Source organism: Biomphalaria glabrata, chromosome 18, assembly GCF_947242115.1.
Source record: "Biomphalaria glabrata chromosome 18, xgBioGlab47.1, whole genome shotgun sequence".
Classification (NCBI taxonomy): Eukaryota; Metazoa; Mollusca; class Gastropoda; family Planorbidae; genus Biomphalaria; species Biomphalaria glabrata.
Window position 1 is genome coordinate 476206 of NC_074728.1, and position 121837 is coordinate 598042.

Sequence of the window (121837 nt, forward strand, 5' to 3'; positions counted from 1 at the left end):
AAACAGTGTTTCTTGTTTTAAACACCAAAGAGTTGTTTTTTTTAATATTTGGCATGTTCAATAGAAGTGGAAGAAAGAGAGAAATAAAAATATTGTGGGGTAATAGGTTGAACAAATTTGCTTCTTTAATTCTTAGTTATTTTTTTGTTGCCAGTTTCAACGTGACGCTAAATGCTGAAACAATGAACAATGCATACATATAGCATATGTGAAGCACTAGGGTCCACATTTTTATAAGAGAAATTAGTGAATTATATAAACACAATGAGAGACTGTAACAAGCAGGGCAATAACCAGTAACCCCAGAAACAGTCTTTATATATGCAATATATATATGCATCATTCAGTTTCGAAGTGAGACTGCAATCTGTGTTTTCAGTTAACCAGGAGATTATTGCAAGCTTCATTCAAAGACCAATGTCTGAGTACCACTCATGGAATCAAATTTTTAGACAGTCTTACTTACATGAGGTTAAGTGAAGAAACATGAAGTTAATCTTAAAAAGAAATTTAAAACAAAAATCTAACATAAAATGGAAAAAAATCTTACAGTCTGTACTTTGTCTTGTGTTAAACGAACAGCCAAAAGAAGCAAGCAAAAGCTTCATCAGCTTGACACCACATCAGGTCCACATCTTTTAGTGCTGATCGCTTGATGTACATGACTCTATCAGACCTCTATTAGAAGACTTACTGGTTTCCAACTCACGGGGACACAGCAGAATTACATCTCTATTCTTGAAAAAAAAAAAGATATATAAGGTTAAGCATTCTGATAGCTGAATTAAACATTTTTAAGTTTCTTGGGTTAAATTTTTTCTTTACAACTAATCAAGTTTTCAGTCCAATTTCTTTTGAAATATAGACAAATGGTCAACATCTTAACAAACTATATTTATTACAACTGTTTCTTATTGCTTTAAACTCAGATCTCAAAAGTGAAGTTTAGGAGATAGGTACTTGCAATCTATGAGAGATGATATAAAGCTCTTCTGTTTATGTGGTAATGGTTAACAAGGGTGTCATGTGGCCAGCAAAATGACCAACTTATTTCAGGTACCCATTAGAATTAGGTGGATACCCCCTTTTGCCAGCACTGCTGAGGAAATGTATGTATTCCTATTCATTTTTTATTGATAAATTCTTAAAGTACAATGAGTAAAGAAGTGAATACACTTAAAATAAAACCAAAACATTCCACTTTAATTTTTGGCCTAAAGTGACACTTTTTGTCACCAGTACTGGAGAAACACTCATATTATATATATAAATATATATATAACATATAGTTCGTCCATCGTGGTTCAATGATGACCACTTTGTCATCCAGGGGGCTGAGGGCTTTGCACTGGGGTTTTATGCCTCCTCATGTGGCTGGTGAGACCTATGTGAGCCCGGAATATTCGGACGCACACTGGGCAGGTTATTCCAGCTGGAGCTAGTGTCGTTTGCCTTGCTTTTCTTTTCTGGCGTTTTTCTTCTGCCAGCGTTGTTCTTTTTTTCTCAGCCACCTGTGCGCCAGTTTTCACAGTGCGACGCCATGATGCTCTGTCATGTGCCTCTGTCTCCCAGGTGCCTGGGTCTATGCTGAACGCCTTCAGAGAAGCTTTGAGGGTGTCCCTGAAGCGCTTTCTTTGACCACATTGCAAGCGCTTTCCTTCGCTTAGTTGGCCATTCAAGAGTCATTTAGGGATGCAGTGGTCTTCCATTCTGTAGATGTGACCTGCCCATCGCAGCTGGGACTGCATCAGGATTGTGTGGATGCTTTGCAGACACACTCTTAGAAGAACTTCTGTATCTGGTATTTTGTCTTGCAATTTGACATTTAGTATTTTTCTGACATGTCATGTGGAAGTGGTTCAGTTTCTTTGCATGTTTACTGTACACTGTCCATGTTTCTGAGGCATAGAGCAATGTAGGGAGGATGACAGCTCTATAGACCCCTAGCTTTGTGTTTGTGGTGAAGCCACGTCTGTTCCAGACAGTTTTAGACAGTCTGCCATAGGATGCACTGGCCTTGGCGATACGCAGATCGATTTCACTATCGATTTTTCCATTCCTGGAGAGTGTGCTGCCAAGATATGTGAATTTGTCCACTGCGTTTATATCCTGTCCATTTATAGTGATGCTTGGATCCAAGTAGGCTTTCCCAGGAGCAGGTAGATATAAGACTTCAGTCTTGTTCGTATTGATGGTAAGGCTGAAGTCTGAGCATGCTCTTGAGAAGTCACTGACGATGCTCTGCAGATCGTTTTCAGAGCAGGCATTTAGGGCACAGTCGTCAGCAAATAGCAAGTCTCTGATTACTGCTGCATTTGTTTTTGATTTTGCTTTAAGCCGCCTCGGGTTGAATAGGCCACCATCAAATCTGTATGATATATTTATCCCGTTGTTTTCTCTATTTGTGAATGGATCTGTCAGCATAGCGGAGAACATGATACTGAACAAAATAGGTGATAGGACACAGCCTTGTTTTACCCCGTTTGATACTTCGAAGGGCTTATATATATATATATGTTCCATCAAAAGACAAGATAATTACTTTGCAATTCTAATGTCAATCTAGTCATGCAAGTCAATCAGTGAATTACTCTGCTAAGTCATTGGTTTCCCTGGCTGATTCAGGCAACCCATATGAGGTAGGCATTAGAGTTTAGTGGACTCTAAGGCATCCTTGATTCCAGAAGTTCAAAACACAGTCTTCCCCTGTATTTGAACTCAAGATCCCTCAGTTTGGAAGCCAAGCATTTTACGACTCAGCACCCATGCTCCCAGGTATGTTTGTAACTAAGTTTTATTACATGGTTCCCTGGTCATAAGTTATGCACTCTGGGATCCCCACCACCCTAGAGGAGGTTTGGATTACTACATAAACTTCATTTTTCAAGGAACATAAAAAAAAACTTTAAAAGAAACACTTTTTTTGATAACTAAAATCAAAATTTTCAACTAATTAATTAATTTATTGCTTTTATATAGTGCAACTTTCATGCATATAGCATGCTCAGAGCGCTTTGGCTCAATCTCATTTGTGGACCAGTAGGGGGTAGTTATCTGGGAGAAGGTTTTCCGTGCTGCCAATCTCAAGCGTACTTAGCCTCTAGATCCCACATCTAAAGGCAAAGATTAGTTTTAAATACTGATGAAAATAAATATTTATAATGTCAAATGGCCAAGTCAAATACATGCCCATGTGTACCTTTCTAGATTATTTGTGTATAGTTAAAGAACAAGGTATAACTAAGAGACGTTACAAAATATTATTAACTTAGCTTCATAATGAAATATGTATATGATTGATTAATAAGATTATGAAATACATTAAGATTATTTATTTGATAATGCCCAACTATATAACATTACATTGAGACATGGTGGCTGAGTGGCTTCCGAACCAGGGGAAGTTCTGGGTTCAAATCCTGGTGAAGACTGGGATTTTTATTTTGGGATCATATGGCACTTATGATTCCATCCAGTTCTAATGGGTACCTGACATTAGTTGTGGAAAAGTAAAATCGGTAGGTCATTATGCTGGCCACATATCACCCTCATTAACTATGGGCTACAGAAACAGATGACATTTACATGATCTTCCCAATAGATCACAAGGTCTGAAAGGGGAACTATAAAATAACATAGCAAAATTATGAAATAACTGTAAAAATACTTAGCTAGATTATGAACTAATCCTAAAAATACTTAGACTAGATTATGAGACTTGAGTATGATTACCTGGCTAGGTATAAAAACAAATGCCAGGGAAATGGTTAGAATCATTAAGAGTCAGCCCAGCCAAATGTCAGAGGAAACATCTCCATAGCCAACAGTGGAGAACGTGACAACAGCAAAATTGAAAGACTCAAAAATGTTGAAGTTTGAGCTGCTGCTTCCTCTCTGAATGTGTTGAATAGTGCAGATACTTGAAGGAAGGAAATCAAAAAGAAAACTTAAGTTAACTCATGTATATTTATGTTTATTACTGACAAAAAAATAAGGCAAGCTATTAACTCAAGAAACTGGGTCAGAGAATACATGGTCACTTAATTATAACTAATTATTTATTCAATTTAACTCACACTCTGTCAAAAACTAACTCTACAGCACAATTTCTAGATTCTGATAAAAAAAAATTTAGGCTATATTACATTTTACACAGCACTATATCTAGTCTAGGCTACATAGCACATAGACACACACAGATTTATTTATTATTGTTCTTTGGAATATACATATTATAATTAATAATTAATAGCTTTTATATAGCGCTACTTTCATGCTTATAGCATGCAGACCAACAATTGGCAAAGAACCAGCATACAGACCAACAATTGACAAAGAACCAGCATACAGACCAACAATTGGCAAAGAACCAGCATACAGACCAACAATTGGCAAAGAAAGCTTACATGAATAGTCCAACAATAATGGCATAAGATTAGTGAATTTTGCATCAGGAAAAGGAATGTCTATCTGCAACACTAAATTTTAACATGAGAGTATTCACAAGGTAACCTGGATCTCACTCTATTTAACACCCAGAATCAAATAGATCATATACTCATAGATAAGAGACATGGATCGGATATACTAGATCAGAGGTGTGCAAATTACGGCCCACAGGCCACATGAGGCCCACCTAACTGTTTTACGCGACCCGCGCATACCTACAGAAATTAGGTGAGCTCATAGATTATACATATAAAGAATGCAAATATTATATATAAAAAATAACTAATTTTAAATATCTATATATATAAATTATTGAAATTTCTGATTCTTATCAGTTATGATGAAGAGGTGAAAGAAATAGTCTCTACACATCATTCTAAAAAGCCTAAACTAAACGTAGCATAAATTCTTATTTGCAATATTTTAAAGATCCAGTTAAAGATTCAAACTCAGAGAAGTACTTGAAGATTTGGAAATAAAACATTCCAATGTTCGGTACCACAGTAGTGTCCGCTGGCTTAGCATGGACAAGATATTGAGAAGAATATAGGATTTCAAGGAAGAAATTGTTATGTTCCTTGAAGGACATTGACTATTACTTGCTATACTAATATTTCTAATGAAGAGTGGAAGACTCAAACTTTTTTTTCTTCGAAGGTAATGCACATGAAATGTATGTGAATGCTAAATCTTTTCAAACAAAACTTTCCCATTTTTCCAGGCAAGCAAGTGAAAACAGATTTTGAAATTTTCCTTTGCTGAAAGGTAAAACTATTTCTAGTAAAATGGTTGAATTATTTAAATTCTTTGATTGTGGAATGGGCTGAATACTTTGAGGGGACAATGAAGTATATGAACTGTCACATTGGAGGACCAGATCCCTTAGAGAACCAACACTCATTGAAACATCAGAAATAATTAGGACCACGAAGAATCACAAAGCACAAGGAGAGGACCAAATTACAGCAGAACTAATTAAATATGGAGGAAAAGACTTAGATTCCCAAATACACAGACTAATATCAAGAATTTGGGAAGAAGAAGTAATACCAACAGAATGGGAAACAGCTCTTATAATCCCAATACACAAAAAAGGATCCAAGCTAAAGTGCTGCAATTAAAGAGGAATCTCTCTACTAAATGTGACTTATAAGATCCTGTCTAGGCTTATAACTAAGAGGCTTGGAAAATACTCAGAAGAAATCTTAGGTGACTACTAATCTGATTTCAAATCAGATAGATCCACAAATGATCACATCTTCACACTAAGATTTATACTAGAAAAATGCCTTGAATACAGCATACCTATCCACCAACTCTATTTAGATTATAAAATGGCCTATGACAGTATCAAATGGAAATATCTATGTGACACTCTACTAAATTTTTGAATACCTAACAAACTGACAAGACTTATACATATGACTTTAAATAACTCAAAAAGTAAAGTCATGATAGAAGGAGAACACTCACTGGAATTTAAAATTAAAAGAGGATTAAGACAAGGTGACTCACTTACTTGCATGCTTTTCAATTTGACACTGGAGAGTTATAAGAAATAAACACATAAACACGAGGGGAAATATTACTAACTTTTTAAATACTTCAGGAGAGAAAATATGGTTCCACAACCAACAGGGACGATATACAGCTAACCTCTACAATACCTTGCTTATGCTGATGAATTGCCTTATTGGGTAAAGAAACCTCTGACATTGCTAGTTTTTTCACACAACTAGAAGCATCTCGACCAGCAGGACTTGAGGTCAATGACAGTAAACCCAAGTACATCGCAATGACAAGAGACAATCAAAAAGATAGGACCATATATTAAAATCATAAATCACAAATTTGAAAATGTCAAAGCATTCAAATATCTAGGAAGTACAATTGATTTAAATAATGACCTACTAAACAGAAATAAAGTAAAGAAAAGCAGGAGGCAACAGAGCATTTTATAGCACCCATCATTTACTTAAGAACAAAACAATATGAAAAAACAAGAAAATAATATACAAAACCATAAGACCAGCTGCAGTGTATGCAAGTGAGACCTGAATGCTGACAAAGACAACCGAAAATATACTAAATACTTGGGAACGTAAAATTCTTAGGAAAATCTATGGTGCTATACAAGATGAAACAGGGTGGAGGACACGTACTAACCATGAGATATATCAATTGTATGAAGACCCACAGATAGTGACGGAGATAAAAGGCTAAGGAGAGATCTGAATGGAGGGATGTGTTGAAGCCAGCTAAAGCCCCCCATGGGCTGTAGTGCCATTGGGATGGATGGATGGAAAGTGTTTCCTGCAAAATGACTGAAAAATAATGACAATATTAAAACAAAAAAAATATTTGCTCTATTCATATTTTACGATGTCTTAAGTATTTCTTTCAAAATAACTATTTTGTATTAAATAGGTTAAATAAGATCTAGATGTAGTGATAAATCTCATCATCTTGACATCATATGTGATAAATATACATGACTTGATCATCATATACATAAATCATACAGGAATGGACTGGATTTCTATATGCACTAAGATTCTACATCATGCAACAATACAGGATTACAGGCAGCACTTTGGCTTTCTTACTGTCACTAATACCGTAGTCTTACTGTAATACTTGATCTAGATTCAGATCTAGACTCTAGTAGACTGTCCCTTACTTTACACATAGTCATAGTCACCATATAGATCTAGATATCATAGTTTGGTCAGACGTGAAGACCTCCTGCAGGAGGACAAGGGATGGGAGCGGGCATGGTTTGAGCCCATGACCATCAATAAATTCAAATGACAGTCCAGTGCGCAAACCGCACGACCAGGCAGCCATCCACAAATACTAGATCTAGAGAAATAAATATATATATAGAGAGAGAGATAGATCTAGAAACTAGAATCTATATACTAATAATGTAATATAGATCTAATATAATTATATACGTAGTTGATTTAATAAAGACATTACATGAATTCGGACACTAGCTGTTTTTGTTGTCATTAAATCTTTATTTTGATATTTAATATGAAACTAGCATGTCCATTTCCAATGATTCTTACCCAATTTCCTTCCATTTAGCTGTCTTTTTATGTAAGAAAAAAGAATTTCAAATGTCTACATGGTATCAGGTTTTTGTTTTTTCCTATGTTACCCGGATGACTTTACCTCTTCCTAGGGTTAAGACTATATTTTTTGGTTGGCTAAGTCTATGCTAATGAGCCCGGCAATACTTATTCTGTTTTTGGAGCTGTTTTATTTGATTCATAAGCCAAGTTGTTTTATTTTATACAACAAAAATAATAGGGTGTTTGAATTAAATTACAATTTTCTTACCCAAATTTATTTCAGACAGCCAGTTTTGGACATCAATGTTAATGATCTTATATTATATTTGTTTGTTTTTTGTTTTTTTTATAGAGAATAAATGGGCAAATGTTTGTAGTGAGCTTGGTACATTGAATGTAGTTAAATGCCTAGATCTAGACCTACTAGATAGATTTATAGAGAGAGAATATAGAGGATTCAGCTATTTAGGCAAGAATGGCTATCCTAACCTGTACTATACTACAAAAGATCATCTGTATTAGAAATGTTTTAAATTAATAAACAAAATACAAAAATTTAGTTAATATTAATGCCTAAATATAGAGACTGTCTGAAATAAATTATATGGTCTCCGGAATAAAACAATGTGAGTCAAATTTGTCTGCATTAAATGAAAACACATATGGCCTCTTTGCCCTTAAATATAATAACAAATATAGGTTAGGGGTACAAATATAAGTAGTCATCCTTATTCTCCTTAAACTTAAACTAAAGAAGATTTTGATACTTATTTCTTTTCTAAGTCAAACCATTGTCAAATAATGCGCTGTCAAAGTCAAACTTTGAAATTTTGGCCTATGGGTGTCCGTCCGAATAGCATAAACTACTCTAGATCTAGATTATAATAGATCTATTATAATTTATTATTATATAAAATATATTACTATAGATCTAGAAAATCACAATAGTCATTATTATCATAATCATTATACTATGACTATCTCACACTATCTGTCTATACTATTATCTGAGTATAGTCACTATAGACTAGTTACTAGACTATACTTAATTATAATACTAAAATAGTATGACTATCTCACACTATCTGAGTATCTGTCTATACTATTTGTCTGACAATACCGTCACTATAGTCACTATAGACTAGTCACTAGACTATACTTAATTAAAATACTACTATTTTATACTATATTTTTTTCATACTAAATAAAATTATAATATAGTTAATGGACCTCATTCACCAATCGTAAACAAACAACATTTAACCACGTGATTATCTATATCTTCTATACAAAGTACATGGCATCCATAGTGGCTGTCACCTGATACATATTTTTTATTGTTTTATCAATATTATGCCATGGCTAAATGTGTTTATTTACGATTGGTGAATGAGGTCCATTAATATTATTTATACTATATTTTTATATTATATAATTATAATAATATAAGTATAGTACTTATACTACTTATAGAGTTTATACTTTATTAAATTATTATAGTATTAAATTATAGTTACACTACTAACTAGTTTTATAGATCTAGACAATATAGTCATCTAGTCAGTAGATCTATGTTATACACATTATAAATAGTATTATACTGTCACTAGTCTGAGTCTGACTCTGACTAGAGTACTAGAGTCTAAGAGTTATAGAGTATATTACTATATAATAAATAAATTATAGACTATATAGATAGAGATAGACTAGATAAAGATTCAAGATCTAGACTATACTAGATCTAGAGACGAGAAATCTAGACAAACTAGAATCTAGATCTAGATAGTAGAGACAGTAGAGTCTAGAATTAGATCTAGAAAAAAATCTAGAACTAGAGTTAACTAGACTAATCTAGAGTTTCTAGTAGCAATTTGGGTAGCAATTTGTATAAATTTGTTGAATTTGTCTCATTAACATTTGACAAATTTGAGACCAATTTTTTTTTAGTAGTGAAAATGAATAAAAAAATTGATGCTAGATGAGTAGATCCAGTATTGAATATATGTTAGAATAGATCTAGTGAAACGGGAGATTGGAAGGCAACTAGATCTAGATCTAATCTAAATTAATCTAAATTATATGACGTGATTCTGCAAAAATCTTGCTTGGTACTGACAGCAAAGTGATGCCTCGCCATTTCTCACACTGTGATAGATCTCCATTCTTTGGTATTTTTATTAGCAAGCCCTTTTTCCACTCACCCGGAGGTGTTTCTGAATAAAGGGAGCATGTGATGAACACCTAAGGGAAGAACAGGCCGGATTCAGAAAAAGGACATCTTGTGCTGACCAAATAGCTACACTCAGGATAATTATAGAACAATGTGTCGAATGCAATCTCCTCTCTATGCAACTTTTGTCGACTTTGAAAAAGCTTTTGATAGTGTCGACAGAGAATCTATCTGGACTGTAATGAGACATTATGGGATCCCCAATAAAATAATAAACATAATCAAGAACCTTTATGGTGGTTTCACCTGCCAAGTAACCCACTGTGGCAAGCTGTCAGAGGAATTCCCAGTTACAACAGGAGTCAAACAGGGATGTCTTCTTTCACCACTCCTGTTCCTTCTAGTACTGGATTGGGTCACAAAAGAAGCCTACTCTAACACAGGGAAAGGAATCCAATGGACTCTCACACAAAAGCTGGAAGATCTGGAATTCGCTGATGACATAGCCCTATTATCACACAGACTACAGGATATGCAAGAAAAGGTCACAGCTTTAAGCGAAGTAGGAAAAAGAGTAGGCCTCAAAATAAACCACCAAAAAACTAAAGTACTTAAAGTAAACAATAAACAAAGTGGAGACATAGTATTGGATTCTCAGACAATAGACCAAGTAGAAAATTTTATATACCTTGGGAGTGTAGTCAGTATATCAGGTGGAACAGATGAAGACATTAAACGCCGTATAAATCTAGCACGTCAGACATTTACACAGCTAAAACCAACCTGGAAATCTCCTTACATCTCAAACAAGACTAAACTAAGAATCTTTAACTCTAATGTCAAGGCTGTCCTACTGTATGGTTCTGAAACATGGAGAACAACTGAAGCCACAACAACAAAAAAAAGACCTTCATCAACAGATGCCTGAGAAATATCTTAAAAACACACTGGTATGACAAAGTAGAAAACACCAAACTGTGGGAGATGAGTGGACAGAAAAACATAGAAGTGCAAATCTTAGAGAGGAAGTGGAGATGGATTGGTCACACCCTTAGAAAAGATACCAGCAACAGAGCTAGGCGGGCCTTAGAATGGAACCCCCAGGGAACAAGACGCAGAGGAAGACCAAAAAGAACATGGCGACGCAGTGTACTTGAAGAAGCAGAGAAGACCAGGAAGAGCTGGGACACCATCAAAAAGCTAGCAAGAGACCGTGGAGAGTGGCGTGTTTTTGTCGAGGCCCTATGTTCCATGAGGAACTCAAAGGAGTGATGATGATGATGATATGACGTGATATTTTAATGTTTTTGAGCTCTGCAGGCCTATTTATGACTTTAAACATGATGAATGAATCGGTGAATGATCATCATAGTCATAATAGATCTAGTTACAGTATGTGAGTATTTACTGAAATAGTCACTAGACTCTACTAGTCTCTAGACACTAGTAGTCTACTACTCTACTAGAATTACTTACCCCAATCATTATTTATATCCATATTCTACAGCTGAAACATTAATATTCCCATTAGAATCGTATTCTATTAAAGCCTACACATAAGCCTAAATATGTTTCATTTTGAAGGCTAGCAAAAAAAAAAGTAATTTTCAAAAAATCCATTCCAACATGCTGCAGAGATGTAGATATCGCTATCACTATCACTCTTCTAGGTCAGAGTTAGTAAAGGTATAGTTATTTAAAAACTAGCAGTGCGTGCGTAAACGAAACAACCCAAAATCGGCGACTCTAATCGGCGGTCACGCTCTAGTTTTCTACCTACAGTGAAGTCCAGAAGGGCGTCGGCGCCGTAGGCGCCATTATCCCAATTGGTGGTTAGAAAGGCTTTTATCTAACAACCAGGCCTGGACGTGGGGCTCTTCACCCCTGTCCTGTCTGAGGCAGGGGAGTAGCTAGGAATTTTTCATCGATTGGGGGCCCGGAGGGCTTGGCCTCTTTGGGGGCCCCTGCAGTTGCTTAATATTAAACTTTCAATGTAAAAAACACTCATTTGGGCGCCCCCCTCAAGTGTGGACCCGGGGGGATTTTGAAATGCTCCCCCCCCTCCTACCCCCACTTTAGCTACGCCACTGGTCTGAGGGCTCCCAACGGTAGACGGCCATATCGATTGACTGGGCCAGACCGGACCGTGACGTGTACACAGCGCACCGTCCCCGTTCCTGGGCCCCACTCGCTACAAGTGGCCGAGAACAGTGCTAGCTTAGGGGAGCTTGTCTCATATTCCTATACCGTAACCGCCACTGTTCCGTGCAAGGACCGCCACTCCAGCTAACGGGACACTGATGACGGCCCCCTTGTGGAACGGCGTGACGGACTTTTTGGACTGGGTTCCGGGCGTTTTTTTTCATCCCAACCCCGAGTGAGAGAAAAAAAAACAAAAGCTCACCCAGGGAAGCCCGGCCGGGCCTGGTTCGCTACACGTACTTAGACTATCTAGTTTCCATCACTAGACGTTTTCACCGGCTAGTTGACTACCAGTAGCGGCGTATCCCGGCCACTCTAGTTGTCAAATGGTTAAATATTGACTCTATAGCTTGCCATGTTTGTGTTTCAGACGTCAATAAGATAAACTTCTTGCAGAAGTAATCTTTTTTGTTATTCATATTTATAATTTTAAGTTCTCACTTTCTGGTCTTCGCTTTAAATGCTCTAAATTTTAAATTATCTTGAATTATGTAATTTGAGATCGATCTAAATAAGAAGGAATATTAATAAAACAAATATTGATCAATAGTTTAGGCCATAGTTTAGACATAGTTTGAACGTAGAATTTGTGTACGCTATTAACTTACCCACATTTTAACATGTTCAGATGATTCGTTTAAAAAGGATTTTTCATTGAAAAAGTCATTGTGATAGATAAATAGATAAACTTAGATACAGGAATTTAAGTTTGTAATGAACATATTGGTTTTCAGAATACGCACATAGATTACTTTGAGTGATCTTGCCCTCGTCAGCAATGCAAATTACCTGGAACAAAAAGGTCTTTCAGAAGTACTGGATACACTATCTGGACAAGAATAGGAACATAAAAAAGGCAAAATATGAAAATACTTTTAAAAAGCTTTTCTAGGGTATGGGGAAGAACTCCACATTCGCAACTATAAATTTCAATATTGTAAAAGGAAAGTTTCCCTTTCAGACCTTGCGATCTATGGGGCAGATGATGTTAAGGTCATCTGTTTCTATGGCCAACTTTTAACGAGCAGGGTGTCATGTGGCCAGCACAACGACCAACCGCCTTTACTTTCCCAAATTAAGTCAGGTCACCATTAGATTTGGGAGGACCGAAATTCAAAATCCCAGTCTTCACAAAGCCGAGCGCTTAACCAATATGCCACCGCGCCCCCCTCCCCAGTACAAATTTGTTATTGATTCATGTATTTTCTTCGCCAAGGAATAATTGTGCAAAAGTTTCACTCAACTTGATCCAAGAATGAGAATGGGTGAAATGACGTGTTCAAACTTTTTACAGACAAGATTTGGTATACGCTTTGTAAAAAACAGGTCTATTGTGTAAGTGATGTGGTTTTTTTTTTAAAGTTTCGGACACTTCTTTTGAAATGAAGATCATTCATTCCAGGCCAAACCTCATGCGTGACGTCGGGGGGATGACGTCATTGACGACGAGCATTGAAGTGCGTATCACTCGAACAGGCGGCCACCAGGGGTGTAGCTAGGAATTACATCGTTGGGGGGCCCAGGGCTTGACTTCTTTTGAGGCCTCTGTATTTTGCGTAATGTTAATTTTATGTAAAAAAACACACTAATTTGGGTGCTTTCTCAAGTGGGGGGCCCGTGGGGATTTTCAAATACTCCCCCTCCTCCCCCCCCCCACACATTTTTTTTTACAAAGCTTATATCAACTCTGTCTGTTTGGTCAAAAAGTTTTGTAGTTTTTTTTTTCAAAAAGTATTTTTTTATGTTTTCTTGTTCATATATTAATTTTTAAGAGATGGGAATTTCAAGTCACTGTCCACTGAAAGAAAACCTAGATCAAAGTCAGCGCTATTGTGTCTCTAGTGCAGTGTTTCCCAAACACTTCGCACGTTCTGAGTATTTAGCGAAACTTTTCGCTTATTTGTTTTTCACTTGGTGGCCTTAATATGGATTGTGTATGTGTGTGTTTATATTGTTACGATCTTCTCTATCAGGCCTTCTGCAAACACTGCCAACAACACAACACATCTAAAACAACTTGATTACAAGAGCTTCAATAAACAAAGTGGCGGTTTAATGACAAATTACATCAACAACAGCCAATAAACACAATTGGCTACACTAACTGAAATGCTTTTCTTCACAACAGAACTGCCTAACTAATCCCTACAAGTCTCTCTAGCTCGTACAGCTACATCTTCGAGGACTCTCAAGGTACTGCACAGTTTTTCTCTTGCTGTCCTGGACTCAACTGTCCTTTCTTTACACTAGTTTAATAACACACTCTTACATAACACGCACAACAATAGGAGGTTTCTTACCAAGGGGAATAACTCTACACACAAACACATACACATCAACACAATGTCAACATCTCTAATTTTTTCTTTCTCTCTTTGTGTTTCTCTTCCTCTCTCTCTCTCGTCGTTTGGTATGCTTTGATTCTAGTATCCTCCCTTTGTTTCTACGAAACTGTATTTAAAAAAAAATTGAAGATAGCATTAGGGGCACGAATATTTGTACAATGGGCTGAAGGTGACTAAAGATTCTCTCTTTCTCTCTTTAGGCACTGGAAAACATTGAAAAAAAAAACATAACAAAAACATAAAAATAACATTTAAAAAAAAAAAAAAAAAAAAAATGTTACAAAGACATTTAAAAAAAAACAACTAAAAAACAAAAAAAAAAAAAAAAAAAAAACGGACAGAAGCGAGGCTCACTACCCGATGTTCGCCTATCCGCTTCCACTAACATTTCTACCGAGGCGCCACCTTAAGGCCAGGGGGATCTGGAATTAACTCGGTGTCATTGAACCAGCTGTCTCTGCACCATTTGTCGTGGCGCCTTTATTGACCTCAACCTATCCCTTGGTTTGTTAGCCCGTTGGGGCACCACTCACGATCGCTCAACCGTCTTCCTCCATCCCTGTCTATCCTTTCAAAGACAAGCCCCTCCCATTCTTTTATCTTTGTTTTCTAATCGCTTTCTCTGTCTGCCTCTTCTTTTTCCTGGTATTGTTCTCTGAATGAAGGACTTTGCAAGTACTGAGGACATAATGGTATTGCCATAATATACTTTTTTTTTACAGTGGTCAGCAGGCCTTCATTAACCTATTATAATGTCGAATTACTTTCCTACGCTCTTGCGCACGCTCCATTGGCTTCCCGTGAAAGCGAGAATCGATTACAAGGTCGCCACACTTTGTCATCAGTGTATATATAACAATGAGATGCCCTTGTACCTTAGCGAACTGATTACTCCATATGTCCCCCAGAGAGCCTTGCGCTCAATGGACTCAACGCTTTTAGTAGTGCCACGTTTCTCCCTCAAAAGCTACGGTCTGCGTGCTTTTTCAGTTCACGGCCTACATTTTGTTTGTTAACAGCGCTTTATAAATAAAATTATTATTATTATTTCCGACCCAGTGCAGTCTTGCCAATGTTGACACTATTTTGACGAGAAACTCGTGCGCTAATGGACACACGCGATGGCTGTGTTGAAGCACGGAGATACTTTTGGGCTGTATGACACGTTGCGGGTTTGACTGCAGACACTTGGTACTAGATTGACTAGATTGATATGACGTAATTATCTTCCTTTTTTGAAGTAACGTTTGTAATATGTAAGATAATTTTTATCGACCCAATCAAATGAAAATTGTGTCTAGAACTGACCACCTCAAGTAACTACTGTAACCATAATAATATAGATGCAAATACGAATAAGATTCACACACGGAACACATACATACTTACAACCAGCGCTCTATAAGTTAGACTTCTATGTACTTCTCGATTACGACAGATGACCTTTCGTGTCCCTTTTTTTTTTTTTTTTTTACATTTTTATCATCACTGACATAGACTTTGCAGTGGAATAACACAATGGTAATAACCTTATATAGAACACTAAGGCTTTTTACATACGAATGACAAAACAGTTCATAACGATACAGTACACACACACACACACGCTGACCTATTGTATGACTGTGCAGCTGGATGAGTCAACCTTGCCTGGTATTGGTAATGTAGCATTAATTTTTATTTTGGTCGCATGGACATATGGTCATTTTATTAGGATCAAGCTTCACTCCCCCCCTATATTATTTTCGAGCTCTGCCAAGCGCATTAAATTAGATCCATTGATTTCTATTTCCAATAAACTTTTAGGCTAAAATGTCTGTAAAAGCTAAGAAACTTTTAAAAGGTAGATTTAATTGAAAAAATTATTTTGGGTAAGGATGATATTGGTAACAGGATTTTCTATTGGCACCGATAAAGGCAAACAACTGAAGACAAGACCTCACTGAATGTAGCAGGCCTATATATAGCTGGATAGTCCATAAATTAATGAAATTAAATTAACCATTTAAAAAATGTTCCACTTAATAAACAAACATGCTCAAGCCAACATATGTGAAACACAAACATACATATGCAATAAATAATATATCACATTTATTATTGTGCATAGTGTGAGCTATGAAACTACGGATGGCTGCCTGGTCGTGGGATATTGTCTAGTGATATGTGTCTCGAAAATCCTGGGTTCAAACCTTTCCTGGCATCCGTGGGAGTTTTGTTAATCCTCAATATAAAAATTAGGAAAGGTAAGATTTTTAACTGGAACCATGATAGCCTACACTTTCTTTTATGCAAAGACCGGAGGCCAAGCCGGGACACTCCATATTTCTATTATATTTATAGTATACCAGCCTTTAAATACAATAAGTTATGTAGTCATGAATGCATCAATTCAAGTCTCTCTACAGTATCCTGTTCACCAAGGCTAACAAGCCCCATCTCCCTGAAGCTTACTAGTTTGTGCAGTCTATAATAATATTATCAAAGAGTCGACTTCTGTGTCATCTCCTTCAAGTTGAATATAAATAGATATAAATATTTATTTATTATACTTTGAATGACCAGAGTACAATAAATATTTATACTTTAAATGACCAGTACTCATTGCTCTATACATTTAGTATCACACCCATAATCAGTTGATTTCTACAGTTGGGGGCATGGTATTATACCCCACTAAGAACCAAACCAACTTCCACCGGACTCAAATATATGAGCCACACATGAATTAGACTGGTTGTCAAAGGCTATTTGAGATATATGCCACTAGGAAGCAGATATAGGTAGTGGATTGGTTATATCCATTACCACTTCCAACAATTACAACTTTGCGGACCTTGAGAATAATTTATTGCTTAACTATGCAATGTGATTCTGACTGAATGAGAGTGGATTTGAATGCCTGGATCATATAATTTCAACTGTATAGAAACATAGTCTCATTATTTTCTTTCATGTGTCAAGAGAAGCTCAATGTATAAAAATTGTATTTTATTATGACTAAATAGAAATTTTTATAAAGAATTTTTTACTTCATTTTTATAGTGGTAAAAAATATAATTATCTTCAAGTAGTTAAAGACTTTATTTTAGTGATATGAACACAACATGTTCTAGTCATCAGAGAAGAAAGTTGCTCACTAACATATATAACATTGTGTGAGCCTACAAACAAACAAACAGGAGAACAAACACAAAGTAATAACTAGAGAACCATTTGTAATGGACATTGTTTTTATTGTTAAATGCTTTACAACTTATCTGTAAGCAAAATTAATCAGAAATTTGACATAAGAGTGCTGCACCTTTGGCTATCCAGTAATCTTGTGTGTTGCTTGAAGGAAGGTGGACAGTTACAACAAAGTTAGTAGAATGTCCTGCCAAAGAAACAAACAAGGAAAGCAAAGTCAAAACAGTGGAGTTCAAATATTTATAGATCAAACTATACACCTAGGGTGCAGCAGCTAAAAAAACCCTTTTATTTTTTAATTTTCTCTAAAAATGTGAATATAATAGACCAGGGCAGAGGCTCCTAACATCATTGCATAAAGAATATTACTGCCTGTTATTATAAAACTACATCTATAGGGTTATTAAATCAAAGCCTGAAGCTATGGTCTTGGTTAGGAGATCTTGTCATCCACAAAGAAGCCCCTCACCTGGCAGCTGCTAGTTCCAAAGGAATGACACAAAAAAAAAAGGATATATAATATTATAACGACTCTATCCAGGATTTCTGCCAACACAACATAACCAACTTAAAGAACTTCACAACTCAGGCTCCAAATAATGTAAAAACTTTAATGTCTAATAAATACACAGCCAATACTGAATACTGAACAATAACTGTACTGCAGTCTAAGCCTCTATACATCTGTACCAAACTCTACAGGCCTTTCCACCTCCTCCTGGATTGAACTGTTTCCTATTGCCTTCACAATGAATACTGAATACTGAACAATAACTGTACTGCAGTCTAAGCCTCTATACATCTGTACCAAACTCTACAGGCCTTTCCACCTCCTCCTGGATTTAACTGTTTCCTATTGCCTTCACAATGAATACTGAATACTGAACAATAACTGTACTGCAGTCTAAGCCTCTATACATCTGTACCAAACTCTACAGGCCTTTCCACCTCCTCCTGGATTGAACTGTTTCCTATTGCCTTCACAATGAATACTGAATACTGAACAATAACTGTACTGCAGTCTAAGCCTCTATACATCTGTACCAAACTCTACAGGCCTTTCCACCTCCTCCTGGATTGAACTGTTTCCTATTGCCTTCACAATGAATCGTGACACCCTCACTCATGAATCCTCTAGACTGACACCTTTGTTCTTAATATAGGCTTCTCAAAGACCTTCTAGAAAGTGATGGATGATCATAAGACTATCATCATGAATCCTCTAGACTGACACCTTTGTTCTTAATATAGGCTTCTCAAAGACCTTCTAGAAAGTGATTGATGATCATAAGACTATCATCATGAATTGCATATGTAGTATTCAGAATACAGATCATTCTTGAAGTGTCATCCCTCATCACAGTAGACCACTCACCGAGTTCTGGCCTGTGCTATCAGTGTCAGCTGATTGCACACACAATTACCCCTACATGAATCAATAATAACAATATTCTAAAACACAAAAACACCCCTAGATGTCAGCCAATCTGTTTTGTATGCTGCAATCTTACACAAATAAAACACTTTTTAAATCTACTTAATATTAAAAACCAATCTATTGAATGGTCAAAGGTAATCTTAGAAATGTCAATGTGAAACATTTCGTCATTAACCCTAATAAATTATTGTCTATTTTAGCCTTCTATTATAATATATAAATATAACTTTATGCTTATTATTTAAAATCAGAAAAAAAAAGTGTAAAATAAAATTAATTATGATGAAATAAGAACATAAAAAATTAGACATTAAATGCAAGCAATTAAAAAATAAATGCTCAAAGCAGGCACTGAAGCCTGATCATAATATTAAATTCAGTAATTTCTACTACTAAATGGTTGATTTTTTTTTTAAGTTTCTTATTTTTAGCATTTTGTTAACATCATTTCTCAAAATAGTACATCTCTTGTTTCAGTCAACATATAGGAAAGAATAGGAAACATGTCTAGCTACATAAAGTACAGTTGGTCCAATCCATACTACATCAAAGAAAGCTTCTAATCAAACTTAAACTTAAACAAACAAAGAAACCAGATAAGCCTACTATACCAGTATTGAAATACATAATCTGATTGGACAACCTGAAGTCATTTTCTGGGCAAACATGTCATTGGCCATTTTATAGAAGTAATGGCATATTGCTATTAGAAATACGCTCAGCTCATAATCATAACATAGGAGGCACGGTGGATGACTGGGGTCCAGGGTTCGAAACCTGGTGAAGACAGATTTTAATTTTTTGGGATCTTCTGGTGCCTCAGAGTCCACCCAGCTCTAATGGGTACCTGACATTAGTTGGGAAAAAGTAAAGGCAGTTGGTTGTTGTGCTGGCCACATGACACCCATAGGCCACAGAAACAGATGACCTTTACATTATCTGCCCTATAGACCACAAGGTCTGAAAGATGAACTTTACCTTACTTTATAATCATAACATATACACTTTTTCAGTTCCCTTGAATGTATCCCAAGCAGTGGCATCAAATAGATCTATACCTAACTATTGTCAGGCAATCACAAAAACTATTGTGCTGAGCTGAGATCTGGACATATATTAAAACTAGCTGTAAAGAAAATGGACAGCTTCAGGAAACCAATCATGTTAAACCAATGGATGTACTAAAGCTAAAAAAAACAACAGAAAGCAAACAGGAACTTATCAAAAACCTCAAATACAATCTTTACACTGGAAAACCACTAGAAAGATCACATGCACTCTATATACTGTGACTAGCACAGCCAAAATGCAAACACCATTATTGATTTGATGATACCAATGAATAAATCTGAGAGTTCCTGAAACACAAACAACACGCTAGAAGCCTTATAGTAATACTATGACATCTTATATCTCTCTGATGCAGGTCTCTATTCAACACACAGAGACTGAAGACTAAAATATTTCTGCATTAGAGATTTGCTATGGACTGATGCTTGCACCCTGAATGCCTCAAATGAAGCAGATCTTATCCCTGTACACATTTTGGCTTCACAAACACAGTAGGCATGGAACCAGAAATACTATGACCATAAACTGCCTGATGTCAGGTCATTGATTGATAGGTTGAGTAGTATGCACTTTGGATTGTCATCAACCTAGTCCTGAGTTCAAAGCCTGCCAGCTGGCTGTCATGAAGGAGGAATGAGCTAAGAGGTAATAATCTCCATTTCTAAAGGAACATCCAAAATGTATAAAACAAAGAGTCAGCATGCAATAATTTGTCCAGTTGGGGAGCACTGTAACAATATATGCTAATATAGATGATTAAACAAACTTTTTGTTACACATGCTAGTGCAGCATTTGGTAGACTTCAAGAACAAGGAGGGCCAAGGCTAGGACTCAGCATCAACAAAGCTGAAAGTCCACAGTTCTTCCCTAACTTTTATAAGCCATGGTCTCTGTAGTCTTGACACATTCAATAGCTGAACTCTTTTTTGATCTGTGCCTCCTAAGAAAAATTTCACATGTAATAGTAAGATCCTTTACATCTCAAATCAACAGTGTCCATACTTTAAAAAAAAAATGTCCAAACTCTGCTGGGCTGGGTATGTAGTAGGCATGACTTTAGTCCATTTCCTAAATGAATTTTTGAATGAATAGCTGTGCAAATGAGGATGTTCTCAACACAGAAATGATTGAGAAATTCAGGAATCCTCTTCTTATTCACAGAAAGACTAATTGTACTAGCTACAGAAACTATTGAACACAAAAATCTATCTTGATATTTAACCAATCTTGTTATGAACAAAAAAATAAGTATATTGTTATGACATGATTAGGATTTAGTTATTTGTTTCGGGAATAAGGGGAAAGTTTTACTTAGTGACAAGTGACGTGACAGATCTTTAAAAAACAAGAACGCTCCAAGTGACGCTAAAAAGAAGACGCTTCGTGTAGAGCAGTAACATAGATATACGGATTTACGGACAGAGCTGACATCGGACAATTCCCTTCTTGATTATTAAATATATTTGTAGAACAACATCAGCGTCGACTACATATTTTGATTGTTTCGGCCTTTCGCCGGTGTTACGGAAGTAGTTTGAGTTCAGTGTTACTTCCAGGCAGACGTAGATCTACACTAGTTATATTTCAAAGAATCAACACCGTGCGGAAGCCTTAACAATATCTATATACAGAGTAAATCAGTGAGAGATATACAAAGAAGAAACAAGTGAGAGCTAGATCTGAAAAAAAACAAGTTAGGTCTTGGAGAAAATAAACCTGTGAGAGCTGTAGCAAGACTTAACCAGACATGCCCCCTGAAAGCTATGGTAGGAGTTAACAAAAGATAGAAAGTGTTTTGTGAGAACATTGATCCCAGCTGTAAAGAAATTTGTTAACTTGTTACCTGTAGTGGAAAGTGTGCCAGCTCTTGCAGCTGTTTTGTAGAGTGGCGCTGGATAGAGAGATAAATCTGGTTCATAGTCTAGGCGAGGATCCATGTGCATTACAGGCAAACTGGATATCATTTAGAAACAAAGAATTAAATGACTCAATTTGTATAGAAATAATGAAAGCAGTAATTTCTTTTTTTCTGATTTGTTTCCCTCAATATGACTATCAAAACAGAAAGTTGTTTCTTTTTTTTTATATTATGGTCAATTGATGGAGGTCATAAATAGTCCTACATGTTTCAAACTGCATAGTTCTTTTTACACTTTTATAAGGTTAGCTTGATACCAGTGTCTTATGAAGAAAAGCACAGATCTGAGCAACATTTTTTAGAACTATTCTACTTGGGTCTGTGTCGCTGGTTCAGATTTTCATCTTTCAGGGAATGCATTTCTAAATTACATTGTACTATGTAGTTGAGTTAATTTTTTTTTTCTTCAGGCTGAATTTTTTGTAGTGTGTATAAGAGTCATGTTCACATAAATTGTGATGAGACTAGAACACTCTTGGTTTCATTTCTGTAATCACTTTCTCTAAGTCTAACAATATTTATTTGCATTATTTTGGATCTTCCATTTTGTCAGTCATTTTTTTTATAGTTGAAACATGTTTTCAAACTTGCTTTTTGAACTTCAACGAGCACTGAGAGATGACTTCACTTCAGTCAGTAGAAGACAGACAAATTCTATTCAGTCAGTAGAAGACAGATGGCTTCTATTCAGTCAGTAGAAGACAGATGACTTCTAATCAGTCAGTAGAAGACAGATGACTTCTATTCAGTCAGTAGAAGTTAGATGGCTTCTATTCAGTTGGTAGAAGTTAGATGGCTTCTATTCAGTCAATAGAAATAAGATGACTTCTTTTCAGTCAGTAGAAGTTAGATGGCTTCTATTCAGTCAGTAGAAGTTAGATGGCTTCTATTCAGTCAATAGAAGTAAGTTGACTTCTATTCAGTCAGTAGAAGACAGATGGCTTCTATTCAGTCAGTAGCAGTTAGATGGCTTGTAATCAGTCAGTAGAAGACAGATGACTTCTATTCAGTCAGTAGAAGACTTATGACTTCTATTCAGTCAGTAGAAGACAGATGGCTTCTATTCAGTCAGTAGAAGACAGATGGCTTCTATTCAGTCAGTAAAAGTTAGATGGCTTCTATTCAGTCAATAGAAATAAGATGACTTCTTTTCAGTCAGTAGAAAACAGATGACTTCTATTCAGTCAATAGAAGACAGATGACTTCTATTCAATTAGTAAAAGTTAGATGGCTTCTATTCAGTCAATAGAAATAAGATGACTTCTTTTCAGTCAGTAGAAAACAGATGACTTCTATTCAGTCAATAGAAGACAGATGACTTCTATTCAGTCAGTAGAAGTTAGATACCTTCTATTCAGTCAGTAGAAGTAAGATGACTTCTATTCAGTTAATAGAAGACAGATGGCTTCTATTCAGTGAGTAGAAGTTAGATGGCTTCTATTCAGTCAGTAGAAGTAAGATGACTTCAGTCAGTAGAAAACAGATGACTTCTATTCAGTCAGTAAAAGACAGATGGCTTTTATTCAGTCAGTAGAAGTTAGATGGCTTCTATTCAGTCAGTAGAAGTAAGTTGACTTCTATTCAGTCAGTAGAAGACAGATGGCTTCTATTCAGTCAGTAGAAGTTAGATGGCTTGTATTCAGTCAGTAGAAGACAGATGGCTTCTATTCAGTCAGTAGAAGACAGATGACTTCTATTCAGTCAGTAGAAGACTTATGACTTCTATTCAGTCAGTAGAAGACAGATGGCTTCTATTCAGTCAGTAGAAGACAGATGGCTTCTATTCAGTCAGTAGAAGACAGATGGCTTCTATTCAGTCAGTAAAAGTTAGATGGCTTCTATTCAGTCAATAGAAATAAGATGACTTCTTTTCAGTCAGTAGAAAACAGATGACTTCTATTCAGTCAATAGAAGACAGATGACTTCTATTCAGTCAGTAGAAGTTAGATACCTTCTATTCAGTCAGTAGAAGTAAGATGACTTCTATTCAGTTAATAGAAGACAGATGGCTTCTATTCAGTGAGTAGAAGTTAGATGGCTTCTATTCAGTCAGTAGAAGTTAGATGGCTTGTATTCAGTCAGTAGAAGACAGATGGCTTCTATTCAGTCAGTAGAAGTTAGATGGCTTCTATTCAGTCAGTAGAAGTAAGTTGACTTCTATTCAGTCAGTAGAAGACAGATGGCTTCTATTCAGTCAGTAGAAGTTAGATGGCTTGTGAAGACAGATGGCTTCTATTCAGTCAGTAGAAGACAGATGACTTCTATTCAGTCAGTAGAAGACTTATGACTTCTATTCAGTCAGTAGAAGACAGATGGCTTCTATTCAGTCAGTAGAAGTTAGATGGCTTCTATTCAGTCAATAGAAATAAGATGACTTCTTTTCAGTCAGTAGAAAACAGATGACTTCTATTCAGTCAATAGAAGACAGATGACTTCTATTCAGTCAGTAGAAGTTAGATGGCTTCTATTCAGTCAGTAGAAGTAAGTTGACTTCTATTCAGTCAGTAGAAGACAGATGGCTTCTATTCAGTCAGTAGAAGTTAGATGGCTTGTATTCAGTCAGTAGAAGACAGATGGCTTCTATTCAGTCAGTAGAAGACAGATGACTTCTATTCAGTCAGTAGAAGACTTATGACTTCTATTCAGTCAGTAGAAGACAGATGGCTTCTATTCAGTCAGTAGAAGACAGATGGCTTCTATTCAGACAGTAGAAGACAGATGGCTTCTATTCAGTCAGTAAAAGTTAGATGGCTTCTATTCAGTCAATAGAAATAAGATGACTTCTTTTCAGTCAGTAGAAAACAGATGACTTCTATTCAGTCAATAGAAGACAGATGACTTCTATTCAGTCAGTAGAAGTTAGATACCTTCTATTCAGTCAGTAGAAGTAAGATGACTTCTATTCAGTTAATAGAAGACAGATGGCTTCTATTCAGTGAGTAGAAGTTAGATGGCTTCTATTCAGTCAGTAGAAGTAAGATGACTTCAGTCAGTAGAAAACAGATGACTTCTATTCAGTCAGTAGAAGACAGATGGCTTCTATTCAGTCAGTAGAAGTTAGATGGCTTCTATTCAGTCAGTAGAAGTAAGTTGACTTCTATTCAGTCAGTAGAAGACAGATGGCTTCTATTCAGTCAGTAGAAGTTAGATGGCTTGTATTCAGTCAGTAGAAGACAGATGGCTTCTATTCAGTCAGTAGAAGACAGATGACTTCTATTCAGTCAGTAGAAGACTTATGACTTCTATTCAGTCAGTAGAAGACAGATGGCTTCTATTCAGTCAGTAGAAGACAGATGGCTTCTATTCAGACAGTAGAAAGAGTTACAGTTAAATATTGAATACAATGAAAAAGTAGATATTAATTAAAATACATTTTGTTTGTTATATCCATTACAAGACACACACTGCAATACATGTCAAGTGTGTAAGTGTGTGGCTTTACAGGCTATTAGTTTGCCCCATGTTGTACTATCTAAGAGTATTTAAGTATTGGTTCATTTAGCTAGATGATATGTAGCTGAATGAAAGTTGTATACAATATTAATAAGATCGTGTTGCAAACATTAATGCCAATGTGGCCTTTTTTTATGAGCTCTTACTTTGCCTGCATCTGGCCTTTCAATTGGTCACCAACAGTCATGTGATCCCAGTCCCAGGCAAAACCATCCATATAGAGTCCATGTACAAGCACTCCATCATCAGGAACATCCAACTGAAAATAGATAGGATTGAAATATAAGTTTACTAGATATGCTGTTTTTTTTTTAAAATTAAACATGTTTGGGAAACATTTAAGTAAAGTAAAAATTTCCCCCTTTCCGACCATGTTTTCTACACTGGCAGACGATGTTAAGGTCATCTGTTTCTAAGCCAACAGTTAACGAGCAGGGTGTTATGTGGCCAGCACAACAACCAACGGCCTTTACTTTCCCCAGAGTTGGGTGTACCCAGGGGCGCCCTAAAAATCCTGAAATTCAAGATCCCAGCCTTCACTGACATTCGAACTCTGGCCCTCAGGTTCGGATGCCAAGCCCTTAACCATTTGACCACCACACCCCCTGGGAAGCATTTAGGTTCCTCATTATGTTATGATAAAATTAAAATCTGACAGAGGACGAGGAGGAGAAAACCACAAAAGTTTAATTAAATTTCTCTAATTTTTTTTTAAATTCCTATATTTCCATATCAAGTCTGATCATTTGTTAGTGTTTTTAATTTTGAAGTTCTATATTTTGATTTCGTAAACTGATTTAACCATTGTTTTAAAAATAAATATTGATTTATTAGAGAAATAATTTGATTTTAACTAAGAGTTTACATTTTGATCCATAGGTATTGTTTCGCCCTTTTTAACTGCACGCAGCTGCTCCATAACTAGTGCTTCTTCTCTAGAATATGGCAGGAGAATGAACTTGAATGAGAGATGATCAATAGGCTGGTTGTACTTTCTAGCAAAATTTTGAAGAGTTCCAGTCAAGAAACCTGTAAATAAATAGAAGATATAGTCTTCAATAAGTTTTGATTTTTTTTTTTTACTGTTTAAAAAAAAAATGCTTGCCAACTAAGTACAAGTGGAATCTTTTACACATTTTTTCTTCCACTTCCCATTCTTAAACCAAATTGAAAATGAGCACAATTATTGATTGTTGATGACAACACATGAATCAATCACAAAATTAAGCAAATAGTTAAAATGTTTGTTTTACATGTTTCGGATGTTCCTTCAGAGTTGAAGATAGTTTACTTCCTAGTATAAACCTCCCACAGGACGACGGGGGATGGGAGCGGGCAGGATTTGAACCCTCGACCATCGATAAATCCGAACGACAGTCCAGCGCGCAAACCGCACGACCAGGCAGTTAATTACCAGACAGCAGGCTTATTGTGAACAAGACAGCAGTAGGTCTGTTACAAAGGCAGAAGGATACATAATTTGAGATCTAAAGGAAATCTACAGAGGACAGACGTAGACTACTGAAAGAGAACCTAAACGGATCACAGCAATGTCTACAACAATTATGTCTGCATTGGGTGTGGCAAAATATGTAGGTCACAGCTAGGACAGCCTAGCCGAGTGAAATGCTGCACTCCCCCTTGAGACTCAAATACAAGCCTTCTCATTATTAGTCCTAAATGTACTAAGCTAAGTGAGATAAGCCTTGTGTAGAGAATAAGGTGACACATTTTTTTTAAGACTGTAAAACCTTCTATTTTTTATCAGTACTTGAACAGCTCAGTGACTAGTACATTAGCCTTCCATCCTAGATACTTGAGACCTCCATTTCAAATACAGAATCAAGCAACTTTCTTACTTTTAAAAAAAAAAATGGTTTTGAAAGGGCAGCACCAAAACTTTCTCCCAGATTCAACCCCTTACCCAACAGAAACTTATTGGACCATAGTGCACTGAGCAAGCTATTAGCATTAAAGTGGCAATAAACAAAAACAACTAATAAAAGTATTTCCAATTGCACAAGTTTATTATTATTAGTCTAGCTCTGTTAAAAATTAATTAGATTATTGATTCAAAATAAGTAATGCTATTAGTTTTTAAAAGTACTTTTTTATATTTCACTTGTTCCTGACATGGTTTTGACACTTTAGCTTTAACAGCAATCACCTGCAGTTGCCTTAAATCAAGGTGATCATAAATGGAAAGATCAAAACTCATAGGGCAATTAAGTCATACCCAATCATGTTACGTTACAGCTTAAGAAACATAATACTCCGAAAAAACAGGTAGCACAGTAATTTATTTTCAAACACATTTTCATGAAGTTTATAGGACACATAAAACTTTGTGAAAAGATATTGTAAGTATCTGACATTTAGATCTACAACTTCCCAACAAAATTACAAACCTTGTGGAAAGAAGAAGCCAGACAACCAAAAAGACTTAGGAGGTCCATTATTGATCCAATTGTCAATAAAACAACACCTCATTATCAGGTCTTTAACCCAAGATGCTAAAGACTTTAACGAAGGATAAGCGTTTCTGGCCCATAATTCTGGGACCTGAAAATGTGTATCAAAATGTGTATCAAATATACTAAAGTGCTTCTAAACATATCGTTAAAACTATTTGATTATTACTGTTACATAAAACACATTAGTGATTTGAAAAACTCTGGATAAGTTTAAACCATTAGTAAGCACAGTTGATTTAAGATATTCCATAATTTATTTTCATTAAAGTTCTAATAATTTATTTTCATTAAAGTTCTATTTTTCTATTTTTGTTATAATATGTGAGATGTGTGGCTGAGTAACAAGAATTCTGTGGCAACCCATTGAGAGGAGGGTAGGGGCTGAGTTTTATTCCAAACTTGACCAGACTTGTGTTTGCTGAGTGCCTGAAGGCAACCCATTGTCTCCCCCTGATCCACAAAAGGAATTGGACTATAATTCAAGAAGCTTGCTATAAAGCAAGAAACTTGTGCTTTACAAACAGAAAGAAATAACCCTATGTCGCTACCTGGTTTTGGCTGTAGGCGTAGCGGCGTGGGTGTGTCCGTGTGTTGTAGGTACCTCTTCTGGTACGGCTATAATACTCCTCTTAACGATGTACTTTATTAGGCGCACTAGATTTGCAAGTGCGCAACATTACTAGTATACTAAAGTCTCCAACGACAACATTTAGAATTACTGATGAACACACTGGTAGCAGACGTAAAGTTTATTATATATAAGATAAATTACAGAAAATACTGGCGACTTCAGCCGTCACAAAATATACACCAATAAATACTGGCTGTTCATGCCATGTGGAATAGGTAATCACATCAATTAAATGTTCAAAATATAAGTCCCAAGAAAACTCTCAAGTTAACATTAAATCATATTCATTAAGGTACATATTACAGACAGAGAAAATCGTACATCCACTCTCTGCTGGAGTTCTTCACTAACTAACTTTGACCCTTATTTTAGAGTCCTTTAACTTATTCACATAACCTCGTGCTTGCCCGCACGGAATGTTACAATAGGTGACTGAGTGTCACTTCATGTCACAGAGGTTCTAAAACTGGACTGTGACATACGCCCCACACTCCAAAAAGATTTTTGACCAAAAATCTTTGACAAATATATTTTACATTAATATCACTGTACAAATATATATGAGCTTAGTCCATTATTCTATCAAGTGCTGTAAGTTCACTTCAATTGCTCATATCATCTTATATAATCTTAGTAATTATGTATAACATCATATAAATTACTGAGTCCAAAATGTATAATCATTTATATACTTAATTCACTGAGAGCAAAATCACTGAAATGTCACACTAATTGTAATGAAAAGTACCTCCATCAAGTGTTTACAAGCTTTATGCATACATTTGTACTGAAAGAAAAAAAAAAAAATTTGTACAAACAATCACATGCTAATCAATATAAAAAAGGAAAAATATATACAAGTTATTCCACATCCAATGTTTTACTATAATTGTAGATGCACAACATTATCAATGTGTATCATTTGACACACTGAGTAAATTTACTCAAAATGATTACAGAAAAAAATTTCATATTTATTTACAACTGTGATGTGCTGTGTCAAAATATTATTCTAAGTTTTGCCATCATCAAGAAAAATGAAAAAAAATTTTCAGATACATGTCAATCCAGTTCAAGGTTGACCTTGCATAAGACCACTATAAATAGTCTGAGTGTAGTATTGAAGTACAATAGTAAACAAATTTCCATGTTTATAAACATTCATTGTAGTATTCAGGTGTGTAAAAAATTTTAGACAATATTTACATCTGTGAGTTGTTATGAAAAAAAAAAAATTCAGTTCAACAGTTCAAGTAGTTCACTGTTGTTTACATCTCATTGTTTACATTGCTGTGCACAATCAGTAATGAAATACAATATATACACACAAAATAAACACATCTGGCGTTTGTCATATTACAAGTTGACAATAAAATACAATGAGCAAATAGATGATCTGTTATTGATCATAAGCATAAATGTCATCATGACCCAAAAGAAAAGTGTAACAATAAAGTGTCATGACTTATTTGAAAAATGTGTAGAATGTTAATTTAGCTTAGTTGACTGCTACTACTTGTTTCTAAGTGCTTTGTACTGGTTATTTATTCTATCAGAATGTCCTGGCTGATGTGTTTAATGTCATTATTTTCACTTGCTTCATTTTCATGTATTATGTATCTGGATAAAAAGTCAGCTATTACATTTTCATGTCCTGGAATGCTTTCTAAATCAAATTTGTAATCTGAGAGAATGAGTGTCCATCTGTTTATCCTGTCATTTTTTAGATCTTTTCTTTTTAGTGCCAGTAATGGTTTATGATCACACTTGATGCTAAAAAATTTACCTAACAAGTAATTCTTGAGTTTTACAACTGACCATACAATGGCTAATAATTCTTTCTCAATCACTGAGTATTTTCTTTCTGTTTCAGACAGTGTTCTACTGATGTGTACTATTGGCTTAAAAAATGACTCCCTTTGCTGTAGTAAGCTTGCCCCAATACCAGTGTTGGAGGCATCAGTGTATAGTGATAGTGTTGATGTTGGGTCAATGCTGGCTAATTCTAGTTTCTCATTAAATTTATCTTTTAAGTTGCTTAATGCTAGTCTACTTTTTTCATCCATACAAATTGTGTTTCCATGCTTCTTTTTAGTAAATTCAACAAGGGGTTCAATTATCTGTGCATAATTTGGAATAAACTTTCTATAGAAGTTGCAAAGTCCTAATAATGATCTCATGTCTTTCTTAGTCCTAGGTTCTTTTATGTTTTTAATCTTTGTTAGGTTTGTTTCAGTGGGTGTAATTTTGTCATTGGTAATGCAATATCCTAAGAATTGGATTTCAGGCTTGGCTAGGTTTAATTTCTTGGGGGCTAGTGTCATGTTGTGTGTTCTTAGTCTTGAGAATATTTGCTCTAGTACATGAATGTGTTCCTGTTGTGAGTTGGTGAAAACACAAATGTCATCTACATAAGACAATACATTATTTATGCCTTCTAATAGTTTTGACATGCATTTCTGAAATGTGGCTGTACTATTTATTAAGCCGAATGGCATGACATTCCAGACATAGATACCTTCTAGGCCTGGCATAGTGCATTTGAATGCTGTATATTCCTTAGAGTCAGGGTCCATTTTAATCTGCCAGAAGCCTCTGTTTAAGTCCATTGTTGTGAATAGGGATGATTTGCTTAAAGTTGTGATTATGCTGTCAGTGTCTGGTAGGGGTTCTGGGTCTATGACTGTGCATTTATTTATTTCTCTAAAGTCACAGCAGATTCTTACTCCACTGTCTTTCTTTTTTACAATGACCATGGGTGATGCATATTTACATGTTTCAGATCTCTCTATCTTCCCATCTTTGATTAAGTTGGTCATTTCTATTCTAACTAAGTCCTCATATGCTTTGGGGATATTATAGGCTTTTGTCTTAGTTGGTAGTGCTTTGTTGAGTTTTATTGTGTGTTCTATCAGATTGGTACATCCTAGCTTTTGTGTAATAACATCACTATATTTAACTGTCAAATTCTGTAACATATCATTTTCAATGTTTGGATTACTGTTGTGTGTGGTGTTTATGGTGTTTACTATATGTTCTTGTATATTGTGTTTGGTTTCTACATCAGGTTCAATTATATCTGTGTCAGTTATTTGTCTCTTATCCAATTTTACAAGTTTGTCAATATTGAGTTTGCATTCTCTACCATCTTTATCAATGATGTACACTTTGTTATTAATTCTCTCTATAACTTTAAATGGTCCCTCATTCTTATCTTTACAGTGTTTGTTTTCTATCTTAACAAAAACTTGGTCACCTACATTTAGTGTTCTTAGTTTTCTATTTCTGTTTTTTATTTTCCTATGCCTTTCTAGATTTTTGTCCATGTTTATCTCTCTGCTAGTTTTATTCCTTGTCTAAGCTGTTGTTTGGTCTGAATTATCCAAGGATGGTACTGTTCTATGTTTTCTAAGTCTAACATGTTGTCAGCCCATAACTCTAACGGTCCTTTAGGTTTTCTGTTAAATACAAGCTCATAGGGGCTGAATTTGGTGGTTTCATGGATGCTAGTGTTGTAGGCAAATATAGCATAACTAAGAGTCTGGTCCCAGGTGCTCATTGAGTCTCTTTCTAGCTTATATATCATCTGTTTTACAGTTTTGTTCCATTTTTCTATGACTCCATTTCCCTGTGGTGAGTAGATAGTGCTATGGACTAGGCGGATGTTAGTCATTTCTGCAAATGCTTGGTTAAGGTGGGACTTAAAGTTTGATGCATTGTCTGACAGTAACTTATTGGGGAATCCAAATTTTAGAAAAAGTGTTTTTAAGCAATTACATATGTCAATAGCCTTTATATCTTTTAGAGGAAATGCCTCTGCCCATCTAGTGGACATGTCAATGATACCCAAAATATATTTATTCCCTTTACTGCTGGTAGTTATGGGTCCCATTATGTCCATGGCAATTTTGTCCCAAAAGTAGTGAGATTTATCTGATTTTTCTAATGGGGCTCTAGTCACTGTTTTTTGTTTGGCACATTCTGTGCAACTGTTTACATAGTTCTTAATGTCCTTTCCCATCTTTGGCCAGAAGAATTTGTTGGCTATCTTAGCATATACTTTCTTTTTTCCTAAGTGTCCTGCTGTGGGGTCATCATGTGCCATATTTAATATTTTAGCTCTTAAAGTTTTAGGGATCAGGATTTGAAGTCTAGTACAGTTTTCTTTCCTGTTATATCTAATGGCTAAGTTGTTAATTTCTATATGGTGGTTATTTAAATTTATCTTGTTATAATCTTTGCTTAAGAGGTCTTGTATTGTGGTGTCATTTTTCTGCATAGCTATTAGTTCCTCCCTAGTTATGCCTATTTCATTGAGTAATACAGTGGGGCATTCTATTTCTGGTGTTATTTTTTTATGTGATCTGGTTTGAGCTAATAGTGCCTCATGTTTAAATAGGGAATATTTTTGTCTATCTTCCGCCCATTGCATAACTTCTTCTAGTGTTGGATCTTTTACACCATCTACATTGCCTATTATTAGATCTTGTGCTGGGGTGTCCATGACTATGGCTTCTAGTTCTCCTGTAATCCAGGGTGATTCTATTAGGACTTTAGCGGTCTTGCAAATATCGAATTTGTGTATGTTTGCATAGGTCACTTTTACTGTATCTTCTAGATACTGTCCTGGTTCAACTAAAGAGGCTTTAACTATGATTGCCGTGGCTCCACTGTCACGAATTGATCCTACTTCTTTAGAATTAACATAGGATGGAAAGACTTTTATTTTGGACTTATTTGATTGCATGTAGGCTACATTTTCCTCTCTATGGGTGTTGGTGTTATTGCCACTGTTGTTTCTATTGTTTCCTCTATTGTAGTTGTTTGGGTGGTTGTTTGTGTGGTAGTTATATTGGTCCCTTCTAGATTGCCTGTTGTTTCTATTATAGTTATTGTGTTGGTAACTGTTTGCAAAATTTCTTCTTTCATTGGGACTTGCACTCTGGTGTAGTCTATATGGTCTATTATTGTAGTTATTGTTGTGCTTGTAGCTGTTTGGGTTGTAAAAATTAGTGTAGCTTCTGTATCTGTAATTGTTATTGTAGTTTATAGGAGCTTTGCATTGGTTTTTCACGTGGCCTTTTCTCCCACAATTGAAACAAGTCTTGGTGTTGGACCATTTGAATTTGTCGTTGTTGTTGTTGAATGTTGTTGCTGTGGCTACAAGTTGGTGTAGGTCTCTTTTGTCAATCGTGTGTCCAGGGTGACTGTCTTTAAATAAATTTAGGTTTGTTATCAGTTCAGTCTCTGTCTTGATCTTTTTTTCTTTAAGGAAAGTAAATACTAAGTCTGTCACGTTGTTGAGGACATTGTCAATGAGTAGCATGTCTAGGATTTGTGTCGGGTCTTTGATGTCACATTTTGCTAGCTCTAACCATTTTATCATATTAGTCCTCATGTCGAATATTATTCTGTTGAAGTCCCCATCTTTTTTCAATTTAGTGTCCCTGAATAGCTTACGATAGAAATCTGAGTTTTTTCCAAAGTGTTCTAGTAATCTAGTCTTTACTGCTGCATAGTCTTTCTTTTGGTCTATTGTTAGAGTGGAAATGATGTTGAGGGGTTCTCCCGACAAATTTGCTAGTAGGTGTTTGGCCATGTCCTCATTGTTAAGACTATAGGTTGAGGCTATATGCTCAAATTGGACTAAATAGTTTTCAAGTGTTTCATCTTTTGAATTATATTTATGGAATTTAGAGATGAATGGCTTTGTTGTAGACTGTTGGGTATTAATGTTGGGATTTGTTTTGGCAGCTTCTAGTTCTAGTTCTTTTTGTCTAGTTTCTAGTTCTTTTAATGTTTTCTGATGAGCTCTTTCAGCAGCTCTTTCTTCCCTATCTTTTTCCTCCCTTTCTTTCTTTTCTATTCTATCTTTTTCTTTTTCAGCCCTATCTCTTTCTTCCCTTTCTTTCTTTTCAGCCTTTTCTAATTCTTTTTTGATAAATTCCTTTTTCTCATCCCCTTCTAGTTCCATGATTTTCACTAACTCTAATATTTTGTCATAGGACGACATGTTTAATGCTTTGTGTAGTTAGTTAAGTGAGAAAGGAATGTACTGTATTATACCTATTAATACAGTGTGTGTCAATTATTTTACATATGTGTATTTCACAATAATAAAAAAAATTTCAATGGTTACAATGTAATGAAAGAATGTAGTGATAATTGTGAAACAAATGTATAGATCTAGATCAAAATTTACTCAGTTACTCAATTATAAACTATTCAAATTCAATAGTCATAAATATCAATATATGTTATACATGTGTGCTGTTGTGCCAGAGTAAAATAGTAAAAAATGTAAATTAGTAAGAGAAAGAAAAATATATGTACAGTATAAGTAAAAAGGACAAACACAGAAACAATATAGAGAACAACACAGTCTGCTTTTAAAGAAATTAATAAAAAGTAGAAATGTGACAGGAGAAATACAGATATATGGATGCAGGACTTTTAAATAAACAACAATATAGATACAGATTAAATACACTGACAGAAATACAAACAAGACTCAACAGCTAAATAAATAATTTCCCACTATATTCTATGACCTCCGTACCAACAAGGAGAGCCTCAAACGCATTGGGCCTTATAGAGGTTAAAGAACAAATAGGATAGACCCTAATAGATCCTATTGTTATGATAGTTCATAAAATAGTCCCTCTCCAGCCACCCTTAAAAAAACACTTAGAAAAATGAAATCAAAATATGGCTCCAAAAATGCCAAGAGTTATCAATTACTAACTCTACTAACAATCAAGTTTAATTACTGCTATATTTTGCTATATCAAAGCAAAATCCATGTACTTTATAATCATATGCATGTATTTAATTTGTTAATAGTGACTTACAGACCCTTTTCTTGTTGACTAGTGTAGTTTAATCCTCTTCTCTCTTGTAGCTTGTCAAATGCGAATACAGTTTGGGTGGTTCGCTAATAATCCATGTATAAGTAATCCAATTTAAGAATAATAATCCATGTATACTATAAGTAATCCAATTTAAGAATACACGTTACTATGAGCATTAAAGTGGTAGTAGAAAAATAATCCAGTTCAATGCCATAAGATGGCTCAAATGCTCAAATTTACAATCAATACCAGATCTGTCAAGTAATCCAAAATAATAATCCACAATGATTAGGAAGATAACAAGTAGGTACGACCATATCAAGGTGCGAGTGTGCCAATGATGAATAGTGGCGAGCACTAGTGATGAAGCGGTGTATCTGTCATTAGTGTCATCAAGCGATGTCTTGACTGGTATGGCTCTTTCTTTCAGACGACATCTGTAGCTGTAGATAGGAATCGAGTCGACTTCTGTTTTCGGTTTCACACCGGACAGGTGTCAGAGGTAGATCTAGGAACAGGGTTGGCGTTGAATGGATCTCAGGATGCAGGTGTTACTTGAATGGATCTTGTGGGCAGGCTGGATTTCGTACTTGTTTAGTTAGCCGCCATCTTGAGAAAAAAAGTACCGGTCTAACGTGTAGTCTTGCGCTGTTTACTATAGAGGCGATTGAGATCCTTTTAAGACTCCTTTACTGGTCACCAAAGGCCAAATGTCACCTATGTTGTAGGTCCATACTGGCCACCAAATGTCGCTACCTGGTTTTGGCTGTAGGCGTAGCGGCGTGGGTGTGTCCGTGTGTTGTAGGTACCTCTTCTGGTACGGCTATAATACTCCTCTTAACGATGTACTTTATTAGGCGCACTAGATTTGCAAGTGCGCAACATTACTAGTATACTAAAGTCTCCAACGACAACATTTAGAATTACTGATGAACACACTGGTAGCAGACGTAAAGTTTATTATATATAAGATAAATTACAGAAAATACTGGCGACTTCAGCCGTCACAAAATATACACCAATAAATACTGGCTGTTCATGCCATGTGGAATAGGTAATCACATCAATTAAATGTTCAAAATATAAGTCCCAAGAAAACTCTCAAGTTAACATTAAATCATATTCATTAAGGTACATATTACAGACAGAGAAAATCGTACATCCACTCTCTGCTGGAGTTCTTCACTAACTAACTTTGACCCTTATTTTAGAGTCCTTTAACTTATTCACATAACCTCGTGCTTGCCCGCACGGAATGTTACAATAGGTGACTGAGTGTCACTTCATGTCACAGAGGTTCTAAAACTGGACTGTGACACCCTAACCAAATTAAAAATCTATTGAAATTGAGTAAGTCATATAATTTACACAACAATGATTTTGTTAGAAAAAACATAATGAATGGAAAGTTGATCCATACATGTGTCAGGTTGTATTTTAAAGCCTTGCCTTATCTGTCCTGGCCCCCTGACACAGTTAATCAATTATGTCAAACAAGAAACACCACTACAACAATTCATATATTGACTTGATGAATGTTTAATCTTATGATATATTGAATGAAGAGTGAGGGCTAGAAACTCAAAATACCTAAATAAATGAAAAGCTACCAGTGTCTTGGAATTCCCATATTGACATAATAAATCAAACAAAAGAATATAGTTTATCATAAATATTTGCAAATCAGACAGTAATATCACAACAAAATTCTATTTCACCTTAAACCACAATGCAAAATTGCATCTTAATTTGGGGGATCCTTCAACATGTGATAGATAAAGAATCTAAAAGATGTCATATAGAGCTATGAGGCATATCACAAATGGATACTTACATTAAACTAAATTAGCAACTTAGGATATCACTAAACATTTAGAGGAATTCCAAGACAAAACACTAGAAAACAAAGTAGTAGTAATACCTAAAACACTAAATTATAGCTTGCAAGTACAATAACATTACCTAATATAATAAATACTCAGAGACACAAGGCTAAAGACACATTTCTTATTCCATATGCTAGAACAAATTAATATAAATAATCTTTCTTTCCAAGAACAATTTGAGAATGAAAAGGAAGGAAGGAAAAGAAAAACAATGAGTTAAAAGAATTTTAAGCTCTGTTTCACATGAGGTATTTGAAGCTGCAAATACCTCGGAGCTATTGTCTCAGATGAGGGAACAAAACCCAAACTATTGGCCCGAATAGCACAGCCCACAGCAGCCCTTTCAAAACTTAAAATAATATGGAAAGATCAGGGCTTAGCCCTCGGCACCAAAATCAGACTGATGCTCTCTCTGGTCATGGCCACATTTTTATATGCTTGCGAGTCGTGGACGTTGAATGCAGAGCTTGAGAGGAGGATCCTAGCAATGGAATTGAGATGCTACAGAAGGATCCTAGGCATCACATTCAAAGACCGCATCACAAACCAAGAAATCAGAGACAGGGTTACTGTAGCGATTGGAGCCCATGACGACCTGCTAACTATTGTAAAAAGACGAAAGCTTAAAATTTGGCCACATTACAAGATCTACGGGGCTCACAAAGACCTTCCTTCAGGGAACAGTGCCAGGGAAAAGAAGAAGAGGCAGACAGAAAAAGCGATAGGAGGACAACATTAAAGAATGGACGGGCCTGCCATTGAGAGAGGTTCTAAACAAGGCAAAAAAAAGGGAGGAATGGAGAAAGACGGTCGACAAATCTTGCCTGGTGCCCCAACGGTCCAACAGACTAAGGGATAGGTAAAGGTAAAAGGTAAAGGTTTCACATGAGCCAGGATGAATTCAGGTTGGAATTATTATCTTCTTTTTGAACTAAATTTGTATAAGAGAAGCTGACTTTAAGTTGAAGCTTCCAATGAAATGTGTGAAGTTTTTCGGGAAAAATAAGACTAAAATTTAACAGATAGATCTACGTTCATTCTAAATGTAAACAATATATTACTTACATGGTTATTTAAAAAAGCATTGTATACATTCTCCAATTCCTCACTCATCACTACGAAACCTTTGATGGCTTTTTTTCAGTTGTTCTAATGATGTCTAAAGGAGTAAAAATAAATTTAAAAAAACTTAACCAAATTATCTCTTAAAATGAAGCTCTGACTTACTATCATTTCACCATTATCACGAGAATTCCAAGTTATTGCTGGGTATTTTCTATTCTGGTATCCATTGAATAACAGTTTTTTTGCTGTTGTTGTTGAGCTTTGTAAGTGCTGTTCTGACGTTTTTAATACAAGAGGAATCAGAGTTTTGCAAGCTTTGGAGGGTTGTTTTCGCATCAGTTAGAAAGACAATCTGACTGTGTGGGGAACTTGGATAATTTGCTAGCATGGCAGCAGCTAGTGCTAGTGCTTCCCTTTCTGCTCTGTGACTGTCAGAGAGCTCTCCAGTTGCAATGGATTTTTCTAGTTTTCCTCCATCTGGTCATTCCATGAGTATTCCAGCTCCTCCATTTGCGGTGGCTTTATGGTGAGCCGTCCGTGTAAACTCTGATCCACTGATTGCTAGGATAATTGGTTTGTAGAAAACAGTTCACTATTTCCTGTTGGTCTGTAGTCAGATTTTCTTTTTATGTTTTCAATATGGTCCCTTATAGTAGGAAGAGGGCTTTCGTCCCAGGGTGGAGATTCATTATAGTGTATCAAGGATTCCAGAGTAATTTTTTCAAGTTGTTGAATGCATTGAAATCCTAGAAAATTGAAAGGCGCTACCAACTTGCTTTTACAAGAAATGGCCAGTTAAGAATTTTTTATTTCACTACATGAGATATTGAGGGCGCGGTGGCTGAGTGGTTAAGTGCTTGGCTTTGTGATTTTTAGGATGCCCCTGAGTCCACAAAATTCTAATTTTAATTTAATTCAAATTGTAATTCTAATCCAAATTCTGACTTTAGTTGGGGAAAGAAAAGGCGGTAGGTCATTGTGCTGGCCACATGATACCCTGCTTGTTAACCTTGGCCAGCAAAATAGATGACCTTGACATCATATGCCATAAATATTGCAAAGTTGAAAGGGGAACTTATTCTGTGTCAATATCATATCATAAGCAATCTTCATGTAATTCGCCTCGTGAACTATTCGTTAAATAAATCTAGACTTCAGATTTCGTTTACATTAAACCTTTTATAATATCAGTAAGGTCTTTGTATACAATAATATAAAACATACTCATTAATTATTCTATATTTAAATCTTATTAACATGTACCTTGATTATTATAAGCAGTTTATTGAATCTTTCAGTTTCTTGCATCAACACTATGGTTAAAGAGTTTATGCGACCTTTGGCGTCAGGCTAGTGAATAAAGAAACAATATTATGCAATCAATTTGTCAATTACTACTAAGCGTTTCTAATATTATTGAAAAAACAACAACATGGTTTTTGATATTTTTAAAAATATTGTATGCACTATTATGTTGTTTTTCTTTAAATAAGAAGCTTTTAATAATGTAGTAGTTTTCACATTCAGCCAGATGTAAGACTGACTTATAACAATTTTGTTTCACTCAAATGTCATAAGATGTAAATAATAAAACAATGACTTAAAATTTTTCAATGTTTAATACAGTCATATCCTAAGAGCTAAATTGTATACAGTTAAGTCATTTGGCTTTTACATGGCTGTATCATTAGAGTCATAGTATTTATGTTTTTTAAAGCAGTTAAAATAACTGAAAACAAGCTGGGAAATCAACTGGTATATCATAATCTTATTGTTAATCTATATACTTTGTTTGTGTATTTAAAGTCATGGATATTTTTTTTCCTGCTTTTTCAAGAACACTATTTTTGTAAACTATCACAAAGCTTATAGATATATATTAAAAAATTAATCTTGCTTAATACAAAATAATGGCCATGCTACAGGTTTCTTTTTTTTTTACAGGTTTTTCTACGATTTGCTTAACAGAGCTATGATTCTACTGGTTAGCTTGTCTATTAAAACTTGTACATTTTAACAATTGTCCTTATATATGTTTTACTTATTTCGGATGTTCCTTCAGAGTTGAAGATAATTACTGCCTAGTCCAAACCTCCCGCTGGATGACGGGGGATGGGAGCGGGCAGGGTTTGAACCCAGGACCATCGATAAGTCCGAACGACAGTCCAGCGTGCAAACCGCATGACCAGGCAGCCATATAGGGCAGATAACACATGCAACACATATTTCTACAAATGTAAATAAGGTCTTAGTTTCTTTTTTCTTTTTTTTTTTTGAGTAATGATGCTTCTTTTTTTTTGTCTAGTCATTGTCAATATTCCAGTATACCAGAGACTCATATCCACAAGTTGTACAGAAGTGCTACATCAAAACAATCTCACTCGTACAACAGCAATCTAGAAACTAAGCAAAGTTCAGAACTATGACAATAAATGTTAGACTTGGAACTTATATTAAGAACAAAGAGAGAAATCGATTATGTTAGGTATTATTGCATGCTAAGAGAGCAATCTACTGTTAGGTATTATTGCATGCTAAGAGAGCAATCTACTGTTAGGTATTATTGCATGCTAAGAGAGCAATCTACTGTTAGGTATTATTGCATGCTAAGAGAGCAATCTACTGTTAGGTATTATTGCATGCTAAGAAAGCAATCTACTGTTAGGTATTATTGCATGCTAAGAGAGCAATCTACTGTTAGGTATTATTGCATGCTAAGAGAGCAATCTACTGTTAGGTATTATTGCATGCTAAGAGAGCAATCTACTGTTAGGTATTATTGCATGCTAAGAGAGCAATCTACTGTTAGGTATTATTGCATGCCAAGAGAGCAATCTATTATGTTAGGTATTATTGCATGCTAAGAGAGCAATCTATTATGTTAGGTATTATTGCATGCTAAGAGAGCAATCTACTGTTAGGTATTATTGCATGCTAAGAGAGCAATCTACTGTTAGGTATTATTGCATGCCAAGAGAGCAATCTATTATGTTAGGTATTATTGCATGCTAAGAGAGCAATCTACTGTTAGGTATTATTGCATGCCAAGAGAGCAATCTATTATGTTAGGTATTATTGCATGCTAAGAGAGCAATCTATTATGTTAGGTATTATTGCATGCTAAGAGAGCAATCTACTGTTAGGTATTATTGCATGCCAAGAGAGCAATCTATTATGTTAGGTATTATTGCATGCTAAGAGAGCAATCTATTATGTTAGGTATTATTGCATGCTAAGAGAGCAATCTACTGTTAGGTATTATTGCATGCTAAGAGAGCAATCTACTGTTAGGTATTATTGCATGCTAAGAGAGCAATCTACTGTCAGGTATTATTGCATGCTAAGAGAGCAATCTACTGTCAGGTATTATTGCATGCCAAGAGAGCAATCTATTATGTTAGGTAATGCATGATAAAAACTAAGAACTACTACTATATAAAGCTAGACACTAAAGCATCACAAGAACTCAAAGACTATCATGTAATACTAGGAACTATGGAATGATAGGATCACTAACAATATTAGAAACAGAAAGGCCTACTAAGAATTAAAAGGATGGCCCAATAAATGGGAATATGGAAATCCATTGCTGGTGGCCCATACTTCAATAGGGGTGATGGACTGTAAGTAAAGTAAGTACTAAGAATTAAAAGGATGGCCCAGGATAAAGGAATATGGAAATCCATTGCTGGTGGCCCATACTTCAATAGGGGTGATGGACTAAGTAAAGTACTAAGATTTAAAAACTACCATTTTTACTTGGAACTAATAATATTGGTACGTACTGTAAACATATTGGGATTCGTTCTTTCAATATCCAGTTTGTCAATCAATCGATCCAGGACAGCCTCAGCAAGTTCATAAGTAATATCATCATTAGACATCCCACCATCAGCTGCTACGATTCTCGGTTGAACATCAAGTATTGTAGCTAGATAAAAATTTGTTTTACTCCTTTAGTTCTGCATGAACAAAAATTTTTGTCTTAAATTCCAAACATCTCACCCTTTTTTTGTTGATTTATTTGAATAAGAAGAATCAATTGATTTATTAGTGATGCTAACAAACAGTAGGCTCAAGGTAATAGGTGAACAAAACAGATATATAAAGCAAGAGTTTCGAACTGGTTTGAACGTTCTTCTTGAACATTATCAAATGTGGTTCTCCTGAGATCAACAAAAAGCAAGTTCTAAACGACCCACAATCTGTATCTTTTTAGAGAGAAAAGTGGCAAAGGAGTCTGTCCATAGAGTATAAGACTCACTGATGGCTACAATGTTGTAAGCCATAATAAAGCAGTGTAAAAAAGATTATATGACAATGTATTATATGACAATGAATTATATTCTTAACTAAAGTATTTCACAACAAAACCAGTGTAAGTGTATATAGCAGTCAATTGCGACTGTTTTTGTTTCTATACAAGCATTAGCAAAACAAACACAGACTTACCAAGTAAAGCATTGGTTTCATTCAACTGAAAGGCTATGTTTGCATTCTCATGGAGCCCAAAGATTTCTGGCTCATCTATAAGTGGTAGAGATTCTATGTAAGCCTTGACAGTAGCCAATGTCTTGACAAGAGGTGGATAGTAAATACCTTCAAAAATAGATTAAATTAAAAAAATTACCTTCCATGGCCCATTGTATATAATACAAAACAACATAACTTTTTTTTTCAAAGACATTATTTCTTAAGAGGCTGATGACTTTTGGTAAGCAATTACTTTGCTATTAATTACTAATGAATAATACATTTTAAACAAAAGAACAATTCCCTCTCCCCCATACTTGAAATAAATCAAGGTTACTTAGACTTAGACTTAGGTCCTCCCGAGCCGTTCGGCGCATTGGGCGGCAAGCTGTCTCCATAATGATCTGTCACTGGCAATGTCTGGAGCCTCCTCCCATCTGGTGTCCACTGTTCTGAGGTCCTCCATGAAGGTGTGTCGCCAGGTAATACGAGGACGTCCCTGTTTGCGCTTTCCTCGTTTTGGCTTCCAGGTTATCGCAACTCTTGGTGTGCGTAATTCATTTTGACGTAAAACATGTCCCGCAAACCTCATGCGACGCTCAGTCACAACCTCACTAAGTGTTCGACTCCCAGTTCGGCATAGGATTTCCTTGTTTGAGATCCGGTCTGTGTAACTGACTCCCAAAATCCGTCTCAGCCATCTCTGTTGAGCCACATTTAGTCTTTTCTCAATTTTGACAGATGACTTCCACGTCTCACATGCATATGTAGCAGTTGGAATGACAATTGTGTTGAGAAGGTGTATTTTTGTCTCGAGTCCAATGGCTTGGCTAGTCCAAATAGGCTGCAGCCTTTGGAAAATGCTCCCTGCCTTTCCTATTCGACATGCTACATCATGGTAAGCATCTCCATCATTTGTTATGATGCTGCCAAGGTACGTGAACTTGTCCAGCTCTTCAAGCTTTGACTCGCCAAGTCTGATGGGGACACCCTTTGCCTTATATCCCACTCGCATAATTTTAGTCTTATCCAAGTTTATGCGGAGGCCAATTTTGGGTGCCTCTCTGTCTAGGCTCTCCGTCATTTCTTGAATGCATTTATTTGTAGCCCCGAGTAGTGCAACATCATCAGCAAAGTCCAAGTCCATCAATCGGAGTTGTTCATGCCATGGAATACCAAAGGCAGTCTGGTTCATTGCTCTCCTCATTATGTAGTCGATGGCTAGGAGGAAAAGGAAGGGAGATAAGATGCACCCCTGTCTCACACCTGTCTCGATTGTAAAAAACTCTGTTGTTCCCTCTTCTGTTTTAATGCAGCAACTAGACTGACTGTAAAGGCGTCGTAGGATCTGGACGAATTTTTCTGGGATACCGTATTCTCTAACTATTTTCCATAGTGATTCTCGGTGGACACTATCAAACGCTTTTTTGAAGTCCACAAAACTGATCATTAGCCGTTGTTGGTACTCAAGACTTTGTTCTATGATATTTCGTAAAACGAAAATCTGCTCTGTACATGATCTGCCTCTTCGGAAGCCTGCTTGTTCTTCTCTGAGCCTTTCATCTACAGACTGTTGAAGCCGTCTCAACAAAACAGTGCTGAAAACTTTGCCTGGGACAGAGAGGAGAGTAATGCCCCTCCAGTTGTTGCAATCTGCCAAGTTGCCCTTTTTTGGAAGCTTTACAATCACTCCCTTTTGCCAGTCTTCTGGGACTTTTGAAGTTCGCCAACAGAGATTTAAGAGATCAGTCATTCTGTTAACAATGCACTGTCCCCCATATTTTAGCATTTCTGCTGATATCATGTCTAGTCCTGGTGCTTTGTTATTCTTTAGCACTGCTATGGCCATGGTAACCTCCTCAGCAGTTATTGGGTCTGTCTTGACCTTGAGATCATTGTCTGGAGAGGGGTCCTTGAATATGTAAGTTAGGTCTGGCGACAGTTGGTTAAGGGTCTCTTTAAAGTGCTCTACCCATCTTGCATCCTGTTCTTCTTTGGTTAACAAAGTTTTGCCTTGCTTGTCTTTTATTGGTGCCCCATGTCCACTCTTTGCTCCAGTGAGATCTCGGACAATACGATGGAGGGTTTTTGTGTCATTTCTGCTTGCAGCTGCTTGTGCCTCTTGTCCCTTCTGCTCAATCCAGTCCTGTTTATCTTGCCGACAGCTTCTCTTTACTTTCAGATCTGCTTCCCTATAGGCTTCTTCTGCTAGGCTGCGATCCTGTGTTTCATTTTTCTGATCTCGTCTACGTTTGGCCTCTTTCCTCTCATCTATCAATTTCCATGTTCTGTCTTGTATCCACCGTTCCTTGTATGAGCCTCGCCTCCTTCCGATAACTTCTTCCGCGCACCCAATAGTGGTATCTTTGAAGTTGGCCCACTCTTCTTCAAGGGTCAATATATCTGCAAGAGCCTCAAAGCGGTTCGTTAGTTTCAATTGGAACTGTGCTGCAGTATTGCCGTCTTTAAGCTTCTCTACATTAAATGGGCGGGGTCGTGTGGTTTGTTTTGGTTGGCGCTTCAATCGGAGCTTACATTTGCCACTGACAAGGTAGTGGTCTAAGCCGATATCAGCTACTATTGCTACAGAAACGGCAAACTCGACACATAATGAAAACTATACATGCGGCCAGGGCGGCTAAACCCTGATGACGGTGTTGGATCAAAGCCAACTGGAAGTCCAATACCTGATACATGGCAAGCCTTTCAACGCAAGGAAACCGACTCTTATAGGCACGTGGAATGTAAGAACCCTGAATCAATGCGGTAAACTGGCCCAACTTTTAAGAGAGTTTGACTCTTACCGGCTGGACATCCTTGGGATCTGCGAGATGCGGTGGACATCAAGTGGACAAATAATCAATGATGGCAAGACAATAATATATTCAGGACATGACAAGGAGCACATTGGTGGTGTAGGAATCATCATGTCTAAAATAGCAGCTTCAGCGCTAATTGCTTGGAAGCCGGTCAGTGACCGCATCATTACAGCTCGACTCCAAACAAAGCAAATTAAAGTCACTACCATCCAAGCTTATGCTCCTACAGAGGATGCAGAAGATACCATCAAAGATCATTTCTATAATCAACTACAAACCACTCTTGATGAAACACCTACTCACGACCTAATTCTACTGATGGGAGACTTTAACGCCAAAATCAATCCCAACCGAACTGGCTTTGAATATGTAATGGGACCATATGGCTCTGCAGAAAACATCAGTGATAATGGCGAGCGCTTGATTTCTCTCTGCGCATCCAACAGCCTTTCAATTGGAAACACATATTTTAAGCACAAACAAATACACAAAAAAACATGGCGATCACCAAATGGAGAAACCTTCAACGAGATAGATTACATTTGCATCTCCAAACGATGGAGGTCATCTCTGTTAGACGTGCGGACCCGCAGAGGAGCTGATATCGGCTCAGACCACTACCTTGTCAGTGGCAAATGTAAGCTCCGATTGAAGCGCCAACCAAATCAAGGTTAAGGGCATGTATAAATCTAGTCAGAATATATAAAATTCTAGTTCGGTGATACAGATGCAGACATGGCAATATTAAAAAAAAGGGTAGCCTAGACTAGAATACTGGATCTAGATATTAATACAAGTAATAAAAGTTTCAAAGATGTAAAATGTTCTTGAAAAAGTTTATTGAACTCTTTGATGAAATACATTCAGGAATACTTGCTTATGTATGTGTATTTAATATACAGATTATCTAGACCTCCAGACCAAATTTAATTGTAAGAAATTTATATTTTGAAAAATTATAATGATCAAACCAGAGTTTTCAAGTGCGGCCAATTAGCTAGTTATTCTTTTCTCCAAGTTATACTTAAACTGTTAAATTTCTAAGAAAATTGTTAGAGCAGTTTTCAAGATCTGTATTCATCCAAGTTTTTTTTTTTTTTTTAACCCTTTGCCAGCTGATAAGAGGAATAGTAAAATAAACAATGTATCACGAGCTAAAAAGTTCCTCACCCTGACAGACTAAAACAGTCTTAATCAAATCTACTTTCACTATGTTAAATCTTTGCTCAAGTTGCATAGGATTCTGAAGTCAGATTAGAATGGATTTAATCTAATTTGTTATATCAATTTTGATTAGGCTCATACTTCAATTCTGTAACTGGTTATAATTTATGTATGTTTTTTGTTTGCATATTTTGAAAAGGAATTTTGCTTTGATCACTCCATGCAACTATTTTAAAGTGCATGTTACACCCCTCTCTATGACATGCATCTTAATAGCAATACAAACTTTTTGATCAGTTGTCAACACTTCTAAACCCTGCAGCTTCTCTACAATCAATAGAGATCTAAATAATGTTGATGTGCCATAAGCTATTGACTATACCAGCATTTTAATCTTTTACAAATTATTAGTAGAACATTATAAAAAACTTACTGATGAGAAATCAATTTTGAATATTTGTATTTTACATCAAAATATGTTGATCAGTGTTAAGGACAATGTGTGTATGTGTGTGTGTACTGAATGAAGTAATACTTGTATGAAGACGAAGATGCTACTTTCAAAGGTTAGATTACAGATATGGTGTATAAAAAGAAAAAAAGGAAACAGATCCTCAATTTATTTTAGTCCTAGTTTGAAACCTGCTAATAAACATCAACATCTGCCGCAAATAAATGAATAGGACTTCCTTTAGAATGTACTTTATATTGAACATACAATTACCTGATTCCGAGTATTTATATTTTGGTTTTAAGGTTTCAGGTCTGAAAAAAAACTTTAAAATTGTCCTTAGACATCTTTGATCTTGGGCATCTGTGACTCGACCACCATAGGTAATCTGTGGTAATAAAAGAAGTTTTAAATCATTCAACTAATTGTGTATTATACTGTACAAAAAAATAATCATTCATAAATGTTAACCTAAAATTTGAAAATTAACGAATATAGATTAATGTATGAAGTCTTTTATGGATGTATGTAGTTTGAAAATTGTGGTGGTATTTTATTTTAAAATGTTAAAATGCACAATTGCATTTTAAGAAATGCGATAATAATTCAATGTGAGCCATCTGTGGTCTGATGACAAAATGATACTTTTCTCTCTTGACTCAATTTAGCCCACTTCTGTTACTCCTTTAATCCAGCTTGGTCTCAAAGCCTGATATTGCATGTCTAGCTGCTGAGCAAAATCCATATATAATATATGATATAATGTGCACTGTTTTGTCATTTTCGCTCCACATGAAGTGGGCATACATGTCTGGTCAATTCCAATTACAAAATTATTAATTAAGTTGTCTCAGACTATTACAATAATTTCCTTTAAAATTTTTCTTTTTAATTACACGTTTATAACAAAGTCATGAAAAGTCAAGAGATAAATATTTTTGGCTTAGTGTTTTAGAAAGAAACTAAAATATTTATATCTCATGCGCAAATGACAATACACACAATACTCTACCTCTCCTGTTATATAGATCAGTGTCTCCCAAGGGATGTAACCATCTTTACAAAACATTTCCATGTTGAGCAATGCACACTCTCTATCACTATCACTAAAAGCGTACTAAAATAAAAATAGATACGACTTATTTATAAGAAAAACTGTATACATACATTTTTTTTTCTAAAAAGATAATATTTTGAAATGAATTACTTTAGGAAAGTGAAGAAATGATCATCCAGAGAGGACTAGTGACATTCAGAAACCCTATATAAAGAAAGAGAGAGAGTTGCAGAGTCAAGACAGTCTAGCACAGTGGAGTCCAGTACAAGATCAGAACAGTACAACAGTTATTCAATTAGAAATTTTGTGTTGCCAATAGTACACTATTTGGCATGTAATACATCAGACTCAATAAAGTACACTATTTGGCATGTAATACATCAGACTCAATAAAGTACACTATTTGGCATGTAATACATCAGACTCAATAAAGTACACTATTTGGCATGTAATACATCAGACTCAATAAAGTACACTATTTGGCATGTAATACATCAGACTCAATAAAGTACACTATTTGGCATGTAATACATCAGACTCAATAAAGTACACTATTTGGCATGTAATACATCAGACTCAATAAAGTACACTATTTGGCATGTAATACATCAGACTCAATAAAGTACACTATTTGGCATGTAATACATTAGACTCAATAAAGTACACTATTTGGCATGTAATACATCAGACTTAATAAAGTACACTATTTGGCATGTAATACATCAGACTTAATAAAGTACACTATTTGGCATGTAATACATCAGACTCAATAAAGTACACTATTTGGCATGTAATACATCAGACTCAATAAAGTACACTATTTGGCATGTAATACATCAGACTTAATAAAGTACACTATTTGGCATGTAATACATTAGACTCAATAAAGTATGACCCTATTTAGAATCTGAGTTGCCACATTCTCGCAATTGGTGGTAGCTGTTTTGATTTCAATCAAGAAACAAAGGAGAGAGACACAACAATATCATTATTGTTAACTGTGTTAGGTTCATTATGATTTATTAGTTGTTTAATTAACAGGTCCATATTGCTGCATGTTTTGATGCTGAACATTTTCTTTTTTAAAAAATAAAAGAAATATTTATACTTTATATGTGTGTTTGTTATATTTTTGTGTGTGTTGAGCATTTTTTTTTTTTATATTCATGAGCCACCAATTTTAGAACTTGCATTGGCAGGATGGTCTGTACTGAACAAAAACACATTTTTCTTCCCTAATTGCATTTTCTATTTTAAATTGGACAAATCTAGTCTACCATATATCACAGTAGCTACTCCCATAATACAGCCTCTCATTACTTTCAAACATTGATTATCTCTTTATCTCTTTCTCTTTTTTTTTTTTCTACACAGCACAGGGAATACATTTTTCTAATACATAACTTCCTTTGCCAGTTGATTAATGTCTGCCAGGAATCTTTTATCCAAATAAGATTTAATAACAATATTATATAAGTAATCATCCAGCTTCAATTAATTCTGACTCTATACTGGTATAGTCTTTCACAATTGTTATAAGGAAAGGTCAAAAAATGTATTTTCAAAAGGTTGTTAGACAATTATAAATGTTTAACAAAATGTTGTCCTAGTAACCTAGAGAAAAGATTTATTTTTGAATATCCAGCACTAAATGAAATTTAATAATCTTAACACAGTCAGATGCCCCATGCCTAATTAGCATTAAGTAAGGCCAACTCTCGTCAAATTATTATTTTATATCAGCTTCATGTCATAATTAATTTAATGTGACAAGCCTTAATAAACAAGTTGATTCTTTTGGAATAAAAACAAACATTAAGTTCTTATAATAACAATAGAAACACTGAAAAAACAACAACATAATTCCTAAGCTTTTTCTTTATAGCCTCACTGTTTTTTTTTTCCAGCTATTTTTTAACATAAATAACTTTTGATTTTTTAGAGAACTTCATGACACATGTTGCTGAGATTGCTTTTCTATTCCTTTTCATTGTTCAGATTGTAAGGTTTTCTTTGCTGGAGGTGGTAATGGCAATAAGCACTATACTACTACTGGAATGACATGGGAGCAAATGAAGAAAGCTGCTCAGAACCGAGTTTGGTGGAGAGGTGTGGTTGTGGCCCTATGCTCCCCTGGGAGTGCACAGGATTAAGTCAAATAAGTCGTCAACTACAGCATTCATTTTCGTGACTGAAGGATTATATATATATATATATTACTATGAATAAAGAGAGGACAAAAGCAATTAAGAAAACTACATGACAAATGTAGAGAGTATAGATTCCCTATTCATCATGAACTGCCAGGTTTCTTTTATCCACTTAGTTTGCAATCTTAGGTACCCTACCCTGATTAAGTGTTGCCTGAGAAAGTATTTTGAGCACTGGTGCTAGCTCGTGGCTTAGTTCTTTAAATGAAGCTAATGAGTTTTCTCTGCCTCAAGTCTTCTCTTCTGACCCACACATAAGTTAGCTCTGCAAAGATCTCTATCTGCAGCTGGGCAGATTAGACCAGATCTGACCATATTTGACAACAGAGTCAACAAAAAAAGTTAGCTGTGATATTCATACTCTCCTGCTTTGACTACTGCAATCCTCATGATAGCAGGTAGGTATACAGGACAACACCATCATTCAGCTAGAGCAGGGGTTCTCAACCTGTGGGTCGCGACCCCCTTGGGGGTCGATTGACAATTTGCCAGGGGTCGCCTAAGACCATCGAAAATATAGATTGTTTTTTTTCTATTCTTCTATTGCTGTTAGGGGGGTCCCGTCAGAGTGGGGGATTCTAAAAGGGGTCGCCGACCTTAAAAGGTTGAGAACCGCTGAGCTAGAGCAAATTCAGGACAATGCTGCACAAATGGTCCTATGAAAAACAAGAAGTGATTCTGCTACTGCTCTCTTGTGTACACTCCATTGGCTTCCTAAGAATGCAAGAATCGACTACAAAACTAAGAACGCCCTTTTACTTGAGTGAACTGATCACTCCATATGTCCCTCAGAGAGCCCTGCAGTCCATGGACTCAATGTGACATGTTTCTCACTCAAAAGTTACAGTTTGTGGGCCTTTTCAGTGCTTGTCTAAAGGTTTCGAACTCACTCCCCATTGATCTCAGACAAACAGCTTGCTTCACTACTACATTCCAAGAAGAACATTAAGACCTATCTGTTCAAAACTTTTTTTTAGATTAATGGGTCATTTTAACACTTGAGTTTATGTCTGTTATGTAATAGCTTTAATAATACCTATTAAAAAATAAAAAATTGAATGGGTCCTTACACTAATAGATAATATTCCACTTCTAGTCTTAACATTACTCTTACTGTAATATTATGGTTCTACAATCTAACTGTAATATTCCAGTTCTACAGTCTTAACATGACTCTTACTGTAATATTCCAGCCTAATGGTCCAAATTTTTTCCTCTCAAGAATAACAGCATGAAAAAAACAAATGCCAAAAATGATCTTCCTCCAGTCCATTCCCAGAACTGTTATAAAAAATGTTTAATTTATATAGAAACAATAAGACAAGTTAAGTCAGTCATTATTATTACTAATCTTTAAAATATCTTTTTTTTGTCATTTTTAAATTAAAAAATCAATCAACCTACACTATAATAACAAATATAACAAATATGGAAAATCTCCAGACCTTTGTTAACAGATGCCTACGCCGCATATTAGGAACTAGGTGGCCAGAAAAGATAACTACTATCGATTTGTGGGCGAGAACTAGACAAAAGCCCATAGCCCAAGACATCACAAAAAGAAAATGGAGCTGGATAGGACACCCCATGCGAAAACCAGCTACCAATGTTGCAAGGCAGGCACTGGAACCCACAAGGAAAGAGGAAAGTGGGCAGACCCAAGCAAACCTGGAAGAGGTCAGTCATCAGTGAAGCTGAGGGTACTGGAATGACATGGCAGCAGATGAAGAAAGCTGCTCAGAACCGAGTTCGGTGGAGAGGTGTGGCCCTATGCTCCACGGGAGTGCACAGGATTAAACCAACAATATAATAATCCATACACAATACATAGTGTAAATAACATTATTACTATTAACACAGAGGACTACATTATCATCTCTCAATACTATCATAGTGTTGGAATTTATTGTTAATTATTAAAAATTTTTCTAACAAAAAACAAAAAAGTCTTACGGTGGTCTTCAAAAAATGAAGTTGACATATCTATGAATGCCCTTCTTAGATTGGCTCTAATGCCCTTAGGTGGCTCATTAGTGACTTTGACACTATTCTGAAGAACACTGACAGGGAAATGTTTGGCAGGCATTGAAGACAGATAGAGTCTAAAGTTGCTGTGTAAAAGTGAACTGGTCTCCTGGATATTTTTAATAATGTCTTCCATGGCATTCATCCATGAAGCAGCTAAATGGCAATTCTAAAAAGAATTTTATCAGTTAAATTTAAACTAAATGTTTTGGTTTAAATAACTTTTTAACACAAAAAATGTTAAGTCTTTTAAAAATAATACAATCAAATTTTTAATTAATATATTTATAAATCTGGGAAAAAAAAAATCTATGTTTATTCAAAAATAATAAACATTGATTTCTGTTTAGTCAATGGCTAGGAGAGATTATAATATAACAGTTACCTATATACTTTTTGAAAATGACAATTGGAAAGGTCTAAGAAAAAAAAAATGCTAGCTTCTGTTCCTTACCTGTAAAAAAACCCAGTCACCAAATTTGGTTGCATTCTTGATCATTGTATCTGCCACTGGACCTTGACCTTGGCCAAGTGAAATTGATTTCACACTATAAGTGAATAGTTAAAATAAGGAATCAAACCTACAAATTACTTTCTAAATGTGAATAGGAGTTAATAAAAAAAAACAACCACCATGTAATTAAGCAATAATTAATTATACATAAATAAAATTTAGGAAATGTCATGTCTTTTGTTAACTCTAATAAGAACATAATAATTAAATTTCCCTCAGCCAGCTTGCTCCAAATTAAAAGTTATACAAAGAATTTATTAAATATATAATTATACTGTATAAAGATAAAACACATAAAAAATTTATAGGTTTCAAATAATTAGCACTTCTAGCCTTCTGATGGTATTTTATCGTATCATCAGGGGATAACATACCAAAGAACTTTCAAAATACAATGGCTCAAATATAACTAGGACTATCTGCCAGAAAATATGGGATTAAAAAAAATATTGCCACAAGAATAGATCCAAATTTTTTAAAATTCCAATGCTCAAGAAAGAAAACTTGAGACAATAAAAAAGCCCAAAACTATAGAACGATAAAGTCTAATGGTTAACCAAGCAAAATAATGCTAAAAATAATTTCAACAGACTCAAAAGTTGAGGAGGTCCTTTGCAAAGTTAGCATTCTTGAACATATACTTAACATTAGACTGTTAAACAAAAAAATGCCTTTAACACCAAAATAAATTGTACACGACTTCACAGATTTCAAAAAACTTTTGACTGGTTTTGGCATCATGATATGTGGCAAGTGATGAGGGAGTTCAGCTTGGATAAAAACATTATCAATATTATCAAAGCCCTATTCCAAAAGGCAAATAGCTCAATACTTCTGAACAACCAAGTTTGAGAAAGTTTTAGGACATCCATAGGAGTGTGGTAAGGATGCATTCTCTCTCCAGCTCTTATTAATTAACATATTTCTGAAGCATATTATGATGGAAACTCTAGAAGGATTTACTCCTACTTGACCATATAGGCAGCCTTTGTTCATCTTGGGTTTGAAGACGATATAGACCTCATTGGGGAAATTTCAGACCAGAAACAAGATATTACTTCAAAACTGTATACTAGAGCAGTCTGCATGGAAATCAGTGCTGATAAATTCAAAATACTAGTTTGTGCTGGAGATATAATGAGATGTTGCGGATGTTGGGGTACAGTCGAACGAACTAACATTAGAAGAAGTTGACTCATTTAAATACCTATGGTCAAACATTGGAAGAGATGGACTTCAAATCAATAAGAAATAAAAACCCTTTTAAGCTTGGCATTTGCTGTCATGAGCAATCTAGAGAATCTGGAAAAGTAACAGCTTCCAACAAAATTAAAACTGCATTCTTCCCTAGTGGTCTCTGAACCCCCACATGGTTGTGTAAGTTGGATACTGAACACAGAAAGAAAAAATTCAAATAAATGCTACAGAAAAATGCTGGGTTTTTACTCTTACAAGTCAACACTCTGGATGACAAAAAAAGGAGGAACTTCTCAAGTCTATAATGTGAAAAGACAAAGCTGAGCTGTTTCAGTCATATGGGTAAATTTGAGGAGATTACAGAAACTCTTGGAAAATGAGGAAGCAGGGGGAACACTGTAATAAGAAATTCTCAGTCTAACTAGAGTTAGAGCCTTGACTTTGTGAATGAGATGATGTAGATCTACTTGTATTAAAAGCTAGTGTTGCAAAGAAATCTAGTTCCCTATGTTGTTTCGTTTAAAACTTAATTTTCAAGAAGTAACTAACTGATATGAAAGGGCAGCAGACTGACACCAGACAAAAAAGATGTCACAAAAATGGCAGCAGTTTCTCCATGTAAGCTTTATGTTTCTCTTTTCCATAACAATCATATTTAAATTCCCATAGAATTTAGCTTAAGTTAAAGAAGACATTTATGGTAGAAAACTAATTTAATGAATATATTTATTGAAAAAATGTCTGTGTTTACTTTTCATGAACTCCCATATCTTTAGCAAAACGTAGAAATGATGTCATTGGATCTGATCCTGGAGAAAGAACGAAGACCAGTGGAGTAGTCTTAGACATACTTTGATAGAGTTCTGGCAATGTGACAGGAGGACTTTCAACAAATTGTTTCCCTAAACATTCAGAAACAAACTCTGTCACTGCAAATGTTGTCTAGGATAAAAACAGAATTGACATAATATAAAAGTTAACAATAAATCCAAAAAGGATATAATTAATTTTTATTCACATAAAACCCAAGAAAAATATCTTTGTTGAAAAAAATTTACACACAGTGCTTTATAGTTAGAAGATTATTTTGATCCTAACTGCTACTTTTTTTTATCATTTTCAATGGATCAACAATCTCAATAGCCCCAAGATATCTATTAGCATTGAAGGATAACCCTGGCATCAATTTAGATTAATCTAGATATAGATCTATTCAATTAGTCTTTCTACCTCAACATTAAGTTAATTCATGTTACAGAGAATATCAACTCCTTCTAAACATTTGAACATTGTGAGTGTAAGCATTGTTTTTAATTCATCATATTGTAAAAAGCCAGAATGAGCCTTTAACTCGGAAGAAGTTTGGTTAGCAGGCCATAGATCTAGATTATCCATTTTGATTATATCAGCAAAAAAGGGCAGCAAAGATTACGACTACTAAGAAAACTGTCCTCGTTTAATGTTAGCGAAAAGGCCTTGGCTATGTTTTATCACGCTCACATCTGCAATATTTTAAGTTTCAATATCACTGCCTGGTATGGCAATCTGAGCATTAAAAATAAAAATAAACTTAATAGAATCCTAAATGCTGCTGGCAAAATCATTGGCAAAAAACAAACCCCATTTGGGCAGTTGTTTGAAACAAACATCTATAAAAAAGCTAACAAGATCCTCGAAATAAAGAATCACCCTTTGTGTCAGGATTTTGTGATTTTACCATCACAAAAGAGATACAAGACACCGATAGCAAAGACAAACAGACACAAACACTCTTTTGTTCCCCTGGCAATCAAATCATTAAATAAGAACAATCTGGTATAAACTTTGTCACATGTAAATTATGAGTGCGTCTGGTGTGAATGTACACTTTGGTTTCTTATAGTTATAATGTTTTTTGTTTGGTGTAATGCACAAATTGTAAGACAAATTTCCTTACGGATAATAAAGATTATTATTATTATTATTATTATTATTATTATTTGACTGCCCTTTATCCAGGGATCTAAGATGTGATGTGATTTTACAGAGAACCTGTGCCGCAGAACATAGATCTAATATTTAAACTATGACCATGGTAAGAAAACTTAAGGCTATGGCGCAAGATCCTTTGATCCCCTTTGCCAGTTTCACAGTTAGAATAGTAGGTCTATGTACTGGTTTGTAAGACGTGAGTGTGATGCTCTTTCTTGGGCACACAACAAAACTTTTAATTGAAAACTCACCCTTTCCTCACGGAAAACTTTAACAAACATTAATTTTTGAAAAGCTGTCAGGCGATCATTCCAATTTCCATTAACTCTATCTGGAAGAGGCAGATCACCATCGTTATATTCAGGGGGATCCAAGACAGCGTAGAGAAAGTGCTCCAGAGGAGGATTTGCTCGAACCTAAAGTTTTTGATATAAAAAAAAATCATGCTTTCTCAGTTATAATCTATACAATTTTAAAACGCAAAAACTTTCACAAGCTTCTTGCATTCATAACATTGTAAAACCTAGACCTAGAGGCCCAAGTCAAGCTGAATATAATATACATCCTTGTTAATAAAATGAGCCTTTTTAAAATTCTGTAACAGTTATTGTAAAGAAAAACACTTTTTTTCTCTTGCCTCCTGTTAGGAACATAATAGTACAATAGAGTCGAAATACACTGAATGACTACACAACACACATATCTAATATTTGCTGAACACATTCTTATGGAGAGTTACAAGCACACGTTAACATAACAACGACAACTGATACAGTAAATCATTTTCATAACATTCACCCCATACCCCCTTCGGTTCAAATTGTGCCTAGGATTTACAAGGAAAGAACTAAACTAATCATACACCAAAATAATTGTTATCTTGTTCATTTTCTTTATTTCCAACAGTTATTGTATAAACTTTATGTCCATTGCTTAGATAGATTGATAAATCACTATGTAAAATGGGAATACCCACTAGAAAAAGTGAAATAAAAAACTTTATTTTTGTCACAAGGCACTATTGTTTTGATATTGTCACAAGCACTACAATTTTTGTGTGCAAGATGCCAAGTCACTTAATTGTTCCTAGTTGGAGGCTCAAATTTACACTCTTGAATTTAAAGGTTTATGTCTGCATCTTCTGCCTGTTGTTCCTCATGTCTGTATCTTCAAGGTGTTTTTCTTATGTCTGCATTTTCTGCTAATTGCTTCTTGTCTTAATCTTCATGCTTGTTTCTTTTGTCTGCAAGTTTGCTGGTTGTTTCTTAAGTCTGAATTTTTGTGGGCGTCTCCTAAATCTGCATCTTCTGCTTTTTTTTTTTTTTTATGTTTGCACTTTTGTGGTTGTTTTTTCATCAGGTAACTGGCTTAATCAATAAAATGCATTTCGACCTCATGAATATTATCATCATAAGGTTCAACAAAAGCTGTTGCATTTTTGGTGCAAAGATAGCAACTATCTGCTCTTAATTTATGATCTTCATTTGGTCCATGTGTTCAGCTTTTTAAGATAGCAATAGAGCTTCGTGAGTGAGTTTGTAGTCAGGAAATCCTGATATGAAGCCAAGAACTGACCAACCCAATAAATGTGACTGGACTCGCCATCTGAGTCTAATTCAGTAACACGTGAACTAAAATACAGAGAGCTGTACACAGTATACATTAATGATTTCAACGACAGATTTTTATTATAGATTCATCCAAATGTGTTCAGACTAATGTGAATTCTTCAGGGCCATAAGAAATATAGTGCTTATTTTGATTGTTGATTGCTTTATGTGTATTGGCTCACCAGGCTATATACTATTTCAGAAAATGTGTTTGGCTAGCATTACAGAGTAAACAGAAGGGGTAGCAAGAGACTCTTGGGCACAGGATTAAAACAATGAATCTAGAATGACAAAACTAAATTTAGTCATCCTGTATGGAGGCCCCATCAGTTTCTTTATCAAATGGCAATATACTGCAGACAATTTAAAAATTATAATCACAGAATTAATGGGAAATAAAATAATGTAATAATTAAAAACATTAAAACACATTTTTTTTTTTAAGAGATTGGTAATGAGCCTGGGCTCACGGAACCCATTTGTGCCATGGTTACTATGCCACAAACTGTAAAATATTTTGTAAAATTTAAAACCACAATAAAACAATTTAATATAAGACAAGTGATTAAGGCATATTTCTCATTCCAAATGCTAGGACAAATTCTAAAAAGTGCTATTTATTTCCTACGCCTGAAATGGGTTGCCTAAATCAGCCAGAAAAACAATGCCTTTGCAGAGTTAAGTCTCTCATTATTATGTACAAATAGATTAAAGAGACAGATTTCAAAGAATGAAATGATCTTTTTTGAAGATATGTCCTAATTATTAAGATATGTAGCCTTCAGTTTGATTGAGACTGATTGTTTTAATATTTTTTTATATGGGTAATGCATTTTGTTATCATTATCATTACCTCAGGGCCTTCATCCAGTCTTATCCATACAGGTGATTTATCCAAATCATAATGGATGTAACGGAAGTCTTCAAATGTGTCACTCATCTCGCAGGCCATTTTCCAAACATTTAATGGAAGCCACGTTGTGTTTTCTGGTTTGGGGACATTTTGCTGTAGAAAATGTAATGGCTTTTAATTACAATAAAAGAAAAAAAGTTATTATTTTGATAGAAGTTGTGTGTTCTATAATTGTTTAACCTTCCTCTTTCAATGAGATTCTAAATAATCCATAAATATGTCAAGTTGTCAGTGGTGACAAAGTGTGTTGATTCTCAATGGTTATATAAATTTAAACTCTCAAATCTAATTGATTTGAATAAGCTACAATCTTTAAGATTTATAATCCTCCCTTTGTAACTTCTCTTCTGCATAAAGAGGCTAATCATCGATACACAGCCGAGGTCAAAGAAAATCACTACTCCATACAAGTGTACTATTATTTAAAACTTTTTATTCCTAATGTATATAATAAAATGATAACATATTTATATATCTCTAGGATCTCTAGAAAGTCATTTCATTTCTGTGAAGGCATTTCCTAAAATAAATGAAGTTGAAATAAGAGAAGAAGAGAAATAATAATCAAAATGTCTAGTACCTTCTCTATACCTCCAATAGGTCCACAGAGAAAAAAATTCCACTCCAAGGGAGTTATTTCCCCTTCAGTTTTCATAATCTCTGAGCAAAGCAAAAATGAAAATACAAGCTTGTGTTTTTCAAAGAGACCTCTGAAAGAAAATCAAAGCAACCACTAGAGGAATATCTCATTTCACATGTCACATTAATCTGTAAGTAAGATCAAAGTTAATTTAGTTAATGAATTCTTTAAGATTTACAATATAATTAATAGGTACTTGACATTAGCTAAGAAAAGGCTAGCTTCATAACACCCTTGTTAACCATCAGTAATAGAAACAGATGACCTTTGCATCATCTGCATCTGAAGGATGTGAAAGGGGACCAAGCATACTACAAAATAAAGCATGACCCACAAAACCATATACTAGAGGCACTATGAGATACATTTGATTATTTTATGGCCTCCTTCAGTCATGAAACAACTATTGGTCTCATGTAATTGAGATGAATACATAGGCTATGATTGGAACCATGTCACACATGCAGCAGTACCAGCTGATCTATCCAAATAAAGGTTAATGCCAATAAAGTTAAGGAGTAAATTTTATCGGCATCCCAGACTCTGCCAGGGTGTAGCACTGTAAGCTACCCAAGGGTCACTGGCTCTTGATTTTTCTTCAGGGTTGACTGCTGAAAACTTTCCCCATGTTTGGATCTAGCTGCAATGAGTAGAGATTTGAATTAAGAGTTTTCCTTCTCCTAGGTGGGTAGCCAGCAAGCTAAGGAGCCCCTTCCTGCCTGAAGATTACTTGTGAAAGCACCAGTGCTCTTCTTTACAGAGAACAGTTCAAGCCGGATCCAATATCTGAGTTGGACTCTAGTTGTCGGAGGCTAGTTGAGACGCATGCCTTTGGAAGCATTTTTATAGGCAGTGGAGTGCTTTTTTTGCATTACACCAATTCCAGTAATGTCAATATTACTGAAACCATGAGACACAATGCAGGTAACAATACAAGAATTACCTAGAAACATTCTTGTAAATACATACTGTAGTCTCTTCTAAGCAAATGTCCAGTCTTGTTTGAAGGTCATCGGACTTCTCACTGGTTGAGATTGTATTGTTAAATAGCTGAATAAAATTTTAAAATAATAAAATGGTTAAGATGTTTCTGACTAAATCCTAAGCATTTGAAACATTGGAAAAATAAAGGCTAAAATTCAAATTAAACTCAGACATGATTGCCTAACTTTGGACTGGACCAATTTTCCTTTCAGACAATCAGACGATGGGGGAGGGAGAGTTTTTTTTATTTTATTAGTAATGTGGGTGTAGGGGAGAAAACTACTCTATTCTAGCATCATTTCATTTTTCAAATTTGTTTCAGATTTTCTAAAAAATACACCAAACTAATTTCTACACCATACTCATACAGATGGCTCCTTGGTCCTTTTGACTACTGCCTAATCCTGTTTTCGAACCCTACCAATTTATTACAGAAGCACAGATGACAAAAATGTTGACACCTTGTAATTCATTCTTTTAATCACAAAGAAACAATATGGATTTTACAGAAGAATCCCATCTAGCCTTGTCAAGAACCATAGCTGCAGTGCTAAAATTTGTTGCAGGTTGGCGTCATTATCATCTTATATACCGTCATTGTCATCTAATATACCATCTAGCAAAGCATTCATGGATAATAAAGATTATTATTATAATCGGTTTACAGGGGTAATGTTTAAAGTGGTTCTGCCCATCAGCAACACAATACACAAAGAAGCTAAACATTTCAAAATGAATTTTCTAAATTAGTTAATAATGACACTGTATTTCAAACTTTAACTGTAAATAATGGATATTTTGGATAAGACATATACTGATTGTCAAAGAATATGAGAAAAAAAGACATGTGCTTATACATGAGTAAATTATCTGTTTTTATTGTTATGACTATCTATCTGGCTGCCTGGAAACACTGGACTCAGATTGTCGGGTACTTTATCAACTCTAATAAACTATGTCAAATACTGTACAGTTGGAAGTTTGAAAGACTGCACAAGCACTTCACTGTAGAGAACCTTACAAAAAGGTACTGCTCTACTTAATTGAATCATACTAGACTATCTGTTTTGTCCAGAACTGAACTGAACCTGGACTCTACCAGACTATCTTGACTCTGCCACCTCTTCTCTTTATAAAGGTCCCCTGAAGGCTTACTAGGAAATGACAGAATGTCCCCAGACCTTCTTTAGACAAATCACATGACCACACCACAACCTATTTTCAAGTAGAGTGTTCCTGAAGGGCCGTCCCTCGTCCCTGTTCACTGCTAGCAGTCAGCTGGCTTATGTCACCTGTGTGAGCTTGTCATATGCACATCTAACCTTTACCCACATCAATAAGTTCATTTATAACAATATCCTTTTTAAATACTTGCAAAATGTATATGAAGTAAATATGGGTAAAGTTAAAAAATTTATATTTATACATGGGCCCACTGCAATTTGAAAGAGATCAACTTTGGGTACTAAGATCAATACTTATTGGTTTAAGAATGTAAAGTACACATACTAATGTGATGATTTTATGGCTTATCTATTCCTTTACCTGTTTAAAATACTACTTCCCCCATGTCAGACACCACAAAGTACATAACAGAACCCCTCTCAGCAACACAGCGATATTTCTCCCGGGCTACACTGATCTTTTCTTCTGTTGTCTCGGATTCAGCAAGTCTTTGTTTGATAACTGCTGAGGTGACCTGTCAAGAAACCATTCAATATTTTTCTTTAAGCTGACCAGAATTAAAAACTAGTTAATACATGTCTGCTATACATTTTACATCTGAACTTATTTCAACAAGTGTATCTACACTGTTACTTGATGTTTTACTTTAAATTGGCAACTAAAAACCATTTTTTTCCCAATAGCTGTAAAATTTATTGGTAGACACCCTCATGATATAATTTTCTGGTAATATTGTCAGACCCATTTTAATCTTATTAGAATTTTGTTTAACCTTATGCACATTGTTTTTTCTTGAACCAAGTCTAACAAAACATAATGGTATTTTTTCTATTTGATTTCTAGTCTTCTACATCTTTGTTTTCTAAATCACATTATAATTATATGATCATTATTATATATTAAACTCTGCCTCTGGAATTATAAAAAAAAATATTTTAGTGCTGTGTTACTTCTGCCGAGAGATATAAGGAATGAGAGATCCTCAAGATGTGCTTGGGACATTTGAATGATGCTTTGATGGTTATAAACACCCACATTACCAATGGAAACAAGTGAAACTCACACACGTGAAACTCACATCTGTGAAACTCACACACTTCAAGGCCTATGTGATACTTGCCTTAGAATCATTCAATGTATTGATAAGTTCTTCATTGTCCAATATATTTCCTTCCGATTCAAAAAGTAACTTTAGAATTTTATCTTCAATAGATTTCAGCTGGTTCTTATCAGCATTGATTCTCATGATGAGTTCATTTCTTTGTTCTTCCAAGTCTGGTCTCTCTAAACTGACAACATCACTACAACCAAAAGAAAAAAAAACAAACCTTTTCATGTCTGACCTTTTAAATGTAACTAGTTGAAATTTTTACTGCTCCTAGTTGAAAATTAGTCTATTTAAAAACAGATTGTATTCCAAAAAAAATTATATTTATATTTTCATAATCAAAACAATAAAACAACATTTACATAAATGTAGGTTTTATAGTAGTAATAAAAATTGTAATGTATTTAGTTTAACCAATCTTATTTTTTTTTTTAAATCTTTTTAACAATTCGACTGGTTAATTTAGTTTTGAAAGAATGCTTTGGATGTTAAGCCAGAGCTAAAATAAAATGTATGTAACAAGAAAAAAAAATAGATGCGAAAGACATTTTCAACCTAAGAAGTTGATCTTCAAGGCCTTTCTTGGTGACTGTGAAATTGATAACTGTTACTTTGATGCAGACTTCTGGCAAGTAATGTGGATTAGAAAGTTTAGTGGTCATATAGAAATGAAAGTTTCGATCATAGTCTATATCGCTATCCCCCAAGCGAATCAGCACACGCCCACCCTGAAAAAAGACAATGAAAAAAAAAGATTAAAAAGTAATTTTTATTTAATCAGAATGTTGGCCTAAAACTCTATACATAGGGTATCACTTTGAAAATTTAGTTTCTATCCTTCCAATTCCTTTTAAGCTCATTCATGACAAATTCAATTATAATTTCACTCATGTCGATTTTATTTATAATAATCTCATTCATTACTAGTTGATTCAAATGAACACCATGTAAGGATCTTATATTTTCTTATATTTCCAATTAATCTTTTGTGAGCCTAAACATTCTTCTTCTTCTTCTAGCAAGCTTTATTGCTGCTGAGCTGTGAGCTCTTTTGCAGACTGTGCCAAGGAAAAAAAGTGTTCTGTTTTCAGAGCCTAAACATAAAACTTAGTTCATTCCCTTAGAAAAGGAAAGAAAAATAATCATAAATCAGCCCATAACATAGTTATAATGAGAATGATGTTCGAGAATGTTTAAAATATCATTATCTAGATTTCAATCTACAAAGGAATATGGTAAGCAGACTAGATAGGATAAGATGATCTGTTCTCTGCTATATTATTACAAGTAGACTATGACCAGAAAATAATTTTCTAATTGGAAATACGTTATGACTACAAATACCCTATTTAATTAAAACCAAGAACATTCCAAGACAACCACTAAGGAGACCAGATACAACACTAAGAAATTCATTGAAAGCATTGGCAAATGGGGAGGGGGTGAGAGGCATTCCAAAAAGTCATCCTTAACCTTTTATGTATTATCATTTTAGCCTCTCATTTTTTCATTCACAGTTACCTACAACACTATACTCTTTATTTTTGTACAAAATATATTTTGATAACTTCAGCAACCAAGATTGCTGTTCTAAAAGATTACACCATTTAACACCATTGACTTTCTTTTTTCCTCTCTCAATACATTTGCATCTGAACACTCTGCATTAACACTGTTCTGTGCATCTTTTTGAGAATCCTGGGATTAAAGCAAGCAATAGCTTTACTTCACATATACCTAATTAGGCACCCCCAAAAAACTCAAAATTTTTGGATCTACTCTTATAAAGAAACATGTTAAGTCCTTAGAAATGAAGCATTTTCATAATGTCAAATTTGATAAAAGTGACCTTACTTATAAATAGATAACTGAAAAATCAATAAGGTTACATAAAAGGTTCAATTACCTAAAGGGGTTTAAAGCTTGATATGTTACTTGTAATGTAAAGCACTTTAGTTATAGATGGAGAAATGAATTGAATGTTGCGCTGACCAAACCCTCAAAACATATTGGAGTTTAAGGGTAGATTACATGAAGTTGTAACAAGTCAGGAGACATAACTCCATCATTAAACCTTTTTGCTTTTACAAACACAGCTTTTATACACACAGAGAAAATTTTGGTATACAGTAAAGTGTTTAAATGTTTAGTTGTAATAGAAAAATGTTACCTGTATAAATGTTTGTTTTAACAAGACAGGTTCTAGTGCTGGATCCAAAGCTTCACCAACATCCTCCATCAAAACAGGTAAACCTGCTCTTATGCAAGCTTCCAGTGTTCTCAGAAAGTTGGAATTGGATAATTTAATAATTTTAAGCTTATTTAGAGCCTCTCTATTTCTGATCCATCTGTTGGCCTGAAAGAAGTGTCAACAATAAAACTCAGCTTTAATCAATACAGGTACATACTAGAAACATTATTTGTTTACTTAGAAACTTTACCTGTTCTTGTGGGTCAATCATCAAAGGCCACCTGCGACCTTTAGTTACAAGAACAGGGTTTTCAATTGACACAGCATCTCTTGGCAGACCATCAGCATTCCATTGTCGAATTTCATATATATCTGCCAAGACTGACACAAGCGTCATATTTTCTGTTGCAGGTATTTGAAGCTCAATCAATCGTTTAGTCCAACCTGTAGAAAAGTTTTTGTATCCAAATTATTAAATACATTCAAATGTCTTATAATGAATCTAAGTATTCATGCTAGATACATCAGAGTAGTTCAGTCATGTCAATTGGTCGTTGCGGTAATATTTAGGTTATGTTATGCTACTTTCTTAAAAATGTTCTTTCTTAATATAAATATATATCATTCATATATATATATTAATATAAATATTTCTAAAAGTTTTTAACAAATAATTAAATGTGAGAAATACAAGATACAGTTAAGTTAATGAAAGTAAAGTTCCCTTTTCAGACCTTGTGGTCTATAGGGCAGATTATGTAAAGGTCATCTGATTCTGTGGCCTATGGTTAACGAGGGTGTCATGTAGCCAGCTCAACGACCAACCGCCTTTACTTTTCCCCAACTAATGTCAGGTACCCATTAGAGCTGGGTGGACTCAGAGGCGCCCAAGGATCCTGAAATTAAATATCCCAGTCTTCACTAGGATTCAAACCCCGGACACCGGTTTGGAAGTCAAGCGCTTTACCGCTCAGCCACCGCACCTCCTAAGTTAATAATAATTGATGTAAAATATTTTGTTTCTAACTACTAAATCATATATCTGAGAGTAAAGCATAACTAAATAATGAAAAATCAAGCTAGACCTAATAATATTTTCAAGAGTTATGAGAACAAGAAGTTTGTATAATTTGATGTTTGGCCAGGAAGGTATACAGTCTCAAATGATCAATTCAAAAGCAGAAAGCAGGAGGTTTGGACTAGAAAGTAGATTATCCTTATCTTTGAAGGAACATCCGTAACATGTAAAACATTTTATAAACATTTTTTAGAAACAGCCTTCACCATTTTCAAAACCTAATTCATTTTGTACTATTCATATTTTCTTATTGAGGATGATTAGTTGTCATGTATCAAGATTAATGGGCGATTAGGAAAACTTACAACTGAAATGAATCAAAAGCTGCTACAAAGGTCTAAAAAATGTATTTATGTATCCAACACAAGACTTAAGCTAGTCAAAAAACAATCAGTTAATATGGTATAAGCAGACATTGCATTAATAAAGGTTTCGTTTTTTAAGTTTTGGACATTCATTCAGAAATTAAGATTATCATGTACCAATCTAAACTTCTTGAGAACCAAAGCAGACAGCAGTGGGAAGGGTTCAAACTGATGACAGTTCTAAAGGCATACCGCACGACCAGTTTGCTCTCTTAATGGTACTAGTTTTCAAGGGTGTCTGTATCTAAACATTTTAAAAGTACATTGTTTTTGATGTTTAGACTTACCTTCTACAAGTTTTTGCCTGCAAGTAGAAGTAAAGGCTCCATAGTAAGCTACACAAGCTGCTGCTATAAAAACATCTCCTACTACATTTTTCAACTGTACATCAAAGTTGGCAACACTTTCCTCCCAGCGAACCTATAAGAAACATGATGTAGAAAGGGAATAAATACAATGGCCTCCTTCAGTTGCAAAATAACTATGGAAATGAGAAATGAGATGAATGCCTGGGCATTAGTTATGGTTGGAACAATGTAACCCAAACAGCTATTTTCCAATTTCTCAGCACAGCTGATGAATCCAAAGGAACAGCAAGTGCTGATACAGAATGCGAAATGCGGTGGCGCAGGCTCTGCAAACTGCCTTAAGGTTGTCTGCTCCTTATTTTTCCTCAAGATAGACTCCCAAAGCCTTTCACATATTTGGGTATAGCCGCAAGGCAGCAGAGGTTTGAATTCAGTTTTCCTTCTCCTAGGTGGGTAGTCAACCAAGGCTAATTAGCCCCTCCTGCCTGAAGCTTACTGGTTTAGGCACTGGTTACACATTTTCCCCAGTTAGTGATAACAATTCTCCCATATCTAACATCTAATGGGTAGAGGCTGTTTGTCAGAGGCTATCTGAAAGCCATTGAAAGTATTTTTTAGGTAGTGGAGTGCTTATATCCATTACCACTTTTAACAACCTTGCAGAACAGAGAATAAATATTTCAAGGAGTAGAGAATAAATATTTCAAGGAGTAGAGAATAAATATTTCAAGGAGTAGAGAATAAATATTTCAAGGAGCAGAGAATAAATATTTCAAGCAGCAGAGAATAAATATTTCAAGGAGCAGAGAATAAATATTTCAAGGAGCAGAGAATAAATATTTCAAGGAGCAGAGAATAAATAGTTCAATGATAAAGATGAGAAATAAATGAGTTTTTAGTAATGTCCCATTTCTTATTTCAACATGAAATCATGAGATTGAGATGTTGTTTTGGGATTCAAAGATAGTTGAGCTACTGAAATGTATATTTTTTAAAGTAGAAATATGAAAAAAAATCACACCAAGAAAGTGACAAAATCATTGTAGTCTCTCAATTCTTTCCAAGATTGTGTGTCATGCATGTCTCATCTCCAATATGGAAATATGGTTTTAGTGAATGAATGCACATATTTTCAAATCGTTAATTTATTCCTCAAGGTGATATTTTTGTTTGATCATTTCAATTTATCTTTGATATTATAAAAACTACGCCCAGTAGGCCAAGTCTGACTAAGAATCATATTTTAATGTTATAATAGTTCTCATAGATTTTAAAATAACCTACTTGTTCATCAGCTAAGGCTGTTGTCAGTTTGGAAGAGCGTTTCAATCTGGCGGCAGTCACAGCCATGTTTCTTTCCAAACTTTTTTTTTCAGCCATACTCTTGTCAAAGACAGCCTGAAGATTTTTAATTTGTTTCTCCACTTCAGCCAGTTGGTCTTGTTTAGCTTTGAGGACACTTAAAACCTCATTGAGAACGTCTTGAGCCTCAGCCAGTCTGACAAGGAAGAGATAATACATCTTGTAATAATAATATAACAACTATACATATACTTCTGTAATAAAACTATATATATCCCATGTTCAAAGTGACATCATTATGATTTAGTACAAAGTTTACTAAGTAATGACCACTAAAGTTATATTAAAATAAGTCTAAGAAAACAAATATAATTGAATATTTTTTTACTTATACCTAGAATGATTTAAAAAATAGCAACGCTTTGACTGCTAATTATTTAATGCTTTGACTGCTAATTATTTAATGCTTTGTCAGCTAATTATTTAATCCTTTGACTTCCAATTACTTACGCTTGTTTCTTTGGCTCAACTTGTTTAGCTACAGCAGAGTAAACATCAATTGCTCGAACCCATAGGACTAAAGTTTTACAAGCCTAGACGAAGAATAGATTTATCAAACAACATTCCATCATTACTCAGTGGTCATAAGAATCTTCAAAACATTATAACACAAATATTTTCAGATAAGTAGTTAATGATTTAAGATTTACATTCACTATGAAACTTTTCCATAAACAATGTAATTACAAAATATAATGTCTACTAAATAAAAAAAACAATAATGCATCTATAGACATTTTTTTTTCACACCAAATACAGAAATTGTTTTTCAGCTTAGAAGATTGCTGGTTGGCAAATAAAAAAGAAGAAAAAAAACAAACAAAACAAAACAACATTCAATGAAAAGTGGAGTTGTTTTGACATACTGTGGGCTTAACTTATCAGACAGATCATTTTATTAGTACAACATTTGTGGGTGAATGTTAGACTGTGTTACTCTTCAAGTCTCTGATCCAAATAAAAGAAATGATTTCACATTCACATTTTGTTGTGTTTTTTTTTAACACCAGATCTTCTGTAGAATATTAAACACATGACTAGCCTAGTTGATCTAATTTTAAACATCTATGTTAATCATCCCTCTTTGCTTATGATGCTTTCAATATAGACAGTATCATCTCTTTCTACTAGGTTTTCTCCTTGAAGTTATAGTTGTGCTTCTATGATTTTTTAAATCAGTTTTCTCCACTTCTATAATGATCTTGTTTCATTTGAAATGAGCATGTTGTAGTTTTTGGAGGCAGATATCCTCTTGTGAAATCTAGATCCTCCATTTTTTTTGTCCATTGAATGCATGTGTTGCCAGCTTTTTACTTTTTCATTATTCAGTCTAATCATAATCATCAAACTCCATTAGAGTGAGGGCTTGAGAGGCTCAAATCCTCTCTTGCAAAAGCCCTGGACAGAAACCCTGCTGTCTTGCGTTATGCGTAGTGCATAAATGTCGCCATACAGGTTGAGAATTTTGGGTTTCCCAGACCTGTCGAGACGGAGATCAGCAAATCTGGGGCAGTCAAACAGAATATGAGGCAGGGTTTCCTCTTCTTCCCTGCAGCGGGGGCACAGTGAATCAAAATTTGGCCATAGCCGCGAGAAATATGAGCCAACAGGACAGTGGCCTGTCCTGCACTGTGCTATAATAGCTTGCTCAGGCCTGGACAGCCTCCACCACGGGGAGTGCAGTCAGGGCGCCTCATGTGCTACCAGACTCCACAGGCTTTTTGGGACTCAGTCTAATGAGTTTTTAGAAATAATTTAATGATTCCTCTGACAATAAAATAAGTTACCTTTGAAACTTTGGCTACAACGTCAGGTACAAAACTTGGCATGGATGTATATTTCCTGACTTTAGCCAGCTTGGCAGCTGGGACATTTTCTTTGTCATATTCATAAATTTTTTTTAAGAAGTTTGTGTCTGCCAGCATGGCTTTACAACTCGCCCAGTCTGTCCTGAAAGACATTATTGCATAAGCAATCAACATTTTAGTGCAATGAATTACTGAAGGTCACGGTCATTAGACGTTCACCAAGTATAAAACATTAATGTTTCGTTTGTTTATTCCACTTACTTGTTGCCTAAGAGAATGGCAACAGCTTCTAGAACTGTCTGAACAAGTTCTGGAGGTTTGGTAAATACTCGTATCTCAGCAATGTCATTTTTGTCTAGTGCTAACAAAGCCTGAAAGCACAGAGTCATAACAGATCATAGTCATTCTTATTAATCTTAATCTTATATAATACAGACGTTACTTCAAAAAAGAAGATGATTACGTCCTACGCATCATGCATTTAGTCATGCATATTAACCAATGACTTAAATTCTGCCAAGTCACTGGTTTTCCTGGCTAGCTCAGGCAACCCATTCCATGCTCTAATAGCACTAGGGAAGAAGGAGTGTTTGTACAAATTTGTCCTAGCATATGGGACGAGGAATGTGCCTTTATCTTTGTGTCTTTCAGAGTATTTTATTAAATTTTGTTTTTGTATTTGAAGATTATGGTTCAGTGTTTTATGTATGATTGCTACTTTACTTTTGAGCCTTATTATAAAAACTAAAACAAATAAATTCCACTTATCTTATTCATGGTTAACCAGTAACACAGACTAAAAACGCAAAATACTTAGGTGTTATGATAAATGAAAAACTGCCATGGAATCCCCATATTGATTAAACTAACAAAAAATCAAACAAAGCATTAAGCATAACTAAAATGTTTGTTTAGTCTAAATGTGGCTCAACAGAGATGGCTGAGACGGATTTTGGGAGTCAGTTACACAGACCGGATCTCAAACAAGGAAATCCTTTGCCGAACTGGGAGTCGAACACTTAGTGAGGTTGTGACTGAGCGTCGCATGAGGTTTGCGGGACATGTTCTACGTCAAAATGAATTACGCACACCAAGAGTTGCGATAACATGGAAGCCAAAACGAGGAAAGCGCAAACAGGGACGTCCTCGTATTACCTGGCGACACACCTTCATGGAGGACCTCAGAACAGTGGACACCAGATGGGAAGAGGCTTCAGACATTGCCAGTGACAGATCATTATGGAGACAGCTTGCCGCCCAATGCGCCGAACGGCGCGGGAGGACCTAAGTAAGTAAGTAAGTAAAATGTTTGTTAGGCCAATAATAGAATATGCATCCTCTGTTTGGGACCCCTCAACTCAAGAAAACATTAAGAAACTGGAACAGACACAAAATAGATCAGTGAGATTCATGACAAATGAATGTTCACATTTGACTAGAGTAACACCTTTAGTAAAATCACTAAATTTAGAAAGCCTTCAGGATAGAAGATTCAAAAGTAAGGTAGCAATTATACATAAAACATTGAACCAGAATCTTCAAATACAAAAACTAAATCTAATAAAATACTCAGAAAGACACAAAGATACTGAAATTGACATTCATGACTGTGAAATGCTATTTATTATTGCACCTCATGGCATGAAGTCGTGTATGGCAGCAATATGAGATTGAAGACAAGGAGATTATGGTCATCAGTAAAGAACATTCTTACAAAAATTTTTTTTTATCAAAGTGGGCAACTCTCAAGATACCCAACCTTTTCATGCCATGTGTGCGGCTTGTTTTTCAAAATGAAGATAATCTTCCTAGCAGTCTTTGAGTTAAAAGAAAATGAGATCCTTTTTCAATGACAGAGAAGGAACAACTACCTTGTCATGTAATGACACTTTGTGAAAGACAGAAGATACAAAAGTAAAGTAATAATAATACATATTTCAAGGAAAACCAAGAAAATAATATACAAAACCATAATAAGACCAGCAGCAATGCATGGAAGTGAGACCTGGACACAGACTAAGAAATCTGAACATTTACTTAATACTTGGGAACAAAAATTCTTAGGAAAATCTATGGTGCCATACAGGATGAAACAGGGTGGATGACACGCACTAACCATGAGATATATCAATTGTATGAAGACCCACCAATAGTGACCAAAATAAAAAGAAAAGACTACGTTGGGCAGGTCACCTTGAAAGAATGTCAGATAACAGAGGAGCGAAAATCGTATACAGGCAAAAAACAAAAGGCAGGCGACCCAAAGGCAGACCCCGAATGCGATGGATTGATGATGTGGAAGCAGATTTGCAACAATTTGGGGTTAGAGCGTGGAGACGAAAGGCCCAGGAGAGATCTGAATGGAAGGATGTGTTGAAGTAGGCCAGAGCTGTAGCGCCACTGGGATGGGATGGAATAATAATACATAAAACACTCAACCATAACTTAAAAATACAAAAGCACAACCTAATGAAATACTCCAAAAGACACAAAGATAAAGTAACAAGTAACATTTCTTATTCCATCTGGTAGGACAATTGGTACAAGTGTTTCTTCCCTATTGCTATTGCAGCAAGGAACATGTTGCCTGAATCATCCAGGACAATCAAGACTTAGGTGAGTTTAAGTCTGTTATTAACTTACATGACTAGATTAACAAATGGATATGCTTAATCTATAACTCTCTTCTGTTTAGAAAGAGTGTCTGTAATTTATAAAAATGTTTTACTTTCTCTGCAACTTCCAGCGCAGGTAGCGCCTCGTTCAAGTCTCGCTGAGCATCATCTGCTATAGCATGAGTTTCTTCAGCAGTTGTTTTCGCTTTGGCTTCATCGATAGCCACCTGTTTCTGAACCTGATTGATAAATTGAAAGAAACTGTTATCCATACATATTAAATATTTCATATTGATTAGAGCTCTGAAACAATCCACAGCAGCCATTTCTGAGCCTAATTAGAACATAGTAAAATAGATCAAAAGCAGCCTAGAATCTCATTAGTGCATTGAAATACTGATGGAGGTCTTTTGTTCTTAAATGTTGACTGGTTTCTACATCAAATATTAACTTTAATAATCACTCAACTTATAATTGTTATTATCAGTGAATTTTATTACACTGCAATTGTTCAGGGAACAGTACCAGGAAAAAGAAGAGGCAAAGAAAGTGAATGGAAGACAACATCAAAGAGTGGACAAGCCTATCACTGGAAGAGATTCTACTTAAGGAAAAGAAAAGGAAAATGGTCTACAGATCATGTGTAGTGTCCCAACAGTTGAACAGACAAAGGGTTAGGTGAAGGTGATGTTTTCATGGTCTAGAGGTGCTGACTTTTCAGGTATTTGAAACTAGAACAGTAATTTCAATTAGGGGTGCACCGGATAGTACTTTTTGATATCCGGCCGGAGCCGGATATGACCGGATAGTAAAATTTGATATTCGGCCGGGGCCGGAGCCGGATACCTAAGTGTCTTGTTAATAGCTTGTGTTGCTGAACATTTTACGAAACTGTTAAATAACATGTGACCTATATTGGTTGTTTTTTTTTCCTTTTATATACCGTATTGTTTTAAACTCTGTTACTGATTGATTTATTCAAGCTTAACAGTATTTCTAAAAATCGGTATAGCATGAGTGTGTCTGTGTGTATGTACGATGCCACCAACTGTAAAGGATGTGTGTAGAAAGGTCAATGTAAATAATGTTAGTATATATTTAACTAGTTACTAATGTAAATCTCTCATAAGTAAATTGCAATCTGCCTTGTATAGTGGTCGGATGTATGCGTTCATGAATTTCAGACCAACAACCTGGTCAGATATACCTAATGAGCCTACACATGTAGTCCTAGTGTAGTGTGTATAGTTGTTTGTGTTAACCATCACGCATTGTTTTTTCCTTGAGCATACGCACGCAATAGAGTTGGGTGTCAGTCAAAAAAGATAACACATTTGCATGGTCAGTCAAGCATGTAGATAAATTATACCCGTCCACTAGTTAGAGGTCAAGGTTGTTTTTTTTTTATGCTCCAGCATATTGTTTCTTTGTTTGCTAGATCTAACTGCGGTACTATTATTCAATTTATTTTGTGCGATTTTAAAATTTACTGTAAGGTTTTCCGTTAATTATTAAGCCAAAAGAATTAAACAATGAAATTAGCTTTCTTTCTAAAGGTTTTAATACAAGGCAAAATAAAATACACACACGCAAACATGCACATCTCTGTTTTATTTTATTGTGCAAAGAACGTACGTAAGAAATATTAAATGCAAAGAACGTATGTTAGAAACAGCTTCCTTAATTATTACTTATTAATTATTTTATTCGTGGTTTCAGTAACTGTTACAAAAGGGAACGATAGTAAGCCTATGGATGTCAGGTGTGTAAAAGTCGTCCTAGCCTGATACACAGTGGCTAAGTACGCATCTTAAGTAAAAAAATTGAGTAATAACAGGGAGTTAATTGACTGTCACAAATTATAAAGAATATTGATATCAAATCAAGACACTTAACTGCAGGAGTAATATTCAAGTTAACACGTTAGAAAAATATATATTGACAGTGTAATATCCTTTGTTAGCACGTTGTGTTTTTTTCATTCTGGCTTAAAAAAATGATCAATGTCTATCAATACATTGGGTGTCAAGGACCAAAGAAATAAAGAGTAGGGGGTGTTTAGCTCTCCATTTCAAGATATAGCTCTGGTCGTATCTTCTACAAAATAATTAGTTACTGGCTTACTGGGCTATATAATCTCGCGGTTTGTGTTCTGTGTAGCTAAAGGTCACTCGTTTAGGTGCGTGTGATCTTTAGTCCAGCTTACTAATTGAGATTTATGTTCAAGTAACTCGGCACACTTGAAAAGGTGTGGCCTCTAGCCCAACCACGTGATTAAGATTTTTCTCCAAATAAGCAAACTCTTTGTCCGGATACCCGTGTAGATGTTAGGCTTGAAGTCCAGTCCACTCCCCCACCCCCAATTAAGATTAGCTACTAAGTAAACAAACATAGTTCCCTCGTGTGACCTCTAGAGAGTGCTTACGTCCATCGTATCTTACTTGTGGTCACCTGTCAATCAATGAACTCAATGGGATGGACTAAACAAATAAAAGGGGGAGGGTGTTGTTCATCTGGAAATATACCTGGTTACCTTAGAGGTGTGGCTCTTGTAGTCCAGCCCCACCCTAATAAAGATTAACTACTAAATAAACAAACTCAGTTCCCTCGAAAGGTGTGACCTCTAGAGAGTGTCAATACGCTGACATTAAACTTACGTCCATCGTATTGAACTTGTGGTCACATGCCTATAAAAAAAAACTTAATGTGATGGACTAAACAAATAAAAGGGGTGGGAGTTGTTCATCTCTACCTCTGGAGATATACCAGCACAGCTAGACAGACGTCTGGTCAGCATGACGTAGTCAAGGAATGTAGCATTTTAACATGTTAACTAACCTACTCAAAGGTCAAGACAAATTGAAAAAAGTGTCAGCCATTGCTACTCTGTATGTAAAGCGCATTTATGATGTAAAGTTTCATTTCTATTTATATTAAGTTATTAACACGCCTTGTCTTTATAATAAACGATGTTTGGTGCATTATTCATAATGGCTCTATTTTTAAGCACATTATTTTGTTTGAATATAAACATTAATACATTCTACAACAGACATTAATGGAACGAGGTCCACTTTATGCATATTAAATATGTGTATTTTTTACTATCCGGTTTACTATCCGGTAGTGATATCCGACCGGAGCCGAATAGCACCGGATAGTAAAAAAACGCCGGATATTCGGCAGAAGCCGGAGCCGGAGCGACTATCCGGTGCACCCCTAATTTCAATAGCCCTTAAATTTCAATATAATATACAAAAAAGCAGAGATTTGTTTTCTTCTTATTTCCTACAAATCAAACAATAAATAGTCCCAAACAAAGTCATAGGGCTTCAGACCTCAACTCTAATTTATCTACATAATAGTGTCACCCCTTTTATATCTATTGATTGAATCAGGTACATTTGCATTTTGTTGTGTTAGGTACTATTCAGCCATTGCTTGTCCTTTTTTTTTTAAAATACTAATAGCCAAAACAGCTTTTAGTTCATCAAATCTTAAAATATATCATTAAAAAGTACAATTAGTAAACAATGACCTATGTACAATTTTATTTTCTTAGCCAACACATTTAAAAATACTATATTACTACTAAAAATCAGTAAGTTTAAAGTACAAATTATATTTTGATCCTAGCAATGGAATTGAGATGCTACAGAAGGATCCTAGGCATCACATTCAAAGACCGCATCACAAACCAAGAAATCAGAGACAGGGTTACTGTAGCGATCGGAGCCCATGATGACCTGCTAACTATTGTGAAAAGATGAAAGCTTAAAACCTTTGGCCACATTACAAGATCTAGGGGGCTCACAAAGACCTTCCTTCAGGGAACAGTGCCAGGATAAAGAAGAAGAGGCAGACAGAAAAAGCGATGGGAGGACAACATTAAAGAATGGACGGGCCTGCCATTGAGAGAGGTTCTAAACAAGGCAAAAAAAAGGGAGGAATGGAGAAAGACGGTCAACAAATCTTGCTTGGTGCCCCAATGGTCCAACAGACTAAGGGATAGGTAAAGGTAAAGGTATATTTTGACATGATTGTTTCTTTAAAGTAAACTTTATTAACATTATGACTTCTTTAGTCAAGTTTTGTAATCCTATTTGAAATATAGTGATAATATAAAGTTCATTTCTGTCTCTCTTTGAATATATATACATATATTTGTTTTTTTCTAAAGCTAAATAAGAGTTTGACAGCAATCATCCTATACTTTCTTAATAATTACCAATACTACCATACCCCTGATGATCATTTATTTAATTCCATCATTCAATGAAACTTGAACTCGCACAAAATTACTTGTCCCAACTTCAAAATCTAAATAGTTAAGATAATTGAATGATGAATGGACAAAAATAATGCATTCTGTTATAAATAGAAACGTCCTATTTCCGAATGTCAACTTACAACATTAGCTTTCTCTTGATCTATTTTAGGATGGCTGCCTGGTCGTGTGGTTTGTGCGCTGGACTGTCGTTCGGATTTATCGATGGTCGAGGGTTCAAATCCTGCCCGCTCCCATCCCCCGTCGTCCCAATGAACCAGTCTATGGTGCAACAGTTGACCAAAGATGGAAACATCCGGCATCTTGATCGAAAGGCAGAGCCCACCGGAGACATGCACAATACTATGTGCAGATTATTTCTGGAAAAAATACAGACCGATAAAGTGCAATTAAATTTAAAGGGCAGCTTTACAGAAAATAATATTTTACAAATTTATTATGTCTGGATTAAAATATTACGACAGTACAGAGTCTTAAAGAATTTATTTCTCTGAAAAGTTTTCTTCATAACCATCAAAATAATTTTTTTATCTTATCAGTCTACAGATATTCCTTGTTAATCTAGTTATGCACATTAATTTTAGACTTTAACACCTTTGTAATCTCTGCTTTTGTTTTCTTTTTAAGAATGTCCAAATGAAGATCTAAGGGCTAACAGTGTTGACTCTATCACAACATGATATCTATACTCTAAATTCACTTTAATTGCTCTCAACCAATCTGCAACTAATAGTTCATTCTTGAGTGCCTTCTAATCATCTTGTCTTACTTTTTTTTTTATTTTGTAAAATAATGTTTTACATGTTTCGGATGTTCCTTCAGAGTTGAAGATAGTTTACTTCCTAGTCCAAACCTCCCGCAGGACGACGGGGGATGGGAGCGGGCAGGGTTTGAACCCTCGACCGTCGATAAATCCGAACGACAGTCCAGCGCGCAAACCGCACGACCAGGCAGCCATCCTAACTTTTAACTTTTACTGTGACTGTTCATTCGTCAAATATATATTTACCTATACATGCACAAGTTGTTAACTTGTATCACATACAAAGATTATATTTTCAAACTTGGAAATCCAAAACAGGATTATAATTTGCAATAGCAATCAAGCCCCATGATGACCTTCTGACCACTGTTAAAAAACACAAGTTAAGACTGTACAGTGAGATTCTCAGGGCTCGCAAGAACTTGTCTGCAGGTAACAGTACCAGGGAAATAAAGAAGGTGGTGTAAAAGGAAAGGATTGGGAGGACAACATTAAGGAATGGATGGGGCTGTCTACGGAAGAAACTCTAATCCTGATAGAGAGAAATGGAGAAAAACTGTCAACAGATGTTTATGGTGCCCCAACAGTTCAACAGACTGAATGACAGGGTAAGGTGAAGATGACCATATGTATGTAGTGCTACACACCAGTCAAGTGACAAGCACAATTCTCTGAACATATGATTATGGTGCCCCAACAGTCAGACAGACTGAATGACAGGGTAAGGTGAAGATGACCATATGTATGTAATGCTACACACCAGTCAAGTGACAAGCACAATTCTCTGAACATATGTTTATGGTGCCCCAACAGTCAGACAGACTGAATGACAGGGTAAGGTGAAGATGACCATATGTATGTAATGCTACACACCAGTCAAGTGACAAGCACAATTCTCTGAACATATGTTTATGGTGCCCCAACAGTCAGACAGACTGAATGACAGGGTAAGGTGAAGATGACCATATGTATGTAATGCTACACACCAGTCAAGTGACAAGCACAATTCTCTGAACATGATGACAATGGATTAATGACTTTCTATGAACAGGTGTGAGATATCCTACACCCACACATTAAAATGAACAAGGCAGTTTCCAAGGGTAAAGGATTGAACCTGTTATAGGAGGACATTGAGAAGTCAAATGAACGTGAAAAATGGATAAAAAAAAGTCAAATGACCAGGTACAAGTTCAAAGTTCAAACATACCTGACACACTGATACAGTTAGGTCTAGAGTAATTTATACATGAAACATAGTAAGGTCATAAGTGCCTGATGGTTAAAACAATAATGTCAACTGTACCTGACACACTGGATACAGTTAGGTCTAGAGTCATTTATACATGAAATATAGTAAGGTCAAAAGTGCCTGACGGTTAAAACAATAATGTCAACTGTACCTGACACAATGGATACAATAGTCATAGATAGCATCTCTATTTCCTTCAGGAATTCCTGCCTCTTTAGCACCTGGTCTGCAGCCTATTATCAACCTCTCATACTCGTCAGGTTCAAACAAGTTTGGAACTTCTCCAGAGTTCAGCATGTTGTTAATATCTTCTAGAAATTCTTCTACCACAATCTGTAAGATGACAAAACTCACATATTTTTTTCTGTCTTTATTTTGTAGTATAGCTAGCACATTAAAAAACTATTGAGCAGTGGTGCACATGTATGATTATTGATGTTTATGGTCAATTATATTGAAATTAGTGCAAGGGAAACATTGATGACAAAGCATTTGACCACCATCTTTTGTAAGACAAGTTTTGTGGATGTTATTTTGTTGTGGCCATATTTAGAGGGGATCATTGTGACCTACTTGTAAAGGAATGTTATCTAAACAAATTAAGTGGACACCCATAAAGGCAAGACACAGATAGTCAAAGGTAATTGTACTGAGAAAGGCTTCAAGATTAATGGATTGCTTTGTTTTGGAAAAAATTCCAAGAGGATGGGAGAAGGGTTGCATTGCAAGAAAAAACAATTTCTAAAACTAGTTAAAATGTAGATTCTATTGTTGCTTATTGAAAAAAAAAAAAAGTGCATAAACACTAAATATTTTAATAAGACATAATAATATGGACTAATGAATTAAATAAGTACTATATGCATAGTTCTATACAGGATTTTACAAATCAAGTTTTCATATAGATCTAATGATTTTAAAAATGTTTGTTATCTTTAATGATCTCAGTATAGGCATAAAATGAATATTTGTGTATGCAATATACAATTTTTAGGTTATTTAAATATCAAATATTTATGACTATGAAACTGATCAAATAGACAGTTTACACCAATCTACTTTTATCTACAGTAGATCCAATGGCTTTTTAACCTGTCTTGACTTATCATCAAAATGAAGAAACTGCATATCCTGATCAGGGACTGCTGTTCACTGACAATAAGGTGCACAACTATCATTCGCAAGAAAGATCACAAAAACTAGTAAATGCTCTGGCAGTTGCATGTCAAGGGTTCAGACTTGCAATAAGTCTCACCAAGACTCAAGTCTTGCACAAGAAAAAGCTTCTGCAGCAGTGGCAAGACTCTCTAATTATGTCTGGGAAAATACCAAACTGACCACAGCGACCAAAAAAGCTGCGTAGTGTGAACTCTTCTTAATGGTAGTGAGAGCTGGTCAACAAGCATACATCACGAGAATAGATTAAACAGTTTACCCTTGCACTGCCTGTGACACATAATGTCCTTTTCCTGAAGGGTTTGTGTCTACCATCAGGAAGTTTTGAAATTAGCCAATACACACAATATCTATAATATTATGTCACAGAAAAAGACTAAGTTGGCTTGGACATGTCACTTGCATGCCAAATGGAAGTTTCCTAAGCCCAACCACTATGCCAAGATTATGGAGTCTCACCCAAGGGATGCCCAAGACTAACCAAGCAAGATTTGATGATCACAGGCTTCAATGAAAGTATGTGGGAGAAGAATCACCCAAGATTGGACATACTGGTACAAACATCACCCAAGATTGAACAGCATGAAGGTAGACTGTGCATACTGGTACAAACATCACCCAAGATTGGACAGCATGAAGGTAGAATGTGCACACTGGTACAAACATCACCCAAGATTGGACAGGGTGAAGGTAGACTGTGAATACTGGTACAAACATCACCCAAGTTTGGACAGCATGAAGGTAGACTGTGCATACTGGTACAAACATCACCCAAGATTGGACAGCATGAAGGTAGACTGTGCATACTGGTACAAACATCACCCAAGATTGAACAGCATGAAGATAGACTGTGCATACTGGTACAAACATCACCCAAGATTGAACAGCATGAAGAGACTGTGCATACTGGTACAAACATCACCCAAGATTGAACAGCATGAAGGTAGACTGTGCATACTGGTACAAACATCACCCAAGATTGAACAGCATGAAGGTAGACTGTGCATACTGGTACAAACATCACCCAATATTGAACAGCATGAAGGTAGACTGTGCACACTGGTACAAACATCAGCCAAGATTGAACAGCATGAAGGTAGAATGTGCACACTGGGACAAACATCACCCAAGATTGGACAGGGTGAAGGTAGACTGTGAATACTGGTACAAACATCACCCAAGATTGGACAGGGTGAAGGTAGACTGTGCATACTGGTACAAACATCACCCAAGATTGAACAGCATGAAGATAGACTGTGCATACTGGTACAAACATCACCCAAGATTGAACAGCATGAAGATAGACTGTGCATACTGGTACAAACATCACCCAAGATTGAACAGCATGAAGGTAGACTGTGCATACTGGTACAAACATCACCCAAGATTGAACAGCATGAAGGTAGACTGTGCATACTGGTACAAACATCACCCAAGATTGAACAGCATGAAGATAGACTGTGCATACTGGTACAAACATCACCCAAGATTGAACAGCATGAAGGTAGACTGTGCATACTGGTACAAACATCACCCAAGATTGAACAGCATGAAGGTAGACTGTGCATACTGGTACAAACATCACCCAAGATTGAACAGCATGAAGGTAGACTGTGCATACTGGTACAAACATCACCCAATATTGAACAGCATGAAGGTAGACTGTGCATACTGGTACAAACATCACCCAAGATTGAACAGCATGAAGGTAGACTGTGCATACTGGTACAAACATCACCCAAGATTGAACAGCATGAAGGTAGACTGTGCATACTGGTACAAACATCACCCAAGATTGAACAGCATGAAGGTAGACTGTGCATACTGGTACAAACATCACCCAAGATTGAACAGCATGAAGGTAGACTGTGCATACTGGTACAAACATCACCTAAGATTGGTCAGCATAAAGATAGACTGTGCATACTGGTACAAAACTCATTGAGAACAAAAGGAATGAAGCAGCTAGAGACAAAAAGATGATAAAGAAAGCTGTCCTGTCACATAGCCCTTTAACAGGTGCATTCATATACACTAACTGTGGCAAACATTGACACTTAAGAATTGGCTTGTTTAATAACACCTGATTCTGCCCAGACTCAAGAAGAAACTAAAACCAATGACACATCTAGGCTTATCCATTGTCTTTCAAATAGAAGAAGCCATATAGTATAGTACCAGTATTAGATTTTTCAAATATTAATATGTATCACATTAGTTTGACAAACACACATGATCCCACAGATATTCACATACATACAGTTTGACAAACACACATGATCCCACAGATATTCACATACATACAGTTTGACAAACACACATGATCCCACAGATATTCACATACATACAGTTTGACAAACACACATGATCGCACAGATATTCACATACATACAGTTTGACAAACACACATGATCACACAGATATTCACATACATACAGTTTGACAAACACACATGATCACACAGATATTCACATACATACAGTTTGACAAACACACATGATCCCACAGATATTCACATACATACAGTTTGACAAACACACATGATCCCACAGATATTCACATACATACAGTTTGACAAACACACATGATCCCACAGATATTCACATACATAGTTTGACAAACACACATGATCACACAGATATTCACATACATACAGTTTGACAAACACACATGATCACACAGATATTCACATACATACATATGTATCTCTCTCTCTCTCTCTCTATATATATATATATATATATATATATATATATATATATATATATATATATATATATATATATATATATATATATATATATATATATATATAAACTCTTTTGCCAACCTGTGTATCAGTAAATAAAAAAATTGTGGGTTTATTTTGAATGCCTACTGTATCATACAATTTTTTCAGGTCATCGTGGAATGAAGAATAGCCATAGCCTCGAAAGAGCTCAATCTGGAAGCAGCGATAGTTACACATGTGGGCAGACAATCTGCACACAAAAAAAAAATCACATACTTAGGTGTGTTTTTATCTACTAGTATATATAAATGTTCTTTTAAAACTGTAAAAAAATGATTATTTTAACTCAACAATCTGGTAAAAATATTATAGATATTTATATATTGAACCTTGTTAATGACTGTTTTCCTGTTCCTCCCACTCCAACCAATAAGGCATTGCCTCTTTCTTGTTGAATCATCCTGACTAGTCGAGTAATATGTTCCATTGCATCCATAAAGAACACAAGACGCATTTCTTTAGGTGATGTAAGGTTAAGGTCATCTAGATACTGTCTCAAACAGAAGGAATTTCTACATAAGTAAGTATCAAAAGCTTTGTAGAGTTCTATATAAGATGTATTTTAATTTAGATGATTTAATAAAATATAGAGGTTAGACTATGAAGTGCTTGATGATAACTTTTGAAATGGTTAAAAACATTATACCTATGTAACTATTTGAAGTATAAAACTAAGTTTCCAAATGTCTAGAACTTTATCGTTTTATTTTGATATTTTCATATGAAATTTTCATTACACAATATAAATTTTAGAAATCATTAAATAGCAGTTTGTTACCTCCCCTAAAACATGTTGAAGTTTGTTCATGTCAGATATCTCCTCATAAAATTTCTCTTCTGGTGGGCATCCCATCTTCATGAAATTACCAAACAGTAAAGGATCTTTGATAAATGAATGCGGATCAAAGTTCTGAAAATAATTAAAAGAATTCTTTACTGGCATTGATATTTGATGAGGGTCAGATGTTTGGAATTAATTTTAAAAATTTAAAAAAATTGACATTTGTATTTTAGATAGGATGGCCAAGTGATAAAATGATGGTCTAATAAATAGGGTAGTAAGATCTTGACAATCTCAGTTCAGGTCAGGAGAATGAATGAGATTTAGGCTGGTTTGTAGCTTCATTATTCATGCTTATGGTAGTGCGCTATGGTCCAATCTCTTTTTTTGTGAGAGTATGGGCTATCTGTGAGAAATTTCTGTGCTGCCTTCAGGAACCCAGCAAACACAACTCAGATCTTAGTCGGGTTATGAGCTTGAGCCCCTTTGATGGATAGCACAGCAGTTTAAGCTTTTCCGCCACTCTTCACAGATCCTCTCCCCCCCCCCTCCCCATTTTAAATGAAATATAGATTCCATTGCACTGAGCTAACTAAAAACTATTAAACATGTATGTTATGGAGTGTGTGCCCATGTTTGTATTGACAGAGAACTGTTGCTGCTAAATTCAGATTTCTACAGTTGGTAAAAGAAGCTTAGCAGCTGATGAAAGAAGTAGGAGATGAGAGACAGAATGTGTGTTGATTGTAGGTGTTGAAACATTTTCAGAATTTATTTAGAGTTTTGTATCAAGTAAGCTAAATGCTTACTAGAACTACAACACAATGACAAGCTCATCAACAATGGAATAAATTTCTATACAAACTCAATCTGAATGAATGTTCACATTGTAATATGAATAGGAACAAGACTGTTTGCACTTCTTACACCAATTTAAGAGCATTGACCTAAATGTTCACATTTTAAAGAGTTATTAATAAAGATTATTTTGCCTCTATTGATGCTATTACTTCTATTGAGTATTGTATTCATTTCAGTTCTAATTAACATTACTGATTAGATTGGAAACAATAATTAAATAAATTAAAAATAATGATAACAGTAATTTAAACATAACCTCATTGAATGTTTTGTACACAATTTCTGCCATAAGTTTGTGGAAGAAAAGCTTGTCTTCATTGTTAATCAGTCGATCATGGAACACTCTTTGAGTCTCGTGAATAAATAGACGAACAATTTGAATTTTTTCACGGAAGATTCCTGCATCAGCCTGCAATATACCTACAAAACAATAAAATGTCATTACAAATTTGAAAATTCTAACAGAAAATGAAATTGAGATTCTAGCAATAAAATTACAAGGAAATGGTTTGTTAAAAAAAAAAAAAAAAAAGAGTAAAAGTGAAAGAAGAAATAGAATTTTTGCTATAATTTCATCCTATGAAAATATCAATCTAAAAATACTATTAAAAAAAAAAATTCAGAAAGTCCAAACCATTTTTGTGAGACTTTGTAATCTATTTTTTTTAAATTTGTTTAATTAACCCCCTGCTTTTGTTACTGTAAATTAATGTAGCTCTAATTAAAAAATCTGTGCTTTTATTGTGGAACTATTTAAAGTTGTTTGATATGAAATTGAATTTATCAACTTCTTCATTGAAGAGCTGTTTCTCAATAATGTTAGTTTACTTTTATTTGTAATCAGAACCAGTCTGCATTCTAGGCCTTATGGTCACTCTCGAGCTTTGAGGTGATAATAATTTTCAAACAACAATTCTTTCACTTAGACATTCTAAAGCTTTGTTTTCTTTTCATAGTTTTTGATTCACAGTACTAGTCGAACAATATTTTCAGTGGTATTTTAAAGCTATTTTCATATCATCTTGCAATTAATTATAATTATATCAACAGTAATTATTATAATATGGGATATTGAAAAGGTGCAAATTTCATGAAATTTTGTTGTTTAAATATGCTTAGTAGGAGACAATTTATAAAGTAGAATGCTGACCTTGGACTACTTTAGAAAGGTCTCTCAGATTGAAAACGTAGTGAGATTTGGCGTAGGAAGTAGGTCTGAGCTCATTCTAAAATAGAGTTCAACAGCTGAGTTAACTATTGGTTCAGCTAATGTACGGGCATTGCGAGAGAAGTCTAGTAAAAACCCATTGATGATTGCCTGGAAGTAAAAGTGAAGTCAAACATAATAGGCCCAATAACCTAAACTATGTTTTTATTATTAAGTAAATACTTTGTTCAATGACTGAAAGAGGCCAACAAAGTCTTTATCAAATGTATTTTAATTTACTAGTCAAAAAAGTTATATTTTATCTAATTATCTTTTTTTTTCCACAAATAGTTGAAAAAATTTTATATTTCAATCAATTGTAATTTATTTCAATGTGTGTTACAGGACAGACATTCTATCTGAATTGAAGATTAGAACATCCTAGTCCAGACCTGACAGGAGTGACCAACATGACAACATTCACAAATACTAAATGACCAGGCAGTTTACCCTGACATTTGAGAATGCAGTCAATACAATTTACAATCACTATTTTTTAACTGAAAATATATATTACACTCAATATTAATATTTTAAGTATAAAATATCAATACCATTAAAAATTAAATTATAACATGTTTAAGTGAGGCCCTTGTTAAAATGGTTGCCTGATGATACGGTAGGAGCTCTGGACTATTGTCTGAATGGTTCCTAGTTCAAACACAGTCACCCTCCTCCACCTACCTGAGGGAGGTTTGGGCTACAATGTAATAATCTTTTAATTTTGAAGGAACATCGAAAACACATAAAAAGCAAAAACAAATATTGTACTAACGAAAAGTATCAATAAAAAAACAACTCTGTACTTACAAAAAACATCTGTTTTAGGCTCATTTCAGTTGGGGATGGGATGGTGAACATGGAAAAATGTCGAAATAACCTTGGTGACACAGGATTTCTACCGCCACCAGGAGGCGAACAGGCAGCAGCAAGGGTTACATCCTGTAACAGAAAAAATTGTTTGAGTCAGTGCACAAAGCTGTGTAGCAGCGCATCAGCTTTTTTTCTTTTAAAATGGACTAAAAGAGAATTTGAAAGATTATTTCATGGAATCTTGAACACAGGATTAAATATGTCCACTTTGCTGATTGTCAGTAATGGCTTCTCTGGTTTGAGGATAGATTATTTTGTGAAAGCCTATATATCTCCACACCTGTACCTTCTTGGCAGCACTAAATTCTCGATATAATTCTGATAATATAACTTCTGGTAGCCCAACTTTCACTTCAGAATAGATTCAGAAACAGGACTGTCATTTCCAACCAAATTTCTTAAGTGAAATAAACACTCAAAATATCTTTAAGACTGTTAAATATTAAAAGTGCTACTTGGAACTCTTGTTTTGCTGAGTGAATATTTCTGAATTAAATTGATCATCTGAACTTTTGTGTTGCAAAGCCTATTTATTCTCTTTATTCCATCATTTAATGACATTAACACACACACACACATATATACTTTTTTTGGGGTAAGTTTCTACAAGGCTGGAGGAGTAAAGATGATAAAGACACTTTTTAAGATTTGCAACAGGATCTGGCAGTCAAGAGACTGGCCCAAGCCCTGGTTTCAATCACTCATCATCACCCTGCTAAAAAAAGGCTATTTGCAACTCTGTCAAAACTACCATGCCTCATAAGCCATCCCAGCAAAGTCCTGTTAAAAATTATATTATACCATCTAAAACCAATAGATGACAAAAATTTTAGTAGGACAAGCAAGTTTTAGACAAGGTCACAGCACAACAGAAAAAAAATCCTAAGCTTCAGGATACTCTGTCAAGTCTTAATAGATTTTAAGAAAGCTTTCAACATCAAAGGTTACAAAGGTACTGTAAGCATTAAAGGAAGAAAAATTACTAACTTGTGCTTTGCTGAATACATAGATGGTCTGGCAGGGACTAGCTTACTAGTTGCTCAAAGACAAGACTTCCACAGCATAGGGTATGCTAATCATTGTTGAAAAAACACTAATTATGACTCTAGTAGCCAACAGACATTAGTATTGGAGGCTTAAAGAAAGTTGACAAGTGTCAGTAAATTTAAATACCTAAGAGCTATTGTTTCAGATAAAGAAACCAAAACTGAACTTCTGGCCAGTTCACAGGAGCACTTGGTTAACTCATAGCAATTTAGAAAGACAAAGGTATAGCCCTCCACACTTAAATCAGACTTTGGCCATGGCCACATTCTTATATGCTTGAACTGCAGAACTATAGAGGAGGATCCTGGCCATAGATATATGCTACAGAATGATCCTAATTATCACATACAAAGACTGAAACATAAACAAAAGATTAGATACTGGATCACAATGACAATCGGGCCCAGAGATGACCTGCTAACCACTGTCAATAACAGAAAACTAAAACCTTATGACCATATTCCTTTATGACCACAAGGTCTTCAGGGCTCGCAAAAAACTTTCTGCAGGGAACAGAACCAGGAAATAGAAGAGGCAGCACAGAAAGAGATAGGAAGACAACATAAAAGAATGGATGACCAGTCATTGAAAGAGATTCTATTAAAGGCAAAAAAAAACAACCAGAGAGGAATGGAGAAAGACAGTCGACAGATCATGCGTGGTGTCCCAACAGTTAAACAGGCTAAGGGATAGGTGAATTCTTTAAATGATATTTGCAATGACAAAATTGAATACTTTTATATTTATGCCTATTTAAAACAACTTTATAGTCTCTTCACAGCTTGTCAGTCCAAGGTGGAATTAGTTTTAATGATTTCAAAATTACAGTCAAAGAGGGTTTCCAGTATGAGCCATTCTGAATCTTTTAAAATTATTTAACATTTTATATCATGGCGAGCCAGTATATTATGAATGCTACCCTCTAAATATATAAAGGGTAAAAAAAAGTGGTCCACATTGCAAGACTCTCCCCATTGTTCTTTGGCTGTTGTTATCATGCCAGGTACATCAGTTTACAAGAATCGATTACAAGGTCGCCACACTTTGTCATCAGTGTATATAAAAACAATGAGATGCCCCTGTACATTAGAGAACTGATTACTCCATAAGTCCCCCAGAGAGCCCTACGCTCAATAGACTCAACGCTTTTAGTGGTGCCATGTTTCTCCCTCAAAAGCTACAGTCTGCGGGCTTTTTCAGTGCACGGACCCAAGGTTTGGAACACACTCCCCATTGATCTCAGACAGACAACATGCTATACCACTTTTAAGAAGGACATTAAGACCTACTTGTTTAAAACTTTTTTAGATTAGTTTTTTATTTCTATTGTCGTGTTTGTGTTTGTAATGTTATTACAGCGCCTTGAGCCTACATTTTGTTTGTTAACAGCGCTTTATAAATAAAACTATTATTATTATCAGTTTAATCAAAAATCTTCAACTCATACACATGCACTCAAACAGTAAACATTTTGTTATCCTTTATGAAAAAAAAAAACGTTCGCAATTATTTTTAGCACCTGAATCTCTTTCCAGGTCATTGTTTCTCTGTCATATAAACCATCAAAGTCTAGATACTGTCGTAAAAGTTCAATAGGTGGCTGAGAGCCGTACGTGTCCAGTTTGGGCATGTTGAGATCGTCAATAAATATGACCACTCGTTTACCTTGAGGTGCACCTGTACACAGAGAAAAGCATGACAGAAGGACATTGGTATGAATAATGAACATTGATCAAAGTTTTGAGGAATTAAGATGTAAGTCTACTGGTACTTTTCAAGAGTTGTATGTTACTACTATGGTCTTGTATGTCAGCCATTAAGGATAGGATGGCTGCATGGTCATGTGATTTTCGCACTGGACTATCGTTCAGATTTATCAATAGTCCAGGGTTCAAACCCTGCCCGCTCCCATCCCCCTCATCCTGGACTAGGAAATAATTATCTTCAACTCTAAAAGAACATTCGAAACATGTAAAACATTTTACAAATATGTAAGTAAAGGCGGGGCTTTAAGTCAAAAGGGCAGGTCGTCACAAATCCTCAAAAAAACATAATCTGATGCGCTATCGAAAATGTAAGACTACAGTTGAGATGCTTATAGAAACATGTATAAATGATGGTCAATTATAGCCCCTGCCACTTCTTTGTTCCCAACCTACATCTATTGGACTGTATTGTTTTTTTAATTGTTCTAAAAGTGGAATTCAATTTTCTGAAATTTTGTAATTAAACATTAATACTACTGAAACATTAGGTCAGTTTTAGACTATAATGTCACCATGCATTAGTTAAACATTGAAATTGTTCTTATTCTTAATTTCAATCAATCAAAAAGTTAGTTAATTTAATGTATTAAAAATTGCTCTAGGACATGTTGACCCCCAATCATGATGAAGCATGTGGGAAATATTAAAAGTACAATTAGGCTGCAAGCAGATACCATGTCACTATGCTGTCATTACTCTGAACTACCTAACAGCACAATGTTATGTACAAAACAAAACTACAGTTGATGTGTGAAAAGCAAACAAGAAAAAAGAAATGCAGGTTAAATTAAGACCTGACAAGTTTTCTTGAAAGAACTTGAAAAAAACATTTAATGGTGCAACTGATCACTGCCTCAGAAACATTTCATGAGTTTACTAGGTAGACCTGAGAGAATCAGGAAAAAAATAACTAAAAATACACAAAGCATAGACTAAAAATCAGCTTGCTGAGTTCATTGGGTCAGGGCATTATAAAAAGAAATGCCAAAGCTGAAAGGGAAAAAAAATTGTTGTAGCTGCTATTGGAACTGTCCAAAACAGGATATAAAAACCACTCTTTCACCACCAGCAGGTATATTGAAAGGACAAAGTCTATTTTTCATACTGCTTTTAGCCACAACCATGATCCAATTATGGTGATTTGTGTGTGGGTGATTTGTTACCCCAAGCCATGTAACTTTAAAAAAAAAAGAAAAAAAAAAGAAATGTAGCCTATTTTGTTTGTTCCACTAATTGTTTGAATGCATTTGTTGCAATGTGTGAAGTGTGTTACTTATACATAGATGTAACCCATCCAGACATCATTTGTTAAACAGATGTAACCCATCCAGACATCATTTGTTAAACAGATGTAACCCATCCAGACAATCATTTGGGGCAGGGAACCACTCTAGATCCTTAAAGCATAGCTGGCAAAGCGTATCAAGTGAACATAACTTTTTTTTATATGTGTTTCAAACATTGAAGATGTTATAGAACTATATGTGTGTTATTCATTAAAGACATATATGTTAGTTTTTAAAAGATTTTTGTTGGTCATTAGAGAAGTGCATATTAGCAGTTGAACACAAAATGTTTGTTAGTAGTTGAGGAAGAACATGATCTCTTTCTCAACGTGCGCTCTTCATGTAAATTTTTTTTTTTTTGCAATAAGCCCCTGTCGATTCTTTTTGCACATAAGATCAAAACAGTAGCCTATATAGCCTGCAAACCTTGACTCAATTGGTAGGGTTTTGAAAATATAGAAAATTATTTTATTTTAAGTAATCAATTTTTAGCATAAAATGATATTTAATTTTATAATTACTGAAATTAATTTTAGTACTAAAAATATCTTGAGAGAGTAAATAAAGAAATTAATAAGTCAGGATATTAACCAAAAAGACATACAAAAAAAAAAACAAAAAAAAAACTTAGATCAGACATTTAGTTTAAAACATAAGACTGTATAAGAAGTTAAAATGTTACAGTTATAGACAAAAAAATAATTTTACCAATAACATTTTTCTTTCGTTTCTCCAACTTCCCTTCAATAATTTCTTGAGTTCTTCCGCTGCTGGTTTGTGCAGAAAAGTTAATGTAAACTGGTACGTAGTTCATTCTCTCAGAGATGCGATCAAGTAAATCTCTTACTATCACAGACTAGAGCAAGTTGAAGGAGACAATAGATTCATTCTTTCAGATATGCAGTCAATTATTTCAATTACACAAACTTTAACCAATCAAGAAATATTCAGAAGTTGCAACATTTTTTTTTTAGTTATAGTTTAAACAAAAACATTAAATCAACATCTTATAATCATATCTTTAATGAAGGTAAATTGGTAAACTAATTTCATACTACCTTGCCCACGCCTGTCCCTCCTGTAAAGAGCACTGGTTTTTGAACAGAAAGTAACCGCTCTAGGAAGTAGCCATAACGTGCTGTGTCCACAGTGGGCACCATCATTTTAAAAAATGAAATGGATTTGTCAAATCGAAAGGATGAGACAAGACGTTCCCACAGATCCATTCTCTTTGAGTCCACCTCAATGTAATAGCTCCATAAAGGATATGTTCCTGGCAGCTGAAAGGTTATATAAATAATAGAGAAACACTCCATCTTGCAAATAATTTCAATGTTCATAACTTCAGTATTCTTTTTAAGGACAACATAACATCAAATTTAAACAGAACATGTTGTCATTTCAATAGTACTTCAGCAGTGCATCTAGAATGCACTACATCTAGACTTCTTTCCAGCTACCAGATTACTCAATGAAGTAAGCTATAAGCAAGCATCAGTATTCAAAATGCACTCAAGACTCATGTCTCTGTATCCAATCAAAAAAACTATTTTTTATGCTTATAAAGAAGACTCCTTGGTGTATGTTTTGTTAATTGTTTTCTACTATCACTACCAATGTAGTCTTTTACTAGATGGGTCTAGTTTTTAATAAAGTCAATAGGTTTAGTGAGTAGAAGAAATATACCCAGTTCTTTAAGGTCCAAATTTGTTGTTATATTATCCAACAATGAAATCAACTCTGAGCCAGTTCAGCACTAAATTGTCTATGATGTATAAATAGAATATCTGATTGAAACTATCAACACATAATATTGTTTCAGTTACCTTGGCATCTTGATTTTCATCAAATTGTTGTCGTATAAACAGATCAAAAGCATCTCTGTACTCATCATTGAGGTTACCCCCAAGAGCCCAAAGGTAACAAAACACAAAGATCTGGCACAGAAATCGAAACATCTTGGAGGATTCTAGTGACCAGTCAAATTGACCAAGCTTGTAGAAGAAAATGGCTTCAAGCAACTTACAAAATGAGTTTATTTTGCTGATATCTACCTTGAAAATAAGAGTACAGATCTAAATGTTGAGAATTCTTAAGTCTACATTGAAACTAATTTGTTCTTACTGGTATGGATATAGTTCTTTAAGATACTTTGTATTTAATCCAACATCATTTTTAAAAAGCACTGGAATCTTTCTTGGCACCCTGATGGGTCAACCTTAACTAATAGCATCTGCATGCTTCTATCATTACATTATTCACTACCTTCCATCTCTATCCATTTAACATTGTAATGATATAATCTTGAAATTCAAAAAGGTGAATAAACATTATCATATACACTGCACAATATTTTTTTTTGTTAAATAATTAGAGTTTAAAAAAAAATTTTGTTTGATTTTCAATATGAATAAATGTGTTGCCAATTATGTCTTAGTAACTCTTAAGCATAGCTTCTATTACAATTTATTACAATCTATTACAATGGACACTTTGACTTCCCCCATCCTAAAAAATAGAAATGTTATGTTTATGTTAGGGCAAAAATTGTGAAAAAATTGCTACTTTTTCACATTTCTAGGACAATTCACACATAAAGGGGTTGACCAAACTTAGTGTATAGGTTCCCTTTTTTTTTGTTTTAACATTTAAATGTCATAATTACATCAACATACAAAAATTACATTTCAAAATAAGACAAATCAACACACATTATCAGAAATGTGAATCACTTAATTTAAATGTAACTAATTTTGATATAAGTGCATGAAAAAATAAGTCTTATATTGGTGGCCACTGTTTGTATTGAAATAGGTATAAATGAAGTAAGTATATATGACTTTCAGTTTGTATGAGTTTAAATGAGTTTTAGTTTATATCACTAAAAAAAGGTAGGCTAAATATGACTCAGTGTAATTTTAACAAATGATTTTTTTCAGTAAGTAATATGAACTAATAATGGACTTGGTCTCTTAAAAGAATGATCACACAAAATTAAAATACTGACCTGGTTCATTGTCTGAGTACATTTTTTGGAGACAAATCTTAGACCATCTTCAACATAGATTTCAAAGAGTTTGAGAAGATAGGCAGGAGCCTCCGGGGACATATTTTTACCCCATTTATCAAGCCATGTTTTAACAAATGGTAACCACTTCAGTTCATCTGGGTCAACGTAAACCATTCCACACCTTCAAATGTGACAATCATCATGAAAATATATTAAAATCAAATTAAGATCAAGTTTTAAAACTAAGCAACAAAATTTAGACAAATTTAATTTGTGTAGCGAAACTGTGGTTATTAGATCCATGGTTGATAGAAATATACAATGATAACATATTTGTAACAATTGGATGCTGAGCCAGACTGTCAAAGTAAAAGTCTTTCCTGGCATTACTATACAAAAATATCCTATTCAATTACAAATCTATATCTTAAACTAAAAATGAAGAAATGGAATCAGTAGCAAGCACCTGCTGACTGTTGCGGGTGAAGCTACGGCTAGATCCTGCACCTCAAAGATCATGTGGATGTAAGGTGTACATTTGATTCTCTCACTATTGGCTAAGCATAACATTTTGTTGTCGTCTAACACTGTGTTCATGTTCTCTATCCATAATGCATCCACAGGGCCGTCACATACTATTCACTGATGGTCTTTGGTTGTGTCCTAAACAGTTCAAAATAATGCCAAATGTATTCACAGGCTAGTTACAATAATATACATTTACACTTCATACTCATGTGAATAATGTAACCTACTATTACACTTATCGTTAAGTAAACAATATATTCTAACACTTATCTTAAGGCAAATTTTCTTCAAATTTTCAAACTAAATCTAACTGCTAAACTCTTACGTTGACACAAAACCTGACAGTCAGTCCCATCAGCCCATCTTTCCACTCAAGCGTTTGTTTGTCCACACCTCCATATAATTCATTCATAGTAATAGATTTTGGATTCATAACATACACATGAACTGGTTGATAGAATTCATTCTGTACACCTTGATTGTACAAACTGGTCAAGGCTTTTTCTAGAATCTAATGAAACAAGTCATCAAAACTTTAAAACATTTTTTTGCTTAAATAGATAGGGTTATTATATATTTAGTACCATGAAAATGAAGAAGAGACAGACAGAGAAATCGATGGGAGGACAACATAAAGAATGGACGGGCCTGCCATTGAAAAAGGTTCTAACTAAGGCAAAAGACAGAGAGGAATCGAGAAAGACAGTAGATGAATCTTGCCATGGTGCCCCAATGGTCCAACAGACTAAGGGATAGGTAAAGGTAAATTGATTTAGAATTAAAATACATATTATACCTATTCTAATGTTATGTCTTTTCCAATGTAATATCAGATCTGATGCTTAATCTAATGCCTTAATAAGGTTGAAGCACAAACACTACACAATACACATTCACCAAACTTTAGGCATTGGCAGTTAATCTTTTCATTCAGTTATCAGATCATTTAAACAACTGCACAACAAAGCCTGCCAGGTGTCAAAATTTGTATTGATTCTTTTTACTTTCCAAATAACTGTCTTTTATTTTCTTTTTTCATTTTAATGATGCTGTTAGAATATTTTCAAAGAAAATTTGACAACAGTTAATAATTGTTTATTTTGGTTGAGTAAAAAATTTCAGATAACCCTTTAGCAGCTGTATGCATTGTAAGACATAATTGCCTTAAAATATCAATGATTCTTAACCTACACCTACATCATGAAAAAATTCAGAAAACTCAGAATCTGTCCAAAACAGCTAAAACAACACATGTATTTTTTACATCTTACAGTCCATCTTTAAATGTTCTAAGTGTAAAAGATAGTCTTTAATATATTTTAACTCTTTCTCTCCTACTGACGATACCAGCGTTGATTCCACCAGAATGTGGTAAATAATTATGGAGAGAAAGAGTTAAATTTGTTCAAATTGTTATACATAATTCCCCTAAGGACTACTCTCTCTCTACATAACAGGGGCTAAATTCTATACAGTTAAATCATTAAAATCAAGGTCTATTCACAGTTAAAATAGTAAGGGTAGTAAAAATTTAATAATTTGGTAAAAATCTAATGTAAATAGTACATGTTCACAGATTCATAAATCAGATCTTTGTAGACAACCCCACTTCCCGGATAAAGCCCAGTACCTTCCCAGGGTCGACATTGTCGAATAGTGTTTTTAAGTTAGTGGTTCTAAAACACTACAATTAGAATGGCTACAAATGTAATACACTACCCTGTAAATTGTGGTTTTTCCACCCCCAGTTGGTCCAACTAACATAACACCATGTCTGACAATCATAGTCTCCAAGAACTGTATCACTTTCACAACTTGCGTGTCCACCACTTGGAGCTTCATTTCTAGTTGGATGTTCATGATCTCATCTTTCAGCTGGCCATAATCATGTTCTGGTATGTTAACACCAGGAAAAAGATCTGAAAGTATGGCCTGCAAAACATTATAAAACCACTCAGTGAACAAGTTTCATAACTATTTCTTAATACTTTTTTTTTATTCCACCCAAAAATATAATTTTTTAAAAATTTAGATTTATCTATAAGAAATATTCTGGTTAATGTTTGTGATAAAACCATAACAAAAACTTTCCACAAATGAATTGATAATTCATAGATAACAATATGTTTGTCTAAAAACTAATTAAAAGCTCAAGCTCCATGTAAGTAAATACACATTATTAACATGCAATATGAGTGATTATTTAGATAATAAATAATAATTTACAGTTTTTACTATTGTATGGTTCAGTAAGCTTATAATCAGAAGTAGGGCCTACATGAATGGATGTAGTGGTTTATTAATCAACAGAGTGATTTATCACTTCATCAAATGGTTCACATTTATTACAGGGCTGAACACTGTGGTTTTTACTTCATCTTTCTATTGTTTTGACATTTGTTAGAAGAGTTTATATATATAGCTGTTAGTTCTTCTTCTTCTTCATCGTTCTCATTGTTATGTTGGAGTGTTCATATGACTAGACCAATACATGAGATGAACTGCGCAGTGGTTTCCAAATCAGGGAGCTCTCCATATAGTTTTCTTTCTATTGGGGTGATTTGGGGCCAATATCTTATACGGGCCTCTTGGTAGAGAGAGCAGTTTTGGAGGACGTGGTTGGCATTTTCTGGTGATACTCCACATGGGCAGATTTCACTGGTTCCAATTTTGAGCTTCTGGAACATGTGTTGTCGCATTCTGTTGTGTCCGGTCCTGAGTCGAAAGATTAGGCGTTGGTCTTGACGGGATAGCTTATAGTAAGCGTCATCTTTCTTGTGATTTGGATGGGAGCTCGTCCATTTCTCATTTATTTTATCTACAATTAATTTCTTCATTTCTTCTGGATAGAGTGCAGAGTTTACTTGTGAGTTTGTTCTCCCACTCTTGGCGAGTGTGTCAGCCTTCTCATTTCCTGCTAGCTGTTAGTCTTTTATAACAGTTCAAAGCATAAACAAATAATAGTAATACTTATACTAATAATAATAATAAATGAAAAAGTAAAAACCGAGTTAGTTGAAACAGTTTAGCATCATTGAACAAAAACTTTGGAAGATTGCTATCACGAAGCGCTCGAATCAGAACTACATCTTCCGGTTTGTCAGGATTCTGTCTTTTTAAACTGCCAGCCATAACCAGGACAGATTTAACAGCTCGCATACCTAAAACAAAAATGTGTACATTATCATAAATTTGCTTTTTACCTAAATGAAACATATAAGCACATTTTATTTGAGTGTGTACATGTCTTTAGCTTTAGGATATAATTATTCAGGAGTGTCTACTATTTTCTAGGACATTATTATTTATGAGTGTGTACTTTTTTTCTAGGAAATACTTATTTAAGAATGTGGGAAGCGTGGTCGAGAGGCCAAGTGAGCTTGAACTTGGCTTGGCTTGGCTACCTAGAAGGGGGCTCGAGGTTCGACACCCGACTCGGGCAGAGTTGTGTTTACTGAGCGCCTAAAGGCAGCACGGAAAACCAACTCCTAGATACCCCCTCCCCCCCACCGGTCCACAAATGAGATTGGACCAAAAGCGCTCTGAGCATGCTATAAGCATGAAAGTAGCGCTATATAAAAGCTATAATAATAATAATAATGTGTCAAGGTTATTACCAAAGTCATAATGATCTTGTTGCGAGAGTTGTTCACTACACAGTTTGTACATTTGAACCATTTTCTTGGCTAATGTTCTGGAGGACTCAAATCCTTCTGAGTACAAGATAACGTCAGCAATCAGACCTAAAACAAAAGAAGCAATAAAATATGGCCAGATTTTTCAACTGGAAATAATTTATCTACAAGGAGTCACTTTGTACCGGAGTGACAATAAACTACATATAAACTTCATCTGTAAGTTTATTATATATCATTTTTATCAACACTGATGGCCTTAATGGAAAAAGCTTCATTGGTCTTACAGCAGAAAATGTATCAATACTGAAATGAGATGAAAAGAATTAGCCCAAGTTGAATAGAGAGACAATATAGCATATCTAGCATAAGATCCAAGCCATCTCAAATGACAGAGGCTGAGAAAGAAATTGCATGTGATACCAGAGATAAAAGTAATAAAACATTCAAAAGGATCACTCAACTTTAAACTGGTTCATAGGTTTAGGTTCTATTTTTGTTGTCTTATAAATTAAATACATAAATAAATCTCCGTAGGAGTCAAACTTTGGCCCGAACCATGCAAAGTACAAGACAATACAAGACAATGGCCTGCTCTGCACAATGAACAGTTTGTTCAAGCCTCCATGACAGGCATCACATGTACTTGCAGATTTGGGCCTTTTGGGATTTTTCTAAACACTTAGCCATTGTTGTACTTGTGGCTTTTGAATACTACTAAGGAAAAGACCTTCTAGATGTTTCATCCTCTTACCATAATCTGGTACCATCATTGATATAGGTCTAAACAAAGCCTGTAAATTATCAGGTAATTCTGTCCGTCCAGCGTAACCAGGATTCATAGTGATGAAGGCTGCACATGTATGAACCAGTTTTATCTCACGCCCTTCAAACATGAACCTATTGAGCTATAGAGGGAGACAACATAGAAAACTTTGTTCTTACCAGTCTAGTAATCTAGAGAGACAATTTTTTAAATTGTTTTTAACACCAATCAGGTTAACCAATTTCATTACCTAATCCCTTTGACCGTAACCTACATGGAAACATACATGCACTACATGCAATTACCAAGCTTCTATCTAGGGGTTTTAAAAGTTAGAATAAACGCACCCACCTCTCAAACCATCAATAAAACAGAGGTAATGATAATGAATAGTCAACATTAAATTGGAAATAATGATTATGACGATCTCAGGAATATATTAATATATGGTGTGGTGTAAAAAAAATATATATATATGAAAGTTTTAAATTGTAACATTAGAAAATACAAGAAACTGCTTGACACATAGAATTTGGAAAAATAAGTAAAACAAAAACATTGCCCATGATGAAATATTGGTGTGTTATTCTGATGAAATATTGGTGTGTTCATTTGATGAAATATTGGTGTGTTATTCTGATGAAATATTGGTGTGTTATTCTGATGAAATATTGGTGTGTTATTCTGATGAAATATTGGTGTGTTATTCTGATGAAATATTGGTGTGTTATTCTGATGAAATATTGGTGTGTTATTCTGATGAAATATTGGTGTGTTATTCTGATGAAATATTGGTGTGTTAATTTGATGAAATATTGGTGTGTTAATTTGATGAAATATTGGTGTGTTATTCTGATGAAATATTGGTGTGTTATTCTGATGAAATATTGGTGTGTTATTCTGATGATGAAATATTGGTGTGTTCATTTGATGAAATATTGGTGTGTTATTCTGATGAAATATTGGTGTGTTATTCTGATGAAATATTGGTGTGTTATTCTGATGATGAAATATTGGTGTGTTATTCTGATGATGAAATATTGGTGTGTTATTCTGATGAAATATTGGTGTGTTATTCTGATGAAATATTGGTGTGTTATTCTGATGAAATATTGGTGTGTTATTCTGATGAAATATTGGTGTGTTATTCTGATGAAATATTGGTGTGTTATTCTGATGATGAAATATTGGTGTGTTATTCTGATGAAATATTGGTGTGTTCATTTGATGAAATATTGGTGTGTTCATTTGATGAAATATTGGTGTGTTATTCTGATGATGAAATATTGGTGTGTTCATTTGATGAAATATTGGTGTGTTCATTTGATGAAATATTGGTGTATTATTCTGATGAAATATTGGTGTGTTATTCTGATGATAAAATATTGGTGTGTTCATTTGATGAAATATTGGTGTGTTATTCTGATGAAATATTGGTGTGTTATTCTGATGATGAAATATTGGTGTGTTATTCTGATGAAATATTGGTGTGTTATTCTGATGAAATATTGGTGTGTTCATTTGATGAAATATTGGTGTGTTATTCTGATGAAATATTGGTGTGTTATTCTGATGAAATATTGGTGTGTTATTCTGATGAAATATTGGTGTGTTATTCTGATGAAATATTGGTGTGTTATTCTGATGAAATATTGGTGTGTTATTCTGATGAAATATTGGTGTGTTATTCTGATGAAATATTGGTGTGTTCATTTGATGAAATATTGGTGTGTTATTCTGATGAAATATTGGTGTGTTATTCTGATGAAATATTGGTGTGTTCATTTGATGAAATATTGGTGTGTTATTCTGATGAAATATTGGTGTGTTCATTTGATGAAATATTGGTGTGTTCATTTGATGAAATATTGGTGTGTTATTCTGATGAAATATTGGTGTGTTATTCTGATGAAATATTGGTGTGTTATTCTGATGAAATATTGGTGTGTTATTCTGATAAAATATTGGTGTGTTATTCTGGTGAAATATTGGTGTGTTATTCTGATGAAATATTGGTGTGTTATTCTGATGAAATATTGGTGTGTTATTCTGATAAACTCTTTGAAAGATTGATTTTGTTTCGCTTTTTAAACCAGAGTTGCTGATTTATTCACATTTACATACACACTTGTATCTACTGATTATAATATGGAAAGTTTGCAGTAGTATTTAGTATAAAAATTCCAATCCCATTATTCAAAATCTACAACTTAGAGAAGTCTATAGACTTGTGAGGAGCAGAATAAGTTGAATAAGATTATAGGAATGAGGTACATTTTCTCACACTGATCTTTGTATTTTATAATGAAGGACTTATTGGAGTTTATATGGTGTCTTTATTTACTGTGCCTTGTACAACTGAAGTTATTTATTTCTTAGTCTGCAACACTTTTCATAAATAATAATGCCAAAAAAATAAGCCTAACCATGTACGCCACTTTTTCAAGAGAACAATGTTTTAGTCTGATTAATTACATTGATTGTTTAATTCCCTTTCCATATAATATTTAAACAAAAAAAACACTCTTCTTTTAGCAGGCAATAATGGAGATTAATAAAGGACTAGATTGAAACACTAGAGACAAGCATGTAGGCCTTGAAATTCATGTCAAAAAAAAACAAAAAAAAAACATGTAGTCCTTGAGTTTTACGCCAAAAACAAACAACAAAAAAACATGTATGTCTTGAGTTTCATGCCGAAGTATAATCTAATAAAGGTAATCTTTCATCTGGGTCGTTAGACCTAATAAAAACACAAGAAATCTTCATTCAGAAACCTAGAACCCAAGTATTTACTTTCATGCACAATGTTCAATATGAAAATATTATTTTCTCATTAGATTCTTTTGCAAATAATTATTTTTGTTTTTATAACAGTTTATCCTATATTATGATAACCATATTAAAGTAATTACATTTTGATAAAAGTCACTTTATCTTGATTGGTCATTATTTTATTTATTTTCAGGCTACACTTTTTAATCGACACTTTCATTGGTGGTAAGACATGCTTCATATTTGCTGCTTTAGCTTCATGCCTATGTTACTTTTGAATCCTGCCTTAGCTACTTTTGAATCCTACCTTAGCTACTTTGGCATTTCTGATAGTAATAAGTTGTTGAGCAATAACAGATAAAACTTCAATATTGATTCGGTTGAACTCATCAAAACAGCACCAGGTCCCTCACTGTGCTAGTCCAGAGAAGAATCCTCCCATCATCTGGAAGAATACAATGGAAATTGAAACTATCAGTTATGTTAAAATAACATAAAATTCTAACATCTAATAATTGCTCAATAAAAATGTAATTAACATTAATATAGCTGAAGGAGTCAAACCATAGAATAATTATTATCATCACTGATAGACCTCTGTCCTAAGATGACTATGGCTATCACATAGAGCCTTCCTTGTTGGGGCTATAGAGCCCTATTTTTGATTTTTCATTCTGGTAGTTCCAGTCTTTTCCATTTAGCTTGGTTGGTCAGCTGAGATAATTGAAACATCATTGCTGCTACATGGCTGTTTATAGAGTGTCTCTCTACCACTTCTCTACACATGGTTAAGTCTAGATCTATGTCCATGTCTTCCCAAGCATTTATATGCTCTTCTATTCATATAATTCGATGCATTCTGAAAGCTTCATTTGTAAATGATGATCACACATTTATCATCAAGATAGTAAAACAACTATTTTCTATTTAAAAATATTGATCACCACAAAGGTTGTTTTTTTTTTCCTTTTGATCACATCCACTTGGCAGAGGTGGGGGCTTGTTTCACATACATTGACCATGTTTTGTACTCAGAATGCATGTATTGTAGACTTGCATCTTTTTGGGGTGAGTTTTAGTTTTATCAGACTTGTGAGCCTAGTCTAATGAAAATGGAAGCAGCCTTCCCTTCCAATAGCATATTATGGATTACATGAAGTTTAGAACACTAGAGCATCGCCAATAAAAACACACACAAAAAAAAAAAAAATATATATATAAATCAAGAGAGGATTAATTTATTTCTGGTATAGAATCTTAAAATATATTGTGTTAATATAATTATCTAAGTCACTGAGCCTTGTGGAGTCTTATGTCATTCAGTTCTGTAGTGTTTATGTCACCCAGTCTCATCAGTCACAACATGTCTATATGTAAGCCATTAGCCATGGTGTTTTTCAATGAAAGTAAGCCTCTCTATACCATTTAGCTATGGTTTGTCTGCCCCTCAGCCATGGTGTCTCTTTTAAGTCAATGAACAATTTGAACTAAATATTCAATTTTCACTAATTCAAATAAAGTCTTTATAAAAGAAACATAATTATATTTAAGGTCCTAATCACCTTATAATCCAAGCTGTCTGAACAATTAAACACTACACACCATATAGCCAAAGCTTTAGCCAAATCTTTAGTTGTTTCAGTCTTTCCAGTACCAGCTGGACCTGCAGGTGCTCCACCTAGATCAAGTTGTAGGGCTCCCATAAGGCAGAGATAGCATCTGTCCTATGAATGAGCAATGTGGCATGTATAGAAAACTAAAGATAAAGATGGTTGCTGTTTTAATGCATAAACCAGAAAGATGAAACTTATCCTTCTAGGAGGAAGAAAGAATTTTGTCAATGTCTCTATGATTGTGCTTTGATTGTGCTTATAACTATTTGTCAAAAAGTAACATCTGGCATCACTTACAGACTTTGAGCTCCCATTCTACTAGATTACTAACGAATAAGGTACTAATATGTTCATCATAAAATCTTCTGGCTAGTACTGAGAATTTACAATTAAAAAGTAGGGATCTACACAAAAGTGGTAGCTGTATTTTTTAAAACTAAAAGCATTGCTATTAAGTTTATTTAAAACTAAAGAATTTATTAGCAATTAATTCTGTTGTGTTCAGTAAATTTGTTAAACGTGTTTGCCCAGTTAATAATCATTGATGAAATGGATATGTCAACTTAGTTATTCAAATATTTTATTTTTTTAATTCAATAGAAATATCCACTTGAATCCTCAAATAGTCAGGTAGGCATGTTCTGAAAATTAGTCAGGTCATGTCATAGTATTCAAATGTTTTATCCTGACATTAATTCAAATGTTTTATCCTATCAATTGATCAAACAAATATGCCTGTCACTTGGAAAAATATAAATAGTCCAACGATTTGATTTGATTTTTGATTTGAGGCACATCGGCACAATTTAGGCCATGTCGTGCCTGCAGTCCCTTAAGGACTACTCTCTCTCTAAACAACAAGGGCCAGATTCTATACAGTCATATCATTAAAATCAAGGTCTATTCACAGTTAAAATAGTAAAGGTAGTAAAAATTTTAATATTTGGTAAAAATCTAATGTAAACAGTGCATGTTCATAAATCAGATCTTCGTAGATAGCCCCACTTCCCGAATAAAGCCATATCAATAAACTTACAGTCAGAGGTGTAATCACTAATCTAGGACAGGCTCCAAGGTACTCATAGCCATAGGTGTAGACAGCTATTGACATGCAGACAACACAGTTGTCCACTTCCATATTCCAATAATATCTGAGTTGTTTTTGCCAGTCAAAACTTAAAAGTTCTGATACCTGTTAACACAAGTTTTGTAGTTTTCTCATTTAACAAACAAATGAAAGAATCCCAAGGAGATTGAAATGGAATAAGACGAAGACTGAATTCGCAAAGACTTAGTAGATCAAAAGAAATGCCACACCAAAAAAACTTGGCTAAAGAGATTTTAAAACTGCCAGCAGCTACAACTTACAACTAGACATATTTATAAGATATATCTCCTGTAGATTGTAAACGTTTCCAATGCACAAGCAATGTTTCTATTCACATACAGAGAGAAAAATATTTTTGTTTTTTGTTCCTAGCATTATACTGAACCCAGAAAGATTTTTTATTTACATTCAGATGATAATGACATGGACCTAAAAAGACTAAAATGAGTCCTATAGTTACAACATAACCAAAACTATTCTTTCTTTTTAAAAACAATTTTTTTTCCCCAAAACACAGTTTGTAAAAGAGAAAGAATGAAACTGTAACTTGTGATTTTTCTTTTCTTTCTTTTTAAAAAGAAGATTTTGTATTTATTTAAATGATGTTGTTTTTTTTTACTATTAAGTCTTGAGTGCTGGCAATCAAATCATTAAATAAGAACAATCTGGTATAAACTTTGTCACATGTAAATTATGAGTGAGTCTGGTGTGAATGTACATTTTGGTTTCTTATAGTTATAATGTTTTTTGTTTGGTGTAATGCACAAATTGTAAGACAAATTTCCATATGGATAATAAAGATTATTATTATTATTATTATAATTAACCACATTTGGGACATTCATGATTTTGTCATTTTTACAATGGATTACCATTTCAAAATTCCATTTGACTGATTAAATTTGTAAAGCTTTGATTTATTCACAGGCATACTATTTTTAACAAGATTTTAAAGCTTTTGGTCATCTCAGGGCTGCATGTGAAGCAGCGCATTAATGCACATTTCACCAGTCATCTTTTAAGAATAGTTCTTGGTCTTCGTTGAATGAAGCAATATGCATTTATGAATGCATGTCAAACAATGTGATTAAGCCATCAAATGGAATTTAATTATATTAGGAAGATTAAAAAGTTTACTGTCTAAAATGTCTGACCTGTTTTTTCACCATTTCTGAAATTATGTCCCGTGCATGAACATTGATTGTAATAAGAGCGCAGAGTGTAGCTCGAGCCAGTTTAGGAAGTTCTCCTCTCACTGCCCCAGCTAGAAGATTTAACTCCTGTTGATAGATTGATAGAAAGTCACTTTGAAATTACTGATACATTTTAAGTGCTGATACATAATGGTAGAAAATATAAGTTTTGTGAAATATAAAATCAAATAAAAATTTTTTACTGTAAAGCTTCTTTGTTCAAAGTCCCTCATTCCCCTGATTACTGTTCGAGAGTCTCTAAGAATAGCTGTGACATCACGGGTCCACATCATTTGAAATATAGTTAGAACAACCTAAATACAAATTTGATATTCAATTAAGAGCAATACTAAAATGGGTTAGCTCTGTTATATACAAAAGTCTGAGGTCAATATGAGATTAATTATCTTACTTGTCTTTGTTTGTTCTTTTCTTGACAGTCTTATAACTTAGCCCAGTCCCCTAATAGCTTGTCCTAATAACTTATAACTTAGCACAGTCACCTAATAGCTCGTCCTAATAACTTATAACTTAGCCCAGTCATCTAATAGCTTGTCCTAATAACTTATAACTTAGCCCAGTCACCTAATAGCTTGTCCTAATAACTTATAACTTAGCCCAGTCACCTAATAGCTTGTCCAAATAATGAAACATTTATTCTGCTTTTCTATAATTTGAATTGCTAGTACCTATATTCTTCTACTTGTTTATAATTTCACAAATTAAATTTGTTCTAACAGTCGATTATTTGTCCAAATAGTTAATTATGTGTCTTTGTACTCTATTATTTAATGTACCAACATCTAGTGTCCTATTAATTTATAATTAGCCCTCCTAGTTTATAATTAGTCCTTTATGTCAAAGATTTTTCTGAGAATCAATACTTTTTGTTATTGCTTTCATGTTTATTGCATGCTCAATGTACTATGGTCCAATCTCTTTTGTGGACCAGTGGAGAGGGGGGGGGGGCATAGAAACAAGTTTCCCTCCTGCTTTTATGCACTCAGCAAACATAGCTCTGCTTAAGTCCAGATTCAAACTTGAGTCCCCATTGATTGGTGGCCAAGCCATAGCTCAGTGGTTTTGGCCTCTCAGCCAAACATCACACCAATTTTGTCCAACTGCTTTTGATTTGTTTTAAATGTATCAGACATTTTTTCCAAAATGAAGATTATTAGTTAAAGCCTAAACTTAAATTCCTGCAGCATGGCAGAGACAGAACAAAGGTGTCTTTAATGGTTGTGTAACTAACTGTCAAGTTAAAAAATGTTGAACTTCTCTTGATAAACTAGACAAAGCTGTGAAACCTAAAAAATATCTTATTTTATAGCATAGATTAAAAAAAGGGCATTCTATTATATAGACATGATAAAAAAATTGTTTTCAAAAGAATAGTAATAGTACCCATCATTTCTGCATTCAAACTAATTGAATGGAGAAATTCTAATACTTTTCTCAAGCTAACACCAAATAAAATGACATACAAAAGTTATTTACTTACTTGTGAAGCATTAGACATAATCCAAGAAAGAAATGACATTGTCTCATAGTCTTTGATTGACTTTTTGCACAATCGTCGTATGCTGGCAAACATGGCTTCTTTCACTTTTCCAAGCCAATCTTCGACATTACCTCTTGCCTTCAAGCCCTATAAAAAAAAAATGAATAGTAGGTAAAAAAAAAAAGATTTGTTCCATAATGTAGACTATTTCCATAATTTGGGGTAAACATTTCTTCTTTTCGTTAGACTCTGCTTTGTTGAGTCATTGACAAAGTTTGATTTTGAAGCCACAACCTCAATTTATTCTCATTGTTATTGTCCCTAATACCAATATTAGTAGGCTTATAGTTGCATTTAGTAGAAAGAAAATATAATGTTTAAGGTCACAATCACATTACATTTTACAATGACAAAACATAACTCTCAATTTTTTGTTAAGTAGTTCTTTACAGAGTCCATAATAAAATGTATTTAATGGCAATGTCTTTGATTCTGAAGATTCAGGGTGAACACAGTGGTTCTCATGACTTTGCAAACCCAATATTGACCTGCATATTTTGCCAAATCTAATGCAGACAAAGCCTGGGTTTATTTAAGTTTTCTTTTTGTCTTCTGCACCTGTCTTTGGCCACATTATTAAATATAAAGCTAATCAGTTTCTGTAACAGATCTATGTTTTAATAAAAAGTATGTGTAATTTCTAAGCCATAAAATCCTAAACAAAAAAAAAAGAAGCTACTTACTTTGCCCAATCCAATTTTCTCTCCTTCTGGTGATATCATGCTTAATATGTCATTTGTAAATTGAATCTCCTCCTCTGCAATTAAAAAATAAATTTAATAACTTACTTGTATTTTTTTCAAGCTTTTTCAAGTTGGAAAATATGAAGACACTATTAAGCTACTATAAATATACCAGGTGGAAGTCCCTCAACCACAGCCAACTCTAGTCTGTGTATAGCATCAAAACATTTACGTAAATGTGGTTGCACAGCCAATGGGTTTCGAGTCTGTGCAAGTATCTCAAGTAGTTCATCATTGGAGAGAAAGTAGAACCTTAGAAGAGACAGAAATTTATGCCGTCTACAAATATTATTTGGACAAAAATACAATCTAATCTCTTCTAAAAAAAAACACTAGCTCACTTTCTTAGCTATTACATCTATAGGTAACTCAAAGCTCCCAAAGGTGTTGTTTTTTTAATATTCTGCATTTTCTAAATTTTGTTTAAATGAGAAAATTGGACCAAAAAATTATTTAAATTATAAAACAAAGGAAGCATTCTATTTGGGAAAAAAGATTCAAAATTTAAATTGCTTGTGAATATTCTAAAATAAATCTTAAGCTAAGTAATTGTTTTTTGAAGAAAATTTCTTGACATAAAGAAGAGACATTTCTTTAAAAAAAGATTTTAGTGTACAGTTTGTACCTATGTGTTAACTTAATCATTCATGTAGTGTTAGGTTATGTTAATTAGAGCATTAACTAAGTCATTGATTCTATTAGTGCATGTAATCTAACCTAAAGCCTAACAATAATTTCTGTCTAGAGCTAAGCTTAAATCTTGCCTTGGAAATGTAACACGCTTTGTTTCCAGGTAGGCTTCAAGACATTTCAGAATTGTATTCAATAATTCATTGTTATATTCAAATGTTTCCCAGAGACCTGTAAAGATTTCATTACTTTTAATGCAGAAATGTTTCATTTAAATATTTGTTAATGTTTTGTTCAAATACTTCCTAAAGTTACTGAAATAGAAAAAAAAAAAAAAATGTAATGACATTTTGACACCTTCAATAGAATCAGACAACAGGTTTCTCAAACCCTGTTCCTACATTTTGATACTTGCTCTACAATTTAAATGGTTGCACTACAATAATGAACTTGAAGATTAAGAGCCATAATCATAATCAGTAATATATATATATACAATGTAAATATTACCATAGCTTTGATTATATCAATGAAATAAATATTTATTATGTAGGGCTAAGAAGTAAAAATTGAACTGAAAACAAACATGGCTGTGTTCCATTACGTATAGCTAGAGGAGTTTTCTTTACTCTCCTCATAATTTCCTTGTAAGATCTGTCAACTTCAACAAACAGTTTGGCCTCCACTGGAAGCTGCCTCTGAATATCAGGGGCACTAAAAATTGATTCTAAATATAGCCATGTCCTCTGACAGTTGATCCATGATTCCTGGAAAATAAATCTATTTCATAATGAGATGGCACAATTAAAGACAGGGGAAAGAAACTGCAATCCATGGAACAAGGATCTAGGATAGTAGTATAATGAATTGGGATAAAATGGGGTAGCAAAAAGTTTGATAGAATAAAAGACAGTTTAAATGGATTTAAACTGTAATGGAGGTCTGTGGCATTTTACGTCTCGAAAAACGATCTTTTCCATTCGCATCTTCTTGTGTGACAAAAGAGGCCAATCCTTGACTTTTTTCAAAGACATTACTGTGAGAGATGGAGTGACCTCTCCATTGCTGGGGGAAAGCCTGGGCGGTAAATTTGCGAGTGCTGGGCTGCCCACACGTCAGCACACGCCTCTCTAACGGAGGTAAGAGGTGTTGAAATAGACAAAAAGCAATTGAAAAAAATAGGACCTTAATATTTTAAGAAAATAAACAGGATTTAAATTGTATGTAAGAAGGTATAAAAATAACAATAACATAGTTGGAAAGCAATTCAAAAAAAAAAAAAGAAAAAGAGAACGGGATTGAAGAGTTATATCAGTGTTTCCCAAATGTATTCTACGAGGTCTGAATAGGTGTTTCATGAACTACTGGAATAATTAACTAGTAGGCCTAACTCTAACCTCTCTTAAAAAATAAGCAAAGTGTTCCTCTAAATACTCAGAATGTAAAAGTGTCCATTTATGAAAAAGTTTGGAAAACATTGAGTGAGATTAACGGAAGTGTACACATTGATCTTTCAGATCTTGCAATCTATAGAGCAGATGATATAAAGTTCATCAGTTTCTCTGTTCAGTACTTAATGAGGGTGTCATGTCACCAGCACAACAAACAACTCTCTTTACATTTCTCAACGAATGAGTTAGAGTTGGGTGGACTCTGGTGCATCATACATAATTCAAATTCCCAGTCTTTAACAAGATTTGAACCAGAGACCTCTTGGTTTAGAAGCCAAGTGTTTCACCAATCAGCCACCATGGCCTCTGAATATCAACTGGAAAACCAAGAATATACAGAGGCAACAAACAGGTTAATACAGGGCAGGAAACTTAATAAAATATATATTTAATATTTGATGGAGGAACCCTTTGGAGAAACAACAAAGTGAAAGACTTTCTAAACTTTTAATACTTCATTATGAATAATAATAATAATAATCTTTATTATCCGTAAGGAAATTTGTCTTACCATTTGTGCATTACACCAAACAAAAAACATTATAACTATAAGAAACCAAAGTGTACATTCTAAACTTCTAACTACTTACCAAAGTCTTATTAAATAAACTGAGACTAGCTGCCCATTCTTCCACTTTGGTTTTAATGGGACCTACATGTCTTGATGACTGAATGGTCTGGATGTTAATGTTACTATCATCTAACAGTTGTTGAATCTCATCTTTCTGATCTTTGTAAGGCAGTACAGGGAACTCCACATGCTTCCAGGCATCCATCACCTGAGCAAGATATTGAGACATAAGTTTCCTATTGTTTTAAGTGGAATTTACCAAAACAATGAATTACTAATTGTAAATTTATCTTTTTCAATGTATTATTCTACATGTCGTCAGGTATATCTACTTACATTAGCACAACACAACATGTATTAAAATTCACTGATTCAAGTCGACTTAACAGATATACATTTATTAAAATAAAACAACAGTTCATAATATACTGGCAATTTCAGCCATCAAGAAATCACATGTAATACTTCACATAAACTGATAATGTAGTCCAATAGAATTCCTCGAATACTTATAACATCTATCTTCTTTCCTAGTCCATGGCGTCTAATGATTTCTGACCATGTGGTCAACTCTCAGAACGAGACTTATTACCCACCATTCAACTGTGGACCCTTGTTTCAGACGTGAAAAATAATAAACACTATAAATCATATTTAATTAGTGATTCCTGACTAGTGCATGTCACAATAGCTATAAAACAATGATGTGACACTAATCAATACCATAGTCACTAACTTTAAAATAGAGTGTGTTTGTTAAAGTAAGGTCTCCAAAAGGTGTATATGAAGTCACCAAAGTTGGTTTTTAAAAAAGTCAATAAGGGTGGTTAAAATAAGGTTGTCAAAAGGTTCTTTAAAAATAGTATCATGATGCATTCATTAGCCTACTATAAGAATTATGAAGTAGTCAACAATCATGATTAGAATTTGGACTAAATGTAAAACTCTTACAAATCTAAGATAATTTTCATCTTAATAATGAATTGTCTAAAAAAATGCAAAACAATGGTAGATCTATAATACTAGTGTTAAATTACTTTTTTTAGAATGGCTTCCAGAGCTGCCTGTGAGGACGCCATGCCAGCTATCTCCATCATTTCTTCAGACTTGTCAAATGCATCAATCTCAATCAACAGGCCAAGTGTTAGAGGCTCATCTTTGATAAATTTATAATTCAATGCTTCCTGGATCAAGTCCCAGTGCCTTTTTTTAAGATGTGGGTTTCTCATGTCAGTTATTACCTGATGCTGTGAGTACATGCAATAACAAAAGTTTTTTAAGATGTGGGTTTCTCATGTCAGTTACTACCTGATGCTGTGAGTACATGCAATAACAAAAGTTTTTTAAGATGTGGGTTTCTCATGTCAGTTACTACCCGATGCTGTGAGTACATGCAATAACAAAAGTTTTTGCTCAACCATTTGTCAAGAGTAAGAAAAAAATGAATTCAAGAATTGTACAATTTACCAACAGTCTAGACTAACTAACTAGACTGTTGGTAAATTGTACAATTCTTGAATTCATTTTATAGTTAACACACCACTTTTGTAATGAGAAGAAAAAAAAACTTTAAATTTTAATTGTGCTGTTCAAATTTTGGAAGTCTTATCAAAAAGAAATTTGCATTTAAATTTCATTGAACTTTATTGTTTTGTACCTTACACTAGCTTGCAATCACTCTCTGATTCTATATGTTCTATCAACTTCCGCCCTTTCTTAATATTAAACTATTCACATTTAGTCAACTGTTTACTTTATATTTTCAATGTTTAATTTTAATAGACCAATTAAATAACTCAAATATGTGTGAAATTTATAAGACTGCTTGAATGTGTCCTACAACTTCCTAAATGTAGGTCTACATGACTAGATTGACACATGGGTATTGGTCTACATGACTAGATTGACACATGGGTATGGGTAGAATGTAATTATTTAATTATGTCTGCAATAGATATTAAGACGCTTCCTCCTGCACCTCTCTTTTCCCGAATTGTGTAAGTATTCTGAACTATTTACGAACTTCATATGGCATTACTGAAATTTTTTTCTAGTAGAAGAATGCCCCCCAGATATGGCAGGCTAAAGGAAAATCAAATACCAAGGGGAGATCAAAACCAGCATCAACCTTAAACAAGGGATGAGTGGATTAGTCATGTAATACTTTCCATTGTCTGGAGAAAGCCTCAAGAAATAATTGGTTTTGGGAGAAGAGATGGGTGCCACCAAGGCCTAACAAACCCAATAACATGCCATGACAATGAAACCATTGAAAATCTCAAGCTGCCAACAATAACCTTACTTCCTACTGAAATGCTACTGAGACACACTCTAAAACAATTTATATTGTGATAACAACAAAGGAAACATCCAAAAGTATACCCGAAACCTAGTGTAACAGAGCTAAAAACTTCACATCTAAATGTATCATGACAAAAATATTTTATGTGTTAATTAAAAAATCTAAATGAAGCAAACCTAATTGAGGAATTACGCCTCTAATAAACAGAAAACAAACACCTACTCTCTGTTTCATAACTTCAACTTTCTTCTTCAACATGCTGACCACATCATTGGGTGGTAGACCTTTCTCTAGCATCTGAACCGTCTTCAGGTATTTCATAGTGGTGGAGGTCACCTCCTCTGGTTCCAAGTTCATGAATGGAACCTGGTAGCACACACAACCAAAGGAATAATTAATACACAATTCTAAAAGTTTTTTATTGTTTTATTGCAAATATATATATATTTTTTTATTTAATCTTGTTTTTTTTTTGTGTTTAAAATCTTATAAACTACAGCAATATTTGCAATATGCATGTCTAATATAATGATTTCAATAAATGCAAGCAATGACTTGGTGCTAAACCTAGATATATATAAAACTTAAAAACTTAATGTAAAAAATATTAGGGCTTACAATTATTATTATTATTTAAATAAACAAGGGAAACATTGGGACAATGCACCTAACAGTGAAGTGCTTAGATTCTTAACAGTCATATGCAGACATTCATTTTATAGATTACCCTTTTCACATTAAAGGTTTCCTATATGTAGCAGTAAATCTTTTTATTTAACAATACAATGGTTTTGTTTTTACACAGCTTTCCTAATTTTCATTTGAAACAGAATTATCTTTACAAAGACATCTGATAAATGAAAGACACTGCTGCGACCTTCTTATTAGAACCAAAAAGAAAATGCATCTGCCACTCGTTAATATCTATCTATCCTTGTGACTTTGAATAGTTGAACAGCTGCTCCACATGTTATCAATGAACTTAAAATGTTTTCTAAAGTCTGGTCAAAAGTCAGTTTATTGTGTAGGCGTATGTGCATGTTATAGGGAAGATATATATATATATATATAGAGAGAGAGAGAGAGAAATAACTGTGCTACTCCATTCCATTGCTCTCCCATATTTAACTTATTTGAGATTTAAATATGACCAGCAGATAAACCTGGAGTAGGCGTGTAGCTGAAATAGTGTTGTATTAGGTAGATAGGCCTGGAGTCAAATTATTATATAAATAAGCCCATGAAAAGTGCTGTATTAGTTAAACAGGCCTGGAGTGAAAATAGAGCTGTATTAATTAAATAACACTAATACAGTTAGATTGGCCGTAATTCGAGCCATGATAGGGCTGTATTAGATATGTGCCTGGAGTTATGATAGGGCTGTATAAAACTGTATAAGTTTGATAGGCCAGGAGCCATGAACGGGCTCTAGTTTATTAGTTAGGTTGTCTTGTAGTAGATATAGTACTAGTTGTACTACATCTAAAGTTCTATTCTAGGTTATTATAGATCATATGATTAGTCATTAGATTGACTGCATCAAAATGTTACAATCAGTGTTGAGTCAGTAACAACGAAATTCATTGAAATGTATTTCTATAATCTAGACTAATAATTAATAAATACTAAAATAGTAGATCTAATACCAATAGGCAATACTAGATTCTAGTATAATACAATAATGGTAATATAATAGTCATAGTGTAATAGATCTCTAGGCAGTCTAGGTCTAGCCAGCCTAGGTCTAAGCAGGGAGTTGGCCAATCGACTGGCTAGACTAGAGACTAGATCTAGACTAGAGTGTCACTAGAGTCACTAGACTGACTAGACAAGATCAGATTAGATTAGTCTGATTAGATCATTAGACTAGTCCTCTAGACTCTAGGTCTAGATTGACTAGATCTACTATCTAGACCTAAGACTACTCTACTCTAGTCTAGAGAGTAGAAGTAGACGTCACTTAGACAGTAGAGTCTAGTCCTCTAGAATCTAGGAGTCTAGTTAGATCTAGATCTATATACTATATATATCTATCTAGATCTAGACTAGATCATACTACTAGTAACTAGATGTAGCTAGATCTAGTAGTAGACAGTAGACTGAGTACAGTAGTACTCTAGAGAGGCAGAGACTAAAATCTAGGCTTTTCATAATTATGATACTAATGATCGATCTAGTCTTGTGAGGGTGTAATTTTGGTATAGGAAATTACCGTAATTTTTTTACTAAGACTTTCGGTGTTGTTTTTATAAATATTGCTATCGCCACTCACATTCAATGATAACGTAGCTAGAACTGCACAAATGTTGAACATGTGTAGCAGACGCCATGCTTGTTTATATTACGATCTGTGACAGATTCTATATATAGATCTAGATATATATAGATTAGACTTCAAGGAAGAATAAATATGGCCGTATTGTGATGCAGGCCAAATATTATTTATTACAACATTAAAAATAAAATCGAGTATCACATAAGTAAAGGTTTTGTTTTTGTTCTAGACCTAGCGCGGCTAGTCGCTAGAGCTACATCTATTAAAATGATCAAATACTGAATGAGAGAACATTATCATATGGCAACTTTTTAAAACAAGGTTACAAAGACAGTTTGTGTGGAAACACAAAATCGACACCCGAAGTGGTCCACCCAGGCAGGTAAAAAGGCAGGTTTCAATATTTTCAGAAAGAACATCAGAATGAAATTCTATCAAAGACAAATGACAAAGAAAAATGGAGAAAGAAGGTTGACAGATCTTGTGTGGTGCCCCAGCAGACCAATGGATAGGTGAAAGTGGATGTGAAGTTAGCTGTGAACTGATAATGAATATCTAATTGCTCTTAGACATATCAGTATTTTTCTTAGACATGTCATGTAGAAGTGGTTCAGTTTCTTATTAGCATGTTTTCTGTACACTGTCCACGTTTCTGAGGCATAAAGCAATGTAGTGAGGATGATAGCTCCATAGATCCCTATCTCCCTAGCTTGTCTTTGTTGTGATACATCGTCTGTTCCAGACATTTTTAGACCGTCTGGCCTTGGCAATGCGCAGGTCGATTTCATTATCGAAAAATACTGAATGTCAAATGGAAAGACAAGATACCAGATACTGACTGAAGTCCTTCGAAGAGCGGCTCACCAAAGCATCCACACAATCCTGATGCAGTCCCAGCTGGGATGGTCAGGACACGTCTGCAGAATGGAAGACCGCCGCATTCCTAAACGACTACTGTATGGCCAATTAAGGGAAGGAAAGCGCTCCCAAGAACAGGGACACCCTCAAAGCTTCTCTGAAGGCGTTCAGCATAGACCCAGCCACATGGGAGATAGAGGCACATGACAGAGCATCAAGGCGTCGCGCTATGAAAACTGACGCACAGGTTGCTGAGGAAAACAGAGCAACGCTGGCAGAAGAAAAACGCCAGAGAAGAAAAGCAAGGTCAATGACACTAGCTCCAGCTGGAATAACCTGCCCAGTGTACATCCGAACATTCCAGGCTCACATAGGTCTCACAAGCCACATGAGGAGGCACAAAACCCCAGTGCAAAGCCCTCAGCCCCCTGGAAGACAAAAGTGGTTATCATCGAACCACGATGGACGAACTATATATATATAGTTATATATATATAATTGATCTAATTGTTTTGTAAAGGGTCAATCTCTTATTCTTAAAAAAAACAAAACATTTCCTTTAAAAAAAATAGTATCCTTTAGTTGGAGTGTCTATAATAGTGGCTGTTATGCATCGCTGCAGTTCACGCGATAATATGAAAAACTATTTATTAATTGTTGTTTTAATTTATGGGGGGGGGGGGGGGGGGCTCGAGGTTCGACACTTGACTCGAGCAGAGTTGTGTTTACTGAGCGCCTAACGACAGCACGGAAAACCATCTACAGATGCCCCCTCTCCCCACTGGTCCACAAATGGGATTGGACCATAGCGTATATAAGCATGCTATAAGCATGAAAGTAGCACTTTATAAAAGCTATAATAATAATAATAATATAATCGTTTTTCAAATTTAGAGAAGAATTAATTAACTGCCTGGTTGGGATAGCTGACTAATAGTCGTATGATTAGCGCTTCGGAAAGTCATCACTATAGATCCGAGTTATAGGCCTAACCCTGGTTGCTGCCATACCATACAGGTTGGCCTATCTTTGTAATAAAACAAAACTTGTGAACATCGAAACGAGTATTTATCTTCTACAAATATTTAATTTTCTGACCTCTGTCCATCTTTGTACGATGTTGTCCCATTGATCGATACATGTCCACATCACATCTCTCATTTTAAGTTCGGTTTGGACTTCATGTAGATAGTCCAGTTTAATCACCTCCACCTAAACCGTAAATGATCTTTTTAGCTATGTGGGTTAATTAAATAAATGAAGAGACTGATGGACTGCAAACGAACAACGAATTACTGGACAAACAAATTATATAGTAATGGAGAGAAAAAAAAATGTTGGCCATCACGATCAATGAAGTTTTAGCAGACGATTGTTAAGTTTTTGCGTGCAAGCGAAGAGGCGGGATGGAAATAAAAAAAAATGAAGAGCAAAATTGACAAAACAAACCAAAAAAAAAAAGGAACATTGGATGTTGCCATTCCCAAAAGACGCATTTGATTGTGCAATGGTGTCATGACCTAGTTCTTGAGGGGAGGGTGCACACTAGAAATCTGATATCCACGCATCTCTTGTTACGACCATCATGAACTACTTTACAAATGACCTACTTTGCACTCATTTAAAGAACTTCAGACGAACCTTCAACTCCTTTTGACGATCTTTTAATGCCTTAGACTTTTGTTGCATAGATTCCATTTGCTCTAAGAGGTCATTCAAATATTGCCGGACTTCTTCCCGATCTGCTTTAGGATCTAGGAGCATTGGATTCTGTTGGGGGGAAAGCATTCATTTGTTTGCATTCAGAATCATAACAATTACACTAGAAAATGGGCGAACCAAGTAAAGTAAAAGTTCCCAAGTATATAAACACATCCATATATTAATCAACAACAAAAATAAACACAATAAACAATGCACATATACGGAAAGTAAACAAGGTATTTCAAATGTCCAACCTGCATTTTCTCAAACACATTCTTTGCTTCTGACAAATAAGTCTGGCCATCTTTCTCTGCACACTTGTTGAACTTCACAAGAATGGCATCTCTCCCAGACAATGCTCGGTCAATCAAATTTTTAGAGGTATAGATGATAGGCTCCATGGTCTGGGAACAAAACAAGAATGTCTTAACCTTGCATATAATATTTCATATGCGGTATTCAAGTTATCGAAACAATTATTACCATTATTTTCCCATTAATTTCCATACACAGTTACACCCAAGTTTTATTTCCTTCTATTCCGCGATTACCTCTTTTTTTTTACACACGAACTGACAGAGATAGACGGACTAATGTTCATAATGACTTCATACATTTATTTTTCCATGACAGACTGCCACTGGCTATGGTCTAATACAGTGATGCTCAACCGAATTCGACCTGCGGGCCATTTTAACTTTCGACACGCGTGTCGCGGGCCACATCAATAAAAGGTAAAATAATGAAATCCAAATTCTCCAAAAACTATTTGAAAATATTGGATCTAGTATTAATTAATGGGATATTTAAAGTCATCATTTTTTAAGCGTCTAAAAATGGGATCATTTCTCTACTTAAAATGTGAGCGACATTGTAGCTACCTTTACCACCAACTTATTTTCTTGTCTCTTTTTGGTTAACATTCCCATCGACCCTCCAATCTCTAGGCGTAGTTTGACCAATCTTTTATACGCGGCTCAAACCAAAAAGGCCTTCATATTTGTTTTATAATGCCGCTGTATATGTTCTTGTTTTTGAAACAGCCAGACTTTCTTTACAAAACAAATATGCTGGCTAATTATCATGTTCCACAAAAAAAGATCCATTCACTTTTCTCGGTAGATTCCCATTTCATAAACTCATAAACGCACAATCGTTAAAGGTCATGGTACCAATCCTTCAGAGAAAAAGTGGAGGCCCTAACAGTTTTGAAGGGGTGAGGATTTGATTTTCTACTTTTGTGCCGACGTTTCGGCGGGCCGGATGAAACTACGTCGGCCCGCGGGCCGTACTTTGGGCATCACTGGTCTAATACATACTGTATTTTCCCTTCTGCAACCGTAGCAAGTGGACAGACAATATACAGCAATGTGCAATATAGGCTATTATTCGTCAAACGTCTTAAAACGCAATTCTCTTAATAACCAAATTTTGCGACCCTTTAATAGTCGTCACGGGTCAGCTGACTCCTGACCAGGCGCCTTCGACAGTCACGGAGGTCACGCCTGACTCCCCCCACCCCGCCCCCCGAAAAAAAAATAAATCAAACTACTGTTTAAAAATATATGTAGGCTAACTTCAATTTTAATGTGTTTTTTTTTTAGAATAATCACTAAAAAGACAGTCTGATTAATATAAGAAAACAGAGTACTATATTTAAAAATCTCAAATGCATACATATATATACTATCCTACTTGTATACATAATACATTGTCTTATACGCTGAGTGATAAAGGGGAGGCTCTACATAATAACCTCATTATTTCAGATTGTGTAAGGAATTTTGTGCGGCCCGCGCCTTGAGATTCTAACATTTTGTGTAGCTCGCCAAGTCAATAAGCTTAGAGACCTGCTTTCAACTAAAAAATATTATACAAATGATTTGATAGGCCCCTATCATTCATTTTCTTGCTGTTTTTTTTCTTGTATCTTTTTTTCCCAATAACATATTAATACAGTACTCTAAACATTATAGCCTCCTTCAGTCGCAAAGTGACTGTGGATCATCTGTCAGAAATAATAAAATGAAAGCCTGGGCATTGGCTATACTCGGAGCGATGTCGCCCACATATCAGCCCCCCCCCCCCCCTCTCCACGTAGCTGACGTGTCTAATAACATCAAGTGCCGATACAATATGGGATAAGGGGCGTCGCACATTCTGCCAGAATGTTGAACTGTATGCTGCATGCTGCCTAAGGGTAATCAGCTCCTATTTTTTTTTTTTTAGGGTTGACTCACAAATCCTTTCCCATGTTTGGATATAGCCGCAAAGGTTCAATTTTCTTTTACCTAGCCAGACAAGGCTAACGAACTCCTCCTACCGATTCTGTAAAGTTGTTATGACCGGAAGTGGCAAGAATATAAGCTCTCCAATGCACATTGGCGGATTTCAGAGATGGCAGGCGGGGCTACTGACCCGGGGACTCCGCAAGAGCAAAAGGGACCCCCACAATAGAGATTCAAACATATCAATTTCGACGGGTCAGAAACTTTAAGTTGTTAACATTTCTTTCATATTTTTTTGTTCGCATTAGTACGACTATAGGCCTACTTTAAATCTTACGGTTGGCAATTCTGACGTGGTTAAGAAGTGTCCGCTTGTAGCGTGTTCGTAATATAAAAATGCAGCTCCGTATTTACAGCAGTGCGTCAACCCAGGGCCTTACCCTCCATAAACTCAAAAATATTTTATTTTTTTTTTACGAATATTTGTATATTTATTTTTTTAAAGAAGGAAAATGGCAAAAAATTTGCTAGTTCTCTATTTCTTTCATGTAAAAAAATGGCATGCTTTTAGATATAAACATTATTATTTTTACTAAGTATTTTTTTAAAAAAGCTTTTGAAAAAAGTGTAGGAGCACAACAGGTGCCTAAACTCTCAGTAGACGACTTTTTAATTTTATCCTCATTCTCATTATTTAACGAACATCATTTTCTAAATACTTGCATTACAACAATACTTCCATTACATAAGTACTTCCATTACATAAGTACTTCCATTACATAAGTACTTCCATTACATAAGTACTTCCATCACATAAGTACTTCCATTACATAAGTACTTCCATTACATAAGTACTTCCATTACATAGGTACTTCCATTACATAAGTACTTCCATCACATAAGTACTTCCATCACATAAGTACTTCCATTACATTAGTACTCCCATTACATAATTACGTCACTGACATCACTACTCCTATTACATCACTACCTCCATTACATAACTACTTCCATTATATAAGTACTTCCATTACATAAGTACTCCCATTACATAAGTACTTCCATTACATAAGTACTCCCATTACATAATTACGTCACTGACATCACTACTCCTATTACATCACTACCTCCATTACATAACTACTTCCATTACATAACTAATATTATTGTAAAACTACATCCATTACATCATCATTTTCATTACATCACTACATTCATTACATGACTACTTCCATTACATTGCTAATTCCATTACATCACTACATTAATTACATGACTACTTCCATTACATTATTAATTCCATTACATCACTACATTAATTACATAACTACTTCCATTACATTGCTAATTCCATTACATCACTACATTAATTACATGACTACTTCCATTACATTGCTAATTCCATTACATCACTACATTAATTACATGACTACTTCCATTACATTGCTAATTCCATTACATCACTACATTAATTACATAACTACTTCCATTACATTATTAATTCCATTACATCACTACATTCATAACATAACTACTTCCATTACATTGCTAATTCCATTTCGTCACTACATTAATTACATGACTACTTCCATTACATTGCTAATTCCATTACATCACAGACCATACTTTTGTTATATCGTGTATTTCCTGACTTTTCCGTTGAAAGTTGAAAGTTTGAAAGCCTTACATATTTATTCTGTAGGTCTACCCCTCCCCCTTCCCCTACTCACCCTGTATCATCTTAGAACTTGAATAGATTCTAGTTCTTCTTTTTGGCATAGTTTTCTGCTTTAAATGGCCTACCATAGCTTGGCTAAATCTGCACCCGTCACCGAATTAATGTGTATTTCTACATCCTTCGCCTCCCGTCCCATATACAGCTGTTTACAATTATTCGGTATTCGCGATAAGTTTACATTGTTTGAATAATTAGTTTCTTTTCCTCTTCTACTAGTAATGAATCTCCCCCCTCCCCTCCCAATTTCATACGATTCACAAAAAGTGAAATTGTCATCTAGAACCAAATTACAATCTAGGCGAGACATAGCAACACACAATATGAGAATAATGATGTCAAAAATTTAATAGTTATATATTAAAATATCAATAGGCCCTATAAAATTCTATAGTAGGATTTAGCTTCTGAAAAAAGGCAGAAACAACTTTATGAATACACCGAAGTTTTCTTTTGTATTTTGTTTTTTTACTGATTAAGAATTAGATTTTAATTTTTTTTTATAAATCTTAGTCTGTGTAATTTAAAATGCTCACACACCAGCAGATAATGAAAGCATCACCTAATTTTTGGTATACAAAATTGAAAAAAAAAATTATATCTTCACAGAGATGCCTACAAGTATCTTGCGTATTTTTGTACGCAAATGGACACGCGAGTACGGTTTAACATCTGAAAAGGAAATACGCATTCCTCCCGCGAAAGCAAAAAAAAAAAGTTTTAAAAATTTTTATAAAAATTTATAACAAAAATTAATACAAAAACAACAACAACAACAACAACAAACTA

General features: G+C 34.7%; 1 pseudogene; it reads right to left on the reverse strand.

Moving 5' to 3' along the window:
- Positions 1-17461: 17461 nt before the first annotated feature.
- Positions 17462-117501, reverse strand: LOC129923994 (dynein axonemal heavy chain 6-like; annotated as a pseudogene).
- Between the last annotated feature and the right edge of the window lie 4336 nt (positions 117502-121837).